At 40.5% G+C, this 144,179-nt stretch overlaps 1 protein-coding gene across 2 annotated transcripts; it reads right to left on the bottom strand.

Annotated features, from left to right (window-relative positions):
• Positions 1-53,866: 53,866 nt before the first annotated feature.
• Positions 53,867-134,529, bottom strand: TRPC6 (transient receptor potential cation channel subfamily C member 6). Of its 2 annotated transcripts, none has more exons than XM_020795998.3 (12): positions 133,979-134,529; positions 81,031-81,805; positions 80,114-80,293; positions 78,328-78,492; positions 69,811-70,027; positions 66,529-66,759; positions 64,069-64,333; positions 61,184-61,379; positions 59,811-60,014; positions 57,315-57,398; positions 56,078-56,153; positions 53,867-54,454 (listed from the first exon to the last, which is right to left on the bottom strand). In XM_020795998.3, exons 1-12 carry the CDS (start codon positions 134,119-134,121, stop codon positions 54,303-54,305), a joined length of 2,688 nt encoding a protein of 895 aa, XP_020651657.3. In that variant the 5' UTR covers positions 134,122-134,529; the 3' UTR covers positions 53,867-54,302. The 2 variants fall into 2 exon arrangements, with proteins under 2 accessions (XP_020651657.3, XP_078246223.1); XM_078390097.1 differs by having other exon boundaries at positions 81,031-81,802; positions 133,979-134,265.
• Positions 134,530-144,179: the final 9,650 nt, after the last annotated feature.

The following is a 144,179-nucleotide window of genomic DNA, read 5'->3' as shown; positions in this document are numbered from 1 at the left end:
GCTATGTCCCGTGGGGCATAGCAAGAGGAGGGAAAGCAGGAGCCAAAGCCATCCCGCAGCCACGGGCTGGGAGATCCCTTTGATCCCTCTTTGAACCCTTCCCTCCTCATCTTATGCTGTGTGAGCATAGTCAGAAGAGGAAAGGGAAACCAAGCCATCCCTAAGACCCGGCGGTGGTATTCCCTTTGGGCAGGTTTTATCAAGCCACCCAAAGGGAAGACCTCTCTCTGCTTATGCCCCTGAGGAGTAGCTGACCTGAGCAGATAGGGAACGAAGGGACAAATATAAAAGGGTTATATTCATTGCTTCATTGCATCCCTGGCTCCGAAGAATACGAAGCAATGAATATCTGATGAATCAGGGACATTTCACGAATATCCTGATTCGTTTTTATATTCGTCCCCATGTCTAGTTGGGAGTTCAATTCCCCACCATACCTCCTTGACAGGGGCTGGACTCGTTGATCTGTAAGGTCCCCTCCATCTCTGCAGTTCTTATTAGAAATAACCTTGTTAACTATGAGATTGTCTCTGGTGGAATTATATTGAAGAGGTATGGCCAGTCATTTCATTTTGTTTAGACATCGAGCAGGATCACAGAAGACTGATGTTGAATTGGCTAAGGGTGTGAATACAGTGGTGCCTTGCTAGACAGTTACCCCGCATGACAGTTTTTTCGCTAGACATTGGTTTTTTGCGATCGCTATAGCGATTCGCAAAACAGTGATTCCTATGGGGGAGTTTTGCTGGACAGTGTTTGGTCCCTGCTTTGCAACCAATTTTCGCTAGACAACGATTTTGACACCTCCCTCCTTGCTCGCAAAACAGGTGTTTTCAGGACCTAAGCTTCGCAAGACAGCGATTTAAACAGCTGATTGGCGGTTCACAAAGCAGCTTTCCTATGGCCGATCTTTGCTAGACAACGACGATTCTTCCCCATTGGAACGCATTAAACAGGTTTCAATGCATTCCAGTGGGGAAATGCTTTTCGTTAGACAATGATTTCGCTAAACAGCTATTTTAGTGGAACAGATTATCATTGTCTAGTGAGGCACCACTGTAGACAGCTGCAATGGCATGTGCTGATCACATGGGGAAAGGGTCATTTGAATAAGTGGGAATTCCCTTAAAATGGCCCTTCAGTCTGCTGGGATTCAATCCAGCATGACCCCCCAAAAAACAGGAGCCCTACAGCTGGACCAAAAAGGTCCAGATTAGGCACAGATCCAGGTCACGTTGGGGCACATTTCTCCATGCATCGTGTAACCCCCAGGAAATAGATCACACTGAACCACTCGGTAAGCAGTTCAAATTGTGATCTATTTCCCCATGCAATCAGGTATAGGGTAACTTTAGTTAGGCATTAGGAAAGAAAGGATGTAGGAAAGGGCATAATTTTTACCCTTCTTTGCAGTTCTTTATGTCTTTCCTGAGGTTTTGGGGACGCTCCAAAGCAGGGGGTAAGTAGATATCAAGGACTGTAGAATCCTCTTTTTTCCCCTATAGGTATGCTCTGAGCACAACTCACCTAGGGATATTCTGACTTCCTACCTTTGGAGTAAAATTTCTAGGTCCAGCACATGGCAAGGAATCATAATAAGCACTGTTCTAGTATGAAAAATCACAAGGGCTTTGATGGTACGAAAATGTAGATGTCAGTAAAAATGACAGTAATTTTTCAGTTTGTCATTTCCTCTATATTTGTAGCCCACATGCTAGGTACTAATTCCAAGTTGTTTAGGTATGAATAAGGTTTCGTCAAGGAAACAGGTGGCAAAAGATGATTTGTGGATCCACAAATGTCAATGTAGTTCTCAGCCCCACCATGCTTAGCTATCCCCTGTGCAATGGGACAATTAACAGTGAAGGTCATATTTGAAGACAAAGCCAGGAATATACTTTGAAAGATGAAGTTGCGTGGTACAGAATTAGAGCATTGGTCCCCTAATGCCGATGTGTGCCACATCTGATCTCCAAAGCACTCCATAAGCCAGGCCATTTAGGTTAGAAAGCAAACTGTGTTGCCAAAAGTTGGTGGTCAAGAAAGCCCCAGTTTGAAAGGGCAAATGCCTGCTTGAAAATGAGATATATTTTTTGAAGCGTGATTTGACACCCCAGTTTCAGCAGCAGGGCCGGGTGCATAATCTATGGCAGGTCCAAGCAGGGTGAAACTTACCCCAGGCCCATCAAACATCCTCAGAAAAAAGGTTCTAATAATAATAATAATAATAATAATAATAATAATAATAATAATAATAATAATAATAATAATAATAATAATAATAATAATAATAATAATAATAATAATAATAATAATAATAATAACAACAACAACAACAACAACAACAACAACAACAATAACAACAACAACAAATAATAATAATAATAATAATAATAATAATAATAATAATAATAATAATAATAATAATAATAATAATAATAATAATCATCATCATCATCATCATCATCTTCTTCTTCTTCTTCTTCTTCTTCTTCTTCTTCTTCTTCTTCTTCTTCTTCAAACTGCAGAGCTGGAAGAGATCCTATGGATCATTGATTCCAGCCCCGGTCAAAAAGGCAGAGTTGGGAATCGAACTCCCAATCTCAGGCTTCACAGCCAGATACCTAAATCACTACTTCCAGAATAAATCAGCCAGCATGTGGTCATTTCTGGCTTTATCATAGAAGCATAGAAGCATAGAATAATGAAGTTAGAAGGGGTCTATAAGGCTGTCAAGTCCAACCCCTACACTATGCAGGGCACAGTGGCACAGTAGTTAAACCGCTGTACTGCACCCAAAACTGTGCTCACGACCTGGGGTTCAATCCCAGGTAACAGCTCAAGGTTGACTCAGCCTTCTATCCTTCTGAGGTTAGTAAAATGAGTACCCAGCTTGCTGGGGGGGGGCAATGTGTAGCCTGCATAATTAACTTGTAAACCGCTTAGAGAGTGCTTGAAGCGCTATGGGGCGGTATATAAGCAGCACGCTTTGCTTTACAAATAAAAGGATATCTGCCAGGTGGTAGTCTAGGTTTCTCTTGAATGCCTCCAGTGTTTGAGCACTCACCACCTCGCGAGGCAATCGACTCCATTGCTGTACTGCTCTAACAGTTAGGAAGTTCTTCCTGATATTCAACTGAAATCTGGCTTCCTATAACTTGAGCCCATTGTTGATGTCCTTCATTCTGGATTGACTTAAGAACAGATCCTGCCCCAGCCTTCTAGCTCGATATTTTTCACCAGGACCTGTGGAATTTCTTGAAAGCATCAGGTGAACATCTACTACATGATTTCAGTACCAACCGAAATAATGTAGTATCATTGGTACTACAACCACTAACTTATGTATTCCTCCATGAAACTGAAGTGAAAATACCCTATACTACTGCTGGGGAAACAGCTTTGTTTTGTCACATTACGAAACCATTCACTATGTATGTCAAATAAGATGGAAAGTCTTTTTTTTTAAAAAAAAGTCTTCCCCAAATAATAATTAACTAAGTGATGCACAAATGTGGTGAACACCATGAGTCAGATTGATATTTTTGAGACAAATAAGGAAGGGAGAAAAGGAACGACTGCCAACAGAAGGAAATGTGACTATGTGATATGTTGCATTCCTTCTTTCCCTTGATATCAAGGGATGTGAACTTCTCAAAATGCAAAGATCTAAGCAGAATGTGACTATTCTGGATTATACCTTCCAGAATTGCCCACTGAGTAGGGATTCTGAGAGCAGAAATTCCAAAATGTAAACTTTTCCAGACTCTGGGTTTAATGATGTAGTGCACAACATTCTACTGATATACAAACAGAGTGTCCATCCATAAGGCTACCCTTCCATCTATCTGTATATCTCTCTGAAGGGCTTTCAGATGGGTTAGACTATTGAACTCAGCCTCAACAGATATACAGAGGCTGCTGACTTACGGGTGATGAACTAGAGCCAATTTTCTCAGATGAATTCAGAGCCGAGAAAGCATTTTCTAGCTAATACTCCTGCCAGACATTAAGAGAGAGACTTCAGTGCCAATAATAATAGGCAGTTGTTTTTGGCTGAACACCCTGCCAGAAAGAAGACAGGGAAACGTGTGGGATGAAAAGGTCACAGCTGTGTCTGAGTTGACCACGCAGTTTTAAACTTTGCAGATCAAATTTGACCTCACTGTTTCATCCTGCAGTTTTCCTGGGCTTTCAGATGCTGTGCCTATGACCATTCTATTGGCCTCTACATCCTTCCATGGTACCCTTTCTTTTACTCTATAATCAAGGTTCCCTCTAAGCTGTGCCCCCCTCCACACAGCATTTCTCCTCCTCTGTGCATCCACAGCAAGTGTTTCATTTAGTTCTGGTCACAGAACCCCATATGGGGGGACGGAGTCATGGACGTGAGGGGTGGAGTCCTGCTCACTAGGGCTTGAGATTAGAGGGAACATTGTCTACAATGTATGGTCCTATCAAGTTGTAGTTATTCATGATTACACAGATGGAGCCAGGATGCATCCTCTAGTAGTCCTGTCTCCTCCCTCCTGTCCTCCCCACATTGACTAGAAAAGTCTGCAAGGATCTGTAACCAAGTTGGGCTGATGAGCGGAGGAAAAGGCTGGAACACAAGTTCAGAAATCTCTCTACATGAGGGGTAGGCAACCTGTAGAGGTCCAGGGGCCATACACACCTATCACCGATCTGCAGGAGCGTTCACCTCCCCATTTTTGCAAAACTTCCACAGCTAAAACAGGGCAAAGTTCCTGTCATTTGTAAGTGGGAGGAATAAACTGGTCCTGGATCATTCCCAGTTTAGTTCTGCAACAGGACTTTTACAACCATGTTGTGTTAAAGTGTTTTAAGAGAAAAATGGGAGTGCTTGGGGTGTGCTGGGTGCCTCGCAGGTACTGTTGGCCACCTTTGAGCCTTCGGGGAAAAGCACACTGTGATGTAGTATGAATCCCTCAGATTAATACTACATCACGAGATCATCTCATTCTGAGAAGGGCAAATGGTGATATCTTTCCGAATAAACCAACCAAGGTTTCTTCTCCATTCCAGTGCTTGTTCCCAGTGACATAGTTCCTCTTCGTGGCTGGCAGCTGTTATCGCACACCTCACAAATCTCTTCAAGTATAAATCACAACATAACAGTGAGTCCATATGTGTGTTTGCCTGGCAGTGGTGGTGCTGAAAGGTTCCAGGAGAAATACTGCCATTTGTGGTTGGGTGGGGGAATAAGCCCACCCTGGATAATTCTCAGATTCGCTCCACTTCAGTTTTCTAAAATTGTCTGTCGGTCGTCATAGCTTGTGGCAAGACCATTCAAGGCAAAATTTCAATAAACCTATGACTAATGAATGCATAGGCTAGCCCGAACTGGGTGCTTTCCTTCTATAAATGCTGCTAGCAAGAATGCCTTCGAACATACTCATACATTTGGATCCCCATCTAGATTTCTAATATTTCCCTTTTGCTGGCCACGGCTTCTCTTCTGAGAGCAGCATGTTCAGGATGTCAGGTAAATAAACAGGTTTTATTTGCTTCAGTTAGAAATTACTGCAAAAAGCAAACTCCGATGAGTCACGAGGCAGAATCAGTTACAGGAGGACAAAGGTGGAGGGGCTGTCACCATGTGGGGTGCTACTCTTCAGGGTTCCTGTTGGGCAGCTAGCCATATCTTTTCCAGAATGTTCCATTCAAAGCTATTCCACCTCCTTCCTGTTTTCTGGACTGTCCCACAAAACACATTCGTTATTCTGTGGCGAATACAGGACCCAGATTACTCAGGCTCCCAGCATTGTGCCCAGTAGAGCTGTCTCTGGGTGGTCAGATCAAATATTTTGGTCCTGGGCAGGACGGCAGCCTCCACGTGGTAGCCTAGTGTGGCACTGGGGGTGTTTGGGGGGGCAGATTGCCGCAGCGTCTTTCTCCTAGCCACCTATTTTTCCGAAAGGAACAGCAGGCTGAGACCAAGGCAGGCGAACCAAAGTGCCTCAGACTTCAGCCCTGTCTCTCTACTTCTTGTTTAAAGGAGAAACCCATTGGGCCGTTAACATGTCTGCCCTCAGGGGCCCCTCTGCCCTTCCTCCCTATATTAGCACGAAGGGGTATTGCAGGTGGGCACGTTGTCGTCGTCGTTTGTACCCCTGGAGTGTTTTAAATTCTCCTGTTCTGAAATTCTTGTCACAACTTTGGTGGGTAGTTGTGAGCATGCGGAAAGTGGGAGATGGAGGGGTGGGCAGAGGATGGCAACATGCCCGCCCTGGTGTTTGTGGCAATTGCCTTCAGGGAGCAGTGAGTGATGGCATAGTCTTTTAAAAAAAGAAATAAAAGTATTTGAGGGAATGAGAAAGTAGAGAATTTCCTTTTTTAAAAATAGCAATTGTAAAAGTAAACTATAAACTACTTTAGGCAGCCTTGGACTACATCTTAAAACTTAAAAGAAATGACACTCTGAACTCTGTGGGACTTTGCCTCTTGTGCCCAAAATAACCGGGATGGCCTTGGGTTCTCTGCATTTATTTTGCCCAGTTGGCCCTGAAAAACTTTATGCCATTACGCACAAAATGTTATGCTATTATTTTCAGCCCTTAAGGTATTTTCCTCCTTTCCCAAACAGGAGCTGCAAGTAACTGAAAAGTAAGAAGCGGTGTAACAAGTAGCGCAGCAGGTGGCTTTTTCAGTGTTGTAACAAGTTTACAGTAGCATGTTACATTTCAAACACTGTAATGAGTAATGAAAAGTAACCAATTACTTTGAAAAAGTAAGTTTTAAAGCTGTTCTTTCTTCATATAGAGATCTGAGAAACTGAGTCAGGACCCAGCCTCTTTTAAAACCACAAAATGTGTCTTACCTGAGAGCCTGCAAATTCCTGGAAGAAGCTCTTCATATGATTAATACTTTGAACATTATCACATTTTTTTGAAGTGGTTTAATGTCACTCTGCCTCCAACCTCTTGACATGCACTGCAATTGCCTATTGGAGAGCTATTCTGAGTGTTTTCTTTCATTTAATGCCTTTCTCCCTCCAGATGCCAACTATCTCTTTTTCCAGCTGACAAACAGCATGATCCCATAGATGTCTTCTCCAAAGTTAAGTCCCACTGTAACAATTTGGGCCTGTTCTCAGATAAGTTCTTAAGGATGTCAACCCAAGTGGTTATTTTGCTCTCTCTCTCTCTCTCTCTCTCTCTCTCTCTCTCTCTCTCTCTCTCTCTGTGTGTGTGTGTGTGTGTGTGTGTGTGTGTGTGTTGCTGGACTTTTCCATCAATGACTCTTGCTAGCCCCTTAAACCCAAGAAGACTAAGAAACAATATTATCCTGAGGTATTATGCTGCCTAGCAACGTTCATACTGGCCTAGTGAAATAGCTATATTGACACCCAAGGTGCAAGGTGTCCCAGGAAGGATTACTGGAAAACTATTCATTGCTGAGAGACAGGGGGAAATGCTGCAATGTTTTGTTGTAAAAGAAATGAGAAATGAGGGGGTGGGCATCCTTTGCATTTTGACACTTGTGGGACTTGAGCGTTACATCTAGAGTTAGGCCTAAGGCAGACTTGTCAAAAGGAAGGAGATGCGTTAGCTACATAATGTTTAGTCTCATAGGACTATTGGATTTAACCATGAGTGGCCAAACTTTTGAGAAGAATTTTGAGCAGGGGTGGTGTTCAGACTAGCCTATAGCTTGCTATTTGTTTTGCTTTAGGTTCAGTTCGGTTCAAATCAAATTATGATGGCCACATGTGTTTTGAATAAGAGTGATTGATCCCTCTCCTTTAAAGAGCTAGCCTGCTCCTTTCTGGCACAGACCTAGCACTGTGGTTTACTTGGAGAGTTTGGGAGCACTCATGATTACCCCATTCTGCAGTCCATGTGGCTGATTAATCCACTCACAAAAGAGCCACGGGTGGTGCGCTTTGTGGTGACAACCCTGTGACATATGCAATGGGTTGTGACATTAAGAGGGACAATGGAGCAATAGAGCACAATGTTCAGGATACATTAGAGGTGCCCTTTGGTACTGATGTTCATTGGGAGGAACATTTAAAAGGGGGGGGGAACCCATCATGGCCAGCATATAACAAAAGAGGGGGGTGTCCATAATGAGAATGATCCAAGGACCTGTCTGGATCTTTCTCATGGAAGAAGAAGCATCTCCAGAACAAACAGAAGGATTGCTCCAGAGAGAGAAAGATTAGATCGCACTAAAGACAGACTCAGAATGATGAAGTTAGAAAGAGCTTTTAAGTCCATCAAGCCCAACCTCCTGCTCAAGACAGGAATACAAATGAAAGGATATCTGCCAGATGTTTGTCTAAATTTCTCCTGAACACCTCCAGTGTTAAGAGTGCTCATCATCTCCAGAGGTAATTGATTCCATTGGCGTACTGCTCTAACAGTTAGGAAGTTTTTTCTGCTATTCATTTGAAATCTGGCTTTCTGTAATTTGAGCCAATTGGTGCATGTCTTACACTCTCAGGTGATTGAGAACAAATCCTGCCTCTCCTCTAAATGACAGCCTTTTAAGTATTTGAAAAGTGATATCATATGTCCTCACAGTCTTCTTTTCTCAATGCTAAACATGCTCAGTTCTTTTAGTCTTTCCTCAGAGGGCTGGGTTTCCTTTTAAGAACCTTTTAAATGCAACCCAGACCTCTCCAAGCTCCACCATCTGGACATACCCTCAGTCGCAACTAGAGTAGGCCTGTTGAATCAATGGAATTAGTTGTGATTTATTGAGCTGAGGAACAAGATTTGAGCCATTGTCTCAGTTTTACTCTGCAACAGCGTGCCTGTTCCTCCCCACTTTGGTGCCACTTAAATGCAAATTTTACCAGGATTGCTCTGCACATGGGATTTTTAAGATTCCACTTTTCTGTTGGTGTAAGGCATCAGCTTCTGTCCAGGAAAGTAGACAGAAGAATACATTGTTTAAGAACGCTTAAACCATCAACATTAAAAACCTTCGAAGTGATCTTCCTTGCCCCTCCTCCCCCTTGAACCTTTGGCAACGGTAGAATCATAGGATAATTGAGTTGGAAGGCTATAGAATCCAACCCCCAGCTCAACGCAAGAATCCAAGTCAAAGCAGATCTGACAGAGCATTGTTCAATTTTCTCTTGAATCCCTCCAGTCTCACCACCTCCTGAGGGAATTGGTTCCATTGTTCTACTGCTCTAATAGTTAAGAAGTTTTTCCTGATATTCAGCCTAAGAAAGCGATCTCCTCTTATATTCCATTTTGGAAATCACTTGTCTTTTTACAACTCTGTTAAAAAAGTGTGAAGAGAATCTTTACAAACCATATGACCTGCTGGATCTTTGCTCTTCTCTCTTGCTTGCTAGACCAGCACCCAGATTAGAAGCTTCCCCAAGCCACAGTCCTTGCAATGAATATTTTCCACTAGTGAGACATGTGACTCAAGCCCTATCATGAAGGCACCTAGTTGATCAAAAGGGGAGCATGCCAGAAAAAGGGCAAGAAGATGGTTCAGGGTCTGACCTGGCTCCCATATATGGCAGGCAATACTCACTGCTTGAAAAATGATACCCAGAGGAAAACTTCATTGCACTTATGAAGCTTCTTTGAGACTGAAACAATGGGCCAGTATCAAGTCGATTTCAATTTATGGCAACCCTTTCCAGGATTTTCTAGGTAGAGGATACACAGAAATGGTTTACCATTCCCTTTTGGTTGCGTCCAGGAACTGTGCAGCTTGCCCAAGGCCACACAGGCTGGGTCTACTCACAGGAGGCACAGTGGGGAATCTAACTCCCAACCTCTGGCTCTGCAGCCAGGTGCCCAAACCACTGAGCTATACAGCCAGCTAGAGTGAGAACTAAAAAATGAAAATACTATAGCAACAAAATATCCATTATTTTTTAAGCATTCACTTCACCACGTATCTTTTCTATGTCTGGGGTTTAGTCGGAGCCTCAGAACTGATCCTGTCATAAAACTTTAACGTTGTGTTGATGAACATTTCCCTGTTGTTCTTGTTGCTGTTGTTTTTCAGACTCATACAGTAATTGCTGATGAACCATAGCCCATTCTAGATTTTACGGCTGTGGCTTTTGGCACAGCTTCGTCAACATGACTCAGCTCATTGCCCTGACCAAATTACTTCATGCAGCTCCTCAACAATATCCGCCATGGAAGGCTCTTTGCATTTTAATACCCAATATTATCCAGGATCAGTGTCTGGCAAACACAATCTTAAGTAATCAATACCAAAGGATTCTTTAAAGGAAGGTGGTCTTCCTTTTCTTGTTTAATCCCCAATATCAGGTGTTAAACTTTAATAGTTAGTTGATTTAGTAGACAGTGCTGGTAATTTGCCAGCCGCATGCAGCCACAAGTCTGTTCCGTGGAGGAATTTATATCATTAACTAGCGCTTTTGCTTGATGTTGGGGTGAAGAATCACAATGTTCTCACCTTCCTCTAACTACTTCTTCTTGTTCCCAATTCGAACTAAGTCTTTAACAGATATTCCTAAGAACTAAGATTTATTGTAGGATTTTTTAAATTCCAATAAATAAATAAATAGATAGATAGATAGATAGATAGATAGATAGATAGATAGATAGATAGATAGATAGATAGATAGATAAAAACAATAAACAAATAAACAAATAAACAAATAAACAAATAAACAAATAAACAAATAAATAAATACCCTACCTGTTATAAAGTGACTTGCAACTCCATTTGTTATACAGTGATCTGTCACTTGGTTACTACCATCTGTTCGACATCAAGGATGGGAGGGAAGAACCGTGAGGGATTTGCCTTGTTTTCCAAAAATAACTTGGTTCGCTTTGGGGCAACAGGCACTTTGATTGGAGGAGTTGCTAATCTGTTTTGGGCAGCAGAATGACTTGGGAAAGCGTTACTGGATGAACTCGGAGACTAATACTGTACACTTACCTGTCATGGACTGCAGAACATTCCAATCTTTATTCGTATCAGAGCGTTGCACAATTTGACATTATGGATGAATATGAAACAGAGGTAAAATTAAAAGCAGATTAAAATGTTTGTTAGACTCTTTTTAACCAGAAGTGGGCTACTTAACAGCATTAGCTCAGCCATTTTTTTAGATCTTCTTTTGTACATATAGTGGGGCATCAATTGCATACACATACGTAAGTGCTGCCGTGATTGCATTTCTTCACAGTCCCACTAAATTTTTCTTGTGTCCAAGTAGCTCCATTTTACTAGAGTACTGATCCAGCCAGATCAGCATTTCCCAAACTTTTTCAAGGCATGACCCCCTTTTATAATAACTAAGTCACCTGCGAGAGCCGTCCTGGCCACATTTGCATAAGTAGGTTGCTGCTGTTGTTGTTCTTCAACATGGCAGCACCATCGATGCTGGTGCTGCTTATTCTTCTACTGCTCCTGCTGCCAACTCTGCCAACTTTGTTAAAAAGTTTTGTAAACATTTTTTTTGTAAAAATTCTTCTGATCCTCCCTTCTTGGAAAATAGAAGCTGCTTTCTCACCCAAAGGGCCGGTTTCTCATACATATTCGAATTTGGTATCCCATTCTGATATCCCATTCTGAAAGGTCAAGGAAGAAATTATTTGACAACGGCTACAGCAGCAACCTGCAACCCCCCAGAAAACACTTTTCGATCTTCTTGTTTTGCCTAGTCTCCTCTGGTTTAATATTTAGAGCGTGAGACGTGTGCAGAAAACTTTTCCTTGATTTTAGCTGTTGTCTAGGGGGTTGGTGTCCATGAAGTAGATTGGTCTGGCACTGCATTTATTTGCTAGCACCTCTCAACTTACTTTTGGATAGGCAATGCCATCCAAATAATGAACTAAGTCAATGAGAGAAGGTTTCAGACAGTCAGTAATAATCCTGCATCATTCATTAACAGTTTCATCCATTTGTTTGGCATGTACTGATTTATACCATACAGCACTAGCATATTCTACTGTGGAGTAGTACAAGGATAAAGCTGATGTTCTTATTGTTTGTGGGTATGAACTCCAGTCTGACCTGATCAGTTTCCTATGTTATTTCTGGTGGCAACTTTGTTTGGTGTTGAGACTTTTTTTTAAGATCAGAGTTTGATCCAGAGTGATACCCAAATGTTACCAGACTCCAACAAAAAAGTGAGTTCTCCAATGTCTATTTGACTGGTCCTAGCCATTGCAGGCTTCCATGAGGTCAAGAACATTGAGCCTCTCTGTTTGAACTAGTCAAGAGGCAATCCTGCTCACATGTATTCTTTCTCTCTCTCCTCTCTGCTGCAATGCAGGGCTTCACTGATACAAGGAAAATACAATAGAATAATCTTCCCCAGTCAGTATTCCTCAGATCTATCAGACTCTAAGTCTTCTTATCCAGTCTGGGAGAGACAGAAACTGCCCATCTGCAGAGATTCAGATCAAGGAAGGCTGCAGAATAAGATACTTAAGTGGAACCTCCTTAATCAAAGACAATGTCCGAGAACAATATTGGCATGGCCAGCTTGAGTGTGTTGCACTAAGTCATGTTTAAGACTACAAATCCCAGAATCCATCCACAGTCATAGTCTCAGCTGTGCTGCCTGAGGAGTTCTGGAAGCTATCACCCCCAAAAAGTAACTTATCCAACCTCTGGTTTTGCCTCATGGCAGTTGAGTGCCAGAGCAGAGCCTGGAAATGTTACTTTTTGGACCACACTTCTCAGAATCCTTAGCCAGCATGCTGAGAATTGGTGTCCATGAATTTGAATTGGGAACAAGACAAAGTAGTTAGAGGAAGGTGAGAACATTTTGACGCTCCACCCCAACCTCAAGCAAAAGAGCTAGTTAATAATATACTGTAAATTCCTCTATGGAACAGACTTGTGGCTGCATGTGGCTGGCAAATTACCAGCACTGTCTACTAAATCAAGCATGCAGTCCAAAAGAAGAAGAAGAAGAAGAAGAAGAAGAAGAAGAAGAAGAAGAAGAAGAAGAAGAAGAAGAAGAAGAAGAAGAAGAAGAAGAAGAAGAACTTTCTGTTAGATCACAGGATCCTTGTCAAGACAATTCTCCAGTCCAGCTTTTCTTGTCTTAGCCATGGCGAGGCTGAGCCATTTTAAATAATAACAATACATTATATGTTCCCAAATCATTTCCAACTGTGTTGACTTCCTTCAAGATTTTAGTACACCATTCCCATCTTCTGGTTGCTTTGCACCTGTGCAGCTTGCCCAAGTCTGCACAGGCTGGCTCTTTTTCCTGGGAAGCACAGTGGGGAATTGAACTCCCAACTTCTGGCTCTATAGGCAGGAACCCAACTCTCTGAACTATTCCACCAACAATTTTAATCTTTCCTTGTTCTTCTTGCTTAAACATAGGCATGACTATGGTCCAGGCAGCAGATTCTGATAGGCTGCCTTCTCCAGCCAATGGTGTGCGTAGACAGTTATCATCATCCTTCTCAGAACTGCACCAAGCCTGCACCATAGGTTAAAATTTCCAGGAAGGCTATCTAATTGAAATATGGTCAGCACACTCTTGTGTATTTTTATATCTGCCCATCTTGATGTGCTGCCTGTATTTACCAAGTGTTTGTTTGTTCTGGCATGGTCTAACTCTAATAGGTCGCCCTGTCCCTTTACCATATGCTTGGAGATTGCACAACCGCTTTATAGATCTACCTAGGAAATGGTCGTTGCACTAAGAAAACATGACATTCATAACAATAGATTCTTCTATGCCCAGCAGTGGGAAAAATTCTGTTGGACTAACAAGCATTTCCCATCACCTCATCACTGGCTGTGCTGGCCAGGGCTCATAAATGAGGTCAGATGATGGAAGAGACACTTGCTTTGTCTAGAAACAGTTGCTATACAAAGTAGACCACACTATCCTTGAAAGGACAACAAGAACTTCTGAGGTATGTTAAGGGTGTGCACTTGCACTAGAGGTGTGCAGATTTCTGTGTTTGGACTGCAGCTCCCAGAATATCCCAGGCAGCACATCAGAAGAGATATGAAATGTAACAGCAAAGTAAAAAGTGCCAACATGTTGATGGTTTTAACCACACTTATTTAGTCATGGGGAGATAATAGCTATGGATCTTAATAAATGGTCCATGGTGGATGAGAGTCCTCTGTATAAACAGGTCCAGTCTACAGCCCATGAGTATGAAGAGGTGAACTAGCCTCTGCAAAAGCTTACAAAAAATAAAAATAGAAAAATAAAGACTTTTTAGTCTTGACTCTTTGCTGCTTTTGCTGTAACGGAACTGTCCAAGTTACCTCCCTGGACAGTCCTAGCCTTATGACATATCTATGAAGCAGATTTCATTCAGAATGCAGAGGCAAGTGTCATCATCTGGAAAGGAAGTCCAACATTCAAATTTCTTATCATGCTAAACCTTTTATCATGACAACTTTTTAATATATAAAAAAGCCAACAAAATTGTGGGTGAGCTTAGTCACTCCTTCCTCAGGCATGGTGCTACAGAAGATTGGGAAGGATGAGGAAACAAAGGGGGCACAAGAGCAAATCCAGACCAGATTTTAGCCTTCATGTCCCCATCCTGCTCCAATTGTAATGGAAGTGGGGAGAGATAGCAGACATGCAAGTGCCACCTACTGCTGGTGTCGAGTTGAGACAGGAAGTCGTCATTTATTAGGCTAACAACAGGGTAAGGCAAAAAAGCATAGACCTTCCATTCTTGTAAAATAAAATCTAGATATGCATTTGGCTCAAGTGTCCTGTTTGAAGCTCATAGACTCTTTTTTAGGTGGAGATAAAGCATCTGCTAGGCAGATTCTATATTAACATATGTGGACATCATTGAAGGTTTTGCAAAAGGCTAGACTGAGTTGTACTACCTAGTGATTAAAATCCCAGCTCTCAGCAGCTTGTAGGCTTCCTCCTCAATCCCACTGCTGCCCAGATAGGTTTAGTATCCTTCAAGCAGCGGAGTCAACCATATTGACTTGGGATTTTGTCTATGGATCAACATGACTGTCTCTGCAGTCTACGTTGCCTGAAGGACTGCAGACCTCGCTTCCCATCACGCCTTGGCTTTGACGACCATGGCTCTGCGGATGCCTGAGACTTTCAGGAGCTGATTCTGTGAAGAGCTGGCCTCTTGCATCTAGAAGCACTGCTTCCTTTGAGTCATCCTCTTGTGGGAGCTCACATAGTTGGAGGAAAATGCGTCTTTGATATCATGGATGGATGGATGGTGGTGGAGCTACAGTATAGGTGGCTAATAGCCTGGCTCCTTGGGTGTGGTCTTTTGCTTCCTCTTGCAGATGGTGGATGAACTTGAGTGGCTCTTCCAAACATCTGCTAATGAAGACACAGATGTGGAAAGAGAGAGAGTTAGGAATGAACCGCAGGCATACAGAGGGAAGCAACCACGTGGTTTTACCAATGTTCTGGCCACGCTTCCTTAGCATTTTAACAGGATCTGAATTTTCTAGTTCTTAACCAAAGCTTGGAGCATCCCATTCTAAAAGTAAACCGTTCCTATGCATTCCTTCTGTGTTTCCAGGTTGCCAGTACTGTTTTTATTTCTCCAGCTGTCCAAGTAATTAAATACACATTCTGAACACATTGCATTGTCCTTACCAACAGGCCAGAAATACGCAGAGAAATACCATTCTAATATTGCATCTTTATTTTTTTTTAATTGGCAGTAATAAAATAAATAATTATGTGCCATCAAGTTGCTTCCAATTTACAACGACTCTCATAGGGTTTTAAAGTAGTGGCTTGCCAGTCATTCCTGTAGGTGGAGCTCTGATACTGTGCAGCTGGCCTAAGGCAAGACATGGATGGCAAGAGGCAGCAGCTACACCATGCTCTGATTGATTTGGTCTTGCCACTTTCCTGGGGGGCACAGTGGGGATTCGAACCCCTAGCTCTGCAGCCAGGCACTGCAAACCACTGAGCTATACTGGCTCTGCTTTTTTAAAAAAATCAAAATAAAGCACACATGCACACATACAAAAAGACAAAACCAAAGAATATTAAGATTCAAGAGTGGCAAAAAAAATATTTGTCAGAATGGTGGAAAAAAACTGTAGAGATATGCTTTGGAAGCAAATGGAACCTGCTTATTACACATAAGTAGTTGCACCTAAACTCTGTGACTGTTAGTTGCTTTATGTTTTCCAAAAGTAACTAGCTATATGTAACTCGGGTAGTTACTTCCAGCCTTCATTTTTTAACAGAACTGGGATTTTTTCCACCTACTGTATTCGTTGCTGGAAGACATGATTCATTTTACTATTTCTAGCATATTTCTGTGTTTTTATTCCAGCTCCCCCAGAGTGGTTGGTTGGGAATGTGACTCCTTATGGAAGATCCAACATGGCCTTGGATGTTTTAATCCAGAATGGATTCGAGCCCACAAATGTTTGACAAAGTTTGTTTATTGGAAGTAAACAAACAGAGGAAATCAGAGATGTGTGAAGGAACCATTTTCATTTGGTTGCTTCAGTTTTACAAACAACAACAAAATCTCCAGCCTTGCTATTAAGATGCGTCACAGCTGAATCATCAAAGATTCACAAAGACTGCATCCTCATTCATCCAAATGGCTTGGGGAGCATCCAGCCTTTTAGGCTTGTCAGAAGACCAGGGGTATAATTTATTCAGGGTTACAATGACATGTAGGATTTAGGCAGATACTTCATCATTTTACTGGTGTCCAAAAGCTTTCATAAGCCATGGATGTTTGTCATTAATATTGTAAAGACGCTAGGCATCGGGCAGGATGTGCAAAAACTGGACCTCTCTGTAGGTAGCTCCAGAATGACCATGTAAACAGGGCAAAATGAAAGACTGCAGGATAAAGAAATAGAAAGACTGGATTGTCATATATACCAATAATTGGAGCTTGGAAAAAGGGTTTTCGTTTTTATTTGTTTATTTCATTACAGCTCCCTGAATTCTTCTGCAGAATGGACAGTGGTTTAGATAAAGACATGCCTGTACTTCTGGATATTAGATTTTCCAGCAGTAGTCGCCTTTATCTTTAATCATACAAGCCGTGAAAGCTTTATGATGAAAACACTATGCTGCAATGACGAAGAGCACCGTTTTATTTCTCAGAGGCCTTGAGCATTTGTCAACGCTGTACCATCAGTTGACCTTGCTCCTGTAAGTAGCTAAGGTCTTCTTCCTTCTGCAAGTGCAATGACATTCATCTTGCACTCTCTCTGCTTCCTAATTTCCTCCTTTGAACTGATAACATCAGGGTTAGACTAGAAGACTCCCACATGCCCCTTGACAGTTCTGTAAGCTATCAAAAACAATATTCTCCTTTCTGAAGTACTCAAGGAGGACTTTTCCTGAAAAACACAGGCTTTTTTTTTTTTTTTTTTTTTTTTGCACATACAACCCAGTGTAGTTTCTTTAATACAAGCCCTGGATTTATCCTCCCATAAATTATTCTTCTTAGAAGAATATATGAACATGATGAGTGGGATACTATCAAAAGTCTAGGCTCTGTTCCTAGACTTCTAGCAGGGACACCCAAGACAGAATGTTCAAAGCCAAGACACCAGATGCATCTATATTCTTCATGCTTTTTAAGATGCTGTCTAGGTTTGTCATCACTTTCCTCCCATGAAGCAGGTGTCTTTTAATTTCATGGCTGCTATCACCTTCTGCAGTGATCATGGAGCCCAAGAAAGTAAAATCTGTCACTGCCTTGTTTACTTATAAGAAATAGTTTCTTCCTATGAGGAAAAGAGTTATGAGTGACTGTTATTTACAATACAGGGAAATTGTACCTGCCTTTATTATTAATTTACCAATTACTATTATAAACTTCTAAGGTCATCTTGTTCCATGTTTTTCTTCTACAGATCAACACACCCTGGTTAACTGAAAGCAGCTCTCAAAGTAACTTTGTAATAAACTATATATTTATTTTATAAATTAATGGTAATACAACTGTGGTCTTTGCAATTTAAAACTCTTGCTGTGTATATAAAACAAGATAACTATAACTAATAAATCACCACTTCATTATTCTATGGGACATAAACTACTATGGAGACATAAACATGCAGGTCTTTTTTCTTTATTCATATCAGAATGTTGCACAATTTAAAATTACAGACATATACAAAATATAGGCAAAAGTAAAAACAAATTAAAATGTTAATTAGACTATTTTTGACCAGAAGCAAGCTGTATCAATAGCATTATCTCATTCCTTCCTTAGATCTTTTGTATAGGGGGTGGCCATAAATTGTAAGTGCTGCGTTGATTGAATTTCTCCTCAGTCACAGAAAATTAGTCTTATATTCAAGTAGCCCCATGTTACTTGATTATTCTTTGATCTTCCTAGATCACTTTGAAGGCTATTAATTGACTTCTGATGGTCCACCTCGAGTCTTGTCTTGGTGGGAGACACTCTTCAACATTCATCCCTTTGGCAAAGTGAGTTCTTGTTGTTCTCCATAAGTTTAACCTAGCCTCTTCTTGTTTAATATTTAAAGCTTGAGATGTTTGCTGAAAACTTTTCTTCTACTTTAGTAATCTTTTAGGGAGGTGGTGTCCATAAAATAGATGTGGTTGGTGCTATATTACTTTAATTTGTTAATTATTTGTTAGCATATATAGACATAATTCTGGTGGGGCAATGCCAGCAAAATAATATACTTTTTCAATGGGAATAGGTTTCTTGGTGAGCCTTGCCCAATTCATCAGGAGCTACATCCACTTGTTTGGCATGTGCTGGTTTGTACCAGATGGCACCAGCGTATTCTGCTGTAAAGTAGCACAGGGACAAATCTGTTGTTCTCATGGTTTGTGGCTGTGCACCTCAGTCTGACCTGGTCAGTTTCCTAAGTATGTTATTTCTGCTGGCATCTTTCTGTTTGGTGTTTTTTTATAATTCAGGGTGTAATCCAGAATGATGACCACATACTTCGAGGTAGGACAATGTTTCAGAACCTTGCCTCCCATCTAACTTGGAGCTTCCACTCTTCTTCTCTAATGTTTAAGTGGTAGGCACAGACCTGTGTTTTCAGCTGCTTGTTTTTATAATATGAGAAATTATTTTCTAAAGCAGAGGTTAGCTGGTGCTCAGTGTCTCCAAAGGTTTCCCCCTGGACTGTCAAGGAAAAAAAATATCATCATCTATGAAACTGCTGCAGTATGTGAATGCTGGTTGATCATTTGTGTGAATGTTAAAAAGTAATAGTGCCAGGACACTATCCAGGAGATTGTGAAGAGTTACAATTTTTCTTTTCCCTATAGTATACAACTGGTTCTGCATTACCTCCCCCCCACCTCATTTACCACTCATTTTGTTTCCCATAAAGAGAGAAAGGGTAAAAAGGCTTCACACAAAGCCAGACTAAGATACTTTGTTGACTGCGTTGAAAGACAAGATGACCCCTCAGCCCAGCCACTCCCTGTATATAAGTTGAGTGGACAAGCAGAAATGTGTAGCTACCTTATATAGTTATATCAGTTTGGTACTGAGAATTCTTTGCTGAAGAGCTCTAACACTCTTTCCTGAACTCTAGCAGATAATTCTAAGAAACACACCAAACCACAAATGTCAAGATTTCTTAGGAGAGGGATATAAGTGATTTGGCGGCTGCATTGTGCAGACGGAGACTGAGGAAGACAGAAGGGTATTATATAACTTCTAACAGTTCACATTTTATTTAATTGTGAGCAGATCAGAATACAGTTTGAGAAACAGCACATTATAGTTAATACATAAGCATTAAAATTGCACCTTTAACAATAAATGTAAGGATGTGACCACATCCGGGGTTGATGCAAACTTCTGTATTCCTGGCATGGAAATTGCTTCTATGGTTCACACAGATAGTTTTAATTATCTTGGGAAGGTGCATTTCAAATGTCCATGGACTAGGCATTCCTTCTCCTTCACACTTCTCTACTATTATCATCCTCCAACCCCTTTTATCAGTATTCAGATTTCTTTCTTTCTTTCTTTCTTTCTTTCTTTCTTTCTTTCTTTCTTTCTTTCTTTCTTTCTTTCTTTCTTTCTTTCTTTTTCTTTCTTTCTTTCTTTCTTTCTTTCTTTCTTTCTTTCTTTCTCTCTTTCTTTCTCTCTTTCTTTCTTTCTTTCTTCTTAGCAAGTGAAATAATACTGAAATGACAAGTCATGGTAAGCATTTGAATTTACCACGACTATATCAAGCTGTATCAGTCTGCTGTAGCACTAAACTAGAAGAATTTTTTTAAAAAAATATAACATAGAAGTTGTTTTTTAAGTTGTACTCTTACTGGTGGAAGCAGAAGGCAGACAGAATGAGTAGGGGTCATTCTCACACCATGTTCCATTGTGTGCATCATCAGTGATATTATCTGGATATGCCCAAAAGTGGCCCTAATAACTGTTATTCATGATCACCTAAGCCAAAAGCAAGACCAAATAATGTTGTGTGGGAATGCAACCTAAAAACAGTAGCCTGTGTCCAAGAAAGCAATGCTAGCATTCAAACTCTAGGAGTATTCCTTAAGTTCTTCATGCATAGTTTCGATGGTCCTGTTGGCAGTGAAGCCAAGCTTTGTGGAAGCAAAACATCAGGACTTTAAAACTGAGTAGGGTTAATGGCATCATCTCTTCTCAGGCTACCCTTGTTTCTGTGAGTTTAGCTGCAGTTTTCACATTACGTAGGCAAGGGACGGTTTTCTCAGCAACCGCACAGTTGTCAAACGTTCCTGTCACAGTGCAAAGGAATCTGTACTAGATTGGTCCTGAATGGGAAGTTAAGAGCAATTGGGCTTACAAAAGATCTGCTCCTGATGAGATGAAAGCTGCTACAACTGGCTTGTGGACATTGATTTAAATAAAACAATCTGCCTGCTTTTTTAAAAAAAACTCTTTTGGTAGCATGGCTGTGGGGACTGTAAAGATGAGGACAAGTGCTGGAATGTTCTAGCTCCTTCATTCCCAAACTGAGCACAAAAATGGAGTAGATGGCCCTCGAAGCCTTTTTCATTTCTGTAATTCTGTGACCATTTTAGAGACTGGAAAAATTACCTTCTAGACTACAACATCCAGACTTGCCTAACTGGCATATTTACCTTTCCCCCACCCTGCTTTCTTTTGCTTGTTTGTATTGCTCTTTCTAATATAACTACTGCTTTTTCCAATTTCACCTTTGCAAATTGGATTCACACAACTCCTGTGAAATAGGATTATGTATAGTTTGCTGGAACCCCAGTGTGGTGTAATGGACAGTGTGATGAGGTAGGACTCAGGAGGCCTGGGTTCGAATCCTCACCTGGCCATGGAAGCTCACAGGGGTGTGTGTGGAACTGTTAAAACCAGTCCTTAAATATCTCACTTACCTTGAAAGGCCTATTAGGGCTACTATAAGTCAGTTCCAGCATGACAACACAGAACAATGACATAATTTGCCAGGGTGGTTCATGTGGCACCGAGAGAAGCAACATCCACAAACCAGTGTAATATCTTGTTCAATGAATTTTCAGCCTTTGTTGAGGAGAAATGCTTTACAAGGTGTGGGGTAATGGTGTGTGAAATGTAGACGGTCATAAAATGATGTCAAAGGTCACATTGCTGAGGGTGAAAGCTCTCGGTTTTGAATAACTCGCCAAAGACTTATTATGTGTGTGTTGTTTCTGAGCATGAGAGTCTGCTTTTATGAGACCATTAATGTTATAGGGATTCATTTGCGTTCATGAAGCTGAGATCCAATGCTCTGCTATCAAAAAGGTAGAGCCTCATAAAAAAATTCCTCTGTATATGGAAACAATGGTGTTTGCGATTAATTCTGTAATTTCATTTTCAGACAACAATCAATTAGGGATCCCTATGATTTAAAGAATGCTATTTTATTCTGCCAGTGATTCTTCTCATCCTCACACTCAACCTACCCCCCCTCTCTCACTCTTTCCAGGCCACGCTAAATTATGCATTACAGGTAACAGGTAGATATGGGCATGAAGCAGAAAAACAACAAATAGGGGTGGTTTGTGGCTACCCACGAACCACCTCTGAACCCTGGAAAAACAAACTAGTTTGGGATTCATTTTTCATTTCATGCTGGGGGGGGGAGGGGAACCTAACACCTTTACCTCCTCTGCTCTCCACCCCCCTCCCTAGTCACCCCTCCCTGGTCCTGCCACCTCTTCCTCCTTCTCTTCCTCAGCCACCATCTTTAGAGACAGCAGCCTTGATTCTCTTCCAGGAGTCGGGTCTGTGCGCATGCGCACACCTACTTGCATTGTAAACTGACCAGAGACTGGACAATTGGCATTTCCATTGCTTGATATATAAATTTCACTTCACAGATAAAATTATTTAGATCTGCTGAATGCTCTGAGGATGCAGGCCTAGTGGATGTAACTTTGGCCCCTGTTCGTACAGAGAGAGTAGATACTCTTCAACTGGTACAGCCAAAGCATGTGCACTGTGTCCCTGAAGTGATGAGAGTCATCGTGCATGTGTTAGCTCCTAGACCCTCCTGGCTCATTAGGTCAATCTCATTAGGGATGGGATTGAGTGAGTGAGTGAAGACAGCGATGAATGTCTCCCTACAGGCAAGGCAGGGTTCCAGCATGCCTAAGGAAGGCAGTACGTAGTAAGACAGTTGTAGAAAAAGCCCTCCTTGAATCCCACCACACTGGGAAATTATTGGTCAGTCTCCAGTAGTCCATTCTTTGGCAAGGTACCGGATCATGCAGTGGCTTCTCAACTCCAAGGATTCCTGGAGAAGACAGATTGCCTGGATCCAATTCAGGCTGGCTTCAGTCCTGGTTTTGGGACAGAGACGATTTTGGCACAAAAAGAAAGTCTACCCTTTCTTCCTCTTTTTTGTTAGTCTGTGAAAAGTACCTTGGTCTGAAGGTGATTTAATTTCATTTTGTTGGTTTATTTTATCATTTTATGACTGCATTTTTTTTGTTATGGCTTGTTAAAGGGCCAGAATAGTGCCTTGCACTAATGGGGTCACATACACACATACAGAGACACAGACACACAGACACACAAACCCCTTGGCCGGGGCAACATTTGCAGCTAAGTCAGGATATTTAACATTGGCCAACTATGAACTAAAAACAATGTTCTTCCCCACCTACTAGGTAATATTTTAATTTGGCTGCTTACCTAGTCTTTAAACTAAATTTTGTCTCCACTTCCTTCCCATGGGCCTTGCTCCATTTCTATCTGCCCCTGTCTCTAAGCCAAACAGAAACAATGCATTTTGAATTTGAAACAAAGCATTGTGGTGGCCATGGAATATGAGATGTTTCATACTTGACACCTTGTTGTCTAATGAAGTTAGGCCATTTTACTCCACATTACCAGCAGTGAAATGCAAAGCCTATGAGTGGATTTTGCAGTCCTCATTTTGGAACATGCTTTTAAACAAGGAGCCTGGTCAAGGTGACCACAATTTTTTGGAACTTTTCTGTTCTTTTCTCCACCGCCCCCAACTCTGTAATGTCCAGACTGACAAAGATGCTTGTAGAATTGAAAGCTATTCTCTCAGGGTATGGCTTTTAGTGTTCTCATTAAGGTATCATCCACTCTTCTCTTTGGGCTCCATTTAGTAGTGTCTTCATGCTGCAATTTGCTATGGTTTTTAACTTTAACTCCTTTTAAAAGTCATAATGTAATTTTTCTTGGTCCTCTAGGAGAGAAATGCAAGGCAGAAAAATCAAATCAAACCAAATACCAAATGAAGTAGTACATGGATGAAGTGGGCCTTTGTTTTCTGTTTCTTTTTCTTTTGTAATGGGTGTCCATCCAATGAGCATTGTCATTGCACAGTTGGGCTGATGGCTGTGAAAAGCTTTTAGGTGATCTTTCCAACTCGGCCCTTTTTCATCTTTTGAACATCATATAATTCAAAATAGGCTTACTTGCCTCAACTACAGGAACATTAATTTTCTCCAAAGCGCCAGAAAGATTTTCCTAGAATTCAGAAGAACATTGCCATCATTTATCTTAAAAGCCAAACAATGAAATTGTCTAGAAGAAATAACTTTGCCAAATATCACATTTCTACCACCCTGAACACTGGATCAAAGATCCCTAGAAGTGCACCAGAGAGAACTGAAGCAAAACCCAGACCAGCATCCAATGGAGCCTGACTGAATATTATATCATGGAGAGGAATAAAGGTACTGTACAGTAATTAATAAATTAATTAACTGCATTTTTATCCCACCCATCTAGTGACAGAGCACTTGTCTGGATGGCTAAGAGCATTAACTCAGGCCTCAGGTCTTGCAAACTCTGGATTTCTACACCATGGCAGAAATCAGTAAACAAGGAGGAAGAGGAAGAGTTTAAAAATGCACAGGAAGCAGAAGACAGCTTCATAAAATACATACATTCACAAGGCATTGCATTGTAAAATGGTGTCACATGAAGCGTCAGAGTGGGATTGTCATTGCAAAGCAGCCAGCAAATGTGATACTCTATAGCAGCCTTTCTCAACTTCTTGCCTTCCAGATATGTGGGCTGTTAGCACTTGTGAAGGAGGATGTAGAGTGAAGAGAAAGATCAATGGTTGCAACAGGACCAGAGATAGGAAAAATTCAAGGGTTGGGGCCTACAACTCCGAGAAGACCCCATCAAGCATAGCCAGAGGTCATCCTGGCTGGGGTGCAATCCAATTTTAATCCAAAAAATGTTTCCTCTCTGTGTCTGTTCAAAATCTTTTTTTTAACCTGTCTTTCACCTAGCCGCCTAGAGTGGTCGAAATGACTAGATAGGCGGGGTATAAATACAATAAATAAATAAATAAATAAATAAATAAATAAAATAAATAAATAAATAAATAAATAAATAAATAAATAAATAAATAAATAAAAATAAAAAGGATCCATGGTAGCTTACATTCTCAAAAGACAATAGTTAGAGCTAAAAACAGTTTAAAAAGCCCAACAGATACCACACTAAAAGACAGTGAACAAAAGGAACATCAAAATGCATTCAAAAGCACAACCATCCATTAAAAAACCCCACTCAGTTGTTGAAACCTAATTTTTTAAAAAAGGAAAAACCCATCCAGGCAGCCAGTAACTGAGGGAAAGCTTGCCTGAAGAGAAAGGTCTCATATTGTTCAGGAGTGGTACATAGAGATGTATATGGCTGTACATCAAGAAAAAGTAGGAAAGGAAGGTGAGGAAAACAAATCAAATCAAAATTGTGTTGACTATAACCATGAATTTAAAGTGCTGGTTCTAACCTATAAAGCCTTAAAAGGCTTAGGCTTCAAACTATCTCAAGGATCACATCTCCCTTTTTGAGCCAGCTCAAGTGTTAAGATTAGGAGATGCCTTTCTCTCATTCCTGCCTCCTTCACAGGTGTGCTTGGTGGGGACATGACTCCCAGACTTTGGAACTCCCACCCACAGGAGCTTAGCCTGGCCCCATCTTTGCTGTTCTTCTGCAAGCAGACTAAGAACTTTCTCTTCAGGTGAGCTTTCCCTGAGTGTATGACTGCCTGAGTGGGTTTTTTAAAATGAATTATTGTACCTTACTGCTTTGAATGTGTTTTGATGTTGCTTATGGGTTTTAGTATGTTATTTATTTGTATACTCACCATTGTTAGCTTTAAATAATTTTTTTATGGTTTAAGCCACCTTGGGTCCTTTTAAGCAGAAAGGCATCCTGCACTACTAAAGTTGATGCCATCCTGCACTACTAAAGTCTTCTCCATAAAAATACGGAGCTGGCAAGAGATACTCAAGATAGTTTGTGGATTCTGGAACAAACACAAGCCACTCGTCATAATGGCTAACTCCCATAGGCTGTGTTGCCTGGGGATGATAGGAGTTGGAGTCCAATCTAACCTGGATGGTATTAGATAAGAAAATGTTTTAACACAGAGATACAGTTTGTGTGAGTGAATTTTCACTGTACTGTATCAATGCCTTTCTCCCCCAAGTTAAGGAAAAAGAATTATGTTGGTTGTTGTAGGTTTCTTGGGCTGTTTGGCGGTATTATGGAGGTTTTTCTTCCTAACGTTTCACCAGTCTCTGTGGCTGGCGTCTTCAGAGGACGGGAGTTAGAACTCTGTCCTTTGCTAACATGCTGCCGTACATCAAAGGGGTTACGGACCACATGGGAAAACTGTTGAAAAAACACAACCTACAGAGAGTATTCAGGCCCACCACAAAAATACAACAAATGTTACGGTCAGCAAAGGACAAAAGGGACCCCCTCACCTCTGCAGGAGTATACCGGATGCCTTGCAGTTGTGGCCAGATATATATTGGGACCACAAAACACAGCATACACACCAGAATCACCATGAGAGACACTGCAAACTAAAACAAGCAGAAGAATCAGCATTAGCTGAACATGCCCTGAAACAAGCTGGACATGAAATCCTATTTCAAAAGACAGAAGTACTGGACAACACCAGCAATCATTATGTCAGACTACACAGAGAAGCTATTGAAATCCACAAACATCAGCACAGCTTCAATGAAAAAGAAGAAAGTCTAAAATTCGACAAAGCCTGGCTCTCAGCACTGAACAATACGGCCTGCAAAAAGGTCAACAAACTCTACCCAGCCACAAGGACTGGTGATCAATGAACAAAAAAGACTAGCTAATGACACCATCAATCACAGTGACAGATCATCTTTCCCCCTTATCACAACAATACACCCATTACAAAAAACACCCTGATCACCACAATCACCCAATATCCTGAAAAGGAGGTTTTCTCCTGAAAATATCCCACACACTACAGCAGAACACAGATAGAGTTCTAACTCCTGTTCTCTGAAGATGCCGGCCACAGACTGGTGAAACGTTAGAAAGAAAAGCCCCCAGAACATGGCTAAACAGCCCGAAAAACCTACAACAATCATCGGATCCTGGTTGTAAAAGCCTTTGAGAATACAAAGAGAATTCTATCAACAAGAAAATGACCTTCCTGTAAACTCTTCCTCTTCTACTTTACTGCAGTTTTTATCACAATCCCAGACAGGAATTAATTACTCTCCTTCTTTCTAAGTTTCCAGGCAAAGATAGCGAATCTTGTACATCATCTTCGTTATCTGATACCATTTCCCTGATCACTCTGTCAGTTGCGAAAGTCTTTTCTGTTGTAATTAGGACACATGTTTAGAAAGTGTGACATATTTACTTCTTCCACTGTTTTCACTTAGAACAGCTGAATGGACCTTTTTATTTGTTTCTGGATATTTTGTTTTTATCTATGCCGTCTGATTGGGACTGGTCCATGACTGCAGTAAATATTGTGTACGCATGTACAAAAAGGCTATCTGGAATGAAATACTTTCTTTCCACAGGGTTCAGCTTTCCTAATGAGACCTTCAGCATTTATTGCTTCTCTCCACCCTCCTCCTTTCTCAACACGGAGTGTTACTAGAATGAAGAAATGCTTGGCTGCAACTGTGGTTTGTGTCAAGCTGTCTTCATATCATAAGTTATCAAGGCAAAGAAGGGTGTTTACAGCTCAGTTGTCGCTTTGTTAGATTTTTATTTGGCTTTGAGGATTCAAAGGGCCAGGAAAGAGCTTAGGGCGGTATGCTTTTACATACACTCTCTTCCACATTCACATTTTTTCAACCTTTCCACCACAAATATGGAGAAACTGACGAAATTCAACATAAATGAATATACAAGGACTCAAAGGTGGCTTTTTAACTCCTAAGCACTGTAAACCTTGTGCCTAGATGGACAAATGTCATGGTTGATTTCTGAGTTTTTTCATTTTAAAAAAATAATTTTTCCCATTCTTGTCAATATTTTTTTGAGTTAGTGAATTCTTATAAGAACCAAACTAAAATGAAATTCATACATATTCCTAGCTAAGATTTGAGTGATCTAAATTAATTCCTTTCAAACATCTAGATGATATTTGAGGACTGCCCTTATCAATATATCGGTTGCCACATCTCTCATAGTAAATCAATGTTCAGATCACCCCTCAGGGCACCATGATCTCCAGAAAGCCAACATCTATGCAAGGTCCAAATATTTATCAATTGGAAGAAAAGCAATCAGAAAGTGTTTACAGCTAAGGGAGAACTTGCATGTCAAGGTACTTGAGAGATTTTTTGAATATACAGCTTGGTTTGTCCTGTGGAAAACTGAATGTCCCCAGAATACAGATCAACATTCTTGGTGGATACATTCTTAATTTGGTCTTCAAGAGGGGATATGATAGCTGTCTTCAAATGTCTGAGGAGTTTGTCACATGAAATATGGCAGGAATCTGATTTTTCTGGTGTAGCATGCAGGTCCTTAAACGGTAGAATCAAATAGCAAACAAAGCCATTCTCACTATTTGTTTCTTTGTGATGCTTATAGACCACCAGACTTAGTGAAGACATTACTTGGGGTGGTTTATATAATTAAGCAAAACAAAGAAAAATGAAAATAATAAAAAGAAATCAGAATGCATGATACCACAAACTAAAACAGAAAAGATGACCTAGGGTTGGCACCTGATAAATCAAACCAAACTACAGGAGCCATAACATAATAAGCAAAATATTCACTAATATAATAAATTTAATCAATAGCAGATGGGTCTCGGAGATTTATTTATTTATTTATTTATTTATTTATTTATTTATTTATTTATTTATTTATTTATTTATACCCCGCCCATTTAGAGACAAGTCTACTCTGGGCAACTAATAATAAAAATTGAATAAAAACTGTATAATAAAGTAAAAAGATTGGCCTAAGACTTGCCAAAGGCCTCCTTAAACAGTTCTGTATTTGCTGATCTTCTAAAGATCTGTAGGGAGGGGGGCCTGTATAATTTCTGATGCAAGTTTATTCCACAACAAAGGTACTGCTGCTGCAAAAAAATGGAGTCCTAGTATTATTTTCCTTGATTTGCCTTGAGGTAGACACTCTCAATAATGCAGCCCGAAAGGAGCAGGTTGGCTGAGTAGATACTCTTTGGGAAAGCTGCTCCAATAGGCAATGAGGTCCCAAACATAAATAATAGCTAACCTCTTAAATCTGACATGGAAGACAAAAGGGAGGCAGTGCAGAGCAGCCAGGATTGGGAAAACATGATCAAATCTCCTACTCTCTGAAATTAATTTAGCTGCCACATTCTGGACCAGCTGAAGCATCCATATTGTCTTTAAGGGAAGCCCCACTGTAGTTGCCAATAGGTGAGACTACCGATGCATGGACCAAGGTCTTCAAGGATCTCTCCTAGAGGGCAACTACGCAATCTACCTAAGGTGAAAAAAAGTGGTCTTGTTCACACCCCAAATTTGTCCCAGAGACAATGCCAGATCCGGAATAATGCCAAAATCACGAACCTAGTCTTTCAGGGGGAGTGTAACTAACTAGGTTATCCCCTAGGTAAGTTAGCCCCAGGTACATTATTCCCTAACCTGTCAGGAGACACCTCCCCCTTTCCCCAGCAACAAGATCTTTGTCTTGACTGGGTTCAATTTCAACTTGTTTGCCCGCACCCAGTCCATTATCAAAGGCAGGCAGCTGAATGGCATCCACTTCAGGCTGCAGTGAATGAGAGACAGAGCTGAGTGTCATCAGTATATTGACAGCAACCCACTTCAAATCTCTGGATGACCTCTCCCAGCGGCTTTACTTTGATGTATTTCATGGTGTAAAAGTAATCTGAGAAATAATTACAGCATAGCATACCTCCTCTACCCTCCCCTGGGCTACCGGCTACACGGTGTGCCCAAAATTGCCTGAAAGCCTCATCCATTGCTTTCTTTTCTTAGGATCTGGAAGATCCATGTTAGTCTGTGCAAGCATATCAGGCAAATTCCAAAGAAATAAAACAATACAATACAATGCACACGTGCAAAATGAGACAAAAACATGTGGCACCTTAAAGATAAACCATTATATTTTAATGTAAGCTTTCGTGGACACTTCCGCTTTATCAGACATTTCTGTCTCTTAATGTCTGACAAAGTGGGCATGTCCATGAAAGCTTACATTATAATGTTGTGGTTCGCCTTTAGGGTGCCGCATATTTCTGTCTCTTTTTTGTATTGTTTTGTTTTGTTCCTTCGGATTTGGCCTAATTTTCTTTTGATGTTAGACCACATTGTTGGTCTTGGGAGTCTGGAGAAAGGGTTGCACAATCCAAATTTGGCACACTGTTGCCCCACCCTAATTACAGCCCGTCAAGTACTTTATGAATTGTAGTCCAAAGGATCTGGAGGCAGGTCTGAATCAAGACATTATGAGTATCTAAGCTAAATCAACCTGAAGAGGTCCCATAGCAATACTGAGGCTTAGAAATGTTATTTTAGGATGATGGCTACCAGAAAACCTCAGCCAATGTCTACATAGTATGGTATAGTCTATGCTGGCTATTACAACTCTTCTTGTTTGTAATAGAGGGGAAAGATGAGGAAATGGGTGAGATGAATAAATACCGTGCAGTGTGCAAATAGACATTTTATAGAAGCCCTGAACATTAATTTAATGGTGATGCTAGCTTGCAGTGCTTTTTATTCTAAACACAGCATGCTTTTCGAAATGTTAACTCAATGCCTTTTCACTCGAGCCCTCTAAAATTAAACCAGCTGCAAATAGTTCCTATTTTCTAATGGAGAAGCAATATATCCCTGCAAGCACTGTGAACTAAGAAGAATTTATGAACTTGGAAATGCAGGGATGTTCACACCTGCTATGGAAGAGAATAATCGAAGGGAAATATCAGTAGACTCTAAATGCTTCACTTTGGAAAATTAAGATACATACAGTGAAGTAGGTGGAAGGCAGAGGAAGTTTACTATGATGTCCAAAGGCAAGTAAACAAAATTCATCCACTTCAGACATTTCTTATTAACTTCCCTTATTTTGACTGGAAGTTTGGAAAGCACAGACCTGGGTTAACAAACAAATTCAATTAACAAACAAAAACAGAAACCTTACAGGACATATTAAGGACATTCAAACTCCAAAATGAGAGGAAATCTCAACCAGTAGAATCCAACCTCTTTATGTATATACCGTATTTTTCGCACCATAAGACACATTTTTTCCCACAAAACAGGGGGGTGGAAAGTCTGTGCATCTTATGGAGCGAAGAAAACAGATTATATTTTCCTGTTTTCTTCTCCTAAAAAATTGGTGCGTCTTATGGAAAGGTGTGTCTTATGGAGTGAAAAATACGGTATTACATTATTATTATTTCAACCCCTAAACCACCCCATTTGTGTGAACATTCCCAGGGCTGTTCACAACACACCACATCAGCCAGAAGCCCTTATAAATTTGTCCAGTGTCCTATGCTGTTGTTAGTTCCCACTTCATTGCTGTCTCAGCAGTTAATGGCTGGGAGGTGGAACCAAGTGCTAGATTTCTCTGTTTCCTGATATAGCGACATGAGCCAAGATCCACTTGGTAGTCTCAGCTAGAGTTGATCTATTGAACCAGTCATTGGATAGTAAATCAATACTTGCATACATCCTGTTAAGTCAGTTGGTCTAGTGTATTTGGGACTAGCAGCTGGAACATGTATGCAACTGAAGCTATAATGCTACAAAGCTAGTGTGCCATACTTTAAGTACTCACAACCAGTACGATCTACACAGAATCATAAATCCTTTGAGTAAAATGGCTGCCACTTAACATGCAAGACATTTCTTCCCTGTGAGATCACATTGCAGCAGACATCCTCAGCTTTGAAAAAAAAAACTCTCCTCAGCTGTTTGAAAGGAGATATTATTCTGTATATACAATTGGTAATATCTACTGCCCTGTCCCATAATTTATCTGGCCTAATATGTTGCTAGGCAACACAGTTGCGTAATGAGCAGGTAGGTACCATAGCATATCTTTCCACCAACTGTAGGGTGAAAGAAGCAGAAAATTGTATTTGTGAAAAAAAAAACTGTAAATAGATTATACCACTACTGAACCAATAATGTACTAGGTGTTTCCACTGACCTTTGTAAGGGGAAAGGTTCTTCCCTGAGATATAGCACAAACTGAGACTGTCTGAGGAAATCCTGTCATGGGCAAAAATCCTGACAAACCCTCCTAGAGGTCAAACTTTAAAATCTCATAAATAATCTTCCTCATTCTATCTCAAAAATGGCAACACTGCCATGTATTAAAAATATGTTGCTTATACCCTGCCCCATAGTACTTAGAGCTCAATCTGGGCAGTTTACGTCTTCAGGTGACTTATTGCCCCCTGCCCCAGTGAGCTGGGCACTCAATTTACCCTCTTTTGAATGACAGCCGACTGAGTCAATCTTTCAACAGCTACCTGAGCCTGTTGGGATTGAACTCAGGTCATGAGAAGTCTTTGTTGCAGTACAGTGGGGTCTTGACTTAAGAATGACTTGAGTTAAGAACATTTTGACTTACGAACCACTCTCATAGGAAAATATTGACTTAAGTACTTAGATTTGAGTTACAAACTGAAAAAAAACCACGTGGGAGGCAGGGAAAGTGCAAAATGTGAACTTTCAGTTAACTGTTGGCCAGTGAAAAGGGTGCCTGTCTGCTTCCTCACTCCTCCCAGCGTTTAGAGAGTGGATTGGGAGACAGTCTTCGGACTGCCTGGTACTGCCTGGAACTGTATTTTCCCTGCCTTCCCTGAACCTTTCTTGACCTAAGAAAAAAAGAAACAAAATATCCCCCTCTAGTGGTCGAAGGCGGAATAGCAGCTTCCCATTAGTTTCTATGGACGGAAAAGAGCAGATACGGATCAAATGGTTTTCAATGCATTCCTATGGGAAATGCAGGTTTGACCTGAGAACTTTTTGACTTGAGAACCGCCTTCCAATACGGATTAAGTTCTCAAGTCAAGACCCCACTGTACTGCAATATAATCACTGTGCCACAAGGCTCCTTTCAGATGACCTGCTCAGCCATTTTCTAAGCCGTAGAAACTACACTGTAGGTAGGCCTTACCATCTTCTCCCATTTCTAGCTTAAATGCTGAAAACATATCCCATCAGTTACACTTTTAACATGGAACTGAAGCCCCGGTTCTGAAATTTATAACCTCTTCTGTCACTCTGTCACCAATCTTAAAGGTGGCCATGCTTGAGGAAATAAATTTTAAAAGCAGTTTCTAATGTAAACAAAAATAATGCAAATTCAGTTATAATTCATCAAGAAGATCAACTTTCTATTTCAATTGGGATAAAATCAGGGTTTTTTCTCCTTTTAAACATCACAACTACATGTGTTAGTCCATTGACTGTTGCAAGCCACTGGCAATGGTGCGGCTAAAAAATATTGTAAATAAATAAATAAAATAATAAATAATAATCAATGAACATTTGTATAATTATCTAAGTATAATTAATTAGAATTGTTTCTGCATTTTGCAGTTCCTCCAACCTCATTGTTTACAATTACCCCACAGCCAGATTGTGTATATCTGAATACATATACAGTGGTGCCTCGCTTAACGAGTGCACCGTATAGCGATGTTTCCGTATAGCGATCCCTTTTTCGGGATTGCTATACGGAAACATCCCCGATCGTCGCAATGGGGAAAACCCGCATTGCGAAGATCGGGTATTGCGGTTGCCATTTTGGAGCCGCCGAACAGCTGATCGGCAGTTCCAAAATGGCCGCTGGAAGCCCGGCAATGGCTGCCGGCAGCCGTTTTCGCGCCCTGCCCTCGCTTAGCAAAGGCGCAAAAATGGCTGCCGGCACCTGGAATCCTCGCTGAACGGGTAAGTAACAAAGGTATTGGAATGCATTAAACGAAGTTTAATGCGTTCCAATACATTTCTCCTACCCGTTTAGCGATGATTTCGCATAGCGAGGGTTAATCTGGAACGGATTAACCTCGCTATGCGAGGCACCACTGTACATGTAACTCAAGATTATCTTGCCTTGGATGAAAAGTGCTGTATTCTGTTACTCAGGCCCTAGTGAAGATGCTTAGATGTCAGGAACAGGGGGCTCAAAGGAGGGGGGAACAAGAAGAGGGGGCAGGAAGATGGCTCAGATGCAGGTCTGGCTCCCATTTGGGCAACTTCATGGTGCTGACACACCTTCCTTGAGCCCGAAACAAAGGGCCACTATGGAGATGGATACACAATGGGTTAAGCTCCTGGAAATTTGTTTTCCCACGTTCTTTATACAGAGATATGTTTAATACAGAGATATGTTCCAGAGATATATGAAAGGGACATTGTGGTGCTGCGGGCTAAACCGCAGAAGCGTGTGCTGCAGGGTCAGAAGACCAAGCAGTCGTAAGATTGAATCCACGTGGCGGCGTGAGTGCCCGTCACTTGTCCCAGCTCCTGCCAACCTAGCGGTTCGAAAGCATGCAAATGTGAGTAGATCAATAGGGACCACCTCGGTGAGAAGGTAACAGCGTTCCGTGTCTAAGTCGCACTGGCCATGTGACCACAGAAGATTGTCTTCGGGCAAAACGCTGGCTCTATGGCTTGGAAATGGGGATGAGCACCGCCCCCTAGAGGCGAACACGACTGGACAAAAATTGTCAAGGGGAACCTTTACCTTTACCTTTTACCTTTTACTAGCAAAAAAGAATATGTTGATATTTGGTTGGAGTAAGAAACAAACCAAACCAAACCAAACCACAGTAACAGTTGTAACACTTTAAGAACTGGTATATTTACTGCAATTGGAAATGTTATCTCAAGAAGAATGTATATAAGATGTGGAATCCATCCATGGCCCAGAGCATCACTTCACTCCAACTCAGCTATCAGTGATTTCAGTGTCACTCATTCTTAAAACAAGCAAGCAAACAAGCAGAAGGAAGCCTTTCCAGTCCCTCTGTTGGACTAGAGAATAAATGCATGTAGCCAGTGATCTGAACTGGGTGTAGTGGGAGAGGGAATAGACAGATGAATGATAACGTATGACTGAGTTTGTTTTCCCCCATTCTGGATTTGCTACAGCTGCATGTAGATCTTTGTTTCTACTTCTCTGTGGTTTCTTCCCATTTCAGCTGAGAAGTGATTAGATCACCAACTTCATATATACAAAACGCTCTTACCTGGAAAATTGGGACAAACTTGTATTCTTAGCTCAAGAGGGTAGGATCTTAAGTAATATATTCCAATTACAAGGCAGGAGATTTTTGAATAATCATGAGGAAGAACTTTTGATGTGAAGAGGTGGTTGGCAATGGGGTGGACTACCTTGGGTGACTGTGAACACTCCTTTATGGGAGATGTTTTAATGTCGGGTGAGATGTTCAACTGTCATGTAAGCTTTGGGTATGGATTACCTGTTTTGCCTTGGATTCAATAACACTAGACTCATTCTATGTTTCTGATAATACTTAATTATTATGGCAGAATCTTTTGTGGCATATGAAAATGAGGTATTTTTAGGTCGGAAGACATAACCAGAAATTACACTAGGCCGCTTACAAGTATAATTAAGGGGGAGATTTATTTGAGGTTAATGCAATGAACACAGAAAAATTACAAACGTCTTTTTGTTAGTTCAAACAGGATAAAACATTTTCAAGTAGAAATCAAAACAGCAGCATTCCAGAAAGAAGAAAGGTAATATTCACAAAAACCAAGACAGACTACAATTTCACTCTCACTAGTGCCGTCTAAATGCACACCATCCTGGACAACTAAATAAACTCTTTAAATGAAATCTCTGTGTCATGCAAAATGAAGACCTATGGGATGAGCAGCTGAAGTATTACCTAGCACCACCCAAACTCTTCTCAGCTGTGATTTTTAGAAGCATGGCTAAGAGTTCCCAATGATATGGCAGCAAAGCTGGCAAATCAAAATATGATTAAAACTGAAATGTAAATATTGCATCTTTCGTGACATGGTGGCGCTGCGGGTTAAACCGCAGAAGCCTCTGTGCTGCAAGGTCAGAAGGCCAGCAGTCATAAGATCGAATCCACGCGATGGAGTGAGCCCCTGTCGCTTGTCCCAGCTCCCACCAACCTAGCAGTTCGAAAGCATGTAAAAATGCGAGTAGATAAATAGGTACCACCATGGTGGGAAGGTAACGGCGTTCCATGTCTAGTTGCACTGGCCACGTGACCACGGAGAATTGTTTGCAGACAAAACACTAGCTCTATGGGTTGGAAATGGAGATGAGCACAGTCCCCTAGAGACGGACACGACTGGACAAATTGTCAAGGGGAACCTTTACCTTTACCTTTAAATATTATATCTACCTAATCCAATGCAGGGAGTCCAAAACCTTGTTCCTGCAAGCCCATATAGGGAGGTCCAATTGAATCCCTTCCTAGATGCCAGATGGCGGATTCCAAAAAGGCACAGAAGGAAGGTTGGTTGGATGAAGGATAGGTCAGGGAGAGGGAAAGTCTTCCTCTTTTGGAAAGGGAAGGGGATCAAGAAACAAGATCTTTTTTGAATTCATTTTTGATTGGGAAAGGAAAGATCATAGGGAAGGGGATTTGGAACAGGGTACTGGGGTAAATATAAGAATACAGAATGTGATAGAGAACCATATGTATCATTATTACTTTTGCTGTATTGTTTTCTTACTAAGCTTCCTTCACACTTATCTTGCCATTTTTTTCTAACCCTTTAAATTCTACAATTATATCTTCTTTCTTATAATTTTAACCCATTCATGTTCTCATCTCTCATCCAATTATACAAAGGTTTCCACCTTTTCTATCCTCCACAATTTCTTGGTCTTTTACAATACCTCAGTTAAAATATCCATCTCTGCTGCTTCAAAAAAAATTTCTATTAACTCCTGGATTGTTGGAGTCTCCTCTTTTTTCCCCCAGTATTTGGCATATAAAATTCTTGCTGCTGTAGTTACATGTATGATCAACTATCTTTTTTCTTTCTCTATCAAATCTGGTATATTCAGCAAAAACAGTTCTGGTTCATATGGAATTATAAAAAAAATTGTTGTAAAAACCCATGGACTAGTTTCCCAAAGTTCTTAACTTCCCTACAAGTCCACCACATATGATAAAAACTACTTTCTTTTACTTTACATTTCCAACATTTGTTAGAGGTATTTCAATATATTTTTGATAATTTTTCAGGTGTCATATACCATCAATACAGCATATATATATTTTCTTTATAATTAATTGCTTTTGTTAACTTAATATTGTCTTCCTCTATTTGTGACCATGACTTTAAGTTGAAAAGCTTCTCTCAAGGTACAGTGGGTTTTTGTTTCATTGATGCCCTTAAAGTTTCCTGCTTTCTGACTGGCTTCTTTACCTTCTTGCCCAGTTGCTAATCACAAGACAATTCTTCATTGATGAATAGCATGATGGGGCGAAAACCTGTTGAGACAGTTTTCTATTGTTTTCAGGGGGTGATGTGACTGTAAGGAACATAAAGGTAAAAGTAAAGGTTCCCCTTGACAATTTTTATCCAGTCGTGTTTGACTCTAGGGGGCGGTGATCATCCCGGTTTCCAAGCCATAGAGCCAGCGTTTTGTCCGAAGACAATCTTCCGTGATCACATGGCCAGTGCGACTTAGACACAGAACACTGTTACCTTCCCACCGAGGTGGTCCCTATTTATCTACTTGCATTTGCATGCTTTCGAACCGCTAGGTTGGCGGGAGCTGGGACAAGCGACGGGCACTCACGCGGGAACGCTGTTACCTTCCCATGTCTTTTTTGCTACAACACAATAAACTCCCTGTAAAAATGTATGGCTGTGTTACTGTGAGGGGGTCACTCTTGGTGCCCCTACTGGGTTGTCCATCCTCACCCCATACTGTCTAGACAGCTTGATGGAAACTGCAGGATCTGGATCTCAGGAGGATGCAGACACGGGAAAGCAGGCTCCAGGCAGATGCAAGGAGGAGGAGACCCACCTGGAAGGGGGGGGGGGAGAGGGAGGCCAGGTCCCTCAACCAGGTGTTGGAAATAAAGGAAGAGGAGTTGGCCTCTACAAGGACAACTTGATAGGGTCTGACATAAAGGAGTGGGGAGAGGCGGGAGCTTGAGTTCATATTCTGCCAAGGTCACAGACTACACGTGAGTGCAGAACTCCTGGACAAGGGTCTGGGTAAAGGTAAAGGTAAAGGTTCCCCTTGACATTTTTAGTCCAGTCATGTCCGATTCTAGGGGGTGGTGCTCATCCCGTTTTCAAGCCGTAGAGCCAGCGCTTGTCTGAAGACAGTTTCCATTGTCACGTGGCCAGCGTGCCTAGGTAGAGGTCCCTATTGCCAAGGGGAGAAGATGCAGAAGAGGAGCATCCATTTCAGAGGATTTTGGCCAGTGAATGAAATGTAATCTTCAATGAATTGTAATTGATTTCTAATTAACTCTCACTGGGTTTGGATGGGAAATGATTAAATTTTATTATAACAAAATATAACACACACCCCCCCAAAAAAATCAACTAAGTTCTGCCCACTTTGGATGCACAGCCCACGGGGTGGTGGTCATCTTGAAAAGTGACCTCCAACCCTGGGGTTGCCTGTCTCTGTGTTAGAAATTGTCATCTGAACAAGCAGGGTAGGGGAATGACACATGATTAACACAGTGCATTGTTTAAGGCTCAGTTCTATGTTATGCTTTCACCACCTGAAGACATATGCAAAGGAAAGGTCATTGAATGCATATTACAAATTTAGAGTTTTTATGAGATTGCACTCTAAAAGACATCCATGATAAAACACTAGCTATTTCACATGTGGCCAATGCAAGGTCAGTTATATCAGGTTACCTGTATTTTGAAAGCTTTCTGTTGGCCGTTCCTCAAATCCTGCACAAATTTTAAACATACCCCTATCTATCCATCTGTTTATAAGATCTTTCACAAGGATTGGTGAGTTCAGTGGGAGAGATATCAACGCTAGGTACTAAAATCAAATCTTCCAGTGAAACAAATAGATCTTTATAATGGTTAAACTTGACAGTTTATTCTACCATAAATATAAAACATGAAAATAATGTTGGTAGATAGGCAGGGCAGAATTTATGTAGTAATTTGATCGTTTGCATGTTTATTCACAAAAAAAACCACACATCCAAAAAATGTGTGCACAGATATGTACAACTTGTTTAAGAGTACAACAATTGTACCAATTTTATGCTAGCTTCTCCTATGAACCCAGGGAATTGCAGCTTATTGAGACTGTTCAGAACAGGGCTGTGCTTTGGAGAAAAGTGTCAAAATGGGACTGCACAAGAATGTTTGTGTGTTTCCAGATTAGCTATAGTGTGGATCCCCAGATGCTCTCAGGTTGGTTTGCATACCACAGGTAAATAACACAAGTTTACTCTGGGAATTTTTGGGGTTAGGACTGCTGAAATTTGAGGGAGGGCAAAAATGCTTGGTGCCCTTTGCTGCTGTAGCAAAAGAAGCAGCAACATAGTTGAAGACAGACAGCTGAAGCCCCAGTGAAAGTAAAAGTCTTCACTGAAACTCCATTTGCTGGGCGCCTGGTGTAAGCTCAGATCCCACTTGCTAGACTCAACATATTCCCATCCTCCTGACCAAGCAGACATTTTACATTTATGCGTGGGGAAGAGAGGGGGCTACATTGCTTTCTAGACTCCTCACATGCTATAATCTTTGACCTTTTTCCTTTAAAGTAGGTACACCGAATCTTCATTACGTTTAGGATTATATGAGTGTGTGAATGGGAATGGATAACTGTTTCGCTTGTGTGCGCTTTGACTGGTTAGGTCAAAGCAGTGCTGGGGACTTGCCATCCATTTTATACTTCTGTTTATTTTTTAATTTGTTGTTGTTTAGTTGTTTAGTCGTGTCCGACTCTTCGTGACCCCATGGACCAGAGCATGCCAGGCCCTCCTGTCTTCCACTGCCTCCCAGAGTTGGGTCAAATTCATGTTGGTAGCTTCAATGACACTGTCCAACCATCTCATTTTTTTTAATACCTACTATTCTCTGATGCAGGATGGCTTCACAGAAGAGCAGGAGCCAGGCAAGGAATACAATGCACAGCTCAAGGTGTGGGTGGACAAGAGGATAGACAGAAGCTGGTAGAAGCTTTGCCTGAACACTGAAGGTCTATCATGTTCCCAAAACTGATGGTGCTGAGTAATGGCCCCTCAGGTTACAGATATAACCTGTCTGCCCTGATGTGGAGTACCTGCATGAATGCAAAAACAAATCAGTTCAAGCCATCTCCAAACCAGCTTAGGGCAGGTTGGTTCAGATGTGTAGAGCAACTATTTCATTTCAGGTAAGATTGGATGGTATTTGCACACTTCTAGTTCAGAAAATGTTGAGCTTCCTAACCCACATTTGAGAAGCACAGCATCCAAGATCTCATAGGGAGTTAAATCAGTTTAAAGCCACAGTCCTATGAATGCTTAAAAAGAATATGTCTTTCAGGAGCCTTTCCCAGGTTTACGTCCTCTCAGTTTGTCAGACTACAACTGTCATCATCCACACTGTTGTCATGGTCAATGGTCCCTGCTGCCTGTGGGATGATGAGGCAGATGCTCCAATAGATAAGGAAGGCACCCGCTTTTCAAACGCTGCCCTGCATTCTGAGATTATTAAGAGTGGTGGCAGCGATGATGATGATGATGACGACGACGACGACGACGACCATGTGTGGAATTTGCCTCCAAGTCTAAGAATATATGTTTTAAGAATCCTATGTGAAGGGCTCTCAAAAATAATGCAGTCATGACTCTGGCATCTGTGATGGACTTCTTCACAGATATTTGAGAGTCAGTTCACTTAAGCCAGTTCTTCGCGTCTCCCATAAACAAGATTCCAATTTGATCAGGAGTCTATCCTAGTGTTTCTTCTAGTGTTACCCTGGTACATATTTGCCCTCTTCTGCGGGAGGACATTTTTGCTCTTTGCCAATGTTTGTTTTTCTGACAGCCACAAATATTACAAGAGAGCAGCTGTGGTCTGCATAAAGTTATGCAATGAGGCATAGGAGCGTTCTGTCAAAATTGCCTTGAAGCGGCATTAAAAAGTTTGCAATCACCTCGAAAATTTACCAGCTCAAAGCCAAGAAACCATAGGGGGATGAAGATTTTGGACTGTTCTTTGAAATATGAGTGGGTCACTACTGCCCCACTGTGGTGCGTTCCATTCATTATTTTGACTGATAATTATGGGAAACAAATCGCTCTGCTGAAACAGACCGAGACATGTCCAGATGATTTAAAAACGAAACCATTAGAGATTTGGGGGTTTTGGATGGAAGAAGAGTTTTCTCCTATTTAGTGAAGATGAATGTGTCCCACGGCTTGCAATCCAGAAAAAAATTCAGCCATACTCAAATGACATTTCCAGACATTTCCTGGAAGTCTGGTTTGTTATTTGAAGTTGTTCCTTGATGATCTATATGCCGTGGCCCATCATCGGGATAAGCAAAGCACAGGCCTCCAGTTATTAGAGGGTTGCAACTCCCGTCAGCCCTAGCTAGCAAAGCTAGAGTGGGGAAAGTGAGGAGCTGCATTTGAATAACTTCTGGGGCACTCTCCACTTAGTCCACCTACTTTTTCACATATGCCGGGCTCCTTTTTCTATATTAGGCTTCATTCTTTCCTTCATGAAGAAGACACTGCCTTTACTATATGACCGCACTGTTTTATCAAGCACAGAAAGGTAGTTAGAACGAAGATGCCATTATATTAGGAGAAAGATGGGGAACTTTAGTTACATCCCGGCTGGATTACTGTAATGCACTCCACGTGGGTCTACCTGTAGAAAGTGTCAGGAAACTTCAGCAGATCCACAATGGCTAACTGGGGCTGGCTACAGGGATCACATAGCCTCCCTTTTGCAGCAACTCCGATTCCTTCTGATCCATTTCTGGGCTCAATTAAAATACTGGTTATAACCCATAAAACCCTAAATGGGTCCAAGCTATCTCAAGGACCGTGTCTCCCTTTATGATCCTGCATGACTGTTAAGATAATCAGGAAAAGCCTTTCTCTCACTCCCACCACCTCCACAGGCGTGCATGGTGGGGACATGGCAGAGGGCCTTCTCTGTTGCTCCTCCCAGACTTTGGAACTCCCTCCCACAAGAGGCTAGGTTGGCTGTATATTTATTGTCCTTCCATAAGCAGGCAAAGACCCTTCTCTTCAGGCAAACCTTCCAGAGTTACTGGTTGTTTGAAAGGTTTTTTTTTTAATGGATAGTTGTACCTTACTGCTTTGAATGTGTTTTGATATTGCTAATGTTTTGTTTGTATGGCATTTTAAAAATCTTTTTGTATTTGCATACTCACCATTGTTAGTGTTAAATACTGTCTTCTAATGATGTAAGCTGCTTTGGGTCATTTTTTGGAAGAACGATAGAGTAAACAAACAAACAACCTGTGGCCTCCCAAACATCCACTCAGCACATCTTGTTGGAGTTTTTACAACCTCACATGCTGCCTTTAGTAGGTGTGGCTGAGAGGGACCTTTCTGGGCTCAGGTGATTGTCAATCAATCTAGCACTAAACAATTGTTCCTTCCCACCTCTGAATTCAAAGAAAGCCGCATTCTTCTGCTGAGTGTCCCCCCCCCCCTTTAGTTGTTTGGAAGCAGTGTTGTTTATTGTTGAGCTGTTCACAACTGAAAGTAATGAAACATTTTCATTCTTTCTCCTATCAATGTCTCAGAGTGAATTATTGAGACTATAAGTGCCAGTTAATGAGAAAAGACTATCAGGGGAATATTTTCCTCTGCAGCTATTCTCCTCTGTGAGTCTCTGTACTTCTACTGTGTAGCAAAAGGAATTTTAACCAGAAGAAATTCAAAACTCTGCAACTTCTCTGACCTCTGGCCATGGCAGCTAGAGTTTGTGAAAGTTGAAGGTTACAGGCCCTTTGCTCCTACACTAGAAGATTTTGGTCTTTGGGCTGAAAGGCCCTTCTCCCAGCCTTCTTATAAGCCTATATTTTAGATGCCTGCCAAAGAGCTACATATTTTGGGAAAGAATATGTGGCATAACTGCTGGGGAATAGAGAGTTACCCTTTGAGGAAGTGGTCTTTTTTGTTTAAATAAATGGACTCCCTTCAAAGTGAATCGGAGCCAGTCATGTAAATTTCTGGTATAAGGAAAGAGAGTTTACCTGTACAGTTAACACGAATCACTTACATTATGTTATGTTGTGTTATGTGCCATCAAGTCAGAACCAACTTATAACAACCCTAACATTGATTTCAAGATAAGTAAGATATTTAACAATTTTTAATCTGTTTCTTCATCACTGCCAGTGACTTACTATGACTGAGCAGGGATTCAAAACCAGGTTTCCTGAGTCCTAGTCTATCATGCTATCTGCTACATCAAACTGGGTGCAGATTTTACCCTGTATATGTTGTTAGCGGTGGCATAGTGCTGGGTCTATCATTAGGCAAAATGAAGTGATCATCTCAGGTGGTAGATTTGGGAGTGATGGGGGCCTACTGATTCTTTCTGCAGACCTTTTTCTGATCCTGACTCTTTCTGCAGACCTCTGAGGCTGTTCTTTTCTGTTAAAACAGTGGTTCCCAGTTGAGATAAAGGACTGGTGGCTGTTTCACCTTGGAAAAGTGAAAATAGATGGGATGAGATTTATAGTCTCACACAGTGGTTCGCCATCTTGGGTAACCCAGGCATTCTTGAATTGTAACTCCCAGAAACCCCTAGCAGCATGGCTGGTGATGAAGGTTTCCTGGAACTGCAGTCCAAGAACAACTGGGTTGTTAGGAGCCACTGTGTTTGGCTCATGACAAGGCCTGTCCTGGGCCCTCTGAACTGTCTCAGGTGTGCAGGAACACTCTATTCCACCATCACCAATTCATCATAGCTGCTTGGGCCTTGTAGTTACAGCAGACAAGGGGGTTGGTGGGTGGAAGTGGTACATTTCCCACCTCTGTTCTCTATTGCCCATTGTGTTATCTTGTCCTTTGCCTTGGAAAAAGTCAAAAACCTATTGGTCCTGTGTAAATAGTTAAGCACAAAAGCATGACTGTAGCGTTCAGCCCTGCCCTCACCTGTCCATCACAGCTGGGCAATGGAACAGCAGCCAATGAGGGGACGGAAGGTGGTGCTAAAGGGGGAGGAGCTGGGATATAAAGAGGTGTGTATGGTGTTTGTGAGAGAGATTTGGAAGGAATTTTGAGAGTTAGAGATTAGTGTGTCTGTGGGCCTGTGAGCCAAAAGGTCAGTGAGAGAAGAGTCTGTGTGTGTCAGGGAGTGAGAGACCTTGATTAACCACTTGTGATTTACCCATTTTATTTTGTTATTCAAATAAACATGTTTTAGTTTACAATAACAACACTTGTCTTCTTAAATATTTGATACTATTGGTGGCAGCAACTGAGTAGGAAGAGTGAGCACTCCTGGAGGCCTGAGACAATAGAGGCTTCAGCGTGCCCGCTACAATGACTACCTATGTTGGTGGCTTTTTCATACTGAGAAAGGAGCCATTTTCAGTTGTGCAATGATTCCAAGAGGCAAGGGTTAGAAATAGCCTCTCTACACATGTTCTGTTCCTAATTGGATTTGAACCAGAATGTCTTGGGTCAAGCCTCTAGTCACTAGTGCAACCTCTGATCAATGTCATATGTTAAGTTAAATGCACCTATATCAGCATCAGGAAAAACAAACAGCCTTGCATCAATCTAATGGGTAGAGGTGGATATTTTTGTGACTCAGGAGCTAACAGAGAAGAAAATGTTGGTACTTGAGGCTCATAAGCTGAGGAGAATGGGGTGCATCACTTTGTTTAAAATCACAGAATCATTTCCTTTTGTATCTTCGGGGGGAGACACCCTTTTTCCTAGTTCATGAACTGGCTGTGAAATGTGGTTAAAATATGCAATAGTATTGTTTGAGAAATGGAGAGTAAATAGAAATGAAGCTGTATTCGCGAAGGCTTCATGAGAGACACTGCAGACTAAAACAACCAGAAAAATCAGCAGTAGGTAAACATGCCCTAAAACAAGCTGGACATGAAATTCTATTTCAAAATACTGAAATACTGGACAACACCAGCAATCGTTACATTAGACCGCACAGAGAAGCCATTGAAATCCACAAACATCAGCAGACTGTCAATAAAAAAGAAGAAAGTTTGAAATTCAACAAAACGTGGCTCCCAGCACTGAAAAATACAGCGTGCAAAAGGTCAACGAACTCTACCCAGCCACAAGGACTGGTGATTACTACACACACAAGACCAGCTAACGGCACCCATCAATCACAGTGACAGATAATCTCTCCTCCTTATCACAACAATACACCCACAACAAAAACACAGTGATCACCATAATCACCCATCTCCTGAAAAGGACAAAAGCTCATCTCACAACCATAAATACTCAACTCCCAAACAAACTGCACCAGAGCACAGAGTGCTGTCCTCTGAAGATGCCGGCCACAGGGACTGGTGAAACGTTAGGAAGAACAACCTTCAGAACATGGCCAAAGAGCCCGAAAAATACACAACAACTATTAGAAGTGAAGCTATCTGCACTCTAGTGCACTCAGGGAGAAAAGACTTTGAGAATGTGTGTTAAGATGGCTACCAGAATTACCTCAGGCAGAGGTTCGGGGCTTCCGTGGTACAGCATCCTAAAATAAATTGTATGTTTTCTTTGTAAGAGATCAAGTGCTTTTGGGAAACTGTCCCATCATAAACCACTTTCGAAACACCACTTGCATGATTTGGAATAAAGAAAGTAAGAAACACAAGTGGACTTTGAGTCTCTATCACAGATCTTCAGCAAAAATTGGCTCATTTTTAAAACAATGTGAATAATGTGATTCCTGGTGAGATGTATTGTGTTTGACTAAATTATAATAAGCATTTGCAAATTTGCAGCTGAGCATATACATTAGCATATGCAACGTTTATACAAATCTGTGTCCTCTTTTGTGATATGGTTCCTCTTCTTTGGTAATGTGCAAGTGCCAGGACTGGAAAATATACTAATCTGTCCAGCAAATATTTCTATAAATATTTATATGTTAATTTATCATTTCTTTCAGTAGGCATATTTGTGTTGTTAACCCTTACTCTGTTGGAAATAGCCCTTGAGCTAGTTTCCCGACTTTGGGCTATTACGGTATATAATCTCCTGTGTGCACAGCATGTCTCTAACTAAGCACTTATTGGTTTATAATTGATAATTATGCACCATCAAGACAGTTCTGGGTTATGGGGACCCTTCCCAGGCTTCTCTACTACTCAGACATGGTTTATAGCTTTCTTCTTCTGGGGGTGTTCTAGGACTGTACAGCAAGGTTCATCAGTAGCTATCAAAGTAGGTAAATAGTCTCATAGAACTAAAGTGTTACTGTCACTTCTCCTATAAGGCACAATACAAAATCCAAACCTATTGGCATCACTGGTGTCCTTCATACTGCATGCACCACGTTTCCCCGAAAATAAGACAGGGTCTTATATTAATTTTTGCTCCAAAAACATATTAGGGCTCATTTTTAGGGGATTTTTTTCCATATACAACTATCTACTATATATTTATTCAAATACAGTTATGTCATCTTCTTCTGGTTGCTGCACAATGGTGGAGGATGGGGTTTCACTTAACTAGGGCTTATTTTTGGGGAATGGCTTATATTACGAGCATCCTGAAAAATCATACTAGGGCTTATTTTCAGGTTAGGTCTTATTTTTGGGCAAAAAGGGTATGAACAAAGACAGACATTGAGGAACAGTTGTGATAACCCGTCAAATTACTTCTTACACCACTAAGCCTAAATCTTGTGGTTACTTCCAGGCAGAGAAGACCCACTGCTGAACAAAAGTGCCGAACAAAAATCAACATGTAAATTCCATTGATTCAATGGGTCTACTCTGGTAGGAAGGAGCAATTGTCTTTAGGCCTTGGTGATGTCTAACTCCCCTCCTTTTCTTTTAACCAAAAAAGAGAGGCTGCCTTCACCCATAGTGGGTCCTCCAGGACCCCAGTATTTGCCCGACCATGCCGCCTTGCTGACGTCAGTTCTGTCTGTTTGCATAACTGTTTTGATTTATTATTAAGCCATTGATACAGGGTTAAATGCATTCACTTCTAAGCAAGGAAATCTCTTTACAAAAGGTCAATGCCTAAAATATACAACCAAATAATCTGTCTGGTGTTTACTCTGTGTGTGAGTCACGGAGTATGACTCATACAGATGGAAAGCAGCTGGTGGTGGGTGGTTGAGATTAAAGTCTACAACAAGGACTGCAACATAGGAATCAATGCTGAGGAATACCTTCTGTCTTTTCCTACCCTGTCAGGGTCTTTAAAGCTAGCCCAATGGTGCAGCTTTCCTGTAGAGGAGAACCTCTAGCTTATTCCTACTACAGTGTGTGTGTGTATGTATTTGCCCCTTAGAAGTCACGGATGGAATGCTACTGCTTCACCCTGCCCCTGCTATCCTATTCCTCTTTAGAAATGTCCTCCATGCTGATTTGTATAATTTACAGCTTAGGGAACAGCCATGACTTAGCTATGGTACATATGCTTGTGCCTTATATGCAGAAACCCCTAGTCTCTGGCATGTCCCGGGATTAAAAGGATTAGTTAGGAGGATTAGATAGCAGATGACGGGAAAACACCGTGCCGGAGACCCTGGATTGCTTAGGTGTAGTGACTCAGGATAGAAGAGTCTGCCAGGTGAATAGATAGGCTCACCTCGCATAAAGCCGTTTCTTCTGTTGATAAAGGAGGTTACAGGTCTAGTCAAGCAATATGGGAAACACTTTCTCCAAACTGTTCTGAAGGCTAATCTTCAGTTTAGGTAAATTGCCTTTTTTTTTCATGAGCCAAAGGGCTTCCAAAGAGATATGGAAAACCTTGAGCCTACAGATAAACTGAAGCAAAAGAAAACAGGCAGGGGAATTTCTCCTTCCCAGCTTTATAAAGGACTTGAAAGAAAACTGCACAGAGGAATTAAATGCTGGTCCAAGTCCTCAGTCCTCTCACTCCCCATTTGTTCCTACACTCACTCACTCATTTTTACCTGTTGAATAACGCAACCACGTGCATAGGAGCTGCATCTACACTGAAACCGCCTCCTTTTAAGTCACTTTTCTCCAAGTCTAAGCAGGGGATAAATTTAGGGAAGAAACTGGCTGAAGGAGGGGAAGGTTTAAATTTCCCCTCATGGCATGCAGTGGGTCTTTCATCACTTGTAGAAAGCTGGTCACAGAGTAGGTCTATCTACTACAGATATTACCATTTGATTTTGGGTTTGCTTTTCTTTTTTTTTTCCTTTTCCTTTCCTTTTTGGACTGTGGCTTCCAGAATTCTCCCAGAATTCCTCTAGGAAAACCTTTTGGCCCACGGAACCATTTCTAGAGACCCACCAGCTTGACCAACTTCCAAGCCACTGAGACTGGACTGCATTTGTGCTGCTGCATTGCTTTCTGTGAGTGAAATCGCCACTCCTAGAAAGCAATATGAAAGCTTCCTCCCAGGAAGCATTGCAGGAGGAAATAGAGGCCTCAGAGCCATCTTCATATCTAGAATTCGATCCAGGTGAGCAAAATATTGCCATCTGTAGGTATGGGTCTGTGGACTGAAGCTTCCAGAATTCTGCCCTAGGGAATTCTAGGAAAATTCTGCAAGTCCAAAAAAAAAAATCTCCAAATTATTGATGCCACACCCTTATTATCTAACTCAGTACTATCAAAATTGACAAGCTGTACGTTTCAGGGGTTTTGATAGAATTCTTCCATAGCTTTATCTGGAGATGCTGGTCACTGAACCATTGCAATTTAGTTTCCCATGGAATTATGGCCGTTTCCCAACTTGGAGGTACAGAAGAAAGTGAGGATCAGCTGCATGCTACATGTGTATGACAAAATCAAATTTAGTCCTCATTGATACAGTACATGCAAAAGTTTCCCAATGTCATCTCCGATATTTTGAACAAGTCCTAGGAAAGGTTCAAACCTGGCTATTTTAGAAGGCTTTTGGCTTAAATTGTTTTAATGATGCTTCTCTATAATTTTGATTTCATTTTTTTCTCCTACTTGGTAAGCATAGCTGCCCTTTTTCTTCTTCCTTTCAAGGACTGCTGTTTGCGTTACATATGCTTTTAAATAATGTGTGATAGTTTTCTTAGTAAACTGCTTTGAGTAATTTTTCTTTTTTTTTACAAACTGGTAATATAAGCTTCTAAAATAAAATAAACCAGCAAGTAAATGTCAGGATTCACATCATGAAAATATGCAGCAAAAGTGACAGGAAGAGTGACTCTAGACACATCCAGGGTGCTTTTCCTCCACCGTCAAAAAAAGAACAAGTTGCTTACCTGTAAAATTGTGATTCATTGAATAGTCACGTGTGCATACCTGTGCACCCACAAACAAAGATATCTAGGTCTGTATTCAAGACATTCTGTAGCTCAGAGTTCCCACAACATGGCCATGGCCACCTTGGGAAACTCATCATTGAGTGTTAATACGTGATTTTAATTTCACCTGGTCCTTCTTCTACCCATTTTTCATGTACACTCTCTATGCATCTGTGGCTCAGCTATTGTACTCTGGGTTTATGGTAATCTGCAAAAGCTCACCTTGAAATACATTTGTTAGTTCTAAAGTGCCATGAGAATTTTGTTTCCATTGTTGCTGAAACAGATTCTCAATGGCTACCTTTCTGAACCACAAAGAATGGGTTCTGGAGAGTGGAGAGGGAGAGGCTTTGAGGTAGGCCACTTGTCAAGAAAGGATAATGGGTATATACAGAGACTGTTTCTTCCAAGGTCTTTGGCTTTCTTAAAACTTTGCTGGATTCATGCTGGCTCGCTGATGCTTATTCACATCACATGGCATAGAGCAATGGTTCCCAACCTTGGGTCCCTAGATGTTCTTTGACTAAAACTCCCAGAAGCCTTCACTACTAGTTGTGCTGGCTAGGATTTCTGGCAGTTGTAGTCCAAGGAATCTGGGGATGGGAAGGTTGGGAATCACTGGATAAAGGAATGATATAAAGGATATGAATGACTGCCAAGTGACAGGGCAAAAACTTTCTACCGTCCTCTACTACACTGCGGAAACAAAAATGGAAAGCATCAGCATTAATTGCTTACAGGGTATTTTTTTATTTTATCCACAATCAATCAAAATTATAAAAACATTGACTGGCATTACTTAACCAATGCGTTTATCCAGGTCGACATCTAGGGAGAGAGTGTCAGAGATGGTTGAGCCAACGTACACAAAGTCATGAACAACCTCCAATTATTGCATGGAGATGGTAATAGAGGGAGGTGAGTCCACACCCTGGCCCATGACTTGTGTTTTTTTCAGGCTGGTTGTTAGTCCAAAGTGTTGGCAGGCTGAAACGATTCATGAGTTGTTGGAGGTCTTCAGCAGAGTGGGCAACAATGGCTGCATCATCTGTGAAGAAGAAGTCCCGTATGCATTTCAGTTGGACTTTGGTCCTCGCTCTCAATTTAGAGAGATTAAAGAGCTTTCCATCTGATCTAGTCCGGAGATAGACACCTTCTGTTGCAGTTCCAAAGGCATGCTTCAGCATGACAGCAAAAAAGATCCCAAACAGGGTCAGCGTGAGGACACAGCCTTGTTGTATTCCGCTTTGGATGTCAAAGGGATCTGATGTTGAGCCATCAAAAACTACAGTGCCCTTCATTTCCTCATGAAAGGACCTGATGATGTTAAGGAGTTGAGGTGGACATCCAGTCTTGGGAAGTATTTTAAAAAGGCCATCCCTGCTAACCAAGTCAAAGCAGCTTCCATGTTCTGTAGACTCACAAAGAGAGTATGGCTTAATAAGAAGCTGACGGCATACACCAAAATCAAGGTCCATAGAGCCTGTGTCTTGAGCACACTCCTGTACTGCAGCAAGTCCTGGACCCTTTGTGCACGGCAGGAGAGGAAGCTGAACACCTTCCATATGCGTTGTCTCTGACGCATTTTTGATATCACGTAGCAAGACAAAGTTCCAAATAGAGTAGCCCTAGAATGAGCTGGAATTTTTAGCATATATACATTATGGAAACAAAAGATCTCCTGTATGGAGAATAAGTGCAGGGAAATCGCTCCAGAGGGAGGCCACAGCTGCGATACAAGGATATCTGCAAGCGGGATCTGAAGGCCTTAGGAATGGACCTCAACAGATGGAAAACCCTGACATCTGAACATTCAGCCTGGAGGTAGGAGTTGTATCACGGCCTCTCCCAATTTGAAGAGGTGCTTGCACAGCAGGCCAAGGCAAAGAGGCAGTCCCGGAAGCAGCAAACTCAGAAGCAGTTCCGGAAGCAGCTGGACAGGGGAGAGATTATATTTGTCTTCAGTGTGGAAGAGATTGTCACTCTCGAATTGGCCTTCTCAGCCACACTAGATGCTGTTCCAAGTCCTCCATACAGAGCACGTTACCATAGTCTCTTGAGACTGAAGGATGACTACTACTAGTACATAACAGATACAAGTTTTAACAAAAAACCTAAGTATCTGTTAAATATCGCCACAGTGTTTATACTGTTCCTAATATTGCTGATTTTTGTGGTGTTATTTCTAAGATCTGCAACTGCTTATAATATGGTGTGACACCTCTTGATATTGCTCCCCATACCCCAATAGCTACAGGACAAGTGAGATGCTGATATACCTATTATATACTTATAAATAGCCTTCATCAAATGTCAGTGAATAATGAGAATATAAAAAGAATAAAATATGAATCAAAACAGTTTTTTTAGAAATTCCTAAAACTGACTGACCACCTTCCCAGGCCTAGGCAAATACAAAAGGTCTGAAGTGGATCAAAAATGATTCCAGTACCAACAATAATCATAACTCTATGAGGAGAGTATTCTAGAAATGAGGTACTGCAAGAGAGAAAACTGTCTCTTCAACCATCCTGCAGTAAATAAAAGGCACCTTATGAACAGCTTGCATTATTCATTTGAAGAAAAATACAAGATGTGTTTCTTTATCAAGAGGCCTTAAGATTTTCAGTTAGGTAGTTATGGGTGTTCAACATGCTTCCAACTTATGATTATCTTAATAGAGTTTGTGAGATAGGTGAGACGGTCAAGAGTTTTCATGTCTGAGCAAGGATTTGCACCTAGATTTCCTGAGTCCTAATCTAGCACTCTTATCCAGACCCCTACTCCGGCTTACTCTAAGCACTGTCTAAGCACCAGCCCTTGAACTGAGCCTCAAAGCAAATAGCTAGCCAGTGCAGCTACCTTAGGTTTCACATGGTATGATCTCATGTGGCTGTACCTGTTAATCTTCTAGCAGCTACATTCTGCATTATTTACAGCCTCCAGGTCTTCTTAAAGTTTCATCTTGGCCTTAAGCCAGGGTGGGATTGCAGGAGTGCTAAGGTCAGAGATGGGGGCAACCTCAGCAACTATTTCTGGGTGTGTTTTGGGGGACAGGACAAGAGATAGCTGCTCTCCAAAGAAATGCAGCTTCCTAAGGAAAAATACTTGGTGCCTGGAAAACTGAGCAGGTCACATCAATTTAGCCTAAGTAACCATTTGAATGTTGAACAAATCTTTAGGATGGGTGTAAAAGGGGACAGCAGTTGTTGATTAAAAACCTCAATTTTGGGAAAACACAACACATGAGGGACAGAGAAAATGAGGCGGCTAGGCTTAACTATCTGGCTTGGGTATAGCTATTCGGGATGTTATTTGTAAAAAGGATTTTGTCACTTTTTCAAAACAACTCATTGGTGTTACTCCTCATTAGAGTGCATTGGTACCACATTACTAAACATTTAAAGTTAAAGCTTGATTTAAAAGACACTTAAGAAAAACAGGCATTTGGGGGCCCCAAGTCCCCTAAAATAACCCACAAATAGCACTATTTTAAGAGTACATTAAAAGATGCTACCGGTTGCTGTGTTCCTTCTTGAAAGTAAATAACATTAACCCTAAAGTAACATGTTTAGTTCAAAGCTTTACTTTGGTGACTGAAGGATCTGTCCCCGCACATATTTATCAAGCTATACCCAAATATATCTTCTTGTTCCAGATACCTCACTGGATGTCCTGCCAATAGAAAAGTAGGATTGTGCCATACAAGAAATGCACACGGAACAGTGAAATAGTACTAAAGTTTCTGACTTAAAAATGTTCAAGTTATATGGTACAAAGTCAAGGCATTTTGATTCAGTCTTTTAACTACGTTGCTTTTGCCATGATATGGTTTTTGAATTAAGTTCATTTTTTAACTTTTATAGTATTTTAGTGGTATCACCCTTTTAAATTTGAATTTCATTTAGTATCTACCACCACATCATGAATTTTTTGAATGGAGGGTTGTGACTTTATGTTCCAGGAAGTGACTGAAGACAGGCTTAGTTATACATGATTCCTATCATGGCAATGCCAGTACCTGGGGGTAGATAGTCAGCCTGCAATAATATATTGCCCATGACTGCAAGTAGGTTTGCTCTTTAGCAATCACTTGTCCACCACAGGATTACTACACAACTGAAGGGCTAGGAAGGGACTTGGTATATAAGGCAGCTCCTTAAGGTCACTGCCTCCTGATCATAACATGTCAGGAATATAAATCAAAAGCTGGTATCTAAATATAGAAATATGCACCGGACAAAAATTCCAAACATGGTCAAGGCAGTTAACACATCTTAAGTGTGATTTTATTCTACTTGGCAGTGGAACTTTTTTGTGTGGTATGTGTGTCATACCAAGACTTTTGGCACCCTTGGAGATATCTGCACTGCAAGATTTAAACTGGGTTAGCCCTCTTCCAAGAAATGCTGTGGACAATCATTCTGTGAAAAGAATACTAGGGATCTTAGCATCCTCCTTTCAGATTTTGTTTTTGGAAAAACCATCACAATTAAATAGGTTTGCACTATAGATGTTGTATCCTCAAGGTGCTTATATCAAGATTCCAGGATAAAAAGCTGTAATGCCATGTCAACGCCATAGTTTTCAATTGCGTTCTTCTATTGAAACTTCATCTGGTCCATCCTAGGAAAAGTACTGGATGTTCTTTTCCACAATTTAAAGCATTACAATTGCAGTTTGTTTCTGTTTAGCTAAAGAAACAGTGGTTTAAAAAAGTGGACAACACTCTATTTCTAAATAATTTATTTATAAATCATATTGACTTCAGTGGAATATACTCAGATAAATGTTGCTACATTAGAGGGTAGCATAGGTGAGTGTGTGTGCAATGGAGATCAAGAGAGACCTCCTTGATATCAATAGAACTGACAATGAAAACCTTTAATCATACAGTTTCTCAAACCATATTTTATGTCCTTTCTATTTTTAAAAGACCAAGTTTTTCCTCTGCAGATGGTATTAAACAGGACTATGCAAACGGCCTGTACCCCCAGTGACCAGAAGAAAAGAAAATGAAAAAAAAATCCATTCAGAATGTGTCTGCATCTGTTATCTGCTGCAAATGTGTCAATTATATCTGAGGATATAATTGAGGAGATATGGCTTTCATTGGACTAGTCAACTTGAAGTTTTATTTCCTGGTCTTTTCAGAAGAAAGTTCACGTTATCTGTTACTTTGTTCCTGTTTTGGCTCAATACACAGTCTTTCTCCAAGTTTTCTGATTAGTTCTGCCAGGTCTTCTGTGTTCTGTGATTTTTCTTCAAGGAGCTCATACCGGAGGCTTGAGATGTCCTGTTTAATTTCTTTCAGCTCACCTATGAGAGAGAGAGAAAGAGGTGAATGTGTGACAGAAACTGATTTATCAAAGGTTAGAAGAAGAAAAGATGATGTAAGACCACACTTTTCAGGGTTAAAGCTGAGTATTAAAGCTGAATATTATCATTAGAGATGGGCACAAATTAAAAAAAGGCTCACCAAATTCATTCAAAAATTGTTAATTTGTCAATTCGTATTCATACGAATCAATGCCCTGACAAATACAAATCAATGAATTTTTAGCAATTTTTGATTTATTGATTCATTGGGCTGTAAAACAGCCCCTAGGCACCTAGAGATACAGGAGTGCTTCCTCTGACTGTCCTCTATAATCCCACCAAGCTTGGTGAAGACTGGTTTTCAGATGTCCGAGTTACACACCCACAAAGAGGGCCTCCATGAAAGTTCACCCAGGCACCAAGATATACCCAAATTATGGAGAAGTGTCCCATGACTTTCCTCTACAATCCTTCCAAGCTTGGCGAAGACTGGGTTTTCCCAAGCCAGCTGCTAAAGAGCGCTTTCCCGGGGGGAACCCAGTTTGTGGGTGTATAACTTGGATGTCTGAAACACAATTGTGGCGTTCACCCTCGTGCCCCTTACTTGACCGTCAAGCGTCAGAGCACACGAAGGCAAACACTTTCTTCTTTTACACTTGCTGCCATCAGGTGATCTCTAAATCACCATTTACTTCAGAAAGATTCAGGTCCACACTTCAAGTTCTTTTAAATAAAACTTTGGTTTATTGATTACAGAGATTCATAAATATCTTCAGTAACTAATCACATCTAAATTTCCCAAACTACCCACTCTGTTACTCTGTGTGGCTTTTCTCTCCTGCTTGACTCTTACATTTCTCTAACTGACCCCATCTGATTTAATCTGCTCTTGACTCTCTGACTCTGCCTCTTATAGCATCTCTCTCGGCTCCACCTCACAGCAATATGAATATTCATAAACCATTACATAATACAACAAGAACCATAGACCTAATAAATGGAGAACGCTACAACAATCTTCACTAATCTTGAAAATTGAGGCTGTCTATTGGTACTTATTTTTAAGCAAACAAACTGATCAGTTTCACATTTATAGGACTAACATATGAATAAGGATGTAGCTACCCTCTCCCAAGTTTTTACAGTTCCCCAAATCTTGTGGCACAGTTCTTTGCTCAAAAACTATACCAAAATATGTAATGCAGGACAAATTCCTGACCATGTAGTGTGTACAGGGGTCCTTGGATTTAAATGTGCGCTTTCACATGTGTGCTTTAAATGCAGATTATGTGGAAATGGTATAGAACAAGCATACAAACATAAACAAAACTGATACAAAGCAGAAAAAGACTTAAGATCTCCATCTCTACAGCATCTAATCACTGTATTATTGTATCTTAGGAACGATGACATTGCCTTTCTGCTTGCATCTCTGCAAGTTTTTTTTTAAAGCCTAGAAAGAGATAGAATGACTCAAGTCTGTCTGGAAACCTTTTAATGTGGAGTCCTTTGACTCCCTGTAGTTACTCCATTGTAAGAAAGTGTGCATGCACACACACACACACACACACAATCACCTAGCACCCTCAGTTATGCTGCCCAATATCAATTTTAGAAACTCACCTTCATTGACTTCATCACTCTCCTTGTCTACTTGAGCTTTCAACACATACCGTTTAATAAGCCGTTTCATAATTTTCTAGGATAGGAAAGCAGAGAAACAATAGCAGTATTGATTAGTATATCCTGATATCTAGCCAGTTTACAGATAAACAGATTTCGCTCTCAAGTAACTGTACAAAAGACTGCTGTCCAAAATTCAAAACTCAACTCAACGATACAGATTAAACTCAGAGGTGCTATTGAGTTAAATGGGAATTATGCCCTAACATCTAAAACCTAGGACCTAAGATTTGGAATGGGCAAAGCATGTCCCCGACTGCTTCTGCAGCCCCATGGAGTCTTCACCCGCATGTCTCTTGGGCAGAAAAACAATGCTTTGGAAATACAAAAAGTCCGCAGGTCTTTGTTCATTTTGCTTTAAATGGGAAAAGCTGCAGGGCTCTTCAAACCTGCCCCCAAACCAGTGTGGATTTCTTTGCCTTTTAAAAATCCATTTCTGGACCTGCCATTGGACTGCAGGAGGAAGAATGCTGGACACCAAAATGTGGCCCTCAGCCCCATCAAAGTTGCCTACCTCATCACAGTGGATTCTGGTGTCATCACTAGCCAACATTGTAAAGGGGCAAATGATGAAGAAGGAGGTAGTAGAGTCAGGATCACATTTAATCCAGGTAGCCCTCTGTCACTGTGTAAGGTCTATCTGTCAAACAGCAGGGTCTGCCCCTCCAACTACATTAATACTCGGTGGTAGTAAGCAGTTGTGAATTGCTGCTGGTTTCCACTGCTTGTTGCTGGCAAACTAACCCCTTGCACTAAGACATAACCATTGTGTTCAAACTTTAGGAAAAATTCTGGGGGTAATAACCAAATCATTCAATATTTTATTTTAAACGTATAAGGCTTCCTGACTAGTGTGCTGGGGCAGTTGTTCCCACAGCTTAGAAAAATTACTTTTGGATAACAACTCTCAGAATCCTCCAGTTGGCTGGTTGTACCTCCATTCTACTTTTCAAATCCCCTCCTCCAACTGCTACCTAACCCACATCATAGTATGATTCGTATAAAGATTAGTGTATTTTATGCTGTTTGACTTGTTCTGCAACAATGACAAGCAAATTATGTGGTAAACAAGGCACAAAGTTTAATGGTTCATGGCACTGTGAACAACATTTTAGACTGGATCAGTTGGTTTCCATATGCCTTCCAGCTTCACAATCTGGTAAAATCTAAACCTTACCTGGTACTTCCTTTGGGGATTACTTAAACTGTTTAAGTTGAGGTCATCTATGCTTTTTATACTTGATAGTTTACGTTGGCTTAACTGTAAAACAAAAGGGGGAAAAGTAGCAAGAAGCAAGGATTTGTAGATAAATCCAACATTCTTCCCCTTCTTGTCATTTATTTTGGCAGAATATTTGAGTACTCTTTCTCATTTTTTCCCATGTTCAGACTGTATTGTTATTTATGTGCCTGAAAAAGTGCATTTGGGGTAATGTCCAGGCTTGCAGAATTAAAACATGCCCTGGAAGGTGTACTAAAGGAGGGGGAAAGCTTTAAACACAGCCCAGTGATTATACTCTGGTTGTAGAATGCTGCAAGAAGGTAAACCTGGAGTCAATGCAACTACTCATGTTAGCACTTACTTGCATGAGTAAGCATGTTAGAGTAGTAACTCTGGATTTCTGCATCACAGTTTTGTAAAATCAAGCAATAAGTAAGATAAGGGATGCAGCACTGCACAAAATGGCCACTTGGCGGCACAATGTACTCACTCCTAAATCTCTATTGATTCAAAGGGATCTGGTGAAGAACTAAGCATTATATCACCAGTATTGTACTTCATTGCCAATTTCCTGGGATGACAGGTAAGTAATAGCTATTCATTTTACCCACTGGAGCGAATCCAATTAAAGTGGATGAATTGCATTCACTATGAAGATGCACATTTGTTCAAACCTGAACTCTTTAATAAAGAAAGAGAGCCACATTCCTACATGTTGGCTTTAACTTTGCCAATCAAGGGTGAAAACAGACCGGAGTGGAAGAATTTTTAGAGAGCAATGCCTTGAACCCTCACCCCTCATTTCTATCACCTTATTTGCAACAATCCAACACTGGCTACAGACTCACTGCTGCTCTCCAACTGCACCCATATATAGTTTTCCACTACTCCCATCAGCTGCAAATATCTGACAAGTATACACTACCATTTTCCACTAGGGATGCTACAGTAATCTCCCACTGTCAGTATTCTTGTCCTGCTTATGTAAACAATTACCCCGGACTTCCTTTATATCTGATTCTACCAAATTTTACTTTACATTGGGGAAAACCATTGTATGTTTCATGTGCAAGGCATTGTTAAAAGTAATGTTAACATGTTAACAAGGCACATGTTAAAGGTTAACAATGGAGAAGGGTGATATCTGCCAATACAACTTTATCCTCAGTGGGATACACATTCAAATCCATAAGAGACAGAGCAAACCAAACTCTCCCAAAGCCCTCTCAGAGTCATGCTGCCAGGGAGGAACAGAAAATTCAGTTTTTCTTCTGTCCCCAATGATTTACTGTTTTTGTATTTGCAAATGCCCTCTTCCAATGGATAAGAATTGACATAGAGCTGCCATAGGTCAGGAACCAACTCAGTATTGCATCTGAGGATTAGGAAAGATTTGAATCCACAGCTTTGGCCCAGCCCAGTCCAGCCCCTGGCATTCCCTGTATGATTCTTTCCACACTCTAGGATCAGCCTCAGATTTTTTTTCATGTCGGGGGGGGGGTGTTCCATAGTCCTCCTTCTTTAAAGCAAAACAAGGGATGCTGCTCATATACTGCCCAATACTGCTTAAAGAACTCTCAGGACAATTTACAATTTAATTATGCAGGTGACACATTGCCTTACCAGCAAGATGGGTATTCAGTTTACAGACCTCCGAAGGCTGGAAGGCTTAGTGAACCCTGAGCCGGTTATCTGGGATTGAACCCGGCTCATGAGCAGAGTTTTGGCTGCAGTACAACAGTTTAACCACTGTGCCATGAGGCTCTATAAGGCTGGACTTCTCTTGTTACTGTAGACCCAACAAATGCTAAGAATCCTTGGACATCTTCCCAGGGGATTATAAAGTTGCACTTTAATGCAACGAGTCAACATGTTATGCCACCCTGCTGGGTATCAGTTTGTGCAGTTGTTTTATCACTAAAGAGAGCAAGGCCAGGAATGCACAGAAATTAAATATACTCTACAGAGTGAGTATCTCCTATAGAAATAAATAGGCAGGTTCCCTGCATGCTCCTGTTAGCATATGCTCTGTAATATATGTTACATGAGGATAGCATAACTCCATTGGTACTAGACCATAACTGTAGTGAAACATTAAGGATATTAGCTTAGCTTTTTTAAAAAAAATGTCATTAACTTGCTATTTTCAGTATAGTTATGACATTATAGAGATATCACTTTGAACCTGCTGAGATTGATACAAGCAAAACATCCTCAAGTATCTTTTAAAAAAAAAAACCCACCCCTAGCTCGATCATTCTATTGTTTGGCAAACCAGCTTCATCAACTAGGATTAGCTAAATATGTAAGGCTCTCACCTGAGAAGAGGAAGAGAAACTTAAGCAGATTGACAGAAGGGCTCAATCACTTCAGTAGCCCCCATTACATCAAGAATCACCTACGTTTATTTACACATTTTGGATGCTATGGCTTATTCTAATGTAGAATTACCTGATTCATTTCAGCATCTTCCTTGAAGCCCTTTTTATGGCAAACTAACAATTTATAAATCAGTTTCTTTATTCTGAGTGAGAGGTACAGCAGAGATTTGGGGCTAGGCACTAGATTAAAAGGTACTGGGAGCGTTCGACCCTCCTCAAAATAGGAGAACCATAATTTTGCTCTTGCAAACTTCCATTCCACATCGGCATCATCCTGGAGGGCAGAGAAAACATTTAATTAGTGATAATCTGAAACAGAAGAATCATAGAATGCTCTATGATCTTTGAATCGCTGGACAACATCCAGCGTAATGTCCATGAAGCAGAAAACCTTACTGGTGCATGTACGTGGGTTTATAGGCTTGTCAAATTTCATTTCTGGTTATTTTCATTTCTTGGTTTGCAATCCATATATGCCTGGAGGATTCCAGGTGCAGGAAAGTGGTCCCCGGGTGAACAAAACTGGTCAGTCCTATAATGGAGCAGCCCTCACACCTAGCTGTCCACTCAGTTCTCAAAACATCTTACAAAGGAGAGCCCATCCTTTTCTGATGTAGTTCATTTTGCTGACAAACAGCTGCAACATGGAGTTTGTTCTTAATGTCTATTCTGGAGCTACCTTCCCTAATTCTTAAGTCTGGTGGGAACTGCACTCCAATATGGAGGTCCATACTTTGCCCATCCTTGCGTTATACCAGACAAACACATAGAGGGAATTTGTTCTGTGTGACAAGTTCTTCAATATATGATATATGGAACAGATTCTACACTGATACTGTGCAGTAATTATATACACATTAAGTGCAAAGTCTATTTTGCTGATTGTTATCTCATACACAAATCAACTGAATAACTTGTTATTTCATACACAAATCAACTGAATAACTGATAGTAAAAAAAAAATCAAGGCTGGATTGAAGACAGTGGTCTTTATTAGAATGGTTGCAAGTGGGTTTTTTTAACCATTAAATTGTCCTCACTTCACATTTGAAGGCTCCCGAAAACTGTCTCAGAGCTAAAGGGAACCTGAGGGAGCCTCGGAACCTGAAGAGGGGTGGATAGGAAGCTTTTTATTAATTTAAATTAAATATTTATGACACTCCATTTGGGTTATGGCAGCATAAATTGATGCTACAGACTTTGTAGGAACAGCTTCGGCAGTCTCAGGCTGCCGTGCCGTGCATGTTTATAGAATAGGAAATCTCTCTGAACTAAGAGGAGCTTACTTCTGAGTAAACATACATAGGTGCACCCTGCCAACTCCTCCTGATTCATCGAACTGTAATTCAGATTACAACAAGAGAGGCTGTAAAAAAGTATTAGAGCTTGATCATAAAATTACCTGTAAAAACTAAAGATAATAAAAAATAAACAGCACATTACCTCAATCTCTTGGAAGGAGCTGTTGATCATTGCGATAAGCATGTTCAGCAGAACAATAACCATGGTGACATTATAAACACCATAGAGGACGTAACCAATGTTCTCAATAAATTTGTGCTTATAGTTTATGACAACTGACTTCACTTCTGAGAGTCCAAATATTGCCCAGAACAATGTCTTGAAGCTTTCTTCCACTCTAAAAGAAAAACACCCAAACATATGAAAATATGTTCTAATAAAAGAGCTTTAAAAAAATCAATAGCAACCTGCCGCCAGCTGATTAATAGTGAATGAAAATCTGGTATGTCATGATAACACTACAAATGTCAACAATTTTGCAAGTCTAAGCAGGCCATTATCATGTCCTGTTTTTTGATAAAATCCACTGGGGGAAACATGTAACATTTTAGAATAGAATTTCTGAAGGACATTACATTATTAGAAATGCAATCAATCATACAATGTAGCGTTGTCCAGGTTCAGTTTCACTGTTTTTAAAATGATATTGTTCACGCTTAAATTATGAATGGCTAATTATAAATGGTTAATTCTGTCTCTGTTTTATTTTTCTTCCTTCAATATATTTGCATCTTTTTAGGGGGTTTGAAGCAAAGTTTTAATTTTTCAATTTTCATAACTCTACGTCTGAGACTGTGAAGTTTGCAGAAATACAAAAAATTCCCATAAACACAACCTAATGCATACAAGTTCTTCTTTCTGCACAAAGAATTCTGACTAAGGGTGAAAGTAGATAATATGAGGAGTACACCACTAGAAGCGATACTTTTCTGAAAGGTGACCTAGCCTACCTTTTCTGCCAGCTCCATAATTTACACTCCAGGAAACCTTGTTTCGGGATAGAGCATTGAAATGTAAACATGCAGTTCATCTGACTGCCCAATTCCTATCTCTGTAAAAATCCAACAGAAAAATATAGCATGTGGGGTGGGGGTGGGGGCTAACTGAAACTGAAAGTAATAGACATTTTTCTCAATGTCTAATTTTATTGTCCGAAGGGAAATAGTTGGAATTTTATAATAATTTTTATAATAATCTTAAAACTACAGAACTGGAAGGGACCTTTGGATAGAGTCTAGCTCTTGCCAAGGAGGCAAAGTGGGGAATCAGACTCCTGAACTCTGGCTCTGCAGTCAAATATCTAAACCACTGAGCTATCCAGCAGTTTATTTTGTTCGCAGCCTCACATGCTGTCTGTAGTTTGTGTGACTGAGAGGGATTTTTCTGGGCTGGAGTGAATCATTAGTGATCCAGCATTGAACAATTGTGAATTCCAGCCTTTGAATTCAAAGAGCACTCTGTTGAGTGCTCTTCCCCTATCTTTCCTGGCTTGGAGGCAATTGTTTGTTTGCTGTTGATCTCTTCAGTTGGTTGCTAAGTATGTGTGCAGAAAAGAAAGCATATACAAGTCTTTAACTTCAAGTAACTGTAACTTTCTCCTGCAGATGTCTCAGTGAGTTATAGAGATTTTAAGTGACTCTGGGGAACGTGCAGGTGTTATCTTCTGTGGGTTTCTGTACTTCTATTGTGTAGCAAAAAGGAAATATTTTACCAGAAATTCAAAACTCTGCAGTGGAAATAGGCAAACAACAAATGCAGATAGAAAGGGAAATGGAATGGAAGATTAGTGGAGGAGGCATGACTGGCTAGGATAATGAGGAGGAACAATCCAGAAAACAACATTTTGCCTCTGTTACAGTACCCTCTATTTCTCATGCACAGGGTGTGAAATTCCAAGGACTGTATTTGTGAGAAGGAAAGATTTTCATACAGGAAAGAAAATTATTGGCTCAAACAAATTTCTGTGGTAGATATTGGCTGGAATCCTTCTGTTCATGGAACTTGCTTAATTGCAGATAATTGACAAGATGTCAGGGAGCATCTCCATTGCATACTTAAGATTCATCCCAGACTTCGTGTGTGTGTGGGGGGGGGTGGGTTGGTTAAAAAGGGTCTGTTTGTTTGTTTGTTTCATTGATTTATACCCACCCATCTGGCCTAAAAGACCACTCTAGGTCGGACTATGGTAAAGGACAGGAGAAAAAGCATCAGTTTTTCTCACAAATCAAAATGGGTATGTTTGGGAACCACTGTTCGCAGGTTATTGTTTTTTTTTTTTCTGAGAAAGAAGAACTGAATGTAAATGGGTCATATTTCCTCATCTGCTCCATATGTAGGGGCTTTCACACTTCACATTGCATGCCCTCCCGCCACATCTATTTTGGAAGCTAGTTCAAGGAATTAAAGGTCTCGCAGTTCAGTCCAGAGGGATCTATGCTCTGGATGAGAGTCAATTTATACTCTCACTGGCTTGCATTGAAAAACCAAAATGGCTATGAAGTTTTAGTTTTTTTGTCTTTGCACTGATGTGTGTGAAATATGAAAACATGATAAACCCTAAGGAAGGAAATAAACCTGCCGAATTTGAGATAGCTAGCTTCAGGTTTTTATGCTGTACGTTCTTTTTTAAATCTAGAGGGTTTTCCTTCCATAACGAAAGGAAAAAAGGCTGAAACTATTTGACCTTATCTAATTTGGGCTTCAGACACAGATCAGTGTCTTCCTACACTTGCATGTATGATTGTGGGTAATGAGTAGTCAAATCAAAAGCTCCAATCATTTGTAAATCTATTCAACTGCTCCCAAAATTGCTTCACTGAAAAAAAATCTCCCTTGTATTTGTCTGATCACTATTGTTAGCTTAAGAAACGTTACTGGTGAAGCAATTATAGATCTTTACTATTACAGACAACATGCTCGTATACGAATGTTCTGTTCATGGCGAGTTCATTAAAACAGCTGTGAGGCATAATCCACTTGAGTGCTTCCAGCAGAATCATCCACAGATTTCAGCAGCATTAACTTACGTAGTAAATGCTTCGTTTTGTTTTGCTCCCAGGTAGTAGGAATAGAGATTAAACATTCCTATCATAAAAGCCACAAACACCATGATAAAAATGACCATGAACTTGAAGATGTCTTTGACAGTTCTACCCAGGGATATCTGTAGTGGTCCAAAGCTTTCATTAGCAGGCAGAATGTAGGCAATTCTTGAGAAACTTAAAACCACGGCGATTGCATACAGGCCTTCAGATATGATTTGGGGGTCTGATGGATCCCAGTCTATTCTTGCTAAAAAAAACACACACACAAAAGAGAAATACATGAGTTTATGTTTCTTGTTTTTGATATACAAGCTACACATTTAACTATCCATATGCTAAGATTCTCCCTCTTGTATGTATACTTTAATGTGATGAAGGAGGTTTGCCAGGGAAGCAGAAGAAATACATCAGGAGACCAGACTCTGTTAAGACCCTAAAAATTTTTATTGATTGATTGATTGATTGATTGATTGATTGATTGATTGATTGATTGATTGATTGATTGATTGATTGATTGATTGATTGATTGATTGATTGATTGATTGATTGGATTTATATCCCACCCTTCTAGACAGGAGTCTACTCAGGGTGGCTCACTATATATTGTGGACAAACAAATAAAAACAACAATTAAAATCTACAATAATAATAATAATATGATCAAGATGGGAGGATAAACAACAAAAGCAAGAAAGTACAATTAAGAATTGGCAGGAGGGAAGGCCTGCCTAAAGAGCCAAGTTTTTAATTGATGCTTAAAAACACCCAGCAAGGGTGCCAGGCAGATCTCTGGTGGCAAGCTGTTCCAAAGTCGAAGGGCCACCACTGAGAAGGCCCGGTTTCTTGTTCTTTCTTTCCGGGCCTCTCTTGGCGTCAGGCCCCTCAGCCGTCTTTCCTGGCTATGGCAAATGACTCGAGTAGATCTAGGTGGGAGAAGGTGTTCTGCCAGGTATCGAGGTTCTAAACTGTTTTAGGGCTTTATAAGTCATCAACACTTTGAAGTTAATGTGGAAACGAATGGACAGCCAATGCAAAACAGCCAGAATGGGAGAGATATGCTGGAATTTTCTCGCTCCATTAAGTAATCTGGCTGCCGCATTCTGCACCATTTGAAGCTTTTGCATCAATCTCAAAGGTAGCCTGACGTAGAGTACATTAAAATCCTGGAAGGATCACACAACATGGAATAGTCAAAGACAAGATGACACACTAGGATGCATCCATTCCCTACAGGAATTAACGGTCACATCTTGTGAATGCCACCGGCTTTTGCCCAGTGGGGCTGGCGGGTGCCAAGTCTCCCATCAATAATTCCATGGGCTCCAGGTTGTGAGAAAGATGAAGAACAGATTTTACTGCAACTGAGGAAACAACAGGAACACCATCCTTAACTCCTCCTGGGAGCTTCCTGGAGGGTTGAAAGTTCTTATTTAAAGCCTCACAGGTGCCCTGAGAGTCCTGGTTTCTGAAAGTTGGGAGGAGAGAATGAGTCTTGGCCCTGGTTGGAGCCCTTTCAATAGTAGGTGGTAAAGCTGGGTGAGGGTTACCAACGCCTGCTTCCCTGCTCCTTCTGGAGCCTCATCTGCCTCTCACAACAGCAGTGGGGTCAAAAGTGGAAGCCATTGCTCCCGCTAGATGAGGCAGATGCCAGGGCCATGTCAGTGATGTGTCTGCAGCCCCTTCCTTTACCCAACAGGTGGGTCTTGGGGACCTCAGGCCAGGGCTCCTCTTCCTTGTTGCTCTCCACCTTAGCAGAAGCACAGAATTGGGGATCCCACTCCTCACATCTCCTCCTCCTTGATGTCTCAGTCTCATCCTCCATTTCCCTGAAGGTAGCCTTTAAGCCCTCCAGGTCTTCCTATTTCACTGCAAGTAGTTAGAAGTTATCTTGCAAAGTGTGACCAAAATCAGACCTCAGGAAAAGCCTATCAAATCTATAATTCAATTACAGATGCTAAAGCAGAAGAAACTGAAAATGTCTCTCAAATACCACATCCAAAATGAATAAGCAAACAAAAACTATCCCTGCAGTGGTATTTTTTACACTGTATAAAGGCAAAAAGACCAGAACATTTTTTTTTGTCAGCAGCAATATTTGCCATTGCATTTTGGGGAGGTGGGAATGTTGGTGCCCCAAACCCTGTAATTTTTTTTAAAGCCTTGTACTTTGCACAAAAATATTTGCTCTTGGCCAAAACACTTTTTTGAGTAAGAAATACTTCTCAAGATTGTCTGCAAAAAAAAGTTTCAAAAAAACCATCAAAACAAACAAATCTTCATTTTTTTTTCATTCTCAAGGGAAACATTATAACTTCATGTGGAATACAGAACAAAAAAAACACATCCACTTTAGGTTTTTGTTACGTAAACCCACATTTTGTAAATCAATTGAATAAGAACATTTTCATTAGGTCTCTGGGACATCATTATACATAAACTCACCCAAAGTGTAGTATCTTATGCTGGGATGCAATGTTGCAATTGAGAAGTTCATGTCAGTATTGGCATCAACAATATTCTGGGCTCTTGAGGCATGCCAGAATGCCATAAACCTTGCAATGAATGAAGCTGCAAAAATAGCCAACATGCCAAAATCTAACATATTCCACAACTCGAACAGGTATTCCTTGGGACCCTGAGACCAGATTTCTTTACATTCAGACCATATCATCCCTAAGGTAAGTCAAAAGAAATCACACAGGACGTTAGCTCTCAACATCATATCCTTTCATAATGTTAAACAACAACAACAAAGAGGTTTGGCCTTTGAGCAAAGATCCCAAGTTATAGTCTGCAGAGTTTGCACTGTCATCATAAATTTCCCTGTGCAGCAGCATCAAATGAGGCAGCCATGGTTTTTACTATGTCCTTTCCTTCCTTGGTCCTTCTGTTGGCCTTCCTTTGATATAATACCCTTGTAGGAGAAGCCATAAGAAGCTTGTTTGCAGAGAAGAGAGAGCAGAAAAAGCTGGAGTCCTCACTCCCACCTCTATTTAGTTGGAAGATTGGGACTTCCCTGAGATGACCAGATAGAAAAGGAAGACAAGAGTACAGTGGTGCCCCGCGTGACGACGATAATCCGTTCCAGGAAAATTGCTGTTAAGCGAAATCATCGTCATGCGAAAAGCCTTTCCCCACTGGAATGCATTGAAACCCAGTTTAATGCGTTCCAATGGGAAAATTACCTTGTTGTCCAGTGAATATCACCCATAGGGGAAGTCATTTTCTGAACGCTGATCAGTTGTTAAAATGGCTGCCCTACGAAGCATGGGTCTGGAAAAGACAGAGCAGCCATTTTGCGGAGCTGGAAAAATTGTCGTCTTGCGAACAAATGGTTCGCAACACATGGACCTAATCGACGTCCAGCGAAATTTCCCCACAGGAAACATTATTTTGCGATCACTATAGTGATCACAAAAAAGTCATAGTCCTGTGGTTTCATCGTTTAGCGGGGTCATCATCATGCGGGGCACCACTGTATTCAAAGTTACTTACAGTGGCAGCTTGTGGACTGAGAAGAGAAGGGCACTTCACCTTGAAACAGTAGGGGGAAGTCACCTCGCCCTGCTTGGTCCGCATGCCAGAAAGGTGCAATCCATTTCCCACAATTTAGAAATTAATGTGCCTTCAAAGCAGAGGGTGGAGCAGTTAAAGTGAACTCAGTAGTTACTTGAGTAATGTGCATACAAAAGGAGAGAGAGATGGAAAGGATGGAAAACTGAACAGGGAGGTGAGCCATCAGGAACAAGTTCCTGTCTGTATCACTGCCATGCTTTCTTTACTCCAGTACTGTCAAGATTCCTTTTGGAACTAGTACTTAATTTAATGTGATTCCCTGCGTGGTGTAGTGGCTAAAGTGACGGACTAGGACTCTGGAGAACAGGGTTCAAATCTACACTTGGCCTTGAAAACTCACTGGGGGAGTGGAATTGGTAAAACCACTCTTCAAATATCTCACTTCCTTTGAAAGATCTGTTCGGGTTGCTATACGTTTGTTGCAACTTGACAGCACAGAACACACACACACACTTAATTTAATATCTTCTCCTGCAATGAGGTATATAAAGACAGTGCAAGACCTCGGGGTGGGTACCTGGAAACCTCTACTGTAAGTTTCAGTTGGTATTTCTGTTGAATGAATGTGAGGTATAACAAAGTCATTATCTTGCAACTTCTTTCATTTACATTTTGTACTTCTGGGGCTATGCGTTCATTTTTAATGACTTGAGCAGTTCCTGTTTCATTTATTTTTGTTACATGTTATATTAGCTTTTAAAACAACACACTTAATTAATTGGGAACGTCTTTTATTAAGTCAGCTTCCTCTCGTGTTGCATATTAGTACCCTCCAGAGCTCACCAACAATATTTTAATATGCTAAATAGCGTCATATCATTATCATGCCTGTACCAGATGTTCTTTTGGAAAATCAACGTGAAAAAACATCTAACTCTTATTTAAATACTGTAGGTTGAAAGAAACAAAATTGCCATCATTTGAGATGTGTTGTTAATTCTACAGATTAGGAATTATCTGTTTTGGGTGATTTTAGAGTCAACTCTTTTGACTCCTTTCTGATTTACCAAAGGGTAAGGGGGTGATATATATTCCCCTTTATAAAGATATCAAGAGTAATACATTTACATATTAAAACATGAACATTTTTCCTACACTTCTGAAATGCAAATTGCAAATGAATTAAGAACAGGATGTCACTTGCAAGCGTCCGGATGTTTTCAGATGTGACTATCAAAAATGCTATCTAGGGTAAATTGTGTATCCTATGTTCAAGTTAATGGGGGTGGGTTTTGGCATCAGGTTTAATTGCTACTGGCCTAGCAGATACAACTGCAAGCAGATAGAAACATGAAATATTGCATGTACAAGCAACAAATAATCTGATGTTTTCAGAGTATTTGAAAGAAATACTTTCAGTGCTCCTGGTTTGATAATTTAATATTTCATGGGACGGGAGAAGGAAATAGCACAAAAACAAAGAGGGAAAAATTGTATGCTATGGCCAAAATCCTCTAGTGTAAATTATGTCCAAGGAGGGAAAATGGGTGCTGGATGACACTGCTTCGTTGACATCATGTGTCCTACCCTGCTGTAAGTTTTGTAAATGGATTCCATTCACAGACACTTTGCAGATCCAGGCTTTATATGAGATAACGAAATGAATGTGAAATTCAGAAAACCCTGCACCTTCTATATCATGCTTTTTCACTATAAAAGAAGTATGTCTAACACATCAGGAAAAACTAAAGAAAAACTAAAAATAAAGAAGACAAAAATATTGTGGCACCTTGAAGACTAACTGCTATATTTTAAAATGAACTTTTGTGGACAAATCCACTTCCTCAGACATAATAGTTGGACTACATGGCAAATATTCATGCATTTAAACATGGCCCCAAAACAGAGAGACTTGGTTTCCTGGGCACAATTTGTTGACTACAGTCTCTTTCGAGACATGTATAAATGCATAAATATTTGCCATGTCGTCCCACTCTTATGTCTGAGGAAGACGATTTGTCCATGAAAGCTCTCCTTAAAATATAGCAAAGGTGCCACAATGTTTTTGTCTTTATTTTTTATTTCTATTTTGTTTTTGCCTGATATACCCCCACAGACTAATATGGCAACCTCTTTTCAAACAATGTGTAATACAGATGCTGTCCTCAGCTATGACTGCAAAACAGAATTTGGAGGAACTTTTTTTACCTATTACCCAGGAAATAATAAGTAGTTCCATCCAAGAGAAGCTTGATGTTTTCATCCTGAACAGCTGCTTTGCACCATCTGTTTTGGTTTCATTAGGCTTCAGCTTGGTGCCATCAAATCGGTCGGCTGCATTCATGACCAGAAGTCCAAGAAAAATGGTGAAAGAGGCTGCATGTGCTACAAATTTCATAAAAGGTCCACGCATTATTCTACCCAACTGCAGAAGCAGGTGAAAGAAGACCATGAGAGAGACAGAGAGAGAGAGAGAGAGAGAGAGAGAATCTATTATGTCACTTTCTTACTAGGCACATTTCTTCGAAAGAGACAGATAGCTTTAAAAAACCCAGTCAAATATAGAGAACAATCATATGACACAGAAGCAGAGCAATGGCTATTTATTTATTTCATCAAAATATTTCTACCTTTTCACCCTCTATATGCAAAGCTTCCTCAAAGCAATAGAGCAAGAATTCAAAAGACAAAATTCTTAATACCAAGTTAAAATGAAATGTTAATCACAGTTAATTAAAATATCCACCTCTGTATGCATGCATGTGTGTGCATCTATCCATCAATCAGTGATTTGATAAAAGAGTATAAAATATGGGTCTGCATGTGATTGAACACAAGTGATAAAAACCTGGTGTTTAGAAACAGTGAGAGAGGAAGTGACAGTTACATTCCAGTAAAGGCACTACCTAAAATGGAGGCACCACAGAAAAGAACCTCTGAATCTAGTAATACTAGTGTACACCTCTCCTTCTACAGCTTGGGCCGTGATCACAACAGACAAATTAATCTCGTCTCCATCAGAATGTACATAGAACGAGATGTACAAGGTAGGCATTTAATGGACATTCTCAGGGGAAAACCTGTCAAGAGTCTCCACAAATTTAAGCCACTTGCCATGGTACTTTGTTTAACAGAAGGCCAAAATAGTCCCAGCAAAGCTTCTACTCTGTGCCACTGAGGTACTTTTGGCTCAGCCAATGCAATGTATTGGGACAACAAGCATAGACTACCTTATGCCTTATTCTCTCTCTCTCTCTCTCTCTCTCTCTCTCTCTCTCTCTCTCTTCTTTAGCAGCGAAAATGACGGAAACAGAAGAGATGTATTCTGGCTATCAATAGATTAGACCCATGAGTTTTTGGTGAAATGCAAGATTTGTAAATATAGCGGAAGCGCTATTTCTTTCTTTCTTTCTTTTTCTTTCTTTCTTTCTTATTTATTTATTTTATTAGATTTCTACCCCACCCATCTAGACCAAAGATCTACTCTGGGCAGCATTAAAATTCTAACCATCATCCCAATCCTACTGCTAATTTGTACTACATGAGAATCCTCTGACATTAATAAAAACATCCCAGAACCCCTTCAGTGCAATTTTTTTTTTCATGTGGATGATGATGAAAAAGTAAATGACAAAAAAAGTGAGAACTTGACTTAATGCTAGAATCCACGTGGGCTGTATCTAACTATTATGAACTGCTTTACTGTCTTACTACAGTATGTCTATCTCTTAGACCCAATTTGAAAGAGTTCTGGAGGCATAACAGATAGGTTATAGACAGTTACCCTGTGATGAGCACTGTTGCTGGAAAGAAATAACAGTCTGGGTATCAGACAGAAGCTGGAAAAGTTATTATTATCATTATTATTTGAAAATATAAGACACAGTCTTTGACTGGTATTATATAACAGATATGATCACTATTATTATTATTCCTCCAATGTCCACCAGTCATTCAGGCTGAGGGATTCTGGGAGTTTATTATTTATTTGTTTTATTTATAGGCCACTTTTTCTCCTGATAAGCGGAGTAGTAGTACAGCAGTAACTCTTCCAAACTCTGGCTGTAGAAGAGGAGAAGTACAATAATGTGCTATAGAGTTGTCCTATCTTAGATATATCACTGTCAGTGAAAGTCTCCTTACACAGGAGGATCCCACTGCTGATCATTCATATCAGATCATGCTCAGAAGTGTACAGAGAATGAAGGAGCCTCATGTGAATACCTAGGGCCACATCACTAGATGCAACCATTAATATTAAAAAAGGTAAAGGTTCCCCTTGACACTTTTTGTCCAGTCGTGTTTGACTCTAGGGGGCGGTGCGCATCCCCGTTTCCAAGCCATAGAGCCAGCGTTTTTGTCTGAAGACAAGCTTCCGTGGTCACATGGCCAGTGCGACTTAGACACGGAATGCTGTTACCTTCCCACTGAAGTGGTCCCTATTTATCTACTAGCATTTGCATGCTTTCGAACCGTTAGGTTGGCGGGAGCTGGGACAAGCGACGGGCGCTCACTCCGTCGCGTGGATTCGATCTTACGACTGCTTGGTCTTCTGACCCTGCAGCACAGGCTTCTGCGGTTTAGCCCACAGTGCCACCACGTCCCTAACCATTAATATTAGCAGTACAAAAAAAGCAGCAAAGAAGCACAACCTTTTGCTTTGCCTGCCAGAATCGTTAATTTAATTTAATTTAAGTTATAAACAGATTTCTGCCACAAAAAGGACACCTTCCAGTGAAGTAGTACAGTACTTGAAATAAATATAATAACAATAACTATGAGCTGTCAAGTCAATTCCACCTTATGGCAACCCCTTCCAGGATTTCCTAGGTAAAGAGTGCTCCAAAGTGGTTTACCATTTCCTTATTCTGGGAACATCCAGGGACTATACAGCTTGCCCAAGGCCACATAGGATGGCTCATTGCCCAGGTGGTACATGTGAGGAATCAAACTCTCTACCTCTGATTCTGCAGCCAGATACTTAACTCATTAAGCTATCCAGCCAGCCTTGAAATGAATACAAGCAAACAAACTTTGAAGTGCAATTATAAAACATATTAGTAAAAGAAAAATACAGCACCCATCCATTTAAAAGCACCTTCTGTAGCACTTGCCAAAGCTCTGAATAAAAAGTTGTCTGCCTCTTGTGAGGAAGACAACAGGGAAAGTACTAGCTGAGTATTCCTAGGGTTGTGAGTTCTAGAACATGGAAACAGCCAACAAGAATGTCCAGTAGAGCATGTTGAGTATCCACTGTGTATCATCTAGAAGGCTGAAGAAGTATGCAGGAGGGGGCATTACAGGGAGGTGAGGTTGACCATCACCCCAACTGCTAGATTAATGTAAACCGTCATACTGACACTATTCATAACACAAGCACACTAGAGAATACTGTTGCCAAAGATATGAGCCACTTACATATGCTGTTAGCTATTAAAGGCCAAAATCGTGTTGCATTGGGTAAGATAAGTCACAACATTCGACTGCTCCATGCCAGTAAATAAAGAGCTCCTGCTGCAATTGTGGAAGGGGTGTGTGCATGCCCCCAGCCAGCATGTGTGCATGCCCCTGAGAACTGTGGGTTTTTTTTTTTATTTAGGAACAGCCCAAAATTTATGACTTCACTTATATTAGGCAACAGGATTTGGGTCAAATTTGCTTGCTTGTTTGTTTAAAATTAGAGACGGGCACAAACCTTGGTTCAGAGGTTCGTGCCAGTTCGTCAGTGTGACGGCAAAGGTGCTGCGTGTTCCCTACACACACTTACCCCAATCAGCTCCTCCACTCACCAGCTGGTGCACACTGCTCTTCTGCTCTTTGAGCGATTTTGCAATCACAGCAGGAGGACGGGCTACCCTTCTTTGCCTAATCCAGCAGCCACCCACTCAAAGGCTGTGCTGCAAAAATCCCTGCCCTGCCTCCTTGTTTGAGTGGGTGGTTGCTGGAGGAGGCAGAGAAGGGAAGTCCGTGCTCCTGCTTTGATTGCATAATCACACAAAGGGCAGGAAAAGAGCAGCACATGCCAGCTGTTGAGTGTGGGAGCTGCCCAGGGATTAGTTTACAGAAATAGGGAGCTCTGAAGGAATTACATGTCCAGAAGTAAAACTTTCTCTTAGCTTCTGATGACAAAGCTCTTGTCAAATTTGATTCCATGACACCAACTTCTCACAATATTTCACTCTTAATTCCTCATCGGCCATTTGCCACAAAATAGTACATTTCCTAATTGCCAGCAGGTGTAGCTTGACAGAGTCTGAAGTCCATTATGGAGATTTCATGAATCATCGTAATAACAGTAATAATAGCTAGACTTAAATTTGTTAGCCTTCTCTGGCACACATAAGTGAACAAAACAACATTGAGAGACTTCTCGGCTGAAATGACTAACATACCATTTATGGGATGATATTTAAAATTCTTCATTTCTAAAATTAAATTTCCCAGTTACTGGTTCAAGGACACTATTAAGAGGCTGGGATACTTTTTAAAAAGCATGTTTAGTTTAGGAAAAAGTAAGAAAGCAGATGTTAATATTAATACCTTGGAAAGCATACAAAGCTGATTATGGAAGAGTAAACATGCCTGAATTTAATATTGATAAAGGAACACTGTCAAGGTTACAAATGCCAAATACTGGGCAAAGAGGTCTCTGGTGATTCCCTTAGAACACTCTCCAGCCAATTTTGCAATGTATTTGGTATTATTAGTAAATATGTTCCACTGAATTTGATAGGATTTATTACTTCCTGGAAGGCTTCCTGGAAGTTTTGCCACCTTCTGAAGAAAAGTTATCAGTCAGACTTTCCAGGCATGTAATTACCACTTTGCACAATAAATCTTGTTGATACCGACAAGTTCCTTTTTTTAAAGTTTCCAAGGGGACTGTTAAAGACAGCAGTGATTAAAAGGCACTTTGAAAATGATAAACAAAATACCTTGGCAGTGTTCTTTTAAACTGATTATCTGTCTGTGTTCACATTTGAGGGGGAGACTGGGAGACACAGTCACAACGGGTGGGGGAAGAGAGAAGACAGACATAGGAAAGAAGAAATATCAAAGGAAACCAAGTAAATATCAGAATAAATGGGTGAGAAATGAAAAGAATTTAAAACAATGGAAAGAGTACTGTGGCACCTTGAAGACTCAAAGACGCATTTATTGTAACATGAGTTTTCAGAAATAAGAGTCTCGATCACAAGATAGCCACTCAGTCTGCATCAGTTCAGGGGTATTGGGGGGGGGGGCAAAAATGAGATGAAAAGATGAATACAGAGAGACTGATACCAGTTACCATACAGATGGAAATCAAAGGAAATAATAAACAGAAAATCATAAGAATATACCAGACCCATGGGTAGAACAGAACACATACAAACCTTCTGTTTGTGTTCGTAGACTCAACGTCAATTTAAAGAATATAACGGTAAATTAAACACTGGATAGTCATGATCTTATTTGGATTTACAGTGGTGCCTCGCAAGACAATTGCCATGCGGGACTATTAATTTGCAAGATGATTGGTTTTTGCGATCGCTGTGGCGCTTCACAAGACGATGTTTTCTATGGATGGTTTTCGCAAGACAACGATTTTTCCCCATTGGAATGCATTAAATAGATTTAAATGCATTCCAATGGGGAACAGCGTTTCGCAAGACAATGTTTTTTTGCGGAACGAATTAACATCGTCTTGTGAGGCACCACTGTATTATAAAAGACAGTGAAGTGGAGTAGGTATGAATTGGACTAGGAGAGTAATGCCATGTGACGGGCAGTTTAAGCCCCCGTCTCTCTATTGATTTCCCAGTATAAATTCACAACCACCTTCACTTCAAAGTGAAGTGGCATTTGTTCTGTTAAGCAAAACTAAGTGATGGATTCCCCCCCCCCCCCAATAAATAGCAGTCGATTATGCCATTTTTCACCAGGGAAAATGGCTTTGGTTGAGAAGTCTACACACCCTGGAACTGCCCCCAAACAAATTCTTCTAGATTTTAAAATGAAATTCAATCATGCATCTTTATTTCTCATTTAAACATCTGGCATACTGTATTTCAAAGAGACACTGCAGTCTTTTCTACAAATGCTTTAGACCTTAGTTATAGCAAATGTTCATTTAGGAAAGGCTGAAGAAGTACCTCCATAAGCACTGTGAGAGGTGGGATTAATTTTATACGCCTCTATTTGAGAGGATTCGTGGTTAATAAAAACTACACAGAAGATGTGTGTGATTAATAACCTGAATTGGCTACAGATTCGGAGACTGGTTTAAAGATTTCTAAGTAAGGAAATCTATGAGCTGCTAACATCAACATATTCATTCATATTTAGCAACTCTAAAGGGATGTAAGGCATGAGAGATAGGATAGAGGCATATAAAATTATGCATGGTGTGGACAAAGGGGAAAGGGAGAAGCTGTTTGTAGTAGTAGTAGTTCTTTAGTAGTTAAGTCGTGTCTGACTCTTCGTGACGCCAGGCCCTCCTGTCTTCCACTGCCTCCCAAAGTTGTGTCAAATTCATGTTGGCAGCCTTGGTGACACTGTCCAACCATCTCATCCTCTGTCGTCCCCTTCTCCTCTTTGTTTGTAGTACCCAAACCCAAAATCATCTTATGGAGTGAAAGGTGTGAAATCAAGGACAGATTAAAGGAAGCACTTTTTCACACAGTGGTTAGTGACCTATAGAAATGTCTACCATGATATAGAGGTGGCTGCTAGCATTAAAGGGGTATGAGACAATTTCATGGACAATAAGGCTAGGAATAACTATTATCAGAAGCAGTAAGCCTCTCGGTACCGTCTGCTAGGAAATACAAGTGGGGAGAATGTAGCTGTGTCCATATTCTGTTTGTGGGGTTCCCATAAGACACGTGGTTCGTTGTTGTGTGAACAGAACTCTGGCCTGGGTTCAACCGATCAAGCAGGACTTTTACGCTCAAACTATTTTGCTTAAACTTAAAACCCCATATAGACATTGGTGGTAGAAGGAGGAGGAGTTGCCAAGGCAATTTTCACTTGTGGTGACCTTTTCCAGGATCTCCTACCTAGACAGAGGATACATAGAACTTGTCTGCCATTCCCTTCTTCTGGGGGCACCCTGGGACTGTGCAGCTGATTCTACTCACAGGAGGCATGGCAGGGAATCAAACTAACAAGCTCGGGCTCCACAGCCAGGTACCTAAACCATTGAGCTATCCAGGCAGCTAGAGACATTGGTTACATTCAAGTAATAATCCAAACTGTCGTTTGGAGGACAATGAGGAAACATCATACATCGATGCTCATCCTTCCTTTACGTCTTTCTTCTATATCCCTGGGACTTAATTTCCTCTCTGAATTTATTTAATCATACCTTGGCTCAAACAGAAAATTAAATAATCTGTTCCCATGTATAAGATGTGGAGAGAAGAGGGATAAGAGCAGGAACAACATAAAATGCTAATATAGACTATAAGAAACCATAGGAAAACTGATGCTGATCTCACTGCTCCTAGAATTTAGGGGCAGGAGAAAATACCAGTCTTTATCTAGCATAGGAAGAATGAGAGAAGGTTTACTGATAGAATGCAAGTAGCATCATTCATTTTATTTAGGTTTCCAAAAAAAAAAAAAAGCAAAATGCTGATTTATGTATACAGCTAGAGGTGAAATGAAAAGGAAATGTGGTGGATACATGATCCCTGTGTCTCAAAAACAGCCTCTAGTTCCTGAGAATGGAAAGAAGGAAAAAGAAATGCCATGTAGAGATTGCCTTTGCACAATCAGACATTTATGTGAAATGAGGAAGCAGAGTAATGTTGGCATCCTAAACACTAATTGAAGAACATATGTTGATTACCATTCAATCCATGGCTATTCAGTATATTACCTACACAATGTCAATGGCTCTTTAGGGCTTCATGTGGATAGACCAGGAATGGGGCTTAGTACTGTATGTTGTCTCCAAAGGGAGAGCATTCCACAGTCAGGGTGCTACAGCTGAGAAAGCACTTGTGTCTCCACATAATAAAGTGCTCTCAAGGATGGGACATAGAAGGGGTAACATATGCAGTTACCTTTTACATGTTAAAAAACAGTTCATGTTTTAATAGGTCACAAGATTCTTGGGCATCTTATTGGACAGATCTACTCTCCAGAACAACAACTGCATCCCAAATATAAACTCTATAATGCTCATGAAACATACTATGGCACTAGTATAACATTGTGTTCTGTGATGGCTCTGTCATAATTGTTGATATTTTGCGGGCCAAGCAGACTTGTCATGTTGAAGCAATCTCTTAGCATCAAGTTGCCTCTTCTTTAATGCCATGAAATGAAAATGTTCTAGTTTGACAGCCTTATGGTCTAAACTGATCATCAGTGTACAGTATATGTGTAGTAAAACACACAAAAATAAAAGAAATATATTTTGGTTCCCACTTTTTTTTTGTTTTCTTCCTTGACATCATCACAAACACACACAAAAAAGCAAATGCAGTTGAATAAGTTGAAAAAGCAACGATGCTTTTTACAGAGACTGCTTTTTTTTACAGTTTTTTGGAAAGGATGTGGAATTTTGCAGTGGCTCCACTATAACAAATAACTTGTCACTAAAGCACTGCTAAGTGCCCTTCTTGTTTGTCTGTCTGCTTCATTTTAGCCCAGTTTCAAGCATGCATGCAAACAGAGCAACAAAAAAATGCTATTAAAAAGGCTGCTGTAGGCTTCCACCCAGACAACTAATACCTTACTGCAAGGAGCAATCCAATAAGCCAGTGACAGGAACGGGAGCCCAACTGCGACAGCAAGAACTACTAAAAACTTCACCGCCATGGTTTGTTGTCGTAAACCTGACAGATTCTCATACCAGATAGAGAGGAGCTGCTGCTGGCAATTTGGATGTGCTACAAACTAAATGACAAAAGAAAAGGAGCACAAGAGAAAAGAATGTTACTGCTAGTCTGCCACGCGGTTAGATATTCTTAGCCTGCTGGAGAAAATATGAGAACACAAACAATCAGGGTAATCATCACATCACGATTGCAGTGGTTTCTAACCTTGGTTCCCCAGATGTTCTTGGATTAAAACTCCCAGAAGCCTTCAACACTAGCTATGCTGGCCAGGATTTCCAGGAGTTGTAACCCAAGAATTTCTGGAGACCCATGGTTGGGAACCACTGCACTATTAGAAAGCAACTCAGCTTTAAAAATGTTGTGTTTTTTTTTAACCAAATCCCACGATCTCCCAGCAAGTGCAACAGGAAGTACAGTGATATTGATAGAAGTAACCTCTGCACGCAATATAGGGCAGGGAATTGTGATGACTTTGTTCAGAAGACACACTGAAATACGTTTTCAGCAGTTTCATTCTTTAAAAGGTGTTCTTTCCAACAAGTTTCTGCAATAGATTCATGCTAGAAATAATAGCATTAAAACCTGCCATGTTGGGTTGAGCAAATGGCACATTTCACTCTCTTTACCACATTCAGACTAAGATTAAAAAACATAGCTGGGACTTTTCAAATCTTTTCACTATCCCCCTATATTTATTAGACCACAGTGTCTTGCAGAACAAACCTTAAAAATTTAAGACGCACTTCAGGATGTCCTAATAGCCATATTTCGGCTGTCACCTTTCCTGGGAATAACAAGGATTTGCTTTTGTATAGGTACGGATAGAATTGCAGTGTTAAATAGAATTTCTATATAAGATACTTCAAAGGATCTCTGTAGCTTTGCCTTTCTTAAATTTACCCTTGTTCAAAAATGGCGTAAAGATTAAAACTGCTTCTTTTAATTAGAAATAGAAGATTTAGTATTTTCAGAACACTTTGTAAATATCAATGAGTGTAACATATGACCATGACCCTTCCCCTGTCCCTATATTGTATGCCCTAAAATTCCCTGCCCACCCCCTACTAACATGGAACAGAGGATGAAATTAAATGAATTTCCACTAAACCAATACACAGCAGAGAAAAGAGTTGTAGACGTGCTTATGAACCCCTACTCTGTTTTAAATAACATTTCCTGATCAAGATATCTCACACAAAGCTCTTATTTTTGGCTCACTATAAAGGCCAAAATCCTGTTCCATATCTCCGCACGCACAATGGGAAGGATCTCATTGTCACCAGCAAATTTCCACTGATTAAAGACTTCTTGATTTTGAAATGTGCATGACTTACACACACTGAATGGACATTCCATCCATTCTAATATTGACAAAGGAAGTCTTTAATTAGCAGCAATCTGTTGCTGCCAACATCCTTCCTGTTGCACAGCTGAAATCTGCCCAACAGGATTTTGGCCATAGATTTAAACAAATGTTCAGAGAGCTTATTGTAATGCGTACACATGCAGGATGATGCAAATGCACTCCGAAGGAATTGTTGGATATAAAACACCCACCAAGTCATTCTTGCCTTCTGATAGTGCATCTACTAATAGATGCTCCATATTGAATAAATGGGGAATAATTAATGGAAGTATTCTCCACCCAATTAGCTATGTTTAATGAAGTCAGACCTTACTTTTTTCACTTCATACTTTATGGCAAGTTTTAAGCGGCTCAGGCTAGGGCGTCCACGCTCCCCATGGTTCAATTCCACATCTCCATTTAGAATAGCTTCCACTTCTTCTGTGTTTCTACACAAATCAAGAAGTCCGACCACAAAGTCCTTGCACTGCATTGATAGTTTTTTGTAGTCGTTCTATGAAGGAAAATAAATTAGAGGTGAGTAAAGATACTACAGCTGGCTGGATAGCTCAGTGAGTTAAGATATCTGGCTGTGGAGCCAGAGGTTACGAGTTCAATTCCCCATTGTGCAGAACGGCCATGTTCTGTATGGCCTTGGGCAAACTGCACAGTCTCTGAAGAAGGGAATAGTAAACCACTTCCACGTACTCTGTACCTAGAAAAGTAAGTCAGTAAGTCAGAACTGACTTCCGGGCAACAAGGATATGACATACTATAAATGGAGGAAGGTTCGTTAAAGAGAGAAAACACTCTACTCCTGGCTCTGGCGTCCCTGCTTATTAGGATTCTAAACCAGGAACAGCTGGAAGTGTGTGCTGCTTCCTCACGTAATATGCCACTGGGGGCACGATGATTCTACCTCCCAAAGCAACCCATAAAATCCCTGTATCCTGGAAGCATTATGACGTTTTTCAAGTTTGGCGACGACTGCCTGAGCAACAGCATCTTTACCCCTGTGGTTACCTAAGACATCACTGTTAGAAATGCATTCTGATATTTCAATGAAAAACTCTTATGTTCTGAATAACATCAGAGAACACCACATACTGGGGAAGATACCTTCAAAGGCTGCCATTCAAGACATATAACTGTCGGAAGCACAATATGGAACTAGATGGTTTTTTTTTTTGTTTGACCCCGCCACATTGTGTGTTACACCAACTCACCATTATTCCCAGACACAAATCTTACCTTGAATTCTTTTTCAATGTTAGCAAGTACTGCCAGCTCATTGCTGAGTTCTAAGGCAGTCATTACTGGGTCCTCACTAGACAAGGAAAGGTAAGCAGGACTTGCCAATCCTTTGTAGGCATTGATCCTAGACCTAGAATGGCTGAAAGAGTCATGCTTTTGCTTCTGATTGCACTCACTGCATTTGCAGAAGTAGTCGTGAGGCCTTTCAATCCGAGCACCCTTCCTGAGCAGGGTGTGTACAATTTCATACTCATGGCAGTGAGCAGCTAAGATGATGGGTGTGACGTCATGAGAGAAGCGAGTACCATCCTCATCGTAGGCATAGAAGTCGTCATGCTGAAGCTCCGATTGGCTGGGACTGGTGGCTAGCCTCTTGCCTTCTGCAAAGGCAGGGTGATTCAAGATAGCTTCTACTATTCGGACGTAACCTTTACTGATGGCCAGGAGCAGGGCATCCCCAACACGCGATAGGTTTTCCTTCTTCAGTAGAAGTTCTGTGATTTCCAGGTGTTCATTTGCTACAGCCAGCTGCAAGGCGTTTTGCCCCATGTAGTCCACACAATTCACATTGAGCGAGGGACATTCCTCCAGCATTTTGCGAATAACAGGAATATTGCCGTATTCAGCGGCTTCCAAAAAGCGCTCCTCTTCCAGAGAAAGGCTCGTTAAATGGTCGTTAAACATATATGCTGGACCTCGGTTGGCAAGCCTCCTGCCCTTCTCTCGAATTACTGTCTGTTGACGGAGGGCATGTCTGTTTTCAGCACCTCTGCTGCAAGGGAAGACAGTTATAATTACTTTGATGTCTCTCTCTCTCTCTCTCTCTCTTCGGTCAGTTCCTAGTACTTTGCATGGGGTGATATAAGCCTTAGACAACATTAAATATGGCTATCTTTCTACAACACTAAAGAAACCCTTCCTCTTATTTCCCATCAGATACAACAGCAGTTTGTTCCTGTAATGTACTGAAGGGAGAAGGGGTGCAACCTATGAAAATTGTTCCAGGAAACTCTGGAACAATTCAGACTCAGTATACACAACTGAGGCTCTCCATTCCTGGTTCAGGCAGTGCATCTTAACATACAGTAGGAGAATGTTATCCGCAGGCTAAATATTCACTGATTCACTTATCTATGATCTGAAACAGTTAAAATTATTAAAAGAAATACATATTTTTAAAGATGAAGTTACCAGAACTGGCCACTAGAAGAAACCAGAAATCACAATATTATTGGGCTCACCTTTAAAATCGTTTCAAATTTTTCAGCATTTGCGGTGGACTTGGAACTGATCCTCTGTGGATATGGGGGTCCTAACTGTACTTCCTCAAAGCCGCATAAGCTGCTAACGGGGTAAAACCAGCACTTATATTGGCTGAATTATACAGAATACATAAAGATATTTAGCTTATCCAGCTAGCCAAACAGGATCGGGAATTATATAGCTCTTTCACTACCTCAGATATGTCCCTGAGCTGTGTCATAGAGACTAACACATACTTCTCTCAGGCTTTGAAACTCTGTACTTTGGAAAATTTTATACTCTAGAAGGCATCGATGGAAGGCAGATAAACCCCTCTGATGTGCGCATGATTTTCTTGTCTGTTTGAGAAAACGTTCATCTAACATGCACATTTCAACACAATGAATCAGGAAATTTAATCCTGGCTGTAAGTCAGAAACTAGGCTGATAAGCATTACAGTAATTTGCAGATGTAAATAGCAGCCCATACATTTCCACCTGATGAGGGTTTGCTTGTGTATCTGGAATATCCTTATGTAATTAATGCTTCTTGTGTCTGGTGTTCTGGATCTCCTCTGTACTGACTCATTCTGAAAGGACTAAGACTGATGCATTAAAATGAATACTATGTTATTCTTTGAGACAATATTCGTCATAAATTGGTTTGAACGACATCTAAGTTAAGTGAGATTTTAAATTCATTGCATAAAATACACCGTTTCGTGAATAACGTATCACCAGCTCAGTAGGAGCAATACGGATAGAAAGAAACTGCACATTACATCCTATAGTTACAAACCTATTGTTTTGAGAGGAGCTTATCTAATTAAGGTGATAAGAGCTGATCAAAGAAGGAGTTTGTGCCACGCAGCAAACTATTTTCTGTGAGTTTCAGCTATAGATATGGGTATTTGTATTTGTGTACAAATATGAATATCTCTGCACAACCAGATTTAACTAGGGGCTGGCCCCTGCAGCCAGCACATTCACACATGTTTTCAGCAGCGAAGGCAGCCTCGCTCATCCTTCCAATTGCTCCCAGAGCTTGGCTCTCTTCCCGCTCACCTGGCCACTCAGCAGCCATGCAGGGAGACTGGTCTCCCTCCCACTGCCTGGAGTGGCTAGACGAGCAGGAAGAAACCAGAGTTCCAGTTGGACTGTGGGGGAGTGATTCCCTGGTGTGTGGGACTCTCTGTGTGGTTTCACTCTGCCATATTAAATCATATTGCTTCCTTGTCAACCAACTATGCAATAAATGTTCTAAGCTTCTTGCACAAAGAGGATGTCATATTTCTATTCACAGCAAAGCCAATCTAAGAGTCGATGAAGAGATGCTCATATACTAATAAAAATTATTATCGTTTGTGGTCCTAAAAGGGAATGTTGGGTCTTTTTGCTCATCTGCAGATTTTAGAACAATGTATTCGGGCTCCACTCTGAATTGAACCCTGATCTACAAAAACATTGTGTAAGCACCAAAAAGAAAGTTGCCACCAGAAAAAAACATACTTAGGAAACTGACTGGGCCAGTCCAGGGTGCACATGCACAAACAATAACAACAACAGCTTTGTCCCTGTGTTACCCCATAGTAGACTATGCTAGTGTTGTATGGTACAAATCAGCACATGCCAGACAAGAGGATGTAGCTCTTAATGAATCATGCCGTATTATTACTGGCTACCTGAAATCTATTCCCATTGAAAAAGTAGATTATTTTGCTGGCATTGCCCCTCCAGAAGTATGTCAAGAAGTGCAAACAAATAATGAGTGAAATAAAGTACTACAGCACCAAATCCATTCACTTCATGGGCATCAACCCCCTTGACCAGTGGTTCCCAACTTTGGGTAACCCATGTGTTCTTGGAATGCAATTCCCAGAAGACTTCACAGCTGTGCCAGCCAGAGTTTCTGTGAGCTGCAGCCCAAGAACACTTAGTTCCCCAAGTTTGGGAACCACTGCCCTAAGTGATGGTTAAAACTGAGGAAACGTTTTTGTGCACATCTCAAGCTCTGAACGTAAAACTAGAAAAAGCTACCCTAAAACTATGGAGAAAAAAACAACACACCTTACCAAACGAATGAACGCTGAAGAATATCTCCCACCTGGGCAAGACTCTAGCTGGACCATGTGGTAGTCACTTAATAGAACTTTGAAGCAAAATAGGAAAATCAAAGAATAATCAAGGAAAAGTAAAAGTTCTATGTGGCCATCTTTTTATAGAAGTATTGCAAACATAGTGAAATGGACAATGCAGTTATATATATATTTCAATTGAAAAACAGCAGCAATCCAGTAACAGAAACACAAGCCGAACTGTATGCCACAAAATATATATCCCTGACTTACATTCAGAGACATCATGCCAGAGGAAAAGCTGCTTCACCCAAGGCAGAAGATGCACAGCACAAAGAAAACAGCTCCAGGCATACACTCTTTAAAGGCCTAAAATAACATACAATTCAGACAGCAATATATACAGTAACATCTCTACATGGATTCACTTTTCCAGTGCCCCCTCAGCATAAACATATTTAAATTTTAGGACCTAAAGCAATGTGATAAGGACCCATACCAAACTCAAGTGGAACAATAGCTCTGCCCTTTCCAGGCCTCCTTTTTTCTTTCTAAACTCAAGATTTAGATCCAGAGCCCATTCCTAAGGTTTCCCTGCCCACTGGGATGGACCAAACAGTCATAGGGGTTACACTCTCCTAGTCAGCAGGTCTTAATCTTAAAATCTTAAAACTGCAGAAAGTACCCTATGGATTATCAAGTCCAGCCTTTATCAAAGAGGCACAGTGGGGAATCGAACTACCAGCCTCTGGCTCAGCAGCCAGATACTTAAACCACTGAGCTATCCAGCCTCACTTGCAGGTGAAACATGACAATGACAGCAGCAGCAATATTCTGACTAGTGCTAAATAGTTGCCATTTTAATTTCCCACTATGCCAAAGAAAACCACAAGACATAGTAGAAAATTAAATGGACTTGCAGATCCAGTTGTGTGCTACTGCGTGCCAAGGCTTCGAGCCACTTAATTGGTGAACCAAAATTAGCCAGATGTGCTGCATGTACACATGAAACATGTGCTTCTCTTAATTTCTATTTGTTGTCCTATTCACCAATCTACAATATTGCTCAGGGCATTAAGAGCTTTACCTCCAATACTGCAATATATGCAGTGTGGGGTATACTTGCAAGAAAGCCTTCCCAAACACTCTTTAACACATTCTGAAGAAAATCCTTTGTCAAAGGAAAACTATTAAACTGAACAATGTTGCTTGCCTTCAAAACCCCTGGATGAAGTTTAGATTATTGTGTAGGCTTTTCAGTAATAAAAAGACAAAAAGACACATACACTAAAATACACACAGACCGTGCCTATGCGCACATCAAATAAAACCTGATAGAATTCACTACACACAAATCTCCACAGCAAATGAAGATAAGACTATGGGACATATATTTGTGACTGCCAAATAACTGCCACTTCAACCTTATGCTGGGAGGTTCTGTGTTTGACTTATTTTAACTCTCAACTAAGAAAGCCACCTGGAAGCTAAAAGTGAGGAGGATGGTGGTGGGAAAATTTAAGTAAATATTTCATCCGAATGTGCACATGGCATAAGTTATATGCTTATTAAATTTTGTTTTCACAAAATACAGTTCTATATATACTGTATGTGTCATCACAATTGCAGGAATATCTTTTTGCAAATCGTTGGAAAAATCAGGATTGAAGTATGGTTCGACTAATACAAAAGGAATGGGATAATTAATCACATTTTTAAGATAACACTAAAATGATAGAACTGTGCAAACCCAGGAACCCTGTTGCACATGGCCTTTTATACATTCATCTCATAATGGAAATGTATTTGAATGGTATGTGTTGTGGGTCTAGCCTCACAGTTTCTAGTGGTATAAATTTGTGTACTGAGGATCGGAATGGGGAAGGCAGAGCACTACACCAAAGCTTAAACTTTTTCTTTTAAATGGGGAATTAGCTACAAGACAAAAGCTAAAAACTAAAATAACGAAACAGAAATTTGTTACCAAGATATTAGGATGACAACTGTATATATAACAGTTAAATGTGAGTTGTGATTTTGGCGTCCATCAGTTAGGTTCCTCTCTCCCAGTTTTTCAACTCTATGATCCAGGTTTGTCTGAAAAGTAGTGATTGCCCTAAGAGTTAAATTTATATTCACTCATTTCCTCCAAAAATTGGTACTTAAGTTAGCTGACAATAATAAAATATTATAAAAAAACAAAATCTCAGACTTCTCAGATATATTAAGTGGTGCTTGAAGCTCATTCACCAACATATATAAGATAGTAATATATTCCTAAAAGTAGAAATTGACAAAGTTGTTTAATTGGATGACAGCTTCCAGTAATTCCCCCAGTCAATATGGTGCGTGGCTGTTCTGACCAAGAGATGATGCACTCAAATACCTGTGCAAGCATTTCTATGAATCTCATACAGCCCATACCAGAGAAACAAAACGGTAGCTAGTAAGTGTGGGCTTTAATGAGGTTTCATACTGAGAAGTGGAAGCAAAATATGGCTGACTGCCAAAACAGGGCAAAATATGGCATACTAATTGACATGACATGCAATTTTGCATTTTATGCAAATAAAATCCCAGATTTAGAGAATTAGATCATGGCAACCTTACTGTGAAGACCTTTACCAGCTTGTAGACAAGGTACTTGCTTTATTGTGTACTGAGATATTGTTGTGTGTATTGACAAGAAGTCAAAACAGGCAAAGAAACTGGTTAGGACACTTTATAGTTGTAATATCCCATCTGTGCCTGATTCCATACACATCAGGTAACAGTATGTCGCTAGTGGAGAAATCCTGTGGTATTTTCATGGATTTTGGAGACAGAAGTTGTCATCATTAAAAACCGATGGCACAAGAGAAAATAGTCATGCCATGAGAGTATCAGCAGACATCCCTGTTTAGGGCAAAATATTATTTCTTTGTTTCTACAGTGGGGTCTTGACTTGAGAACTTAATCCGTATTGGAAGGCGGTTCTCAAGTCAAAAAGTTCTCAGGTCAAATCTGCATTTCCCATAGGAATGCATTGAAAACCATTTGATCCGTATCTGCTCTTTTCTGTCCATAGAAACTAATGGGAAGCTGCTATTCTGCCTTCGACCACTAGAGGGGGATATTTTGTTTCTTTTTTTCTTAGGTCAAGAAAGGTTCAGGGAGGGCAGGGAAAATACAGTCCAGGCAGTCTGAAGACTCCCAATCCACTCTCTAAATGCTGGGAGGAGTGAGGAAGCAGACAGGCACCCTTTTCACTGGCCAACAGTTAACTGAAAGTTCACATTTTGCACTTTCCTTGCCTCCCACGTGGTTTTTTTTCAGTTCTTAACTCAAATCTAAGTATGTAAGTCAAGTCAATATTTTCCTATGAGAGTGGTTCTTAAATCAAAATGTTCTTAACTCAAGCCGTTCTTAAGTCGAGACCCCACTGTACCACCCACTAATGTATTTGGCAGCTTTATGTGCTTTCCCTCTCCTCATTTTCCCCAAAGGCAACTCTGTGAGATAGGCAAGAATTCGAAAAGACCAAGACTCTACCTATGGAACTCTACTGGCTCTCTCAGATCCATGTTTACAAGAGGAGCCATGCCAAGTAGAAAAACAGTGCATCAGTAATCATGGATAATTGGCATAATGCAAACAAGAAAACACAATTTGAATAATGTGAAAAAACAGGATTCTCAGATTTAAGGAACTGGAAGTTAGCAACTGTTCCTTTAAGAGCCTGAACATTTTGCACTTTGCTACCAAGATACCTCAGACATGCCATCGATATATGTAGAGCTGTCAAAACCCAGATATCTTCTTTGAATCCGTGTTCCACAAGCCTCTCCCATATGATGTAAGAAGAGGGTCTTCCTAGCAATGGCACCTTAACTGTCATAAAGCCTCCCAAGAAAAACTCATTTTAATGGCTCCAAGGACCAGCTGTGAAAACCATTTAATGAACCCAAGCTTCTCAAATCAGCCTTTAAAATGTCAGCATATGGATTACTGAAGTGTCAACATGGTTCTACTTGGTAAATTTAGTTTTTGTAAACTGGATCTAACTTTTGAAGTATAATTGTTGTTTTCTATTACTATATTGTATTTTAGTAATATTGCATATTACTCCTCATTCTGTAAGCTGCGAAGGAGACATGCGCTGTCATGTGGCTGTACACATTTTGGACTATATACAATGAATAACAAACTTTATGTGTTCTCTTTCACTGCAAGCTGGTTTAAAGGGGCTACAACAATACTAAAAACAATAAAAATGCAATAAAAACGCACTGTCACACAGCATTAAACCCAAAACAAAGGCAGCAGAGACAGAAGATGAAACAGCAACTGAAATCATTTAAGCATCTCAAATAATTTCCTTCTGGATTTTGCCATGCCCACTTTTATTGAAAAAAAAATCATAAAATGTTCGCTTGTTAAACTTTCTCATAAAAATGATAAAAACAACAACAAAGCTATTTTTCATGAAGTTTCACTTCCTGAAGAAGATAATCTCATATTACATGTGACAAGGGACATATAATAATCTGACATCTTAAAGTGGAAATAAATTTTGCAGATAAAAATAAGAAAAGGTTTCTCAGGTCATTCAAAAAACCTCAGTTACATTCTCTACCATACTATTATCTGAAGTTCAGATCTATTCCCATATTTCAGATATTTCTGTCTGACTGTATTTCACAGTTCTAGTTAGGACTGTCATCTGATTAAAAAACTAGACAAAATTGATCTGCTCCCTTTGGATAAATGTATCTTGAATATATAAATAGGTTTCAATATATTTATTAAAAATGAAGTACTGTATTAATTTTGTAGAAAACAAAGAAAGTGAATGACAACATACAATTTAATAAATGAAAGTTGTCATTAATTGTACCGATATTTTTAATATGTTGTTTCCCATTTGTTATTGCAACACCAGAACTGAAATAACATTTCAACATATCACGACAACTGAGACTGTATCTCTCAGCTGATTAAAACTTGCTATTGATAAAAATTAACTGATATAGTATGCCTGCAGGTCTGGATCTAAAAAATTGTACTCAGGGGTCTTTCTTGGCTCACTAACCTGTTGGTTTTGTGCCCACTACCTCTCCAACACCCACTACCAACTAAAATGTTTTTGAATCTGTGCCAGAGATAGGAATGGTACCCTCCCCCCCCCAAAAAAAACCCTCACCGAAATGAAAGTGAATAAGGAATTTGGGTTAAATACCTTTAATTGCACAGCTGAAGTGCAAGAGCAGAATAGCTTCAAGTTCCTCAGAGTAGTCCACCCCTTTTCTCATTAACTGGCACTTACAATCTCAGTAACTCACTCTGAGACATTAATAGTAGAAAGAATAAGGTCTCATTACTTACAGCTGAACAGATCAAACAGCAAACTGACAAACATGACTGCTTTCAGCAACAGACCTCAACAGACTCAAGAGAGGGGGAAAGAGCTGAGCAGAGTGGCGGGAGTCTCTTGAATTCAGAGGCAGGAGAGAAAGACTGCTGGTTACTGATGGACTGATTGACAGCCACCCCAGCCAGGAAAAGCCCCTCCCAGCCACACCTACTAGAGGCATCATGCGAGAGTGTAAAAAGTCCAAAAAAAAGAGAGATCTCAAAGCCAGCTAAATTATTTTGACCCAGGAGCCAGATAACTCGTTCTTTCTCCTCCTGTATCAGTATAACAATGAAAAATTAAATAACTATCAATATTGCACTTTTATGACATTCAGAATCTTCTCCCTGCACAGAGGAATTGGGATGCAAGAAAGGCCACTTGTATTTTTGCAGGCTATTGAGAAGGTTAAAAACCCACATGAGTTTCCGCTGTTCCTAAAAAGAGACTCTTAACTCTTTCTCAGCTAAAAACAGGATCTTGGAGATAGATAGGAAGCTTCATGATGCCTGGTAACATAAGAAATATGAAAAATAATGGGAAACTGGCAGCATTTAAATGGAACCAGTTCAAAACAAAGATAAATACAAATAGCCTTCTCTGTCAGAGGGCTCCGACTTGATGACCATTTCAGTTTATTTTGTTTTATAGCACTTCCATGTTGCCTTTCTCCTGACAGTGGGACTCAAGGCAGTTCCTTTCAGCTCTGTAGTTCTAGGTCATCCACAGCAAAATTATCCTAAACAGTATAGAATGATGCACAGCTTATCTTTGTGGAGACTAATTCACTGGGAAGTTCTCCTGGTAATACCTATGTAAAGACACAAGGGACTTTTGTATATAGAAAGATGGTATATTGTATATTTTTGTGGTGAGAATATTCCAGGTAGGTAATCCCTTTAAAAAAAAGAAACTCATATTTTACTAATTTAGCCAGTAGAGGGGGAAACAATGTATTTGGTGAATTAATATTTAAATACTTTCACTTCGGATCCCATGCTCTTAACCTACATAGCAAGACTAACAGTCCAGACTTATAAATTTCTACTCAGAAATAAAACCCTCTGGGTTCAAAAAGGATCATTCCTATATAAGTGGATGTATGTTTTCCATCGAAAACACATATACACAACAATGTATTGATGACGCCTAAAACAAATACTGTACAGTGGCACCTCATTTTACGAATTTAATGCGTTCTCCAGGACGTTTTGTAATTTGAAAAATTCACAAGCTGTAATGTGGTTTCCCATAGGAAACAAACAAACAAACAAAAAACTAAAAACAAAGATGGAATGATGTGAATCTTGATACTGACCCCTGGGCCTGATAGAAAAGACTTGTTTCACTGCACCACTTTAAAATAAATATTGATTTGATGTTGCTTCTGCATGAAATTCAGACCAATGGAAAAAAAACATAGCTTCCTACGCAGTTGTTAGCATGTGTACATTACTGAAACAGTGATGTCTACATTGGCCTGGGCATGTCGTGAGAATGGCTGATGGTCGGATTCCAAAAGATATCCTGTATGGAGACTTAGTGTATGGAAAGCGCCCCAGAGGGAGACCAGAGGAATGGATCTCAACAGATGGGAAAGTTTGACATCTGAGCGTTCAGCCTGGAGGCAGGCGGTGCAGCATGGCCTCTCCCATTTTGAAGAGGCACTTGTTCAGCAGCCCAAGGCAAAGAGGCAGTCCCGAAACCAGCAAAATCAAAGAGCTGGACAGGGGACAGATTGTCTTCAGTGTGGAAGGGATGGTCACTCTTGAATTGGCCTTCTCAGTCACACTAGATGCTGTTCCAGGACCTCTATTCAGAGCACATTACCATAGTCTCTTGAGACAGAAGGATGCCTACATGATCACAGCATCTGAACAACAAACTCAGAAAACACACTGGTTACCTGTTCACTATTCCTTCCCGAAGAGGGATAAATTTATAAAAAATAACAGCTGATATATACATACCTGTTAGTACATGTAATTTTATGCAAATCTATGTCCTTCTGTCTTCTTTTTCATGATAAATGTCCTCCTTTTATTTTATAAAAATAAAAATTGTGGCACTTTAAAGCCTAATAGAGTTATTTCACAGTGAGATCTCTTGGATTTCTTCAGAAAGCTACAGCCTACAGTGATTGACTGTCCATCAGTTAATCATAGACTGGTCTTCAAAGTACAAAAGTGTTGATCCAGGTAGTAGTTTGGGTTTGGTTCTGTTTCTTCCTGAATCAATCTCTGATTCTGACTCTGAAAGACCTGGTTATCAGTCACTTTGGCAATGGTCTCAGCGTTCATTACTTGTTTCAGTAATCCAATTGTCACTTTGAAACTTCACTTCCTGTAGCTTTATCTATCTTTACTGGGTTGCCAGCCGCACAATGTGTGCTTGTATATAGATCTATGGCTAAATACTTCACTCCAAGGGTCTTAAAGAAATGAGTTGGCACCCACAAAAGCTCACACTGGAAAAAAAATTAGCTTGCAAGGTGCCAAAATATTGGTTGCACTTGTGCTATACCTCTCAAAATGACTAAAACAGGTACTTCTTTGAAGACTCCATTTTGGTTATGTGTGTTAAGTGGACCCCATGCATTAGCAACAGGATTGGCAATTATCTGGTATGTATTTTTAAAAATGGAATGGAAAAGGTGGGAGGTCCAATTGTTCTCAAGATTGCAATGTAGAAGAAAGGAGGTTTAAGCCTGAACTCCTCAGCTACAATGTTATGCCTGCCTACTCAGAAGTGTATCCCACTAAGCTAAATGGGTACTACTATGAGGTACGAATGTTCTGGCTTGCGGCCTAAATCATGTGGACTGGGAGGGGAAAGGCTATTATTGAAGTAAGACTTTGATCTGACTCTCACACACTAGCTGGAGATTATGAAGGTTGTAGTCTTATATATCAAGAGGGCACTGGACTGGAGAAGGCAACTTAAACAATGCACATAGATTTATACGCTTGTCTGTATTTTTTAAAATGCACTCAGCTTCAATATACTTTCACTGCCAGAAAACCAGAGATTTGCTTTCAAACCCTACAGTGATTTCACCTTTGTTTTCACCTCTCTTCTAAATCCTTCAAAATGAGTCAGCTACTTTCAGCTACCTCAGCACCTTGCAAATGTGTAATTACATATTTCTTCACTGAGCAGAAGCAAAGTGACCAAGTATTTGGACCTAGTTATACATTTCTCGGTATCTCAGCCATGGATTCATTTTCACTTATTAAGCGATTCAAATTTTGCATTATAAAAATAAATTTATTTGTACTTATATAGGCTAATATGGATCTGACCATGTGCTTAACTGTTTCTCGTGTCTGAAACCAATTAAAGAACACATGTCATCCTGGTTTACAGTGTCAAATAAATGCAGAATATATAATCATTGCAAACAGTTGGTTTTTCCTAGAATATCCTTAAAGAATTCTTCCCCTATCTCACTTTCCTGCTTCTTCCATTCTGGATAAACTAATGCAGCTCTGACATTGCACAGCACAACATGCCAGGGTAGTATGAAATGAAACTATTTATCTTGATTTGAAAATGTCAACAATGCAATTTAACTTCTGGGCAGAATAAATTGTATACTCTGCTTTGAGCACTCAAAGTAGATCAACAGCTAAGATTCCCTTTAACCGGATATCATTTCTCAAAATATTAACAGCAGGTAAACAAACTGTGTGTAACACACTGCAGCTAAAACATTTTTTAAAAATCAGTTCATTTAAATGTATGTAAATTATATACCAAAGTTAAAGTTAAGTGCACTTAAGCATATATTGGACAGTGGTGCAGCTTGGATGTAAGCTTCAAAGATTTTCAGACTACCTTCCTATACCATTCTAATCCCTTCTGTTTGCAAATATTTTGCCAAAAGAATACCCTCTCAGCTGACGTGCATCAGGAAATGTTGGCTGTTAGACAAGCTATATTTGTCCAGAGTAATTAAAATCACAAAGCACATTGCATCTTACAAGTGGAATAAATATTTTATTAGAGCTGTGCTCTAATTCAGCCAAATGTTGAGACCCTAACCTAATCTGGTTTATTTGTGAATTTCTGTGGTGATCACGGAGTGGAGCAAAATGCTGAGGACTATTGGGGATGGATCCCTCAGGTGAAGCAAGGCATTTTATGGAATTGAAATGTAAAATATTTTTAAAAGTGACACAATTAAAAGAGGGGGAAAGGTAATCTAAAATATTGATAACTAGTAACAGGAATGTACATGGTGTAGCCACCTTGAGTCCTTTTAAGGAGAAAGGAAGGATAAATACAATTAAACAAACAAGCAAACAAATAAATAGTCCCCAGGTATTTCTGCAGCGCTCAGAGCCACTCCAGAGCACCGAAGATAAAGAATTAACTCAGAATTTTCTGTTTGGGCCAAAAAAAGGAGAGCCCACTGGCAGTTGGTTTCTGCTTCTTATCCTAGAGGGTATCTCCAGAGGCTACCTTGTTACCCAAAACTCGTAACACCAAACCAAAATGGCCCGTGCAGGCATTTCTTGCTGGTTTTTTATTTTCTTGTACAAATGGCTGTTTGGGACTATTTTTGGACCTCGTATGATCCTTGGAGAGGGCTGGGAGCTTGAATTTGGCCCCCAAGATCTGGAACTTTGCCTCAGCCTATCATTAAAATGCTGAGCTGCCACCAACAAAGAAGGAAGCTGATAGCTTTACCCAGTGATGAAACCCAGCATGTCTCTTGCATTACTGAGACACTGGGGAAGGCCTCTGAGGGGCAGCATCAGGGTGTACATTCCCTTGCATCTGCTCTCCACGGCATCTGGCCAAGTTGCAGCATGAAGTTACAGATTTGTGTTGGTATAGCATTTATAGCCTAAGCCTGATGTTACTGAGTTTTCTTTCTCTCCTTGCCATTTCTTTTTAATTTAATTATGATAACTTACTACATAACTGGGATTGGTTATGTGTGTATGTGGATGAATGCCTATAGCTTCTGAGTGGTGAGGTCAAAACGTTTCCAGCCCCTTTGGTTTCTCCTTCACGACTGATGCACTAGCAAAGTTTGTGATAGTTCGCATGTGCTTTTCTTTTACTTGTGGTTCTTGGGGTTGGAAGTGGACAAATAATTATATCAGAAATCATCCTGGTGCTGCTGTGTATTGTTCCCCACCCCAATTACAGACATTCAAGTCTCCCTCTCTGAAAGAATGTGTTTTTCCCTGGAAAATTCAGTAATATACCAATACTGGCATAGACACAGATCAGATGAAAGTGTCTCTAAAAGGGCATGGAGATGATGTGGATCCTAATCTGTGTGATCTTACTGAGACATAGAGTGGACCTGGGGGCTAGTGCACAACCCTACATTTCTCACCACACACCCACACCAAGATCCATATCCTGCCCCATTACCCAATGCATTTCCATAGGTTCTCTTAAATTTTAGTACATAAACAGTCTTGTTGGGTGAAACCAAACATCCATTTCCTGCAGCATCCTGTTTTTCACAGTGGGTAACCAGGTGCCTCTGTTTCATAAGCAGCCACTTTGTCATTGTTAATGTATTACTCATACAGTAAGGATTAAATACTGCCTTGCTTCCAAAGATTCCATGGATCCAGACTATAATAGTTGCATTTACTTTCCACTGAAATCTACAGGACCTAAGTCATTGATGAACTTGTTCCATAGATTTCAGTGGGACCTAAGTTCAGGTAACAGGACAATTTTTTGTAAACATATTCAGAACAAAAGAGCTGTTGAATTCATTGAAGATTATAGCCAGGTAAATGAGCATAGGATTTTAGACTGAGCCTTCCTCTAAAGTCATGGAAGAGAAGTGTCCAGAAGAGATTAGTTAGATACATGCAATACAGATGTGTTTGCCCATTCTCAGTTGTAACGTTTTATTTTGCAGAAAGAGCAATTAAAAACTCACATCTTTCCTTGAAGAAGATAATTATGAATATATTTAATAGCAATAAGGGGAATCAGCAATTATCTCTGTGTTATTGGGCATGTCTAACCTTACGGAAAATATTTAGCTTAGCATTATTTAGGGCTTGAAGCTAATCAAAGTTCATCTTAAACAGCAATGGAAAAGTCCCTCATTTGCTTCAGGTATCAGAAAATCTGGTCATAAAACAAAGTACCCATATAATTCACTTGTTTGAAACACAAGATAGACTCATTAACCCAATGCTAGTGAAGCAATTTATGCTGCAATCCATTATGACACTTTGTGGTTATGGTAGTGGCTTTAGCTGCTTCTGGCGGAAATGGCTTCTCTAATATTATTTAGGCTAATGGATTTAACATGAAACGTTCACAGTCAGAATAAATACAACTAGTATGTCATTAGAAGCAGGGATTCCTTTAGTGCTGAGAATACTCTGATTGTCATAATGAGCTTTCCTCATCTCCCACAGTTTGCAAATTGGTTGGCTTTCTTTTGTGACTGGTCAACAGGTGATAAACATGGGATTTGTTTCAAAATCTGATTGCTTATGCTCAAAGAGAGAAATGCATTGCTGAAAAACTAACATGTTTTTAGTTTCCAGCTATGTAATCTGTATCATACAGTTTGACTATCAAGATCTAATAAATGACCTGAAATTTCTGGAGAAGGAGAAATTGTATTGGTTGGAATTTTGTTTTATAAACAAACATTAATGACCAGATGCCTACACTATTGATTAGTTAACAGTGTAGTAGTTTGTGTATGTGATGTTGCATTATTTTGCATGCATGCACCAGTAGAAGCTGGTGACTCTGAATTCATTGGGGGCCATTAATTTCCTCAGGGTTGTAGTCAGAGGTTTTCAGAAAGTATTTAAAAAATGCTGAACTCTGTTCCCAAAATTTGGCACCTTAAGATTTGGCACCTCAGATACTTATATTTACCGGTAAGTTAACATATTTATGTTGTGGCGCTGTGGGTTAAACCGCAGAAGCCTGTGCTGCAGGGTCAGAAGACCAGCAGTCCACGCGACAGAGTGAGCGCCCGTCGCTTCTCCCAGCTCCTGCCAACCTAGCGGTTCGAAAGCATACAAATGTGAGTAGATAAATAGGGACCACCTCGGTGGGAAGGTAACAGCGTTCCGTGTCTAAGTCGCACTGGCCATGTGACCACAGAAGATTGTCTTCGGACAAACGCTGGCTCTATGGCTTGGAAACGGGGATGAGCACCGCCCCGTAGAGTCGAACATGACTGGACAAAAATTGTCAAGGGGAACCTTTACCTTTACCTTACCTAACATATTTAAGTTAACCCAGAGAGGATTTATCTCTCTCAGCCTCCACTGCCATACATGCAGATTATACATGGAAATGATACTGGTTATAGGGCCACGTGAACTGCTAGATACATCTGTGGTTTAATTATCTGGCTGCAGAGCCAGAGGCTGGGCATTTGATTCTCCACTGTGCCTTCTTCACAGGAGCTGGATTTAATGATTCATAGGGTCCCTTCCAGATCTGCAGTTCTAAGACAATGATGATGATATACTTTTTATAACTTATTTGTATACTTATTGCAGATTACTATGGTGAGCAAATGTTATAATTAAAAGGGCCTGAAATGTATTGAAATAATGTTTACCCCATTGGCTCTTACTGTTGGTGGTCTATTTGTGGTTCCCATTTTGTAACCCATCTCTCTTTCTCTCTCTCTCTCTCTCTCTGTGTGTGTGTGTGTGTGTGTGTGTGTGTGTGTGTGAGAGAGAGAGAGAGAGAGAGAGAGAGAGAGAGAGAGATCATGTACTCACTTTTGCATACGAGAAGATGGCTTAGAAATGCTCCCACAAAAAGGAGAAGATTCAGCTCTATATAGACTTCATCATGAAGGCGGCAGGAAAATTAAATGTTTATTTTACCATTTGGGGAAACAAGGTTAAAGGCTAAGTACTAGATATGAATTCTTCATAAGATATCAGCAGGAAGGAGAAGAATTAGACTGCTATATTACTATATTGTAGTGCTGTAAAATTTAGGGAGCACCTGTAAATTTTGAAATCTAGAAAACGGGGGGCAGAAATGTCTGTGTGTGACCTATATGACTCAGGTGCGAAAATATGTGCATTAAGAAAGTGTTCTGTACTTTGCTTTGCTATAATTTGGACAGTGAAAACTTTCAAAACTCCAAGGAATGCAAGAAACCCTGGCACTGCTGAAGGGGTCCAAGTTAATACATATAAAATATATCTTAGCCTAACCGTAGCCATCTTGCTTTCTGTAACTTGCTTTGCTATATGAATGTTTTGCTTAGGCAGGCAAGAATGAACAAGGGAGGAGGGGGTGTCCATCTGAGTTTCTTCCAATTTACAAATAAGTTATTTCTAAACTGGAAGCCTGTCCTTGGGAGGGGGGGGGGTCTGACATGGAGAAATGAATTACTGCCCACAGATGAGTTCTTGCAGGAATTTGTACCAGTTATAGAATCCCCTCCCATTTACCATCCTTCACCCAATCCCCTTAGCCCTCTTTCATATTTAGCCTTATAAAAAAGTATACTTTTTGTATCCAAGGTGCACTTCTTCTCTGCATGTTTTTTGCATTTGTTTGTTTGTTTGTTTGTTTGTTTGTTTGTTTGTTTGTTTGTTTGTTTGTTTGTTTGTTGGATTTTTACCCCACCCTAGACCATGTCTACTTGGGGCAGCTTACAAAAAAAAACAGAACAGTGTAAAAATATATAAAATCATAAAAATTACAGATTACAGTTTCAATTAGAACAATTAATTTAAAGAAAGGATTACCAAGATGGAATAGCATAAAAAAGGAAAAAAATAAGAAAAACGTAGTTGACTGGAGGGAAGGCCTGCTTGAATAGCCAAGTTTTAACTGGTTTTTAAAAACACCCAGCGAGGGTGCCAGCCGAATTTCTGTTGGGAGGGTGTTCCACAGCCATGTGACGTTTCACCTATTTGCTTGCTTTCAGCTGAAAATAAACAAATAACTATTGGATCTCTCTGTCTCTGGCTGACTGATCAATGCATTAGAGACAGGAAAAACTGGGAAATAGTCCTGATACCCTTCACTACATATGGTCAGGATAAACCACCACCACCAAATCAGTACAAGAACAAGTGAATCAGGATCCTGCACCCATTTGTAAGCTGCATCTGTTACAGGAAGCATCAGGAAAAGGAAAAACAAAGAACACTGCATTTCGCAACATTATGCATGTCATGGGAACATCAACCACTTTATGGGGAAAAAGAAGTTTGCCATTGGTCGTGGACTGTACAAAGAGTGCAGGTCAAACTGAAGTCCCATCATTCTTTGAGACCCAAACTGGTATCAAGTATGAATTCTGGTAACATCACCAGCAACAGGATTGCATGCAAAATTGTCACTAGAACAATCACCTGCTATTTTTAAGCTGGGTAGTGTGGTGCAACACAAAGTGGGTTCCTTAGTATGAATTATAGTTTAACACCATGGTTAGGGAAAACAGCCACTCTCAGACGTTAAAACCACGCAAAGGGAGCAGAGAAATGCAATCAAACAATAACGAACCCACTCGAAGAACAAAACATATTTACTTACATCTGCAGTTGTGGAGGAAAGGCCACAATCTTTTAGATAACGCAGCTACCCAAGCAATGGATGCAGCCAGAGTGAAGAGGCAATATGTATCAAATGCTGGACCATGGCAACTGTCCTGCAGACTATGGAGAAGTTTCCTAGGATGATGGTAGCTTTGATAGAGAGCTATGACTAATGCACCAGTAGACTGTTTGCCTGCTGCAGAGGAAACTACAGTAGGACTGTAACAATCTGCAAAGACCGGCCAGCTTCAGTGAAGGGGGCATCCTAATTGCAAAAGGATCCACCACTCCCTGGAAAAGCATTACACTCACATTCAAGGAAACCATTAGGCAAATTAAGGCTCTGCACAAATTATGAGTCATTAAACTGGATACTCAAAAGAAACCATTATTTGTTGCCTATTATTAATGATATCCTGCATCTCCTGATCCTCCCAGAGCCCAAATATTCACTGTTTGTGAGCATGCAGTGCTTTCTGGCATGTAAAAACGAAAGGCAGAGGCTTTGAGCCATCACAGATAGCGACACCTTCCCAAGGGTATCTCCACTGCACCTGAGGTATTTCAGCAGAATCTAAAGTGAGCACTTGGAGACTTGCCCACCGTGGAGACAACTGTGGATTATGTCCTGATCACAGGAGAAGAAACAAGCGAGGCAGAAAATCTAATTTGTAGTTCGTTCAGCTTTGTGAAGAGATGGCCATCACACTGAGCCTGGATAAAATTGAACTCAAATAGGACCTTGTGGTCTTCTTTGTTACATGCTGTCAAGTCGCCTCCAACTTATGGATGGCCTGTCCTCGACAGCCTTGCTCAGCTCTTGTAAACTCAAGCATGGAGTCTGCCGTCAGCTTAAGAACAGAAGCCAAATGCCAGCAAGTTAGAAACAATTTGCACCGTGCCACTTGTGGCAGATGAAATGAGGACCGAGCACTCTATGGGAAGAATAACATTTTGCCCCAAATTTGTTCTCTGTTGTTGGCCTAGCATAACAGAAAGAAAGGAAAGTACACAAGCTTAGCTCTGTGGGTGGGGTGAGTCAGAACACTGACAGTAGCATTATGCATGTACTGTATATAGGGAACAACTAAGATTTCAAAATGTAGTGCCCAGACTTGTGAATTTACCAGAACTCTACTTCATACCAACAGTTAAAGGAACAACATCTTTATAAACAATAACAAATGTATGGGGAAAGGAAACAGTGTTTGTGGGATGCAAATTTCCAGTCTACAGTCTGTATTAACCAATTGTCCCTTCCTATCTCTGGATTCAAAGAGAGCCCCATTTCTCTGCTCAATGTTTCCTTCCCCTCTCTTTAGTCTGTTGAAGTCAGATCATTTGTTAGTTCGTTGTCAATCTGTTCACAGCTGTAAGTAATGCTTTTTATTCATTTTCCTACAAATGTCTCAGCGTTATTGATAACAGAAGGGCCAGTTAATGAGAAAGGGGTGGACTACCTGGGGAACTTGAAGTTATTCTCCTTTGTGAATCTCTGTACTTTTGCTGCGTAGCAAAAGGAATTTTACCAGAAATTCAAAACTCTGCAACTCTCCCATCTCTGGCAGTGATAGAGGATTCCTATACGATTCTTTCCGTAGTCCCCCTCACCTCTGCAACTTCTAAGCTGGGAGGATGGTTTGACATCCGTCAGTTCAGCAAAGGGCAGCACCATTTTTGGCCTCTGCATATTTACTGATGCCTGAAAGTAATGAAGTGTGCTTTTCTTAACTGGTACTTACTTTTGTAGATAGACATCTGGGGGTGGAAAAGCACAGCATTTATAAGCTCTTGGTAGACTATAATGTAAAGTTGATGGGCTGCATCTTTAGAGGGACATTATTATCCCACCCTGTGTTGCATACCTCCGAAGCAGCTATTGTTGTTGTTACAAGGCACAAAAAGTACTGTAACTGCAACCAAATGTAGTTTGGTTTTGTTTTGTTTTGTTTAAATTGAGGAGCAGATCTTTGTTGTAAGCTTATCTCTTTCTATTCCCACTTTTGCCACCAACACTTGAACGGTTGCACACACACACACACACACACACACACACACACACACACACACACACACACACACACACACACACACACACTTTACAGCTATGGTCACATAGTATACAGCTTGGTCTATTCCACAACAGAGAGGTATTGCATGGCTAATCTTCCTTTGACCTCCTAAGTGGGAAATCAAGCTACAAATGTAACAAGCAAAAATTGTTTTATACTAAGACCGTAAGAAAACATACAGTATTTGTGTTAAAACAAATATCTCTCAACCATTTCCCTCGTGACCGGCATCTACAGGGACAAATGGGCATTAAGGCTTTTTCACTTAAGGCTTGGGCAACTTTATCACAGGCATAGAAGTTGTTCGAATGGTAGAAATGTAGCAAAAACTTGAGTGTAGAAGGGACCCGTGCTAAAAGCATTTATTTTACTGAACAATCTTCAAGGCATTAGTAAATCCCCAATGAGAAATAACTATAGATCTTCCAGAAAAGCACATTATGGAGTGTAAAGTGAACTATCCTGAGCAACCCTATTTGCATGTTTCGGCCTCTTAAGCTTTCAGTTAAGTCCCTCTGCTGATAACAAGTAATCACGAGCATGCCTCTGTGGATTATGTAATCCTAAATTCCCACGAATCTTTCAGTTTCTTTCAGGAAGTTAGACATGTAAAGACAGCATTATATACACTTGATCCACATATCACCTCTCATTTATGGTGTCAATGATGCATGTGCCATGGTTTCAACTACTAGTAGCATCCTAACATAGAATAACTAGCACCAGCTCAGTTGGGATATCTACGGTAAGGGCCTTTGCATTGAGTTCAACCCGATGGGGCTCACAGAGACTATCTTAAACTGTTTTCCATCAAGCAACCCCAACATCAAGGGCCACATACTTCCCAGGGTAATCTTACTGACATGCAAGTAAGAGCAGAAGGGCAACGCCATGCTAGCCTCCAGCCAGAGGACGTCTGTGGTTTTGTTCCAGCTAATAAGACCCCTCCCAGAGGATATCCATTAGCTGTTTTACTACCCTTTTTCTAGTGCCAGAAAAAGTCTCACTTGCTCACCTAGGGCTTGATGACGAGTAAATCTGTCCTCATACGAGAAGCTTTTTCTGTTTATCTTTATATTATTTTTAGTTCTTCCTTCAATTAGTGTTATTGCTTTATTTCCTAAAGTTCTGTGGTATGCTTTTAATTATAATAGTCAGTAGACTATCACCTGAATGCAATCGTAGAAGCGCAACTACACAAGCATTGCCCATGGCAAGCTCCCCATTGTGTGTCCATTCTCACAATGGTTGTGAAAATCAGTTTCACAAATGGTCAAAGAACAGAATGTCTGCCAGAGCAAAAGAGGAATGATTATGTGATTGCTCTTCCTCGCCATGCTTAGATCTGCACATGCCTGTAAAACTGTTTTTACATTCCTGTTGTGATTGCTTTAAACTTCATATTCAATAGAAAAGCAGCAGAGTTTAAACTAAACCAGCTCAGTTAGCCTGGGAGTGAATGGGGCCTGAGAAGTCAACCCCTTCCCATAGTTTGATGGACAGGCTAAGCCATCCTTGACTGCATCCCAGTCCAGTGTACCCAGAAAAGGGGGAAAATATGGGAAGGAGGGCATTTTTCCGCTACTCCTTAATCCATAAACCAACTTATTTCATAAGGCTCTGTGCCCATGCAATATAAACCTAGTAAATAAGACCGGATAAAGATACCATTGTGTTCAGGGAAAAAAAGTTATTCTCTGTTTAATGTACATTTCAGTTCACCAGAGAGAAAATATGAGACATTTTCTGAAGAATGATGAAAATTTCTAGGGAGAGAGACGTGGACATACTAACCCATCTATTAATTATTCCTCTCTCAGACTACTGTAATGGACTCTGTGTGGGAGTTGTCTTTGAAAACAAATTGTCAGGGAGCTGCTGCTCGTACAAAAGGCAGTGATCAAGACTGTTGTCTAACCCATGTTTTAATGAACAGACAACATCAGTCTTGAAGCAGGAGCACAGACTTGCAGTTTGCTTCTGAGCTTAACTGACTTTTTGACCCGTGAATAATGCAGTGAATTATCCTGGATATTGTGGCCTAAATCCATCCTAATACTAGTGTAAATCTCTGCCAGTGCAATTGCACTAGATTATGTCACTGCACAAATTATTGCTAGTTTAAGTTGCATAAAAGGTTGTGCAGCCATTTGTGCAAACACCTGCACAACAAACACTGTACGGTTTCATTTTCTGGGATAGGGCTTATATTACAAGCATCCTGAAAAATCATACTGGGGCTTATTTTCAGGTTAGGTCTTATTTTCAGGAAAAGAGGGTATTTATATGCTGTAAACTTCCCAGAGTGACCTCAGACAGATGGGTGGTATAAAAATTAATTAAATAAATGCTTTTACTAGAAATTCAACACTTTCACAGAAGTATATTCTCAGAACTGAGAAGTTTAGAAAAGTGTTATATATCCCAGCTTTCTTCTGATTACAAACCCCTTCCTTCCCAGCCAGCTGCTTTAGTCACTAATGCTCTAAGTTATGCAGGAAATGTAAGGGGAAAATTTACTTTGGAGACTTCACGCTTTTAAGAAATAGAGTGCTAAAAGAGTAGTTCAAGTTTTTGTGTACTGGTTTGTTTTTCTCATCTGTCCAAAATATTAATAAAAAAGGCACCAGTATGTGTTCAGTGTGTGACTGGCTTGATATCTATATATTTAGTTATTTATTTCATTTTTATACTGACCATCTAGCCAAGAGCCACTTGGGGCAGCCTACAATAAATATAAATAGTATCATAATTAAAATACCAATCCAATAAAATATAACAATAACAACAGCAACAACAACAGCAATAACAATAACAACAATAACAATAACAACAACAACAACAACAACAACAACAACAACAACAACAACAACAATAATAATAATAATAATAATAATAATAATAATAATAATAATAATAATAATAATAATAATAATAATAATAATAATAATAATAATAATAATAATAATAATAATAATAATAATAATAATAATAATAATACATCCTTCCTCCACCTAGAATCAGTTATTGGATTGTTTGCTGGCTAAGTCCAATTTTTTTTTTGATGATCCTAGGTTTGAAAAAGCTGATGACTTTGCATGTTTCAGAACAGCATTTGGAAACTCATTTTTAATTTAAGGAGTGCATGGGGTTTTTTTGGCCACGGTTTCATCAACATATGTTTTTGTTTCAACATAATGTATTCCTTTTCTCCTGTATCTAATAAAAGATCATCAAAAATATGGAGTCCATCAGGAATATGTTTGCTTTTTAGTGGTCCTCCTCCTTTTCCCTTTCTGTATTTATACAAGTTGTTATTCTTACAGGAATTTATACAATCATCCTTTAATATCTAATTGCACAGCATAAAATGATCATATATCCCCGGAATGCTTTTGGCACTGTCAAACAAAGACAGATCTTTTCCTGTCTTTCAGTAATTTATTTCAGTAATTTAGGGGTGGGTAAGGCAATGCTTTCAAAAAATATTCAGCAGTTCATTTACATCGCCCTTTCTTGTTCACTTTCTCAACTTCTTTTTCATTCTCTCAATGATGTCTAAATCTATGTCATGGGGATGCTGTTTGTGATGTCAACCTGCCTCAAACATGTTTTCCTTTTTAAACTTCCTACTCTGCCTTGTACATTTTTCATGCAATGGGTGGTAGTTTGGGAGGGACAGGAAAAGAGAATGAGCAAGGAAGAGCACTTTGAATGATCAAGGTTAGAAAAGCTCATATTCAAACACTGATTTGAAACAACAAGTCATGTTGTATCTTCCCCTTTGGTTTTTAACTCCTGCATAAACCATAGGAAACAAATATAAGTACTTGCAGAGTTAGCAGAATTATAGTTAATGTGTTAGAAATTTATAGACATTTAGAGCAGGCAGCTGTGGCAATCTGTGACTGTGAAGAAGCCAATGGAAGTTAACCAGACAGGGAACTGGCTAGCACTCAAGCAAGCAAGGAAGAACCATAGAAGGAAATTTCCTTTGTGGCAGAAAAGTCACATCGCAGGCTTAAAAGAGAACCAATTTAACAGGACAAGCAGACACAAAGTGTGGCGTAGAGGCAGGTCAGCAGGACTGGGCTAAAGAGAATATGCTTTTCGACAGATTTCCCACAGCAAGAAGCAAAAGAAGCTGCTTTAGCGCGCAAGACTCCCAACAGTCTCTTTATATCTTTATTTATCAGACATTTCTTAATTTATAGTGAGGTGCTTCTGAAAGAGAGAGAAGTAATTTTTTTCTGCTTACAAAATGATCACGTGGTCTCTTGATAGATAGATAGATAGATAGATAGATAGACAGACAGACAGACAGACAGACAGACAGACAGACAGACAGATCCCCCCTTCCTCCTCCACCGACAAGCATACACAGACAATTGTGCAGAACCAAGCTACCAAGAAAAATCGCATCACCCTCTCTTATGCGTGCTTCCATGACCCAGTGATTCCAACAGAAATAGAAAACACCTGCAGCCTCGGGGTTGCAAACTCTTCTCAAGCAGGATGGAATGATCTAGCAAACCAAAACACAGCTAAAATCAAGAAAAGAAGAAAAGATGGCAACCAACACTAGCCATGCTGGTAGGATGCTCTGGACATAAAAAATTATCTTTTCCATTCTTTTGCAGGAACACAGAATCCATGGAGGCCACATCACGTTCCCAGTTCCACCCATTTATACTGCTGGCATTTTTATCCCCGCAGAAGAATTTAACTGAGAGTAACCTACTTCTAATTTAACACTATTGCTGTACTATTGTCATTAGCAGCCTATGCCCACTGCTGTAGCAGGGCACAAAAACCTTTGGTGGATGGAGCCAGGACAAAAGTGAATATTCATGCAAAGAAGTAGGCAGGCAAACAAGCATACATACCCAACAGAAACCCATTACCTCTGGTAAATAGGCAAGCAGCAATGGGATGACTAAGTTAGGTTAAGGTATAGCAATGTCCCGCTTAGCCAATGAATGAGCTGCTGCTGGCTATCAACACAGTCTCACTATGATAACTTGTTTTTGATCATTCTAATCGCTATTCAGAAAGTCTAAGCGAAGGATAGGATTATGCTGCATGGGCATAACACAAGAAAACTGTTGCAGAGTTTTGAATTTTTGGTTCAGTTCCTTTAGCTGTGCAGAAGTGTAGGCATTCACAGAAGCAAAATAGCTTCAAGTTCTCCAAAGCAGCCCACTCCTTTTCTCATTAACTGGCACTTACAGTCTCAATAAGTCACTCTGCAACATTAACAGTGGAAAGAACAAAAATGTTTCATTACTTACAACTGAACAGATCAAACAACAAACTGACAAACATGACTGCTTTCAGGAGAAGACTTCAATAGACTCACAGCAGACAACAGATTGGGGGGGAAGCACTGAGCAGACAGGTGGTGCTCTCTTTAAATTCAGAGGCAGAGAAGAAATGATTGGCTAGTGTTAGATAGTCATCCCAGCCAAGAAGGGTCCCTCCCAACCAAACGTAAAGGCAGCATGTGAAGTTGCAAAAGTCCAACGAAAACAAGTACTGTATTGTGGCAAAACCTGAACCCACTACCCCATATCATATCTTAAATATAAAGTATAAATTAATGCAATACTAATCATGCTGAGAAATGATGAACCAATATATTATGTTCTGGCCTCAAAAAGGGAAACAAATGAAGTTTTTCAGGAGTTATTAGCGCAAATGTCTTTCTCCTCTGTTGCCAGACTGACGCAGTTATTGTACTCCAAAAGCCAAAGCTGATTTAAGTTGAAATGGAGTTTATGAGTTAAGTGATGTTGTTCTAATGCACATTATTATATTACAAGTTCCATTATTTTCAAAACTACCAAAGCAGAATGCAGTGGTAGCTAATCACCATATCAGCGTATGACAAGATTACAATATAAAATTTGATTTCTAAAGTTCTACCAGTTTCGAATGTAATGCTGTGTTAAAAGTCACAGCAGCTCCTGCCAATCCTGTAGCCAAGCACTGACGATAAGATGAGAGGGTCCCAGTATATGCAATGTATCTCCCCAGGCCAAAGGTATCCATCCTCGAAACCAGAGAATAAAACTCTTAACACCGTTATCCATTCCTTGGTAATGCTCAGGTTAGGTTACTACAATATAATTTAAGTGGGGCTGGTGGAGAAAAACAAGCGTGTGAGACAACAGCTTCTTGAGAATGGACATCTAATTTGTTCTGTATTGTTAGGCATCCTTCAGTCTCAAGAGACTATGGTAACGTGTTCTGCATGGAGGACTTGGGAAAGTGTCTAGCGTGGTTGAGAAGGCCAATTTGAGAGTGACAATCCCTTCCACACTGAAGACAAATACAATCTGTCCCCTGTCCAGCTCCCTGATTTTGCTGCTTTCATGACTGCCTCTTTGCCTCGGCCTGCTGGACAAGTGTCTCTTCAAATTGGGAGAGGCCGTGATGCACTGCCTGCCTCCAGGCTGAATGCTCAGATGTCAAAGTTTCCCATCTGTTGAGGTCCATTCCTAAGGCCTTCAAATTCCGCTTGCAGATGTCCTTGTATCGCAGCTGTGGTCTCCCTCTGGGATGATTTCCCTGCACTAATTCTCCATACAGGAGATCTTTTGGAATCCGACCATCAGCCATTCTCACAACATGCCCAAGCCAACGTATACGTCGCTGTTTCAGTAGCGCAACCCCTCGGCTGTGGAACATCCTCCCCACTGAAATTCGGCTGGCACCCTCGCTGGGCATTTTCAAAAGCCAGCTGAAAACTTGGCTATTCAAGCAGGCCTTCCCTTCAGTCAATTAAGTCATTCTTATTTTCCTCTTTTATTCTTGCCATCTTGGGACTCTTTGCTTTAAATTAACTGTTAAAATTGTAAATTTATGATATTATATTTCATATCGTTTTGTTTTTTTAATGTAAAACTGTATATTTTAAATTGTTTATATCTTCTAAGTTGTGAGCCACCCAGAGTAGACTATGTCTAGATGGGCGGCATATAAATAAATAAATAAATAAATAAATAAATAAATAAATAAATAAATAAATAAATAAATAAATAAATAATGTATACATGCAAAAAATTCCAACTCATTCTAGGACTATTTGGAACTTTGTCCAAAAATGCACTGGAGACAATGCATATGGAACATGTTGAGCTTCCTGCCCTGCACAAAGGGTCCAGGACTCACTGCAGTACAGGAGTGTACTCAGGACATAGGCTCTATAGACTTGGATCTTGGTATATGTCGTCAGCTTCTTATTGAGCCATACTCTCTTTGTGAGTCTAGAGAACATGGTAGCTGCATATATTATTCTGTATATAACAGAAATAACTATAAATATGTGACTTATCTGTTTTGTGGAATTATGTGTTTTGAAAATGAGGTTATTTCTCCATGAGTTGTTGTTGTTTTCTTCCTTTGTTTGCAATTGTTTGATTGTGGAAATGTATGCTTTGTTTTTCTTGTAATAATCAAATTAGTTTTTTAATAAAATAAAATAAAAATTAACTGTCATATACCGTAAAACTTTGAATCAACCTTTATCCATCTGGGACAGCCATCCTGTCTAGTCACACTGTGGGGCTGTATTTTCAAGTTCTCTCATGCATCTTTTTATTCTTTTGTGTTACTTCAGCTGTTAGGAGCAGATCTTTAAAGAAGCCTCAGTGAGTGTTTTGGTGATTGGTGACTGTCTTGAATAATCTTAAATCCCTCTCTTCATATCCAAACCTTTTGCGCTTTTTATCAGAACAGCCTATCCCAATCTTCTTCTTGTTTTTCTTATTAATTTGTTTGATCTGTTTATTATTTGTGAATTCTGATGTGTTAGTGCTTCTCTTTCACACACACACACACAGCTCATACCTCTAACCTGGATAGGGCAAGAATTTTATCAGCACTTTCTGACCCAAGTTTTGAAAGAACTTTGTTGACATTTCGTAGAAGTTATAGGTTTACAGCAAATGTAAGGATTAGGGAAGGAGGGTTTCCTCAGTCTTCTATCTGCCTTTCCTAATTCTCTGACAATCCGGTCTTACTTCTGTCTTTCTATATTTCTTGCTTATGTGGGTTATTTTAGAAATAGTTTTATCAGATAACAGTGCTCCCGTACTCCATTACATCCTCTCTTTGAATGTTTTGGTTCTAGTTTTAAGATAATGTTTCGTTCTGATTTCAGCCTGCACTGCTTGGTGTGTTTGCTCTGTCTTTTACAGTATGTGCACAAGCGCCACATGTGTATCACACATACTACCATAGTTCAGAAAAGCAGCACATGTATTAGGAAATGTTAAACAGGTTTAAGCAAATTCAAAAAGTGGACAGCACAGAAACCTCTGGATCTATTGATATGGAACTTCTCAGACATAATCATCTGAAAAGCAGCTGCAGTTCCCCCACTGTACATATGTGGAAAACTCAGTGTATTTGTGTGATGGGGGGGAGTAATGGCTGACTTTACAGAAAATTGTAGAAGTAGTTAACTCAAAACATCTTGGATCAAATTGTCTAGACTCTGGCAGGAATAATCCTACTTGAAGCAGCTACTGCAAATGAGACGGCTTTCGGCTTTCTGTTATGACCCATCAGATGCAGAATCTTCTAAAAACATCCCATTCAGGTCATTGTTATCTTTATGGCATGCCATTCTAAGTCCTACTGATCGATTCCATTTGTGCACCAGGCATCAAAAACACATTTCCTCAGGTTTTTCAGAACTGCAAATATTTATATATATATATATTTTCACTTAGACCAGTAATGATTTTGTTGCCAATCTGCAAGAATTGTTGTTTTATTCTGTATATGTATACTTTTAATTTTTTTTTCCATTTTTCCTGTTTTCTATTATGTTTGCTGCGCTCAGAACTCGTTCTTGTTCAACAAGCAGCATAAAATATGTAAATAAACATAAATAGATAAATAAAAATAAAATGCGTTACAAACATGCATTCTTTCTGATTGTTCAGAAAGAAGTATTTCATCTATGGCTGCAATCTTATGTTGTGTGTACCTAAGAGAAAATCTCATTGAAGTTGGACTTACTTCAAAGAAGACATGCACAAAATTGTGCTGTGCATTTCTTTACCATTCTTTCCCTAATAATGATCCCAGAACTTCACTCTGTTGATTATTCAGAAGGCAGAGGATTTATTTTTAAGTGGATGAAATTGCAATAGAAAATTATCATCAACACCATCATTTTAGAACTGCAGAGCTGTCAAGGACCCTATGGATCATCAAGTCCATCCTCTCTCAAGAAGGCACAGTGGGGAATCAAACTCCATATGCCTGAAACAGTTTGCTATCCAGCAGTTAAAGAGACTGAGACATGTTGTTTTGGTAGAAACATTTTATTTGCCACATTTAAGTCTGATCTGACTACAAAGGCCAATTTTCTTTTTGTTTTTCTTTCTTTCTCCCTTTTTTTCTTTCCAGCAAGCCTCCTGTGCTTTTAAAGCCTACAGGGCGGTCCAGAGTTTGGCAGGGTAAAGCTTTGCCTGGCATGCATATTATAATGGGAAAAGCTTAAAATATGATGGGGAAAGATAATTTCTACTTGTTTTGCAACTAAATAAAAACAAGAGATACCAATTCTTCAGCGAGTCACTATTTCTACTATTTCACACCACAATAATGGAACAGGCTAAGTTCTTTCCCCTTGAATACGTCTTTATTTGTATCGTCACACTCTATAGCCTTCTATAGCTGCTCATCTTGGCTGGCAGCAGCTTTCCAAAAATTTATTTTTGTGGTTTTATTCTCTTGCATTCTACCTTTCATACAAGGAATCAAACTAGGTGCTCCTGAAGTTTCTACAAGCCCAGAAAACAAACAGAAGCAAAGAGCTTCACGTGCTTTATTGCTGCATGTCAGTCTGTTGTGAAAAGGCAGAACCCAAGAATAGGTGGCACGCTAGAAGTCTGTGTAGGAAAGTGTGATTGTTATAGCACAGAACAAGAACAAATCTTAAAAGATTATGGAATAGTTAAACTGATAGCTACAGCTTCTCATAACTAATAATGCAAAGAGTAGATGCACTTGCCCAAATCCCACTGCTTATTATATCTATACATTTTTTGCATGATCAATTTTTTTGTATGTTTGAATTCACAGTAGTTTATTGAGGATTCTTAGGGGGACTAATCCAATCTGCTTAGTTTTCAAAAGGTAGCTGACCCTTTGCAATTCTATATGCTGCCCACGATGAAAAGCATAAAGCACATCCCCTCTGCTGATTCTTGCACCTTTGGAAAAGGGGAGTTTATAGGTTGCTGCTTGGAATATTTTTGCTGCAACACATTTGAAAATTCCCTGTTTTTATTTGTTTGTTCAAATTATACACCGCCCATCTAGACCAAAGTCCACTCTGGGTGGCTGACAACAATACATAAAAGTAAATGCAATTTAAAATAAAAACAACAGTATTAATATAATTCAAGACGGCAAAGAATAGATTAGGTGATCTATTTCTGTAAACCCTTTCCCAAAATGCTGGGTGTTTTCATTCTTCTGGAACCGAATGTTTGTTATCCAGAGCCCAGCGGGCTCATATAGATATTGGACAACATCAGGGAGATGATCGACCCCGAGGGGCTCCACAATTAAGAGTCCAAGGGATGGACATCATCTTGCCAAGCTGTACTCTATGAGGATGGTCCTTGAGGAAGGACTGGAGCCAGGCTAAGAGTCAGGCCACCAATCTCCAACCCATAGAACTACCCAAGGAGGATACAGGGGTCGAAAATAACAAAGGCCTCTGAAATCGAGGAGGACCAACAAGGACATTTTGCCCATTAGTCACCCTCAAAACGTCATTTTGCAGGGAAACCAATGCCGTCTCTGTGCCATGGCGCAGCCTGAAGCCAGATTGGAATGGATCAAGGGCATCAGTCTCCTCCTGGAGTTCATGTACCTGATGGGCCACCACCCTCTCCACTAGCTTGCTAAGGAAGGGAAAGGGTCAGTAGTTGTTAATATTGTCTGCAGCCAAGTTAGTTTTTTAGGAATAGGCCTAATAAGTGTCTCCCTGAGGGCTTGAGAAACCCTGCCTTGAAGGAGAGACCCATTAATAATAGTGGTGGCCCATTCCATTGTTACAGACCTGCCTACTTTCATGAGCCAGGCCAGGCAAGGGTCTAGGGAGATTGTTGTGGTCCTACAGCAGTCAAGCACCCTGTCAACCTCTACTGCTGTCACAGATTGAAAAAGTGTTAAACTCATTGGACAAGGTGGTGCAGTGGATGTCTCGGCTCGATCTACTGGAGAAGAAGGCTGAACTTATTGAAATGGCTCTGGAGATGCTTTATCCCTCCTGACACATATTCTCCAGACTAGTTTCAGAACCTTCTTCAAAAGGGCTGAAAGAACAATTAAAATCACTGAATGAAAAACATTACAGCACTGAAATCCCAAGAGAGACATAAAAAGAAAAGAACCTAAGGCATTCAGTCAACAGTCTAGTCAAGAACTGTGCTCTCCATCACTGCTTTGCTGGCAATGTCAGACTCAACAGTCAGGAAGAGTAAAACAACTGAGCAGTGCCTTGGCATTAATAGTCAGCAGCTGTTCAGCAACAGGAGGTTCACAAAGAAAATTTAATGCAAGCTGGTGCAGGCAGGGGAAGGCTAATTTGCGCTGCTGGACAGCTTACAGAGAGTATCCAGAATGAGCAGAGGAGAAGAAAAACACATTGGAATTTAAAGGATAGAAAGAGAACCCAATAACAATGAAAATATGCCATAAGCTATTCCTTGTGTTAAGGATTGCAGAAATACATCAAGCTTGTGCATTTCTAATCTAAGTTAATGCTCTCAGATGAGGTGGGAATGTGCTGCCCCACCAGCAGATTAATGCAATAATTAACTGGCAATTAAGCGGGAGTTGGCTTCTGTATATAAAATTGGAGGTGGAAGATTTTGTTTTGAGCCTCCAACAGTAAAATGTCTTAAGATTGCACTTTAGCCTGTAATGAAAAAATCTAATAAATAAATAATAAATAAATAAATAAAATAAAAATCAAATCACAATTCAAATCACGATTCAAATCACAATTTATATCATGACTTAAATAACAAAAATTAATTTAGTTCATTTACATTGTGAAAATATCTTATTTTTAAAATTCAAATTATGAATCCACCCTGATCAGGAGCAGATTTTTTTATTACTTTGTTATCGATTCACTGTATTTTCAGTGGGAAATCTGACTGTATTTTAGGTTGTATCTGTTCCTACTTCTTTTATGTTGTCACATAGAAAGCCTAGATTATTGGGAGGCTAATTCACACAATTCGCATTGTGTACTGCAACTGTTGTATAAATCAATAAATGTTCGTAATGAGATTGCCCATTAAATTGCACTGGGAGAGATGATTATGCAGAACAGCTCCCAATACTGAAAATGTACAATTGTCGTTCAGCATCTGAGAGAGAACTGAGATTTATTTGGTGGACTTATAACAGGATGTAAGATGTTTTCCCTCACTTCTCACACTTCTGAAATGCATTGCTAACTTTCATCGTGGTGGCAGTGTGCTGTGCTTGAGGGTTTTTTTTTTAATCAAAGAGTGAAAGCCGGTAGTTAACTTGTAATTGTAAGAGTGTCTCTCCTCGGTAAAAATTCTACACATAGTGGGTACAAATCTGTCAAGAAGGTTATGAATGGGAGTTGTGCAAAAGTTGTGAGGCAGAGAGAGAGAGAGAGAAGTCAGTGTATGATAACTGAGAAAGAAGAGTGGGCCATATTTTCTGAAGAAGCTAATTGTGTTTTCTGCTCAAAGTTGATTCATTATTTTAACATTTATGAGGAAATGAAAGTCAGCCATGCAGAAATATGGCTACAAATTACAGTTGCTAGAGACAGATTTCTCAAGTTGTGCTATAAACCATTTGCGCATTAATGTTTCTGAGAGCTTAGCAGGGCATTATTTAGAGAGCAGAACTGCAATTAGCAATGCACTTGTGAAATTCAAAGTATTGCAGCATATCTCAATTACTATTGATTTCCTTGTTATGTATAACCGAGAGTTTGTTTCACAGGCATATAACAAAGATTGGAAGCATATGGCATTCCAGCTGTAGTTGAACTGCAACTCCCGTGAGCCCACACTTACTGGAGGCACTAGCTGATATTGATGGAAGTTGCAGTCTGCCAACATCTGCTAGAGGGCCACATGTTTCTCACACCTAGCACAGAGGGCAAGAGTTAAGGGCAACTACCCCATACAGCTAAATACTCTAGGCTGACACTTGATGTCTCTCTTTCTCATTCAGATTAACTTTCATTAACCTCAATTTACTTGTCAATTTACCTTTAGAGAAGATTCAGTTTAATCTGATCCATTCCACATTCCTTCCTACATTGCTAAAATATTCAGATACACTGCCAAGCCCCAATTCTGGCTCCTGACAGTGCAACATACATTTTATTTTATTTATTTATTTAACTTATATGCCACCCACACTACCCAAAGTTCTCTGGGCGGCTTGCAACATTTAAAATACAATAAAAGAACAAAACAATTAAAATGCAATTAAAATATATACTCTAAAAATCGCCATCAGGACCCACAGCTGATATTATTTCAATTAAAAGCCTTCTGGAACAGGAAGGTTTTGACCTGGCACTGAAATGTAATCAACGTCGGTGACAGACGAATCTCAGTCGGGAGGGCATTCCATAATCTGGGGGCAGCTGCCGAAAAGGCCTTTTGTCTACAAGCCGTCCCTCTTACCTCCTTGAGGGACGGCTCTTTCAAAAGGGCCCCCTGGCTAGATCTTAACTGCCAGGTAGGTTCATATGGAAGGAGTTATCAGGAAGACTCAGGTGGCTGGATCTGTTGGCATTGCATATGGGTCACAAAAACATGAAACTGCCTTAGCTGAATCAGATCACTAGTCCAGTATTTTTTGCCCCAGGCAAGGTCTCTACTAGAGACCTTGCCAAGGTCTCTACTAGACCTTGCTGGAAATAATAAGGGTTCAAAGTATGACCCTATACAATGAAAGCCTAAAAACAATCAATGAGCACTAATGCTACTGTCTACTATGGGGAGGGAAGACAGGAGAGCCTGGCGTGCTCTGGTCCGTGGGGTCATGAAGAGTCAGACATGACTAAACGACTAAACAACAACAACTATGAGGCTCCTAGACAAAACATCACATGGCAAGTTGTTTTAAACTAGACCATTAAGGAAAGAGGCCCAGTGGGGTGCAGTAGAGAACGCATTGGACTACAACTCAAGAGACCTATGTTAAAATCCCCACTTGGCTGATGGACAATAAACTTGCTTCTAGTTTTATATTCCTTGGAAATGCAGGCAGTTTACTTAATTTTTTTAATCATCTGAGAAATAATATTGTGATTTTATGGCAGCTGTCTTGTAATTTACAAAACAAGCACTGTACTAGATTGTTTAGATCTTTGTGCTAATTTTTATGCAGTTTACATTATCTTCACTGCCAGTATTTGTTGCAAAAACCAGCATGAGAATTGAAATGCATGGCTGAAAAGTTTAACCTTATTTTAATCGTTTGCATTCACACATTTTTATCTTCATCATTTATATCAGTGGTTCTTAACCTTTTTGAAAGAAACGCCCCCTTGAGCCGTTGAGGAAGTTATCATCGCCCCCCTTCCCCACGCTGATATCTTATTTATTTATTTATTTATTTATTTATTTATTTATTTATTTATTTATTTATTTATTCATTCATTCATTCATTCATTCATTCATTCATTCATTCATTCATTCATTTATTTAAGACACTTAAATCCAATGACCCCTGAAAACAAAATTCAATTCCAAGGAAATGAAATGCCCCCAAAAAGTAACATTTAATGATTTAGTTGCAAGTGAATTTTAAGAAGCAAAAAGAAATATAAAAAGGGCATAAAAACAAACTGCAATGCAGGAACTAAAAATTTCAAGACGAAAACTCTGAAACTAAATTAAGATTGGAGGAAAATATATATTCATGCACACTGTAAAAAGGCTGCAGCCATCTTCACAGGTTTGGCTTGCTCCAGCGCCCCCCTACCGCCCCCCTTCTGCTCCAGCGCCCCCACGCCGCCCCTTTTCATTTTACCGCCCCCCTGAAAAATGAAATCACCCCCTGGGGGGCATTATCGCCCACGTTAAGAACCACTGATTTATATTAACACACATGCATATACATATGGGAGAGATACCTCTTGTCATGAAAATGGAAGAGAAAGAGAAATCAACTCAATCTTTTTTTTCTGAGGTAGTGAGATAATTTTTTTTAAAAAGTCTCCATTGATTTTGACTGAAAATATGCTAAATGTGCACAATGCTGCCGTTAAAATCAACAGAATTTAAATCTCCTTTAACTTTGGCTATGTTGTATTTTTCATTTGTTTGTTACCTATTGCAATTATTGCCCGGGGCCTTTCCCTTTGCATTTAATTAAATACTTTTGTGTTTCATTTCGCTCAGTTGAATTTTCAAAGAAGCGGCCATATCAGCAAAACCAACACAGAGTTCTGCACCCCTTAAAAATTAGCAACTTAATGTGAAGTACCCTTTATCAGATGTATGAGTCACTAATACAGTATATGTGTGATTATGAAGAGAATGTAGACAGTGACAACTAAAGGAAATAAAATGCAGTGAGTGCTAAGCATATTATTATCTATTAGAGATGGGCACAGATTGCCAGTTTTGTCGGTTTGTGCCAGTTCAGACAACGGCCGAACACGTGTTCTGTGTTTCGGCATCCCACCCCCTCTGGCAGGTGCCCACTTGGAAGCAGTAGCCTTCCTCCTGATTCTGCCCCTGAGTGGGTTCCTACCAGAATGGGCAGGGTGCCGAACCGTGGAACATCTGTTTGGCCATCATACAAATAGGAATGAACCACCGAACCGGTGGTTTGTGCCCACCTCTACTACCAATACCCATTCACAAACCAGTTTTTCTGTTAATATATTTTGTTAGTGCTTACGCCCATTACCAAATGCATTGCAATTTTTAATCAACTTTATACTGAAGAAAGTAGGAAAAACCACTAGGCTAGTCAGGTATAATCTAAACCAAATCCCTTCTGAATACACAGTGGAAGTGAAGAACAGATTTAAGGAACTAGATTTGGTGGAGATAATGCCTGAAGAACTATGGATGGAGGCTTGTAATATTGTACAGGAGGCAGCAACAAAAACCATACCAAAGAAAAGGAAATGCAAGAAAGCAAAGTGGCTGTCCACCGAGGCCTTAGAAATAGCAGAGAGGAGAAGGGAAACAAAATTGCTAACATGTGCTGGATTATGGAGAAAGCCAGAGAGTTCCAGAAAAAAAAAAATCTACTTCTGCTTCATTGACTACGCAAAATCCTTTGACTGTGTGGACCACAGCAAACTATGGCAAATCCTTAAAGGAATGAGAGTGCAGGACCACCTTAACTACCACCCAGAGTAGACTTTTGGTCTAGATGGGCGGGATAGAAATCCAGTAAATAAATAAATACCTCCTGAGAAATTTATATGTGGAACAGGAAGCAATTCACTTAGAACTGAATATGAAACAACTGTTTGGTTCAAAATTGGGAAAGGAGTACCACAAGGCTGTATATTGTCTCCCTGCTTATTTAACTTATATGCAGAATACATCATGCGGAAGGCTGGACTGGATGAAACCCAAGCCGGAATTAAGATTGCCGGAAGAAATATCAACAACTTCATATATACAGATGATACCACTCTGATGGCAGAAAGTGAAGAGAAATTTAAAAACCTCTTAATGAGGATGAAAGTTGTTGTTGTTTAGTCGTTTAGTCATATCCGACTCTTCGTGACTCCATGGACCAGAGCACGCTAGGCCCTCCTGTCTTCCACTGCCTCCCGGAGTTGGGTTAAATTCATGTTGGTTGCTTCAATGACACTGTCCAACCATCTCATCCTTTGTCGTCCCCTTCTCCTGCTTTCACACTTAGGTCTGCATAGTCAAAGCTATGGTTTTTCTAGTAGCGATGTGTGGAAGTGAGAGCTGGAGCATAAAGAAGGCTGACTGCCAAGGAATTCATGCTTTTGAATTGTGGTGCTGGAGGAGACTCTTGAGAGTCCCCTGGACTGCATGGAGAACAAACCTACCCATTCTGAAGGAGATCAACCCTGAGTGCTCACTGGAAGGACAGATCCTGAAGCTGAGGCTCCAATACTTTGGCCATCTCATGAGAAGAGAAGACTCCCTGGAAAAGACCCTGATGTTGGGAAAGTGTGAGGGCAAGAGGAGAAGGGGATGACAGAGGATGAGATGGCTGGATAGTGTTATTGAAGCAACCAACATGAATCTGACCCAACTCCGGGAGGCAGTGGAAGACAGGAGGGCCTGGCATGCTCTGGTCCATGGGGTCACAAAGAGTTGAACATGACTTAACAACTAAATAACAACAAAAATACTGAAGAAGTTAAACTATTTGATGGATACAGCAATATCTACAGTCATTCCTTCTAATTTCCCTTTCATATTTCTTTGCCTTTGGTGTGGTAACTTTAGCCCATGCTAAGGCAAAGAAATTTCAAAAATTAAGGATCATGAAGCAAAGTAATCTCCCAACTCAGATTGTTCACATCTTCAGGTTGCATTAAGTGGAAGATACTGCATAGCCAAACACAATTATTGATAACAGGACTGAAACACACATCATAATAGGACAGAAAATGATTTTGTTGGATTTCACAACCTCTGCGAAAACAGTGTTTTCTCACTCCACTGTGAGGAAAAATTATGACACTTATTATGTGAAGAAAATGGCTAAATAATTTAAACATTTGTAAGGAGTAAATCATTTCTGAGTAGTCTCTACCTAGAAAACCCTGAAAAGGATCCCCATATGTCAGAATTGAATTGACAGCAGAGGGGATGTACACAAAGCTATGCACACATTTTAAAATGTGAATGACTAAGTGCATGTAATTAAAACAAATTATGCACATACACTCTTCAGACAATATGAGGAAATGTGTAATTAAGAACAATACATAAATAAATATGCATTTCATGTAAAATGCATCCTTGTATGCACTGCAATGCAGGAAGAAAAACAAAGTCTTATGGATGGAGACAGGAAAATAATTCAGATAGGATATGGAAGGAAATCAAATCAGAGATATTTTCACATCTCCGTATATGAGAGAAGGAGATGCAAAACACCTCTGTGTAATAGAGGGAAGTTTGGTAAATAAATAAATAACAAATAAATATGTCTACTTGACTTGGCTTGTGCTTAGGGCTGTTGTAGTTGATTTACCTACTGCTAGTAGAGGGATGTATTTTCAAAGAAGAGAGGCTAATGAGGGGCAACATGACATAGCCATCTGTGCCATTCTGTCATGAGTGCAGCCGAAGATCTGGAACCTAAAGGGTTAACTGTAGCTGAGGAGATTGCTGAGCAATCAGAAATACAAACACCTGAATTGCCTCCAGAATCTCCTCCCCCAGTAGACAGGCTTCGGGCCAGGCTTGGGGAAAAACTTATGACAAAAAGGTCAGAGGATCGCTTGAAGGCTGCCCGCAGAAACATCCAATCAACTAGCCCTGAGTTCTGACAGGATGAAAAGGCTTCCAGCAGTTCAAGGGCTGTTTTTACTATATAAACAGCTCTCAGACGGCTGAAAATCCGTGGAAGCAACAAGTGAAATTTCTGGCTTGCATCCACGCTCCTGACAACCTTGAACCTTGTTCCCTGGACCCTTGGCTTTGGACTCTGACCCTGGACTACGTTGTGTGAGTTGGCTTTGGTAACTGGATATTGGCCCTGAATTCCTGACATAGGACTGGTTTATCGGACTCTTTTGTTGTAACCCCTGGGAATGTGACACATTCATTGAAGATACAGAAAGACAGGACAGTTATAAAACCATGAACTACCTCCAAAATAAAATACCCTAGAAACCTTGTTGGTGCCCATAGATTAGATGTGCTGCCTCTAAATGCCAGATTGCTGAAGGGGAAAACAATGACCATTCTGAGAGAAGTATTAGAGAATCTTAGCAGGATGAAGCTGGGGAAAGTCAACATCTCCCAGTTCTGCTCTTCTGGGTTCTCTATGCCACTGGTTCTTAACCTTGGGTTACTCAGGAGTTTTGGACTGCAACTCCCAGAAGCCTCCACCACTAACTGTACTGGCTGGGGTATCTGGGAGTTGCAGTTCAAAAACATCTGAGTAACAAAGGTTAAGAACCACTGCTCTATGCAATAGCAAGCCTAATAACGAATCATTGCCATTATGTTATACTATCAGAAAAGTACAAGAGAAAACTTCATTGTTTGAGAGGATAAAAGAAAATAATCTTCAGAAGCAGAAGGCTAGACCTAAAACACAAGAAGGCAGCATTGCAGTATTCTCTCATGATTCCAAATCGCTCACCAGGCACCCTGCCGCACAATTTCTTGGGTTGGAATATATATTTACTGTCTATATATTGCAGGACCACTGTATCCATAGGATCAGTACCCATCGTTTTACTTGGCTAACTGAAAAAAAATCTATCAATCAAATCGGTCCCAGAAATACACACTCCCAAGGTGTATTACCAGGACTAACCACTAAATAGAACCAGAGGCTATGCTATATACAGGTGGCCTAAGACAGAAGCCTTCACCACCACCTCTGTTGGTCAAGATTTCTGGCAGTTGAAGTCCAAGAACATCTGGAGGCCTAAAGTTGGGGACCACTGGCTTAAGGGACATGCACTTGTGGCCTGATGTTTTCAAAGGAAGCAGCTTCCCATGAAATGGAGAAGTAGCATTTGCAGGAGAGACAGCAGTTGCTGGTTTCAGGGAAACTTCCTTTGTGAACAAGAAGGCAGGTAACCTAGTCCTTTGGCAAGACTGGGCCAGGTCTCCCTCTCTCAGACATGCACAGACATCAAATAAACTACAAGTTGTTTCGTTTAACCTCTATTTCCAGCATCCCTAGGGGAGCTTGAAACAGATGCCTCATGGATAGTGCAGTCTTACTGTACCTAAAGGTATGCCTGGACAAAATAGGCCAACAACGAGAAACAAATGCTGAGTGGTCCTTCTATACAATATAAAGGTAAGAGCTGGAGGTGTTATACCTTTATTACATCATTTTAAAAGTTGCAAACAAACAAAATCAATCCTAGCCTCTGACCTGTGCTGGTCTTTTTCAGGCTGAGCACCCTTGGGGGATGGATGGTAAAGAAAAAACATCAGCGGTCTTAAAAGTATGGCTAGATTATGTAACAGGACATAATTTAGACCTGGCTATTTGTGCTGGGCAGGATGGGGGTGATCTGGAAGTTAAGAAGCTCTGTCATGGCCAAATTCACTTGCTGGGATTCAGAAACTCTTCAGTGGTGGGGTCCCACTTAAGATTGTCCACCCCAGAAAACTTATAGTTTGAACAGCTTCCTCATGTCTCTTGAGGAGTTTCCTGTCTGGAGCATCTCCTGGTTGACCTAAGGAACACCTTACTGTTCTATGATTTTTATTTATTTTATTTATTTTATTTATATCCCACCTATCTGGTCGGTTAAGACCACTCTTAATATGCTTTTTACTGGTTTTAAATTGTTACCTAACGAACGACTTTCTAATATTGATAGATATATTTGATCATATTTCATTATTCTAATTTATTATGTTTCACATTATATACGTTCCTTAATCATTTGTAGGCCACCTTAGATCCCTTTACTGGGAGAAAAGCAGGACAGATAAACGAGTACTGAAACACAATGTTGGAGGAACAGTGCAGCTTCTTTATCACCATCACATTAGCATACTCTTACTCTGAAACTCATCAGAGTCACTGTAATATTTGCATCATCTATGAGCTAATAATTCTTCTGCCTCATTCACTGCCTCCAACTGACTGGTAAATCAACAAGTTCATTGGGCTCTGTAGTGGCTGTTGTGAAGAAGATGCTAGCAATTTTCCCCACCTCAATTTCTATCTGTATCCAGTAAGGGTCATTCATTCTCCATCATCTTTAGAAACATTTTACTCTTTGGAAAATCCTTCCAAACTCATGAAAAGGCTTACATACGTACCTATACAATTAACTGGTTTTGTATCTCTCACACTGTCTGAAAAACTCTGGATTTATAATGCAAGGAAGTCACTTTATCAATCTCTGCTCCTGTGTTTGTTATACTTCTTCACTAGCAGCAGTTCCATTTGCAGAAAATTAGAAATTCTGCACTCTCATTTGTAGAATGTCTATACCGGTATTAGTAATATGAGATACTGACATTTACCAGGTTGCCATCAAGGGATTATATATATTTCATCTTAATAAAACAAAGTACTGTAGTCTGCAAACATAGGTAACTTTTTATGCTTAGCAGACTAGCATATTTAAATGCAAAGACCAACAGGCTGTCTGAACTCTTAAATAAAAGGAAATTAATCTGAGTTTAACAAGACAAAGAAAACATTTTCGTATCCCTGGGGATCTGTTCTCTAATTACTAGTACAGTCCTCAAATCTTTTCGTCCTATTCAATACCTTCCACACTGGTGTTACTCCCTGTCCTCCACACCACGCTGGGCCACTGCCAGCCATCGTTCACCAAAGAATAGAGAGACTTTTGTTTAGGGGACAAAAACAGCAACAGTCAGAAACTTCAGTTTACAAACAAGTCACACATGCATGGGGATTTTGTTTCTTTTTGACTATGCAAGGAGCAAGAAGAGCAACAGACAAAATGTAGCTACCCTGCTGCTTTCAGACTACAATTTATATTTAAAAACAAAAGTGTGGATATCTAGAAGAAAACCATACAATCATAGAACAATGGCGTTGGAAGGGGCCTACAAGGCCATCAAGTCTAATCTCCCACTCAGTGCAAATCATAGTGCATATGTCATAACTTTCTCTTGAAAATGGCCAGTTTTGGAGCACTCACCTCCCCACACCCAAGTAACGGGTTCCATTGTCATACTTCTCTTACAGTTAGAAAGTTTACCCAGATATTCAACTGAAATAGGGATTCCTGTAACTTGAGCACAGTATTATGTGTCATACATTCTGGAATGATTGAAAAACAGATCCTGCCCTTCTTCTGCACGAGAACCTTTCAAGCATTTGCAGAGTGCTATCATATCCCCCTGGGTCTCCTTTCCTCAAGATTAAACATGCCCAGTTCTTTCAGTCTTTCCTCATAGGGCTTGGATTCCAGTTTTAATTGCCATCCTCTCAACATGTTCCAGTTTGTTGGCATCCTCAGCTTCAGACTTTTTAACAACATCCCTGCAATTCTTTGCGACCTGGTTGTATTCTTCGTTTGTGGCTTAACCGTCCCTCTACTTCCTATATGTGTCCTTTTTTGTTTTCAGTTCCTCTCTGAGCTTTTTGCGAATCCAGATTTGTTCCACCTATTTTTCTTGTTGGCATTGTCTCCAGTTGTTCCTTTAGAATTTCCTTTTTAAGAAACTCCCACCCATCTCTGATCCCATCTCCTGCCATGAGGCCTTACTTATCACTGTACTGAGACTATTAAAATTGGCTTTCTTAAAATCCAGTGTACACATGAGGATATACCTCCCCCGGGAACTCAAGTATGACATGGTGACTTTCCCCTAGAGTTCCCCTGACTGCCATTTCATCCACCAGGTCATCTCTACTGGTTAGAACCAAGTCAAGGGCAGTTAATCTTCTAGTTTTTTCCTCCACTTTTTCTAGGAGAAAAGTATTAGCAACACAAGCCAGGAATCTCCTGAAAGGTTTGTATTGGCAGAAACTGCCTCCAAATAGATAATTAAAATCTCCCATTACTACTATATCATGTCCCCTGGAAATTCTTGCAATTAAGAGGTTTAATCCACATCTTCTCTTTTTTTGTGGTGGTCAGTAGCAAACTCAACTACCACATTCCTTTTAATTCCTCCCCCAGTGATATTAATCCAGATGCTCTCAATGGGATAACCAGGCTCATCCTCCTGCATTTCTATGCAGGAATATTTGTATTTAACATACAGTGCGACTCCACTTTCCCTTCTGTTCTTTTTAAACATTTTCATATCCTTCAGTTGCTATATTCCAGGCATTGGAGGCATCTCACCAAACTTCAGTTACCCCTGTTAGATAATATTTACCCTCCTATAGCATTATGTATTCATAAAAGAGATCTGTTCCTGATTCAAACATGATGTTGGAGTTTCTGGTATAAGTAGAAGAGACTTTGCTGCCACCAGATAATTCAATCAACCTTTCCTTGTGGTTTGCTCCAATAGCAGACAGCTAAATAGTGTTGATTATAAATAAATTTAAAAGTTATGAAGTTGTTCCCTACAGTGTTCTGTTAAGAAAATAATTGTCCCCACTTCATCACAGGATGTTTCAACATGTCTTTCTCCTCGCACAAGCAATAGCCTTTATATTTTATAACTTAATATGAAGTAAATTCTACTGGTGTGTATACAGTGCAAACTGTGCCCCAAGTTCCCTTTTGCCCTGTAATAATCAGGCTTTTTTCTGAATTGTATAGGTCAAGAGAAAGGAATAAGGAGGATTTGTTAGGAAAAATTCTATTTTTGCATTACCTGTATCTTTCTTACTGTCCATCAGTAACACCTTCTATCTAACCTAGTGCCTCTTCAATTTGATTTTAAATATCACCAAAAAAAGTGACAAATCAAGAAAAGTTTTCATCAAAAACCCACACTGGTACTTGTATCTTATATTATTAATCACAAGACAGTGACAATATAGAAGGGGAGGAGGCATTGACCTTGATACAAAGAGATGTCTCTAAGCCACTTCGGAAGGTAGCCTCATGTAGTGGGTGTTATAGTACAATAATCCCCATTAGAAGCAAGATAGTTGATGAGATGAAGTTCTGTTCAATGCAGTCATTTTTGGAAAATATGGTCGATGGAATTTGCTCATTCTCAAAGACTTAAAAAAACCATGAAGAAATTTTCCATTACAACAAATGCTTCCTGATCCAACGGGCATTTCCCAGAAATGTACAACTTGGAATATTTGTGAGTAATTCAGGACCATTACTCTGCAAGCATCATTGTACATCATATCCGTTCTTTGTTTGTACAACACTGTGATCTGGATTATGCAGGGGCTTTCCTGAACAATTGTTTTCTTTCTGGATAGCCAAAGACATAGTTGTAGCCTGATGGAGGGAGCTTATTTTGTGCCACAGGTGAACCGATTGCAGAGGTTTTTAGAGGTTTTAGAAAACTAAAATGATGATGATGATGATGATCATCATCATCATCCAAGGGTCGTGGTGGCGCTGCGGGCTAAACCGCAGAAGCCTGTGCTGCAGGGTCAGAAGACCAAGCAGTGGTAAGATCGAATCCACGCGACGGAGTGAGCTCCCGTCGCTTGTCCCAGCTCCCGCCAACCTAGCGGTTCGAAAGCATGCAAATGCAAGTAGATCAATAGGGACCACCTTGGTGGGAAGGTAACAATGTTCCGTGTCTAAGTCGCACTGGCCATGTGACCACGGAAGATTGTCTTCAGACAAACGCTGGCTCTATGGCTTGGAAACGGGGATGAGCACCGCCCCCTAGAGTCGAACACGACTGGACAAAAATTGTCAAGGGGAACCTTTACCTTTACCTTTACCTTTACCTTTACCTTTACATAATAATAATAATAATAATAATAATAATAATAATAATAATAATAATAATAATAATAATAATAATAATAATAATAATAATAATAATAATAATAATAATAATAATAATAAAAGTTTTAGTCACTGTGGAAAAATTGAAAAGTAAATAATCGCTTGTCTAAAAAACGCAAATGTAATTCATTACTTTTGGGGAACTAGAACTGTAGTAAATTATTTCTTTGAAGTAACTTTCCAAATTCTCAGTTCCACAATAATTCCAGCTGCACTGGGAACATCAAATAATCTTTTTTTTCCTTTTGCTTGCCTCACACATCCAAAGTGCAAATAATTCTAAACAATTTCTATTATCTTTATCATTTTTAATATTAAATTTTGAAGAAATTCTCATTGGCGAAGTTCAGGAATTTTGTACATGCCTTGCCTACGAGGTGGCTGAGAATGTAATTACATGTACAGTCATTCACTGTACAATAATCTCTGTTGTAACTGGAAGCTTCCTCGGCTTCCGACACTTAGTTAAAGCCCAGAGAAACACAATATTAGGTAACTCTTCATACAGAGTTTTTTTCAGATCAGGAAGAGTGGACAGCTAGACAAGCTGCAGTGTGATGAAGAGAGGACTAATAAAAGGAAAAACAGGTGCTAGGCTTCCATAAGCTTAAAAATACAGTATCTCCAAAAGGAATTGAGAATTGAGATAGAAAAATGGAATGCCTTTTCCATAAAACATTTTGGAATAGGGATACCAGTCTTCGGCAACTTTCTCCTTGAGCTGGACACTAGCCTCCTTCATATCTCCTACAGGACTTATAAGAAAGGAGCTATATTTCAAACATCTTCCATGGCAAGTTGAAAATATATCTATAATAATAACTCCACCTTTGGAATGCCCTGAGGAAGGTGCTGAACCCTGAAGAATGACAATGAGTGCTGAGTCAACATTTCTCAGAAGACAGGGTCGTTGTTTTTAGAAACATTCTGAGATGTTACTTTTTCTTCCTATAGAAGTCACCTTGCAGAATAATTTCCAAAATTCCTGTACTACTACAGCCAATTTCAACAGGAGGAAGGCATACGGACCCCATGGGCAGGCCGTGGCATAATTGAAGGGGGCCACAGACTGGAAACAATTCTTCACACACCACCCTATAAACTTGGTTATAATCCTTATACAAACCTGATCTGGCATACAGTATATTTCTCATTATGCTTATGGCCAAAAAAAAAAGGTTCAGAATATCACTGATAACAGAGTACTGAAGAAGAAGCAAAATGGAGTCACCTCCAGGTGAAGAAATGGAGTAGCCCTCATAGTCAACAAAAGAGTGGGAAAAGCTGTACTGGGATACAGTCTCAAACATGATATATAATGATTTCAGTGCAAATCCAAGGCAGCTATGTTGCCAGTGCTAAGAAGATAGTCTCCCCTGCCTTATTTTAGATGCTGGAAATATGTGGAGGAAAAGCTCTTGCTAGCTGGCCATGGCCAGGTTACTCAAGTCTTTGTTCCCTGACTTCTCTGATCTGTCCTCCACTACTCATTTTTCCCTCTGGCAGCTCAAAAATTGTCAAATAAATCAAAACAGGTAATTATGGCTTTCTAGTTGGCACATTCATATTGACAACCGTTAAGTAACTATGTAGGTGAATACTCCACAGGATGGTTCCAACTAGTAAGTCTTATACTTAACATTATCCTATTTGCTTAACCATATTTAACTCCAAAGTTTTTAAAGGAGCTTGTTTTCCTATCTGTCAGGGATTTTTGCATGGTGAGTACATGCCTTTGTAGGCACTGAACTGCACAATCTTAATCCTTTCAGCCTGCTGCTGCCTCCTACCAGCATTCCTATATTGTGCCAGATTGTGTTAATATACCTTGACAAGTTTAAATGGTATAAATCAGAGGAGGTGGATTACAACGTGACTCATGGTAAGTAGCTAAGATATAAAGGAAGAACATTAGTGGGGTTGAAAGTATACCTCTTACAGTCATCAGTGAATACTCCAGATTCTTGTCATATTACATAGTATAATCATTTCTGTATGGTGGAGATGATAATACAAGTACATTACAAAGTGGAAATGGCCATGACTGAATTAAGGAACTGAAAAATTGGAAGCACACATTTTATAACAGCCTGCTTTAAAGTACGTGTAATCTCCCACAACCTCTAGTCCTCTAAACATCCATCTACTTTCCAATGCAATATTTTAATGCATACTTACTAAGTAGCGATTGTTTCTTAACATTATAAAGTAGGTAAAGCCCATCGTAAACATCCCAGTTCAGCTGATGTTGTTCAGTTTATTTCTAATTTGTCAAATGGGACTCCTTGAACAGTTTCTTTCAAATGTATTCACAACAGGGCACATGGCAAAATCAATATAGATGCATCTGATGAAGTGGACTGCAATCCATGGAAGTTTATAATAACACTTATTAGTGTTTATTAAGGTGACACTGGATTCTTTGTTGTTTTTGTGGTAGCAGTCATGGAGCTGGAGAATGAAATCTAGTTATGTTTTTATTCTGTGTTACCCAGAATGGGCCTGGTTTGGCAGTGAAGATGTTTTGCTCAAGTTCTTGCATGTAAATATTAACAAGATGTGATCTCCACTCCATATTAAGAGTCAACATTTCCAAGGAATTTGCGTATTGCAAGCCTGATGTCAGGTGACATTAAATCTAGCAGAGTTTTAACAATGCTTTCAAATGTCCATGTCCGGTTAACAAAATTGTGCCCGAGCAACAAGCCAACTAAAATAAACTGCATTTTACTTCTGTTAAATCTTTACACTAAGGTGGCCTGCTGGTGCAGCTATTTACAAGTTTTGTCCAACAGCTTAACTAATTATCCAACATTCGCAGAAGCAGGCAATATGCAGACATGCCTGGCTGTGACACATGGAGGTGTGACTCAAAAGAGTTCTTCCTACACATTTACTGCATGTTAGAGAAAGCTCATTTCTACTTTTCACAGAAATTTATTAACATCCTCTGAAAACATAAAACAATTTCTTGATAGATGCTTTTGCTCCTTCTCCCACCACCTCAGCCCCCCACCCAAATGACTGGCTTTATTTAAGAACATTCATCTCTAACAATTTGAAACGGGCTCCTGATCTTTTTCATGATTAATATCGTCCCCATTCTCCTGCTCAGTTCTAGATAGAACATAGTCTTAATCACTCAACTAGAATGAATCTGTCAGTTTTTTAAAAAAAATTTCCCAGATATGTTCATATGTACATTGCAAATGGTTGTAACAGATTCTGGACAGGATTGGATAGCTCTGTGTCTAGTTTTGGAGCCAGACATTGGCAAAATGGAAAAAAAAATCTGTGTAACATGGGGCAAGTTATTCAATCTCAAAGTGTCCCCAAAAGTAGGGAATGTTAAACCACTTCTGTGTACTGTATTCTATACCTAAGTAAACCCTGGAAAGGGCTGGTATAAGTTAGAATAGAGTCCCACCTGGGTCTATGATTCTATGATCCACACTGTCCTTCTATACAATGAATATAAAGATGCACTTCCTGCTTCTACAAAAATCTCCCCATAGCCTGCAAGCCTGTAATGAACTGCTGGATAGCTCAGTAGTTTAGGTATTTGGCCGTGGAGCCAGATTGGGATTTTGGTTCCCCACTGTGCCTCCTTGACAGGCCTGGACTAGATGACCCACAAGGTCCCTTCCAGCTGTGGAGTTTTAGGGAAACATCCTAGTTTCAACATTTTTGTAAGATGTTTGGAAGTGTTATGCTAATGAGCCTTTTTATTTTCTGTGTGGTACTGTTTTGTAGTTTGTCATATTAAACAGCTATTATAAACAGGCTAAGGAGAGAGAGTTTATGTTTGTGATTGATAGTGTTAAATCTCAGAAACCATGCCAGAAAGTTTGTCCTCTTTATGGTGACATGAAAGTTATGGCTTTTGTTAACACCGAGGTCCAATTCAGCCCTTCCAGACTACAAATAGAGGCTGACATAATGAAAGCTTCAACCCAAATCCTACACAAAGATAAGTAACATTTAAGTAAGATGGCCAGCATAGAATTCTCCTTCTTGAAATCTAAATTTCTACAAGGAGGGTGGAAGTATATTTAATTCCCACTGGAGATGGGCATGAACCATTTCCTACCAGTTCGTAATGGTCGCAGCACAGGTGCTGCTGTTCCCCTCTCCTGCTTCCTCAATCTGCCACTCACCAGGCCTAGCCTCCAGGGTCTTCAAGTCCTGGCAACAGCTCAGTAACCTCCCTCTTGGCTGATCTCCCACTCGGGCAAAAGAGCAGACCAGATAATTATGTGCTCTTGCTCGCGACTGGCAGATCAGCCAAGGAGGTGGAAAAAGCAATCAAGCTGGGCCCAGTGAATAGCTATTGGAGCCAGAGAAAGTGAGAAGAGGAGGAGAAGCACCTCTGCTGCTGCCTTTACAAATTGGGGCAAACTGGGACGAACCGGCTTGTGCTCATCTGTAATTCCCACTTACACAGAAAAGCCTCCACCTATCACTCACAAGACCATTGCCCAAACACAGGTTCGCCAAATTAGACAGATCTAGATTTAAGTCCACAGCACCCACTACACACACAGAGAGTTACAACTAGACATGAGACTATATTGTAACGACAGTGACTTGCAAGGAATTGCATGATATAGGAAAAGAGGGACATATACAGATATTTGCCAAGCCTAATGCTTTTCACATATAAATCCTTACTCAGGTTTACTGCCAGGTAGCAAACAAATGGATCCTTTCATCTCCAACTCCAAAGCAAAACGGTTTCCCCATTTCCCTGTTGTTTGTTCCTTTGCTTCAGCTATTGGGCATTGTAGAAAAGTAGTAGGTGAATAATCAACTTATGAAAAAGGAACCGCCACTGGGTGGAGAAACAGAATCTGTTTCGGCCTGGGGGTGAGTCTGGGAAATATCTGAAAGGCCAAGTTACTAGCAAGCAGGTTGGGCTAATGCTAAGGGATGGGGCCAAAGAAAGCAGCACAGGAAATGCTAAGCAAAGTTGGGAAAGGCAGTGTTAGGAATGTTCAGGATTAAGCACCAGTGTAACAGCTTTCACACCTGCAAAGCACAGCTCAATTCTATGTAAGATATTTGGTTTATAGTCTCATCTCTGATTGGCTCTGAAAAAGCTTGTAGCTAGATGAAAGATCTCTAGTAGGCCACATTCCATTTATGACCTAGACGTCTGTCTGGCCATCAGGAACTAGAGGGCTGGAGGAAGGGGTTTTCTGAATCCTTTCTACAAATATTGTTATAACTAGGCATGTGAAGAATATTAAATAAAAATCTTGTTCTCAGCTATTTTCCAAGTTTTACTTTGCTGAGACTTTCCCGTGCACCAGCTAGATTGCTCAGCTTCCCCTGTAAATGAAGCCTTGGACTTGTTCTTCTTTCTTTTTAACCTGTTTTTTTTTCTGCAAGTAAGTGCCAAACTCTGCATAGCCCAAGTGCCCTTTTTCGGGAATCCTTTTCAGAAAACATGCCATTTTACATAGGAATTGTAATAGTTCTGCACAGATTGGGAATGAAAATTGAGCACAAAACATCCAAGAAATCCTGCAAAATAGTTTTTTTAAAAATTATGTTCAGAGAAATTTCACTGCAATGAGAAAAGAGGGTGCTTTTTTTTTTCTCAGTCTCTCAAGAATCTGAGGCTGTGAGATTCACATCCCGAGTAAGAGCAACAGACACTGTGTGCTGAAAGACAGAGACTACAATAATGTGTTTACCTTAGTAGTATAATTAGCCCTCTTTTGTGCTTACCCAGATGCTCCTGAAGAGATAGGGGGGCGGATTAGAAGACACAGTGCACTGAAAAGGACCACTGGGGGCCACCTTATGATGCCGATCAACTAGATTGCATGGCCCATTCCACCTACATGGGTGTTTGTTGCATGCCTTCAAGTTGCATTTGATGTATAATCTTCCTTAATATGGTCTCCCAAGTGTGTGTGATATTTATCATTGTCTTACACCAGTGAACCACCACCTAGTGAATTTCCATGGCCAAGCTGTAATTCAATCCAGGGTCTCTTGAGTGCTGTTCCATTACTCTATGCACTACACCACCCTGGCTCACCACCTTGGTTACTATACATTAGTGACCTCTTGTGAACTGCTGTTGACAATAAAGCAACTTCTGTTCAATACATTACAAGCTACAGGGTTACTATGTTACAGTCTCCCTCCAACTCAATTCCAGAGGAGCAGTTATGCTAGTCTTCTTCTTCTACAGCGAAACTCATGCCAAGTTCTGTATCGCCTTGAAAACGAACAAATTTTATGTGGCATAAGCTTTCACTAAATGCAGCCCACTTCTTTGGAGAAATGGTCTACAGTCCACAAAAGCTTATGTCAAAATAAAACTTTGCAGCCTTTAAGGTGTCACACAACTCTTTGAGGACTTTGCTCCAACTCATGCAACATATCCATGAAATCATATCTTTTCATCTTCTTCACTTATTTCACACTCACAATAATCGGTGGTGACTGGGATTCTCATTCCGAAAAAAAACATAAAAGGGTAAGAAAAATCCAACTTTAATCACTGTTTGAACTGCCCTAGTTAGAAGGAAAATTATGAATCATATTATTCCATCAGGGGCTCTTCTTATCTTAAATAAAATTTCAGGATGCTTTACAGAATTGACTTGCAGTACACAATCTAGGCTAGGCCATGTAACCTACACATTCTGTTCACCACCCTGCCCTGACAAACAGTCTACCAATTCTTCAAATTCTTTTTGTTCCATCCTAAACATCCCTACAACCTGACTGAGGCCCCACATTGTGTCACTGCTGCCAGGCTATAACTCTGCAACCTCCCACATATACACCTGTTAGTCCTCCATGCGTCCCTGCATCTCATTCTCGTTCAACATTCATTTTACAGAGGATCTCTCTACCTCATACTCCCTCTTTCCCCTTATCCCCCATATCATAAGCTCCCCCCCAAAAATACTCTCCACAGTGCAGGAAAACATAAGCCTAAATTGTTGCCATCAGCCGAATCCCAAGGATCAGAACTGGGTGGATTTTTTACAATTGGTGCTCTGCACCTACTTCACACCCCAGTGGCCCTGGTGTGGAAGCAACCCAAACATACAGTAGTAAGAGTACCAGGCACTAAGGAACCTGTCTTTTTGCCTTATATCTGAGCCTTGGAAGCTCCCCAGGCCTGTCTGGAGGTGCCACAAATTCTGTGCAGGTTGCGGTGGTAAAAGATGTGTGCACCACAAAGGTGAGGACGACCTGTGCTCCATGGACTTTACATTTGTTTCCTCGCCACCTACACACCAAACCTTAAGGGAGCTGGGGGGAGGGCATTCTGCACCTTAAATCTTGAAGCCAATACCTATATTCACCTCACCCCCTTTCCTCATCACAAGGCTATAATGAAAGGTTGGGCATAAAGCAGCGAGCGCCTTCCTGCCCTAATTCTAACACCACAGCTGTGCTTTCTTTTTCGCCACCCACACCTTCACAGCCCGGGGGCCTTTACCCCTCCTCAGCGCATCCCATGCCATGTCTTCCCTCAGCAGCCCCCTCCCATTGTAGAAAGCCTTCCCCCCCCCACCACTACCTTCTTCTAGGTTTGCCAACAAAAAGACTCCTCCACAAACGCAGGCACTAAAAGTCGCTCTTGCTTTGGTTTCTCGCTTTCTTCCCCCCCCCCCCAAACGCAACAGGTGCAGCTCTTCAGGAAACGCTCGACCCTGCGCATTTCGGCCTGCCGGGCAGCTTTTGGAGACCCCCGGGAGGGGGGGAGGTAAAAAGGGCTGGGATGACCGGCCGACCCATCGGCCTCCTCTCTCACCCCTGCCCGTCCGCCCCCCTCAGAGCGCTAGTTCTCCCTGAGAGAGCGGAGGACTCCGTCCAGTGGCCACACGTCCTTTCGCCTCCGGTGGGCATCCTCTCCGGGCCACGCGTCTTGCCCTCAGACCCTTCTTCTTCCCTCCCTCTCCCCCGCTCCCCACAAACCCAGCATGAGGGGTGTCTCCCCCCTTCCCCGTTTCGGTTTGGCGGGAAAAAGCACTCACAGGGGGTAGAAGCCGAAGGACGCCATGCAGTTCTCCTCACGCGCCTCCGAGTCCATGAGGAGGTAGTCCTGGCTGTCGTTCCGCCGGGCCCCGCCGCCGGGCGAGCCGTTGCTCCGAAGCGCGTAGGGTTGGCTTTGACTCATGGCGCTGGTCGCCGCCGCCTTTGGGGTGCCGGAGGGTCCCCCTCTTTTTCTTTCTGAGGAGAACCCCGGGCGTGGAGAAGAGGGCGCGCAGCCGAGGATTGCCTCGCCACCCCGGCGCGCGTAAAGGCACCGAGGGCTCCTGCGCGGAGCCTCACACGCGGAGAGGAAACGCGAAGGGGCGCCAACGGGAGCCTCTGCCTGGAAAAGGAGCGGCGAAGGGGGACGGAAACCGGCCCGCGGGTCGGCTCGGGCCCCCCTGTCTCCCGCGGTTCCCGAGGGCGGCTCGGGGAGCGTTTCTGCGCGGGGCTGCAAGCGGAGGCGCAAACACGCATCCCCAGAGAGCCGAGGGGTCCTCCTCTTGCCCGCCCCGGCCGCCGCTCCTGCCAGTCCATGCAGGCACCCGCCACTAACAGCAGCAGCCCATCAGCCGCGGGCGGAGAGAGGAGAAGGGGATGTTACTATGTCAACCGACGAACACCGACCCCTCCCCGAGTCGTCATTGCCCGAAGACACCTCACCAGCCCCTTGCAAATTTGAGGCGGCGGGTGGTGGGAGAGAGGCTATAAAAGTTTGCTCGCACGCTGGATGGGCAAGGAAGAAAAACGGGCCGCCTCGAGCATGGGAAAAAACCTAATGAGGAGCAAAGTTTGTGCTAACCCCGCCTGGATGTTATTCATCCTCCTTCTCTGGCACGCCCATCGATTCCCACCCGCGCCCTTCAGCGGTTTAATGTTTGATTTCCCTGTAGTAGTAATAATGCATCACGAGAGAGCATCCTGTTTACCTAGTGCCTTCAAAACGCCAAGCTTTCGCTTTCTTGGAGGAGAAAAACCCTCTACTTGGTTAGACGAGCTTGTGTAAATGAATCTGTGCCGGGTCCAAGCTCGGCGAGGCTGGATTCTCGGATTACGGATCTAGGGGAAACGAAATTGAGCACTTCCGAGGCTAGTCATTAATGTGTCTTTTCAAGAAACCCTGTTACTCTTCCACGCGTCTTTAAAAAACAAAATTAATCATGTGTTCTTTTTTTAAAAAAAGAATTGAGAGAGTGATACAAGCCATCAAGTGATTTTTTTTTAATGGAAAAGGAGTTTCGTAATAGAAGGGCAACTATCGTTTGAACTACGGAAATATACTGCAGGCTCATGAGAAATGGATAACTGGAAATTGAATTTATCCAGGCCTCCAACACAGATGCATCCGTTTTTATCCTTGGCATGGTTCGTGCCCTGCAATCGGGCATCTGGTTGTTTGTTATTGAGAAACCACATTGAACAAACCCACTAACAGATCTGGCTGAAGGAGTCTTCAAAAGCAGTGCAACTTTGAGAAGTTCAGAGTTGACATACAAAGCCGGGACATCTTAAATGCCCCCAAAGTAAGGATCGATCTCTACCTGTGTTAGCCAAAGCTCAGTGTTGCAACGTGAGGCAAGGGGGGGGAAAGAGTGAGTTCTGTGCTTTGTCCAAGAAACCCATTCATGAATAGTTCATAGAATTAAAACATAATTAGGCACCAAAAAGGAAAAAAAAAGTGTGTTGTGTTCAGTTTGGCAGAGTTAGCATAGATACCTAGATGTTCAGTCCCAGTGCATACCCATAAAAATATACGAAGCAAGTAAAATTAAAAACAATTAGGGGTGTGGTTTTTTTTTTTAGAAGGTTGCACTGAAGATAGAAATGTCTAAATCCTATTTCGAACTGAAACAGAGTGTGTGCTGGGGAAGTGGAGGAGGTACATTGTTGAAAAATAAACAGGAGCTCAGCTCCTTAGAGAAACAAGAAGGGGAGGTTAAAGTGTGGAAAAGGTGGTAATTTGCCCCCAGAGATAGCTCAGGCTTGATTTGATCTAATGCCCATTTGTGGGGGCCCTCGCAAGACTGACAGAGCCCTCTGCTCCAGGAGCTCAAGTTATACTTTTCACATGCCTTATGGCTACATTTCACTTTTAATATTTAAAGAGAGGAATAACATATTTCCATCTACAGAACTTATATTTCCCAGGTGCTTCTTAAAACACAGTCGGTCTCTTATTGACTTCTCACAACTGGCTGCTCCCCATATGGCTCAAGGAATGATGCCTCGCCCCAAGGTAAGATATTATGCAGCATAGTAGCCAGAAGAATTGCCCAGCATAGGTGCCTTGAAGAGACAGAGACCCGTAAATATTCTGCCTTGACCTTGAAGTCAAAAACACAGAGCACAGGTCCAGTACATTACTGCTAGCTACCATACCTGGTTCAGGATTTCACCTACATGGCTGGATGCCAGTTCTGTTCTATAAACCTCTTTCTGTGACCGTGGTTAAGTCACAGTAGGGAAATGTGCCATCATAAGAGGGAGGGAGGATCAATAGATGCTATGCAGAAAGAGCCTGAGGGTGGCTTGCTGGGACAGGCTTCCCATCTCTCGCTGGAATTAAGAAATGATCCCATATAAGGAAATAAGTTTGTGTTGTCATCAAGCCAATTCGTAACAGAGGCCCTTACATGACAGAGAAGATCCACACATAAGATCTCCTATGGTCTTTTAAAAGCCAAAGCTTCTGCCGTGCAGTGGAGGAACTCCTATTAAGATTTGGGCATTAGAGAAGAGAGCATAATGCTTCTTCTCTGTGCTGCTTTCCCAGTTAATCTGTCACTGTCCTGAGTTGCTTTTATCCCTGTAGAGCAAAATGTATAGATGAAATACTGTATCACTCTAATAATGTTGCATGGTCATTTAAAACTCAGTATATCACGGGGCAAAATCCAGACTTGGTTATATTTACAGCAGACTCACTGAACTAAAATGCGACTTGAATTCCTCACGATGATTGATACAAATTCCATTGATGTTTATAATTCAGCTCACTGTGTCAAAATTTGATACAGTCTAAAGGTTAAAAGAAAGCTAATCCCTAAGTAAAGGCAGAATCAATCTCTCTCACAGGTTAGCCTATGAAAATTCATGCTACAGTTGCAAAAAGAAGGGTAATAATTTCTTCACAGGATGTATACAGAGTAATAGATGCAGCTCATTTGTTCTATTGATCCAAGCTACACATTGCTGGGCAAAGAAAGGTGGCAACCAAAAAATTAAATGAAATGTCCTTATCTAGTTTGTCCTGCATGTAAGAACATAGGAAGGCATCATATACTGAAGCAGACCATTAGTCCATCTAGCCCAGTATTGTAAACTCTGACTGGCAGCAGTTCACAGATATTCCTGCAGGATTCTTCCCTCGCTTTACCTGAAAATCCATGGTGGTCTCTTATCCAGAGCTGGCTCTACTTAGGTTTCAGAATCAAGCGAGATCACATCTGGTGGTATGGTATAACCCACTGGTTCTTGGGTTACTCAGGAGTTTTGGACTGCAACTCCCAGAAGCCTTCACCACTAGCTGTCCTGACTGGGGTTTCTGGGAGTTGCAGTTCAAAAGCATCCGAGTAACAAAGGTTAAGAACCACTGGTATAACCCCTGTCCAGCCTAAATATAGGAATTACTCATCCCCAGTTGTAATTCATCATCATCCTAAAGATACAGTATATTATTGAATTTATAAACAGGCACAGTCCTTTAACTTTTCTTTCAATCCCCAGGTCTGACTCACACAATCATGTGAGTTATTAAGATGGAGGTGGTTAGATTTTCATTTCTCCTCAAGGCGTGCAGTTGTGTGGTTGTGCCTCTAGAAACAAACTAAAGCAGCGAGTGCTTCTTTCCAGAACAAATACAGGACAAATGGGAGAGGTATGCAGCTGCTGAAAAAATCCCCAAGGATTGCATAAGAAGAAAAGTGAAATCCTTGTGAAACCCAAAAATCCTATATGTGCAAATCCAAAGAATAAGAACCCAATGACAATTAAATCTGCACAATGAATCTTGACCGCCCAGTTAGAAAAGTGGGAGAAACAGAAGTGGAGGATAGATACACTCCACATCACAATTCCATTCCTTGTTTGTTATACCTGTGGTATCTGTGAGGATGCCATGCCCAGGATTACAGGTCTCTGTATGCTATTTCAAATAAAGAAAGCTGCTATGCTTCCTGGGATCTCAAGACATGAAGACAAGTCGCATGTTGAGTGGTAATAGAAGAGAAGTAATTTTGATTTCTGTGCATGAGGTGGCTTTAAGCCTTGTGGAGGAAAGGATTCAAGCAGGAGCCAGTTTCTCCCCTGCCCTGTCTTTCTCAACACCAAGTGGAGTAGCTTAAATACAAAGGCTACATATACCTCCCTATCAGCTGAAGCAATCACATCACCTGGACCATTGTGAATGCATTTCTTTCAAGAAGAAGAAGAAGAAGAAGAAGAAGGTAGATGCTCTAGTGGTGGAGGAAAACATGACAGACTACTCACTAGGAGGAGAAAAACCCCAAGCTGATTCACATTGAATTGTATGTCATGTAGTCAAGAGAAAATAATAGGAATCTTACTGTCCGGGTTCTAGAGCATGTCCTGCATTATTTGCCAACGTGGTTAGTCTTTCATTTTATACTTTCATGCTCTTGTTAAGGTGTACTGATGATCTTGGGAAATAAGAAACAAGCCAAACTTGATTATGATAGCAACGACAGTAGTAAACTATTGTGGTAAGAAAGCATTAAACAATTTTAGGAGATAGCTGGCAAATAAAATTGTGGACATACAAATATTGGAAACATTTATGTTTGGGAGAGCAAGAATTAGCCATCTTTGTTGTTGTTGTTGTTTAGTCGTTTAGTCACGTCCAACTCTTTGTGACCCCATGGACCAGAGAACGCCAGACCCTCCTGTCTTCCACTGCCTCCCAAAGTTTGGTCAGATTCATGTTTGTAGCTTTGATGACACTGTCCAACCATCTCGTCCTCTGTCATCTCTTCTTCTCTTGCCTTCACACTTTCCCAACATCAGGGTCTTTTCCAGGGAGTCTTCTCTTCTCATGAGATGGCCAAAGTATTGGAGCCTCAGCTTCAGGATCTGTCCTTCCAGTGAGCACTCAGGGTTGATTTCCTTCAAAACCTCCAGCACCACAATTCAAAAGCATCAATTCTTTGGCAGTCAGCCTTCTTTATGGTCCAGCTCTCACTTCCATACATCCTCTCACTTCCATCCATCTTTTTTAGACGTTGTGAAAATACTTCAGTAAATGTTGGAATTAAAGATCCAGTCAGAAGATTAACTTAATAACTCAGTTCCCAAGGAAGGGATAGCATTCAAACAATTCAGCCACTGACAATCTCTCTCCTTTTTTCCCTCTCTCCATCAGGGAAATGTTACATACCTCGGTTGTTGTTTTTCCTGCACTGTAAGAAAACAACAATTGTGAGCTGCAACATCTGTGAAAAGAGAGCATTGGGAATCCTGTGTGTACATGGCACAACATTTTGGATTTTTTTAAATTGAAGGCTTCATCCTGAAGTCTGAGGAGACAAGAAGAGGCAAAGAAGGGGATTTGTTTTCCTTTTTGTTACAGCTCCAGAAGCCAACTTGCTTTGCCCACTCCTGTCTTCTCCCGCTTCCATTATTAATTTTCTTTAAAAGATACAGAGGCTCTGATTAGCCTTTTAAAAATCAAGTTTGCTTCCTCCCTCTGCTCCACAGAGCAGAGAAAGGATGTTTAAATTTTAAAGTTTCCTTATATCATTGAGTGTTTAAACTGTCTCTTTAAACCACTGATCATGTGGAGAAATTAAAGCAGGAAGTTCACCTAGGTGATCAGACACACTGGAAATGAACCAAAATGGAGCTCACTATAACCCTGAATAAAAGAATAGCTCTTCACCTGTATGTGCTAGCAGTGAACTCAAATGAATAGAGACCTTGAGTATGGATCCATGTTTCACTGTTGTGAAACAAGTGAGAGGTAACAGCAAGTTTGAAGGAACACTGTGATTTGTGAGATAACAGACAAATGGAGCTTTAAAAACCGACTAAAGTACTAACACATGTTTCCATTGGCTACAGAATACTGAGTGGTACGTGTATTGGTGGAATGAGGTCTCCCAAAAGAAAACCAGGCTTGGTTGGCCAATGCAAACAATGTTCCACTGCAATATTTTTTTGCAAGTTCAGCTTGTATTTATGATGCTTACTATGTTGAACAAAATTATAATGAAGTACAAAACGTCAGCCATCAAATAGGTAAATCTAAACTGACTGCTACAGTACCAACAGCTGAATACCATCAGCTGTAAATTGTACAACTGTATTAGCTAAGAGCCCCCTTCAGATGACATCAAGAAGAGGACCAAAGGAAAAATGCAGAAGAGGAAATGTGTGAGGTCTGATCCTGTGTTTGTTATCACTAGACAGAAGTTGGAAATGTAGATTTTTTAAAAGACTATGACTCCCAAGAAACTTAGAGTCAAGCTGGGCAATGGTCCATGGATGTTATACTCCTAAAGGCAAAACCCAGCTATTGCAATTCATCAGCAGTTTGTGTTTAAGGAGAAAATGCCTTAAGTTCAAAGGTGAGCAAATTATCTAGGAATCCAGAACAGGGACAGGATTGCTGGATAGTTCCATGGTTTAGGTATCTGGCTGCAGAGGCAGCGTCTGGGGGTTAAACTCCCCACTGTGACTCCTGACAAGGGCTGGATTTTATGATCCATAGGGCTCCTTCCAACTATGCCGTTCTAAGATGATGATGTTGATGATTCACACAGTAACTACACATAGCATCTGATAGCCAGGCCATCTGAAGGCTGGAAGAAATGGGGAGGGGGGAAGCTTACATATTATGAGATTACTAACTACTTAAATGGAATGTTTAAATAGCTATATAAATCTAACTTAAGAAGTGTAAACAAGAATGACATTTAAGAATGTCCCTATAAGGCGGAAACCCTATGTTTATTTACTTGGAAGAATAAATCCTGTTGAAGTCAGAGGACTTTACTTCTACAAGAATTGTGCAGGCAACTTCTTTCAGGGAGGTAGATGAATTCATGAAAACATCACGTGATAACTTTATTTGGATCAAAAAGAATTTTAACCATGCAAGATTGCAAAGTTACTGCTACTTTAGCCCAGCAGATATTTATGCTGCGATGTCTGTATGCAACGCGCTGCATAAAATTTGCTTCTTACTAATTGTATATGTACATATTCAAAAATAGTGAATATAATTTATGCATCTGTTCATACTCAAGATAGTAGTTCTTCCTTCTTAAATTTCTTTACATCTAAAAAGATTAACCTGTACAGCTTTTATAACAATGGTCAGAATCCTGTTCTTGTAAGTTATGCTGTGCAAGTCTAGTGATGTCATCAGACACGGCATGGCTGCAATTGATGACATCTCCAGAGTTGCACGGCATTATTTATGCCAACAAGATTCCAGCCACAATATGTTTTCAAGCAAAGGATTATCTCTCATAAACTTGGGTATGTGGCCACCAAAGAACCGTGGCATAAAATGACAGGAAGAAGTTTCTTTCTACACCACAGCAATGAAAATATGCTTGTATGGTGCCAATGGCCATGTTTGTGGTGAGATTCTTGGAGTCATAACCCCCCACCAAATAAGTTTAGAAGTCCTTCATTAGATCTTTAGAAGCAGAGTTATGTATATAAACAGTATTAATCATAACAGTATTATGTATTAAACTGTTACAACAGTTTGAGATCACTTTAGCAGATATGACTCCATCCTAAGAAATCTTGGGATCTGCAGTCTGCTGAATAATTTAGGATTCTCTGTTGTAATTCAGGAGATAGCATTAGAACCCTTTCGCATAGAAATCTAAGCCCCTCGCCAAATATAAATCCCAGGACTCTAAAGGTAGGAGCCATAACATTTACAGTGGCATCAAACTGTAGTCTGGATACACTCACTATAATATAAGCTGCTCCCTTGGGGTTCGTTTGTATGGTATTTCAGAATCAGGGTTGCGGTTTCACTATGGAAGGTTGTTTACCACGATTACATGCTTTAATGTCCGGAAGGTAAACCTGGACAGGCAGGATGAGTTGCACAGGCCTTTCCTCTCCCTACTGTTGCCACCCCCCACCTGGGAGAAACCTGCACAAGAGGTCCCATCCATACAGCTTCAGCTTTCAAGTGGGGTGACATCATCAGGGAACAATCCTTAAGAGTAGCAGGTCATAAAATTAAGCTGCAGAAGACAAACAGTAAGAAATAAGGAGAAAATGGGGGGGGGGGGGGGGAAAGCTAGCAGGAAGAAAACATTGTAAGAAGGCAGGAAAGGTACATAATGCTATTTAAAAGGGGAAATTCAGAGTGGTTAAGGAAGTCATAGAGTGTTCCTAGAATTGCTTGATGAAATCTGAGCAATGTTTTGGACACTGTGTACTACATCACTATAGATGAGAACTGGGGGGGGGGGGGAGAGAATGCAGCGCCAAGTCCTGCATGGTGATGGAACTAAATAAATGGGTTCACGGTGACCAGTAGAGCAAGGGAGACTTTTTCTCAACATGTAAAAAAAATCAAAGGTAAAATAAACCAAACACAAATTCTTTCTAGCTAGCATTGCCATTACTGCTATACACTGAAAGTGTTCAAGCAGCAACAAGTTTCGCTCACCAGAGGATGGTGTTTTCGCCACTTCTCACAATCGACACGGCCACTGAGCAACTGTTGTAAATTGCAATCAGTACTAACTATGGCTCAGATTTTGTAGCAGGCATAGATCTTGGAGTTAATAAGAAGCTATTTCTATACTTCATGAACTAGTCATACAATATTAAGTGGTATATTAAGTGGTATATGCATCAGAGAGAGAGAGAGAGAGAGAGAGAGAGGATTTGCCAAAGATTGGTATTGTTGGGCATCTGCCAAGCCTCACATATCAACTGGGGCCTGCTAGCAACTAGCAGAGCTCCCTGACCCTTCAGCTGCACATCTTGCAACTGCCATCTGCTTACTTGCTCTGTCTAGACAGACCTTTGATCTGATTCAGAACTGCTCTTCTCAAAGCCATAACTAACAATTTGGGCACCTGGGGCAATCAGCACGGCAAGCACAATCTCCCACCCCCTTCACTCTGATGCATGGGCATAAGCCTGCCCCAAGAAAATGGAAGGGGGAGGGGAACATGGTATCCCTCCCACCAAAAAATAAAAATAAAAAATTGAGAGAGAAGATTTATGCTTTCAAATAAAGGGAATGTGAATACAGTCAGCAGTTACTGCCATTCATTTTCTTAACATTTCTCACCTGTAGATTTTAGGGCCCTCTAACTTTTAGTGCCCTGGAGCAAAGTTAAAGTTCTTCCACCTTAGTTAAAGCCCTGGATCTTCTTCTATAGTCATGTTCTTAAAGCTGTATGTTGATGCCAATATACCGCATTGTTTGTGCACGCACATTATTCCTTTTCATTGAATCACAGAATCACATAATAATTGAGTTGGAAGGGACTTATGAAGCAATCGAGCCCAACCTCCTGCTCAAAGCAGATCAGATAGTTGGTTGCCCAATTTTCTCTTTATTGCCTCCAGCTTTGGAGCACATACCACCTCCCAGGGTAATTGTCATAGTGTTTGAACAATTTTTTCCTTATATTCAGCCTAAATCTTGCTTCCTGTAGCTTGAACCCATTATTACGTGTCCAGCACTCTAGATGACTGATGATAGATACATACAGATACTCCTCTGTATGACTACCTTTCAAGTATTTGAAAAGTGCTATTACATCTTCCCTCAGTCTTCTTTTCTGAAGGTTAAACATGTCCACTTCTTTCAGACATTCCTCATAGGGCTTGGTTTCCAGTCCCCTGATCATTCTTGTTGCTCTCCTCTGAACTTACTCCAGTTTGTTGACATCCTTCTTAAAGTGTCATGTCAGAACTGGATATAGTACTCAAGATTAAGCCGAATCAGTGCTGAATAGAGGAGAACTAGTACCTTACAGGATTTGGAGACTATACTTCTGTTAATGCATCCTAAAATTGCATTGGCCTTTTGCAGCAGCCACATTGCACTGTTGTTTTGTATTCAGCTTTTGATCTACAACAATTCCAAGATCCTTCTCACTCGTAGTATTACTGAGCCAAGTATCCCCCACGTTGTAACTGTGCATTCGGGGGTTTTATCTCTAGGTGTAGAACTTTGCACTTATCCCTGTTAAA

Source organism: Pogona vitticeps, chromosome 3 (assembly GCF_051106095.1).
Source record: "Pogona vitticeps strain Pit_001003342236 chromosome 3, PviZW2.1, whole genome shotgun sequence".
Classification (NCBI taxonomy): Eukaryota; Metazoa; Chordata; class Lepidosauria; order Squamata; family Agamidae; genus Pogona; species Pogona vitticeps.
This window is presented reverse-complemented; position numbering and strand designations above follow the sequence as displayed.

Coding starts and splice junctions, on each gene's coding strand:
- TRPC6 (XM_020795998.3), bottom strand. CDS start 134,121: ATGAGTCAAAGCCAACCCTACGCGCTTCGGAGCAACGGCTCGCCCGGC. Junction 81,806..133,978: donor TCCTTCGGCTTCTACCCCCT/GTGAGTGCTTTT, acceptor CTTCCCTTGCAG/CAGAGGTGCTGAAAACAGAC. Junction 61,380..64,068: donor CAAAACGAAGCATTTACTAC/GTAAGTTAATGC, acceptor TTTTTCTTTTAG/AGTGGAAGAAAGCTTCAAGA.